The sequence below is a fragment of the Pholis gunnellus genome (assembly GCF_910591455.1).
Source record: "Pholis gunnellus genome assembly, chromosome: 2".
NCBI lineage: Eukaryota > Metazoa > Chordata > Actinopteri > Perciformes > Pholidae > Pholis > Pholis gunnellus.
Window position 1 is genome coordinate 8,506,196 of NC_136536.1, and position 144,179 is coordinate 8,650,374.

General features: G+C 42.1%; 4 protein-coding genes across 5 annotated transcripts; all 4 read right to left on the bottom strand.

Moving 5' to 3' along the window:
- Positions 1-20,775: 20,775 nt before the first annotated feature.
- Positions 20,776-38,553, bottom strand: nfatc2a (nuclear factor of activated T cells 2a). 2 transcript variants are annotated; one of them, XM_079166610.1, is made up of 10 exons: positions 38,310-38,553; positions 37,026-37,959; positions 36,719-36,887; positions 34,468-34,670; positions 34,169-34,341; positions 32,357-32,497; positions 30,327-30,382; positions 30,065-30,197; positions 29,230-29,937; positions 20,776-22,925 (listed from the first exon to the last, which is right to left on the bottom strand). In XM_079166610.1, exons 1-10 carry the CDS (start codon positions 38,440-38,442, stop codon positions 22,870-22,872), a joined length of 2,706 nt encoding a protein of 901 aa, XP_079022736.1. In that variant the 5' UTR covers positions 38,443-38,553; the 3' UTR covers positions 20,776-22,869. The 2 variants fall into 2 exon arrangements, with proteins under 2 accessions (XP_079022736.1, XP_079022735.1); XM_079166609.1 differs by having other exon boundaries at positions 29,224-29,937.
- A 9,272-nt stretch (positions 38,554-47,825) lies between these two features.
- On the bottom strand, positions 47,826-75,220 carry atp9a (ATPase phospholipid transporting 9A). The gene is made up of 28 exons (XM_079175185.1): positions 75,104-75,220; positions 72,486-72,630; positions 70,889-71,002; positions 70,566-70,674; positions 68,745-68,803; positions 67,734-67,785; positions 66,565-66,659; positions 65,295-65,375; positions 64,895-64,970; positions 64,391-64,467; positions 64,096-64,256; positions 63,856-63,998; positions 62,956-63,068; positions 62,057-62,266; positions 59,587-59,748; positions 58,937-59,029; positions 58,733-58,816; positions 57,729-57,899; positions 56,646-56,744; positions 55,042-55,131; positions 54,628-54,772; positions 53,900-53,964; positions 52,917-53,072; positions 51,925-51,989; positions 51,596-51,704; positions 51,425-51,482; positions 50,438-50,641; positions 47,826-49,146 (listed from the first exon to the last, which is right to left on the bottom strand). Exons 1-28 carry the CDS (start codon positions 75,169-75,171, stop codon positions 49,010-49,012), a joined length of 3,141 nt encoding a protein of 1,046 aa, XP_079031311.1. The 5' UTR covers positions 75,172-75,220; the 3' UTR covers positions 47,826-49,009.
- Positions 75,221-78,577: 3,357 nt separating this feature from the next.
- On the bottom strand, positions 78,578-84,387 carry sall4 (spalt-like transcription factor 4; the record flags this gene model as incomplete). The annotated part of the gene is made up of 4 exons (XM_079174251.1): positions 78,578-79,012; positions 79,122-79,426; positions 79,507-81,963; positions 84,321-84,387. 4 exons carry the CDS (start codon positions 84,385-84,387, stop codon positions 78,578-78,580), a joined length of 3,264 nt encoding a protein of 1,087 aa, XP_079030377.1.
- Positions 84,388-108,871: 24,484 nt separating this feature from the next.
- Positions 108,872-112,222, bottom strand: zfp64 (zinc finger protein 64 homolog (mouse)). Its single transcript, XM_079182167.1, has 6 exons — positions 112,026-112,222; positions 111,685-111,843; positions 111,450-111,596; positions 111,166-111,228; positions 110,813-111,064; positions 108,872-110,708 (listed from the first exon to the last, which is right to left on the bottom strand). Exons 1-6 carry the CDS (start codon positions 112,045-112,047, stop codon positions 109,294-109,296), a joined length of 2,058 nt encoding a protein of 685 aa, XP_079038293.1. The 5' UTR covers positions 112,048-112,222; the 3' UTR covers positions 108,872-109,293.
- Between the last annotated feature and the right edge of the window lie 31,957 nt (positions 112,223-144,179).

Consider the following 144,179-nt stretch of genomic DNA (forward strand, 5'->3'; position numbering starts at 1 on the left):
ATTATGAAATGAAATTACATTTTTTTTTTTAAATTGGTTGCAATTTCAAATGCCTCTGTAAACGTATATAGAGCATGCCAGGGAAAGTATCTCTACAACAGTGAACCTGGTCTCTGATGAGATATCAGTAAATCCTGACTGATCATAACATGCTGTAATGTAGCTGCAGCCTTGTTACCATGGTGTGGTGCAAGGTATCCAGTATGCAAATCACTCTCATATGTTAAATGTCATATTGTAGATGAGTCAAAATATACAAATTAAAAATAATGCCACTTTTAATCTTCCTTTATTAAAGCGTTTAACAATCAACAATGACTGGTTTTAGAAAAGAGTGCACTGCATAATTCATAAATCGGTTTTGTTTTTGTAAAGTGGGAAGAAAACCATGAGATGTATAATAACCCTCACTAATTAAATACAATAGCCAAACAATGATCTTAATATCAACCCTAATCGGCTGCAAAAATATCAGTCAGCCCAGTCATTTCCAACTTCTCTGTGGAAAAAAAACAAAAACACCGTGATGCATGTGACAACTCTCAAAGTGTGACTTACAACTACAAAAGTGTGTCTTAATGCACAACGAACGCCAAGGTTGACCACATGATTACTGTGAAATAGAAATGAAAATACTCACTGTGCTCCAGAATCAGTTCCTCGGGCAGCTGTTAGTTTGCTGAAAGCGCTGAGAAGAACGCACATGAAGGAAAGCATGAAATCTGTTTTCAGCTTCTGCTGCTTCCTCCGTTTACCTCTGCTCCATGAATGCACACCAGGCACTATAGGCTTGAGGAGTACGAGGTGGTTATTTGATGATGATGAGCAACAGGCTGCCCTCCCCTCCCTCATTCCCTCATTCCCTCTTTCCCTTCCCTTTGCCCTCGTCTCTCCCTCTCCCTCTCCCTCTCCCTCTCTCGCTCAACTCCTTGCTCGAGCGCTGACATCAGAGGTGGGTGTGCCATTATACCAAAAGCTTTTGAGAGAAATCCATGGCAACCACCATCTAGAGAGCCGTGCATCCCTTCCACCTTTGAATGAGAATATTCCCAGTTTTCTTTTTTTTTCTTCCTCACAATAGGTTTGTATTAGTCCGGTGGGTTAACCGACTGAGGGGAAGGGAGGGAGGAGAGGAGAGGAGAGGAGAGGAGGGGAGGGCCTCTGTAGGCTGGCTCAGACTCACCAGGGTGTCCAATTTTAGACAAGTGGTGGGAAATGCTATCATGAGGTATGCTGATAAGGAGGAGGGGATGGCTCATACAGAGAATGTTCATCACCGCGAGAGCAAATGTTCCCTTTATGATTTTGCTTCTCATCATTTGTTCCCGACGGCCAATGAAGTGATGTCTTGTCTTGAGACAATAGTGTTTACGTTCAAATAAGGAGGTGGTGTCCAAAGTGATTGAGTAAATGCAATTTAACAGAAAACGATATCAAATACATTTGATATGTGTGCCTAACAAAACATTTGCAGTTGCGTGGCACGTCAGCATTTTGTCCACTGAGCATTACCTCAAAACTGTGTTTGAGTTCATTATAGTTATTGATCTACCTGTCTTGGATGGAAACTGCAGGAGTAAACACACATGACAAGTCAATCTCATTGTATTGTTTTCTCTTCAGTGCTGTTATTACCCATAACGGGGAAGTGAAAAAAACAAAATGTGCATCACTGTGTATGACTAGTGTTGAAGAAAAAAGAAAAAAGATTTTTTTACGACTGTAGGCCGAGCACCGATCGTGTGTTTTCATAAAGAGATATATTGTAAAGGAAGCATGTTATTCATGTGAGTTATTATGTCTCAGGAGCAGAGCTGTTTTCTAGCTGGGTGACCAAAGGCAACTGAAGAAAATACTGCAGACCAAGAATGAGAATACAACATTGTTGCAGCACAAAATCATCAGAAATACCATGGCGCATGGGATTCTAAAGCGCTGATTTTATGCAGCAATATGAGAAATGTCTTTGTCAAAACGAACCAAGTCAAATGATTATCATCTACAATTCTACATGCACTGTTGCATCCACCAGGCAGCATGTCGATTTTGTTTGGACTGAGCTTACACAGCACGCAGCCAGGACACCGTGGCAAACCAGATACATGATCGTGTCCCATCATATCAAGACTAAGAAGCACTACTATTTTCCAGACGTCCTACATGTTAGCAACAAAAGTGCTGTAATGTAAAGTTGAATTACAGTGAATGGGATATGTTGGATCTTCCCATTAATTAAAATAGACAAGACTCGGTCTACAGACTAGTAGCTCTCTGAGGGTGCACAGTGGTGCTTTGAGCTGAATGCTATGCTTTGTTTAGCAGGTAGTTTAGAAAACAATTTTAGTTTAACAGGTGTCTGGTCATAAACCAAAGTATTAGACAAATTTAAATTATAGCTAACATGTTAAGACATCACCAAAATAATTACAGCAGCAGACGTTAATGTATAAATAATTAAAATCCATCCAATTGTTGTGGAGTCATTTCATCAAATGCCACTGAATGAACATCCAATGTATCATCAAAGGCCACAGGGGGATCACGGGGTACCACATGGAGATAAAGCGCTGTTATTGGTCGATGTCTTCTACAACACGGCTCCAGCGGAGAGAGAGAGACAGAGATTTTGGAGGAATAAAACCACCTGTGAGTCACATTCTCAAGCGTTTACTGGTGGGAATAGAGCTCAGAGATTATATATATATATATATATATATTCTTTTTTTTTTTAAGTTTGCACAATGGCAAATGTGAGTGAACCGTTTTGTGTGTCTCTGTAATTGTTTCAACCCATTTTGAGCAATGAGAACCGGGGAGATGGTCTTGATGACTTGTGAGTCTGGACAAATACAAAATAAAAATCCAAAGTGGTGGACCAACCAGAACCAGACCAACATTGCCATCAACAGAGCCTGCTCTGCTAATTAAGCTAAAAATATGCGCTCACTTTCATGTTACAGCTTTTGGTGGCAAGACTGTGCATTTTTAATTTTAGATTAAGGACGGCTTGTTGTTCATGACTAAGTCTTGATAAATACTAATTTTGGCTTGACACTTGAGTGGGCCAGTTTATGGGTGTTAACTGAGGCTCAGTTAGACTGCATGGCACAAACAAGCAGTCTAAATATATTCTGAAACGTTAAATCACATCGGTAACAAGTCCTTTGCTGTATTTGCAATTCGTAACTATTAATCACAGTACGTTAGAAATCAGGCTTGCTGCATTTTGCACAAATCAGGTTGAAGTACTACCTGGAATAGAAAATCATCCAAAAATGAAAAAGCAAACAAGCACTGGATGCTCTGTGAAGCTGTTTCACCAAGTCGGCACCAGCAGTGATTGCACCTACAGGTGTTTGCCTGCCGATTGTTGATTGCTAATTAGGCTACTGAAACAATTTTGTGCTGAGGATGTATGAAGCCCTCTCTATGACTATCTTTTTCTCTGACAGTTTTCTCAGTGGTGAATAGCTGTCTTTCCACTGTGTCCTACTGTTTTAAGAGGTCAAATATGACTCGTCGTGCTCCTCTACTTGATAAATGGTAAACAAACAGACCTCTGAAATATTTTAATGTTATCTGAATCTTAATAAAAAAACATGTCCACTCTTAATCAATGTGGCTTTATTTTTGCTTCACTGATTAGTATGTATGGTGTGCCACCGGGTTCAATTATTGGGTGACTGCTGTTTTCCTTATGCTAAAAAAAAGGTACTTGGTTGCCACAAACTCATGGACAAAAGATGGTCTTGTGTGCCAGGGTATATGACTTTTTGATCCATAGACATAGCGTCGCAGCCGTGCAAGGTATCAGTCATGAAGCTTGCAAACAGCCTCAATCGGACATTACACAAACTTTGTACTATAGAGCTGGCAAGGTAAAGTGTGTTTAATGTCCGATCCTAATGAGTCAGACTGGACATCATGTTCTCACATTCAGCTCCTCTGGGTGATGTCTAGATCATTTCATGGTGGTGTAAAAGGGGTTCATGCTGCCAGAATCTGACCATGACTTTCTAACACACTTCCTGGCAGCGGTGCATTAACAGCACAGGACATTGTGCTATTGTTCAGTCAGAGCCATCTTTACTTTCTTTACCAGAGACATCTTATCACCGTCCCACTTCCAATGCGAATGGGTCTAGGGCTGTGGTTGAGTTAAAAAGCACTCAGAAGTTAATCCTAATTATTTTTGTTAAGTATTTATGCTGCTTAGTGAGAGGAACCCATTTAGTTGTTCACTGATAGTCAAGGAGAAAGTCTTGAGAGTGGCTGCTTATGTCTTTACATGGTTATAAAGTAGCTTGGCCACTGCGGTCTTTTGAGGCAGGATAAAGCTGTGGCACCAGAGTCACTATTTCACTCAGCGCTCAGAGTGATGTCAGCTTTTATTGATCTAGAAGATGCATACTCTCCTGTTTGTAGAGACCAATAATATATACAGAGAAATCTCCCACATTTCTAGAATTACATTTTTTTTTATAAAAGCTTTTCATTTACAAAGCATGATAATCATTTAAATGTGTACAAATGTCTGTGTTTACTGTCATTTTAAGAGTTCCGATAGGAAATCTGAGATGAAAACAAAAGTCATCCATGTTTGCCTCTATTGCTTCAACCACGAAGAGAGAACGAGGTGAAGGCTTTGATGGAGGTATTCTTTTCATAAAAATGGACACGTTCTTTATTTCCATGCAAACATAGACAAAGAAGTGCTCTCACTCACATGATTGCATGGGTTCAACAGCTTTTGTTCCCTACCAAGCTGAAATGGCTTTCTTTGTTATTAACAGCGCTCGCTCACTGCATAGTTGATGCCGGTCGTGCAGCAGTCCTGAAAATATAAATAAAATAAAAAAGTCATCTACAGCAAAGTTTAGACAAAGGCCTTGTAGTTGTCATTGTCTCATTGTTCTCATTGTCCCCTTGTTTTAACTTAAGTTTTGACCAAATGGAAACATATTCCAGGAATTGCTGCTTGGGGTTCCCAGAATGACATTCAGCATGCCCGAGCCGGGCTCTGATGAATTAAGAAATGAATGAGCGTAGGAGGAAAATCATCTAATTTTCTCATTAGCTGACCTGTATGTTATACTCTGCCAGCACAGAGGTCGATACAACAGCAGCGAGGTATAATGTGCAACCTGCAGCGATGATTTTATTGGAGCAGAAGCACAGTGGCTTTGCTTCTATGTAGTGTGATTTCCAGTGGTGAAGGAATTGGGTTCAGATGCTGACTTTAAAGGGGACACGTTTAAGTGCACACACACATTTGGGTATCTGGAGCGCCCTACCGACCTACAAACTGAAATAAAACAACCCGGTCAGTTTTTTGTGGGCTGCCCAGAAAAAAACATGTGATTCAATAAGCCATTCAGATTTGGCTCCCCGTCATCTCATGCAGGTTTATTGGAATATATAACTTACTTTGTGCCCCTGCCAAAGGATCACAAGATACATCTGGGGAGGGGGGGGGGGGGGGGGGGGGGGGGGGGGGGGGGGTTGTGAGATGTTTAATTTATAAAAGAAGTTATAAAGAAGAAAAAAAGAAAATTCTGCTACACAAATTTTTAAATGTTTTCTAATCTTTGCTTTATTCTAATTAGACCTCTTTTGGCCTTAAACAGTTATCAAAATGAATCCATCTTAGACGCCCGTTTGTGTTGGACCCATCACTCCACCCCAATGTCCTACATCACCTGACTTCCTCAGAGGCAGCCCTGCACATCCTGGCTCACGATCACGTTATATACATGATTTGTGGTGCAATGCGTTTCATAGGTTAAAGTATTAACAGTTAATATACAGCCTGCTTGAGAAAATGTACTTATTTACTTCACACCACCAGGGATTTTTTAGATACTTCACTTTTTATGAAATGGCTCAAAAACCGTTGCATGATTTGCACCATCTGTAAAAATCCAAACCAAAATGAGGTTCAGGCGCCAAAGAGGCACAGCTGCATTTGTTTGACTGAGATCAGTAATAATCTGAGCTTTACCTTGCAAATGCAACTGAGTTGATCTGGCATTGCAAGTGTAAATATTATAACTTATTTGAGTGCGAGTGTGAGATAAAGATAACCTCAGTATGTGCTGGAATCAAACAAGAGAAGAACGAGTACACAGTATAGCGAGACCGGCTATCACGGAGCGGAAGAGTCGGAACACAATGTATGACAGTGTGGAAACGTGTGGGAGGTGTCTGTGACCTCAGCCTATTTCTGACAGCTGCCAGGCCGCAGTGTTGGTTCAAGTAACCCACTCTTCATGCTAATCACATGTGAACAACACTCTATACATCTACCGCTAAGAACTGTATGTTGAGAACGAAGATATGTTTTTGGGCTCGTTTCTGAGACAAAATACGCAAGACATTGAATTAAATGTATTTGGTTCAAGGTCCAAATGAAATCATCCTGATATTAGATGTGCAGGAAAAGAAAACATTAAAAAAATATTTTCTCTTTGACACATTTTCACTCTTTAAATGTTAAATCATCCACCTGGACGCTCTAAAAATTGCATCTTCCAGTAGTAGGCCAGGGATCTATTTTAAACCCAATTTTTTGGCAGGTAAAGTGGTCCATCTGTTGGGTGAGCCAATTTGCATAGCTCATAAAATATGTGCTCATTTTGAACATTTTCCTCTTGAAGTAATGTGTTATTAAGCAGCGTTATAAAGAGTCCAGTGAGCACACAGTGGGCTCAAATGGCTTAAAAGCTGCCGGGTCAAACTGGCTGAAGAGGTTAATGCTATAAATGCCACTATTCTTCTGATTCAAGTTCAGGGTTTCAAAACAGCAAAGCTGTTTGTTAAAAGAAGCACAGATCTGTAATCTGTAAAGTTTAACAAATCAATGTTGACTTCTTGTTTCACATGGAACACAAACTGTGGTCTCCTGGGTGAAAGTCTTGTGTTCTTAGATCCACCCATCCACCCCAACTTCCTCCCTATGTAGACTTTTGTTACTTATAATACGTCATCTGCTCCCATTATGATTACTATTATTATTAATATGAAATGATTAAGTGTGTTACATATGAAATATGGTGCAGTACTTTTCATAGGCATAGCTAGCAACAGTGTATGACAACAGCTTACTTTGACAGACCACCTGGTGCCTTACATTTTATTAATGTTTTAATGGAAACATTTGAATGGAAAACTGGGGAATCAGAGAACATCTCCACATAAAAAGGTGTTAATATGTACATTTTAAAAAGAAAAGATTGATGCATTGTAGCAGGGCCACATACAGAAATGACAAAGACATACATTCAAAAAATAAAATTGTAATTGCAAGCTCTTTGTTGAGGAGGTCCCATTTTATAAATGATTATAACCCCTCTTTTTCAATATACCTCTCTTTTCAAATATGTCCTTAGTGTCTTCTTTAAATGGTGTCTTGTCTGTTGTATACATTGTCTGGGATTAATTCTATTTTTCTTCCATATAGATAGATACTTTTTTCATGTTACAGCAGCAAGGATATACTTCTGCAAACGAAGTAACAGAGTAAATAAAATTATTAAGATGAAATTAGGTTGTGAATAAGGGTCTGAATGGTTTTGCTTGACAGAGAAAGTGGTCAAAAATAGTGGGATGAAATACAGCTCTTCATTTTTAGTGAGGCTTACATCTTTAATCTAAAACAACTTTCAAAAAGTTTGTGCTAGACTCCTCATTCATGAGCTAACTTCAAATCACATTCATGAGACAATTTGTCTAATTTCAGATTAGATTTTAGAGGAAATGGTGCATAGTTACAAAATAATGTCACAACAGGTTAATAGCAGACCACCTCAAGGTTTGACTCAGAGTACCAGGACATTCTGATGTAGCATTTCAAAATGGCAGCCCTTCAAAAAATCTCATTCATGAGCTAATTTTACAAATTTCACAAATGAGACAATTTCAATGTATTACCTCTTCCCAAGGTCCTAGACACTCGGGACTGATACCAATCAGAAATGCCCGCTTTAGTGGGGGTAGAGCCCACTCCCAAGGCTCTAGGACCTTCCTATCACCCGTACCCTAGCCCTTATGCTGTGCTTAGCCACGCCCCCAGCCCAAAGCAATGGGAGTCTATGACAGCTATGCCAAAGGAAAAAGCTACAGCCACCAAACTTGAAACAAAGGTGGTGCCGTGGCAACACGTAATTCACCATGAAAAATTCAGCTTATTTTTCTATGGCTTAGGATGCTCAACAAGCCTTGGAACTTTGTACAGGTGTCATAGGTGATGGAAATAAATATTTGATACGGCTTTTTGGCTTGACCCTTTCAAATTATGCGCCCCCTACACATTTTCAAAAACGCACTCCCAGCGCTACGTTTGACCTACATGTATGAAATTTGGTAGTCACATGTATCACATGGAGACTTAAAAAAAGGTTTAAGGTGCGAGGGCCCGTACTTCACTGCTTGCAGCTTTAATTTATATTTGTAATGGTTTTGGAAGGCACAACCTGCTGACTGTGTCAGATCAGAAAATGCTTAGATGTGTCGATCTGAAAGTTACAAATGTGGACTTTGTTGCACTGTTCCCCTTGTGGATTATAGATTAAAAAATTAAGCAAATAATTCATATCAATACATGTTAATGCATTCGCTTTGAATCCAGTCTCAAAATGGAGAAATTGTCTCTGAAGTTATATGGTTGTATGTGCTTAAATGAAAAATATAAAAGATGAACTTTTTTGACCTCTAGTGATTGAAACTCTGTTTGCTTCATTGGTATTGAAAGGGACATAACACGAATAATTCTCTTCTTCACTGCTTGTGCACATAAATATGGATCTCTGGAGGGCCTATTGCTATTACTGCTGACTGAGCCGAAGCAGCCAGGAAGACAAGAGGGCAGAGAACAGGAGGAAGGGCTGCGTAAACTGAGCTTTTCCGACAGAGGGTGAATACACGCATATTCAGACTGACACTATGAGAAAACATTTTAACATCAAAGCATGCAAACATGTCCTAGTGAAAACCAAAAGAATGAGCATGATATGTCCCCTTTAAGTAACTCTTTCAAAACATTTTTTTAAAGTGTCTCCCCGTTAACAGCAGGTGAGTAAATTCACATATTGCAGCAGAAAACAGAGTTGACAGAATCATATTTCTCTGCACAAACTGCCAGAGAACTGAACATCTAGCAAGAACAGAACAAAAGCACGAGTTGAGAAATAATTAGTGTTTCAGAGTTTATAGAACTGAGACTGCAAATTAAACTTAAATCTCTTTCTGTGTTTTGGGCTGTTCTCATCCAGAAGAATAATACACCATTTAAATAGAGTGTCTTTCATTCATATTTCTTGTAAAGCCCTTTGGCCGACATGACACGAGAATAAGTATAAATGCACCGAGTGCTACAGCTGTTGATGACAGAATGCAGTCATATCACCGTTTCACATAAAAGAAAGTAGAAACCACAGTTGGCATGGTAATATCATGGCCACATATCTGCCGCTTGAGTATCACACGTTCATGTCAGGAGTTCACGTGGCTTGATACCAAAAATAGCACACGGTCTTAGCCTAGCATACGGTTTTGTCAAGACGAAGATGCCGCGGGCAGAATAATGATTTGTGTTATTAGTTCTGTTGTTGCCGTGGATAAAATGTCTCCTTTCCTCCCTGCCTCCTCTCCAGAGATTCAGCCTGACCTGCATGGCGTCATCCTTAATTCCCTTATAGCCGGCTAATCTTAGTGTTTAAACTGCTGTTAAGGCACACAATTGGCAGGCTGATCTGTTGTTTATATCAATATTGCTTTGGTTGTATCATGAGGAAATATTTTGAATGACAAAACTGCTGCTGGCAAAACTGTTACATGATTTAATCTTTTCTTTCTACTCAATCAGAAGCCCTCAGCTCAGGCCACTTAAAACGTCAAATATCAAAAACATTTTGACTTGACAAAGCAGGAAGAGCGCAGGTGGAACTATTACATTAACGATGGCTCTGTTCCATTAAGTGTCCCTGGAGGTCTCATCTGTGAGCCGGCATGTGCAATACCAAACCCTGATACTAGCTCCCCTCAATGAAATTCATCAAAAAAAGGTCTATTAGAAATCGACACTTTAACAACACTTCAGCAAGTTAAACTTCATTTAGTCCATCTAAAATTGAATGTAGTGAATAGGGAATATTAAAGCATAAATTCTGATTGGCAAATCAGTTTTACACAGTATAACATTGAGATGCTTTGAATTAAATTAAATTGTGTATGGGGAAGCTAAAGTGTACAATGACTTCAAGCAAGAGGCAGGTTTTTAAGACAACAACAAGAGTAAAAATGCACTCAGTCACATTTTCTTCACTTCATATGCCCATTTTCTAACTCACTGGAGTTACACTTCATTCTTAGTTAATCGGAACAGCACTTTTCTCCACTTGCCCATTCTTGCTCCGTTGAGTTAAATGCTGCACGCATGCTGTCTATCATCATGATCAACTACTCCTGCTGCCACCTAAGCCCAACAAGTTTTACACCATTTTCCACATCTCTTTAACAACTCACCATTAAGCTATACTTTACAATTTAGTGACTGCTAGAGGAAGCCACAGTATAATTGTGGTCTCCAACACTGGGGATGCATTGACTCAACGTTTTTTTTTTTTTGTGTTTAAGTTCACCATTTAGTCATTTTTGCTGGCTTTAATTTTTCCACTGGAAATGAGCCCTTTTCTCTCTGATAATTATTTTCTGCTTCTTCTCCTGCTTTCAGTCTGAACGACTGTACAGCAGTAATTCTCTTTAACTTGATTACAGTAATTTAATGTTCTCTACTGTGCCTTGACCCTTTCTGGACCGAGACGTTTGGTGCAATAAATATTACAACACAGGTCACACAGTTCAAGTATGAAATCATCACCAGTTGAAGATTAAACAAATGTAATACCGTAAGTATATACACCGTTTTAATCTCGGCTGGGCATACACCGAATGCAAATCCTTATTCAAGCATCAATACTATCATGTAAGCATTGAAATAACGATGTCAGTCAACTTAAGGAATCTTAGAGCTTAATCCACCTGTCAAACGTTGCCAGGGCTGCATTTTGCCTTTCATTACTTCCCAGGGAAAAATAGCTTTCTGCAGAAGAAACTGCTTTACGCAAGAAAATGAGGATTCCTACTGTGCAGCCAGCTTTTAAGGATCTCATCCCGCTGACTGTGAGCAGCTGACGACCTTTGGCTTGGCAGCGAACAGCAGGACTCATCCCTGTGCAAACAGAGTCATCTGATCACTCGGGGAGTTGTGAAAATGAGTAACACGTAGTGTACATCCTCTTGAAAATGGCAGGATGGGTGACTCTGGTACAGAGGTCAGTGACCAGAAAGAGTGCATCCGTAAAAATAGCTGAGAAGTTGCTTTGATGATCCAGCTGTTCAAAGACACACTTGACATTATCTGTCAGTCGAGAGCACCATATGGAGCTACGAATGTCTGAATAAAGGTATTTTCAGAATGACATGGACTGAATCGCGAGGCTTTACTTTGACGTTATCCATGAAGGTCTATCCCAATTGTTGTGCTAGAGCTCGAGTTTCCAGGGCTCTGAGCCCCGCTGACCTTCATCTGAGCCATCTAATCACAGAGCATTTTTACACCCAGGATGCAAGGTGGATATAATGTATTCAGGCTCTTGAGATGTGTGAAGGAATAATTGAAAGCAGTGGCAGTCAGGTGCAGAGTGCAGCCCCATGTCAATCTACTTCATAATTGAATTATATGAATTTATTATATGAATTTACACAAGGCTTTTGCAGAATTATCCATTACTATTTAAAGAATTGTTTTCGATGAAGATATAAATATCCTTTGTTATAAATTTGATTCAGTTTTGTTCAGTTGCTGTGAGACAGAGTAGAAAAATGAGTTGTATGTGGCATACAAAGGTATGTGGTGCATGTACAGTGTACGTGTTTATGACAAAAGGGGAAAATATTGCTTTTGCTGTCCATATGGCAATAATAGGGATATTATTTTTGCAGAATCAGTCTTTAGTGATGACAATTTCAGTATCTATTTTCAAGTTATTTCAGTAATATGTCATAGATTAAATGCAAGTCTAGCTGCTCTTTTCTGCAAATATTCACCTCCGATTTGATTTTGAATGTATAATTCAGTTGAGGTCAGTGGTGAGGATAGCCATTCCCTTTAGGCTGAACACTGAATAGGGCCCATTTGTGAAACATCTTAGATTAACCGAAAACCCAGTTACTCAGGGTTCATTTCATCAATGAAGCTGGTTGCTGCTTTTCCCGTTGTTTTTTTCAGCATTATTTGAAGCCTCTTTGTTTTTGTGATTAGCCTTCACAGAAACACCAAGTGATTAAAGAGAGAGCACATGAATATGCCAAAAAGTATTTCTCCCTCTCTATTTCGCTTCCTTTCCTTCTGTTCCACTTCTCTGTAAAGTCTACTTGCAGTGTGAGAAGTCGACGTCTGCTGTCAGTGTTAAGATGTCAGTCTATAACTCAGCAGGTCTGTTGATCACTATGGCTTTGATTATAGCTGTGCAAAATAACAGCTCCCCTCTCAGTGCAATCTGTGCAGGCCTTCCTCTGCCTGCTCTGCTGTGTGCCATTTAATGGGCTCCTTTGTTTCTTGGATGCTTTCCTCTGATCATAGTTATCATCAGCGATGGATTACTGGTAGAACAATGTCCTGTCTTCTTGTTGGCTGGTTAAACCCAGATATTTATTAATTTAAATGTATGCTTTCTCGATCAGTATTCTAACAAAAAATATTCAACCCGTGCTTTCAATGTGAAAATATGTGAACTAGCACCTGACGAGAGGTTTTAATGTAATGCCATTGTTAATCACCATTTCTGTGGTGTTGAGCTTGTGATAACCTTTCTAAAAATAATAACATAACATTAATTAAAACAAGACTGTGCTGTAGAAACAATGTTTTGAACCAGTGACCACTTAGCCTTTCAATTATTCAAAAAGAATGTAGCAATTTGATTTGTTTCCAAACTCAGAGCTTCTCAGGTCATTAAAATGTGTTATCTATTCATCTTTGTACAAGATTATTCACTCCATTTGGACTGAGATTGATGCCATCAGATGCCTCTGCTAGATGTAAATTATGTCTTGGACTCAATGTATAAGTGAGATGAAGGAACAGGAAGCCTTTGTCTCTCGGCAGATGGATCCCCCCCCTCCTCTTTCTCACGCTTTGCTCAAAGACAATATGGACTTTTAGAAACAGCCAAGTTGGATTCATAAGGAGAGAAAGGCCAAAATATGACAAATTTAACATCACTGAAATGATAGACAAACTGAAAGATAGGACTGTACTGTTCAAAAGTTGTCTGGCCCGGCTATATCAACAAAGCAAGGAGAAGCTCAGATAACACACTCAGAGGGAGAGCGACTTCATTCTATGCTCAGGCAGACTTTACTACACTATATCTTTACATAGCAAATAGTTGTTTGCTGCTATTTCAATGTTCAAAGTGTTAAATACAACTATTTAAAAGGCTATGCTTCTCTCTTTTGCAACTTCACTGCTTCATTCTATTAAACGTAGTTCCTTATATAGAGAAACGGGGCCGTGTCAGCATGCTCACTGTCAATAGCGCCCATTCAGAATGATTCTGATTCAATAATGTATGGTAGGTGGTAAAATTGCCCACATTTCATCAATTCGGCAGTCATTTTGCATGTGCATAAATGTTGTGCACAAAGTAAGAACATTTCTCTGCACATATCAGGGAATGAGGCCCATGGACAATGCCAACATGTAGATGTTCAGCAGGTGTAATATTTTCCACGTTCACCATCTTAGTTTAGGGCCAGGTTGGCCGTTTACCCTGCTTAGCTAGAACCACGTCCAGCTCTGGACTTTGCTTTCATGTCATATGGAAGGGTAGATATGGGGAAGATAACTCAAGATCTACACACACCTCTAAAGTTGTGATGGTCAAGTCAGAATAAAAATACTGTGCATTGGCAATATGGCACAACAGGCATTAAATTAGGGTTTAAGTGCCCTTAACAATACACTTCTACTGACATGAGATATTTGTTTGTTATGGTTCTTTGCTTTTAGGCACTTCCATACACCGGAGCCTCTCAGTGGTTACGATTATTGATGAGTGGGAAACTGGTAATTATGGTAACCCCAATGGGACGTGAACACAGCATTAACACAGACATGAGATTGATATCAACCTTCTTTTCTCACCGTCATGAAGATGGAGTATATTTCAAAAATGTTCTTTAATAACTAAATAAATCATAAGACGAACAAGCAATTTAGAATATAAAAGTGGTGTAGAGACATCCTGGCATATAACGGTTTATAATGAACTCAGTAATTTATAGATAAATGGGGTGAGCTCTTTCATTCCTCTGTGAAACTGAGAGAAAGCCAAAAGGAAATAGAATGTTATTATTTACAGCTCCTGGATGAATAAGTAATTAACCTCTGCGACCCTAGACACAACAGTGGGTCCGTTTTTAGAGCCTCATGTCAAGCCACGTTCGAACCTACCTATTTTACATTTTAGTGGAGGTCGAAAAGTTTCCAACAGGCCTATTTAGGTCATAAATGCACAATTATGCACAGAACATGTTGAATATTTCTATTGGTAATAACTGAAGCAAATTAACTCAGCGTCTCTTGAGTTTGAATATTTCACTCAGTTCAAGCACTGGAACAAGTGAATAAAGAATATATATTATACAGTGTGAAACCTCACTAAGGGGAGATCCAAATTGGGAAAATATTAGGAAACTGGGAACAGAGAATATGATAAACCACAGCACTTGAATTAATTAGGAATTCTCATTAAGTATCAATTATAAAGCAGAATGGGTTAGATCTGCTTACACTTTCAACTCAAGCTACAAGTTTTTCCCCCAATTGTGAATGAAGGAATTGAACCAAGCCAAAGTCTTTGCTTATAGTCAATTTACGACAGATCATAAAATACATCATTACAAGCCATTTTCCCAAAATAACTTACATTCAACATGCTTTTTGTTTTTCTGGAGAAAACCCCAAAAGGTTTTTAAAAGAGACAAAAAAAGATTCATAAAGCTGATTACATTTTAACATGGCAATTTTTAAAGAGTCATACAACTTTTATTTGGTGTAGCCAACAACATTTTTTTTTCAAAATTGAACAATCAACAATTTGAATGGAGTTGTCTCTTAAAATACACCCGTGTCTCTGTGTGGTGCTGTGGTGTTTGAGTTGTGGGTACTGTATGGGGCAGAGACAGATCAAGGACCACTGTTAGCGTGCAGATAGGAAGATAGTAGTTGGTAAATGGTTTTGTTTCTGAGATTTCTGAAACCACTGATGGCACTTTCATTCTCCTCTGAGACATGGCTGTTAGCTGAGTGCTTGTGAAAGTTGAGACAGAGATCTATGTCATTTGTCTTACGGCTAGCATTTCATACTGAACCTCCAAAACACTCCCTCTATGTAAGCAATTAGATGTGATACGAGATTATACATATTGTGAGCAAACCCCTTCACACCATCAATATCATACTGCTTCTACGGAGTTGTAAACAAACAATGCACAGATATCCACAAGTGATGTTAATGTACGAAGCTTTCAATTTCAGATATTCACAGTTGCATTATTTGATATCAAGAATGAACGTTCTGGATAACTTTAACATAATTGTTGTATGGAAAACTTCAGCAATCCAGCCCAATTATGACAAGTCGTACCTGAAGTTAGCCATTTTTAGATATCCAGAACAGAGATCCACAATACACCTGTGAATATAAGCAATTAACTGCATTTTTTGTAGTCATAATTTTAAATTGTACATATCTGAAATTGCATATTTACTAGTCATAACGGCAATTATGGATATCCATAAGGATATTTTTACATGATATCATAATGCATTTTCGTTTTACACTATGGATATCTCAAAAGGATTTTCATATTGGATATTTCAAATCAAAATTATGACTAATAATTGGATTGTAGAGGCAGTTTTTCCAATAATTTTTGGAACAAAAGAAAAAAGCAATTATGAATATCAATGGCAAAAGTGACGTTTTAAGGACATTTTAAGCAACTCTCCAGTTCTGTAGTAAGCTCCCACCAGTCTGAAAGGACGTGTCAGCACACTCAACTCCTAAAAAGGACCACACAGAAAGTTTTAAACTTTCGTTGTCAAACTACCCAGATAAAGCCAGTAGTTTATTTTAATAGACAGGCATCCATTTGCGGCTAACCTTGCAAACATGATTGGTGATCACCAATTGTTCAGCAGTCATGGCTGAGGCAAAAGGTTTGAACCCCAGTGTGCTACTCAGACAAGCAGGATAGGTAACAGGCCACATTTACTTGTGAGCAAAAAATGAGCAAAAACCAAAACCAGGCCAACTTTTCCAAAAAGGGGTCAGGTTGCAGGGCAGACATCTGAAGGTCAGGCAGGCTGAACATTAAGATGGAAAGCTAAGATGGAAGCACAAAACACAATCTGAAAAGGAGTTTGTAGAAGTGGGCGGGTATATGCTGACAGGGCTGATGAGGGAAAGTGGAAACAGGTGAGCAGGTGAATGACAGAGTCAGGTGTGAAAATTGTGAGGGCATCTGGTGGATCGATGGGGATTGGCAAGGTTTCCTAAGAAATGCATGGGCCTGGGGGAAGTGAGCAAAAGCTGGGGCAGACTGAGTAAAATAAAAACAAATGAGGCAGACGTCGTGACACAAAACCACAAATGTCAAACTCACCTTGGCCCTGGAAAAGTCAGGGGTTCACCAAAGTCATTTGGATACATCGTCTGAACATCATTTTGTGCCAATCCATGCAGTAGATGTTAAGATGATTCACTCGGTAAATGAAAACTTTTACTTGCCAGCGGCCTGCAGATCGTCATCCTCTGTACAAAATCTGTATGAAATGTATATCCATCCAATAATGTGTGAGATACTTCAGTCTCAAAGTGGTGTACCGATCAATAGACTAAGTGACCTTGCCATCTCCAGAGGCACGCTGAGCAAGAGCTTCTGTTCGAATTACCCATTCTTCCATCAACAATGCAATATCACAATAACATATGTATGTTTTGTGTGAGGGGCGAGGGGCGAGGCATACGCATGACACAATGTTCACGAACTAGTCAACTACTTTACCTGCAACCACACACATACACCGACCTTTGATTAAAGGCAACACACTGCTTGTGGTAGTTGCTGAAAGTAATTCTGGGAAACGCATGTTGAGGGAAACTGAGATATTTATGATCTTGTGATTTACTTGCCTTAAAAAGATGCCTTTACATAAAACCAGATATTTTCTATGAATATCCTGCCAATTACTCCCTTGTCAGGAGTGGACTGCAGTGAGAAGGAAGCATTATGTAAACGCAGGAACTCTGACACGGGCGCCGGTGGAGAGAACTAAAGAAATGATCTATGGAGCAGTGTGTTGCTTGTGTTGTTGTTGGTGGGCGGCAGCTGTATTTACCACTCGAGCCTGTTGTTTCCTCTGACTTAATGAGCGTCAGGGCCACTTCAGAGCTGATGTCACCGTTCACCTCGAAACAGGAGTGGGATTTCACCAGCTGGTTATGATGATAATAATAATAAACCATTTGTGTTTTGGACAGCTCTCTGCACTCTCTGCTTTAGTTGTGTCACTGTAAAACGTAAGTGAAAGTGTGCTCTGCTGCATGAGGACATTTTATCACTTGATATTTGAATACTGATACAATAGAATTGAGGCTGCAATTGTGACATGTTGTGAGTTGATTTGGGGAAGTAGCTTGTTGTATAGCTAATGTCGAGTCTAATCAGTAGTCATTATCACTAGTGTTTCTGTCCTTTGTGTGTTACCGGTATCCTGATGTGGCGAGTTCGGCCAAGGCTTTTGAATGGAAGGCTGGATCTTGAGCTTTGGGGTATGACACATGTGCAGTGTGACTGGGACTGCAATGATGAATAGGTTACATAAGACAGAGATGGAAATAAAGGGATGTTGTCTTCTCACGTGCTCTTTAGTTGCGCTTGGCCTGACAGAACTATTTGGGTACACTCAAAAGGTCGTCTACAAACAGGAAGCATTTATTATTTATAGTACTTTATCAAGGATGTTTTCAATAATTGGAGAATTGCAATTCTCACTCATAAAGTAGGCTACTATTGACACCCTCAGTGAAACGAATCTATCATCCTCTTGTTCAATGATCGTGTTCCGGCTAGTGAGTCCTCCAGTAAGTGCAGACCAGATTTTACGGCACGTGTTGGGTCCAAAATGACATGATATTGCGCTGAACCGAACATCCCCCTATGGTCTGCTTTATTGTCTATTTTATTCTAAATGGGACCATCGTTTTTATAAAATGAACATCATGTTGTATTGATGGAGACAGAACTAGTGTTAGAGACTATAAACTCATTAGGAAGATGTTTTGTCTCTCATTGATATTGAATGTGGGTTAATAAAAATGACTTGTGCCGGACTCACTACAGCCCACAATCAAAGGGCTTTACAATCTGTACAACATACACAACTCTGTTAAAACCCCTTTCCATGCCGGTCCACACTAAGACATGTTGGCTGGTTAAAGTCATGATATTAGTAATAAAATTCACCATTATGTTTATGTAAGGTTCCTCAGACTGGTCCCCACAAATGCACAATTTGCTTTCAAAACACACAAATGGCTGTGCACCACCAGCTGAAGATAAAGACATTCCACAGCATTTGTCAAATTTGTATTTGTGCCTTTGTCTGCTCCTTTATTTGTGCTTCCCCTGATCCAAAAGAAACCGTGGCCTGCTGAGGCAGTATAATAACGGCTTTTTTATGTCCTCAGAAGTCGCAACAATGGGTCTGCCTTTAACAGACTCATTATGTGTCCACACAAATCTCTTTTAGAATTTCATTACAACTTATAAAATGGATGAACACGCTGCAGTTGTTGAAATGCTAAAATGTCTTCAGAAAAGCTAAATAAAGCATCCAGCTGTTTTGTCAAAGAAGCTTTTGTAAGCTGCTGACATGCGCTTCATCGCATTCAATTTGCAATACTGACTGAATTTTCCAGTTCAGTGGTTAAAAATACACTGTGTTGAAGTATTCCCTTCTGTTCTACAACGTGCCTCGGTTAAAGTCTCTTGATTGCAGTGGAGTGCTGCTGAACAGCTTCTCGTGCTTCTGGGTCACATTCACAACTTCTTGTCTCCCCCTGCAGGACATTAGCAGAGCTCACCACTCACTTTTAGTTTTCTCCTGCTACACTAGCTGTCACTATAATACAGGGTATGGACATACAGTTGTATACTTGTACATACCGTGTTGCCATGCATATCTGCCTTTTCATCATTCATACACACGGTTCTTAATTAAGGACTGATCATCAGACCTGAATTTTCCCCTCTGAGTACATTTCCCTTATGTTTCTCATGGGCCGAGGTAAGATTATGTTAGAAACTTTACCACAAAATGATTGAGAAACGGGTTGCATATTTCTTTTATTGAAACAAAGACAGCAGATTAAAAATAACATCATACAACTCTAAGATTGACATATTTAATCATTGCCTTAATTTAGATTATGTTTTGATGTAACTTTCCTCAATCTATACTCCCACCTAACACAGTAATTCAATAAGACTGCCTACTTTAGCATTCAGAAGGGGGATTTAAACACCTGAAGCCCAGGAAACTGACTCATGTCTCTGAAAAAAAATGATGTGGAGTTTTTCTGAAGTGTCTGCAAATGGACAATGTCATCTTTATTCCACACAAACAGCCCATTATACTGTTGCTCTGCAGCTGACCGTGTCACTTTTTAAAAATACTTTATTCCTCAAGACACCTGAGTGGTGGAGTAAAAGGTTGGTAAAATGAATAATACAGCCAGTTCAGCTTTGCACATGGGTCATTCAAACATCTCAATTCATGTGGAGGTTTTAATTTACAATTGAAAAAAAATGTAGCTGTTGTTGTGACCCGTGAAACTTGAGGCCCTTTGTGTCCCGATGAGCTCACTTACTTTATTTAATAACTCAAGAAGCGAGCTGAATGGAATGCCAAGCTCATCGTGTATTTCATTCTTGTTCGATTTCACACAGCAAATCTGTATGCGCTCCGAACTCATTGCACCATCCAGTGCTAAAGGGCGCGTGAGTCATCGTGGCATCTCTCTCTCTACGAGTGGGCTGTATGAGACGGCTCATGCAGAGAAGCCCACGTGCTGCTTTTTTACCCGTGGTGATGTCATAAGCAGAGACTTCCTGAACACAAGGTTCATTCACAGAGTCCTCCTTCCGACACGGGGACCAAGCACCAAACAAGCTGTCTCCATAGCAACTGCAGCCTCCGAAGGGGGGGGGGGGGGGGGGGGGTTGGAAGCCCCCTTCTAGTTGTTATTTGTTATTTAAGGGAGGAATGGGGTTTTGAAACTGTGTGTGCACTGTACACAGACATGTGTGTCTATGTAAATAGCACATCATTTTACCGGGTTAAACTACTTTTATGTTGGATGAAATAAATGATAAACAAACATGCTGAGTCTCCCATGAGTCTGTCTGTTCAGGACAGGAGGGGAGCACTTGATGAGTCACTGTCTACTGCGGGTCTACTCAATTTTAATTTTCCTCTCATAATGGGGAGCATAGAGAGTGAAGAGACACCTTTGAGCTGTCTTTACTGCACACACTGGCAGCGCTAACAGACCACATTATGTTCTCGGGTCAGGTTTAATATGCGTTCATCCTTGAGAGTAACTGCAGAAGAATAATACATCACAACAAAGACAATCATGATGTATATGGTTATTATTTATTGCTACTCTTAAGAATACAAAAATAGCATGAAACAGAGATTTTTTTAAGGCGGCACAAAGTCTAGTAGACACAAAAACATCAACAAAGAAAATAAAATAAGACCGTATTAATAACATTTTCATTACCAACGATTTCTTTAAAGATTGTAAAATAATAACAAATGCAGAAACAAAAATATAACCTAGACTTAAACATTTTAGGTAATGTATCATAATTCACTTCAGAAAAAGTTTTACATTGTAACAAAACAAATAAGATATGATGATAACTAGAACTTTGTGTAACATATAAACACAAGACATGTAAAAGATAGTCAACAGACAACAAATTGTTTCTATTTTATCATAAGACGTGGACAATTACACCCTAATATTTACAGAAAAGGGGGAAAAATATTTAATATAGATTACATTCAAGAAATATTAAATGCACTGGCTCAATGAGAAATATTAATAGATCGATATTAGCTTTACTAATATTACAAAATAAAATCTTATTTTATATCAAATAGGTGCATTTCGAATAAACAAAATCGAGATTCAGTCTGACAGTTTCCCTTAATTATATGTGTTTTTACCGCTTTACTTCACTTGCAACATTTCTTTCTTTACAATCACAGAAAATGGCACTTCGCACTTTCAATATACTCCAATTCACTCAGTGAAATATTATAAAAATATTGTTTTAAAACATTTCCGTCAAAGTAAGCTGTATTAGCACATGAGCTATACACACTGTGTTCCCCTACTGTGCTTACAGTGTGTATGAAATCACATTGCTCTTACTTCAGAAAGCATGAAGTTTCTGCATAGGCAGGCATCTAGCTTCGAGTATAACGATTGTCATTATGGACAGACTCAAAATTCAACTATACACACAGTATAAGCTTTGGAATATTTAGTTTGAGACTGTGGAAGCAGCCACATATGTTATTACAATCCATTTTAAGAGTAATACAAATAAAATAGACACTGGATTAAAAAAGCAAGAAGACCGTCTTGAAATTTTAGGGTATAAAATATCTTACTTAACTTGCACGAGCCAGACTTCAGATACATTTTTTAATTATTTTCAATGCAAGATTTAAAAAAAGAAAATCAACTCAAGCAAAGAAAATATTTAAAAAATGTAGATCCATGCTATCGTTGTAGCATGGCAGGCCTCTGTGAAGCCACTTTGGCATTATAACCTGAATATAATGCAATATATATTTTATGAATATAAAATGGTACATTATTCACATGACTCAAATATGATGTAAAAAAAGTAATAACATTGACCCCGTTATTGGAAACAGTGCATATTAGGAGGTGTCACAATAGTCATTTGAATATGGTTAAGGCAGTGTGCGCTTCACTTCAATCAGGAGACTGCACTAAAAATGAGATGATCAGCTGGTAAGCTTAGGACAATCTTTTCATGTAAAACTGCATATGAAGTCACACACAGTCCACACATTTTGTGCAAGAAGAATAAACCAAAAAGATGAGAAGCTTTTGGCCACAAGACATATTTGATATATAATATTTGGGCCGAATCTTTGGAATGAGATCAAGCTATTGACCAACCAATTTACTTAAAATAGAAAATCCACAAATTTAAAACTGCTGCATGCTAAAAAACAGTCATTCACTAGAAAGAGGCAAACAGGTGCAAGTTCATTACCTGAACAGTATGGCTAATGCTTTATTTCATTTTATCTCTATTCCTCTGTAAAGCTAACTGCATCCAAACTTTAACAGAAAATAAAATGTAAAAAATAAGGCACATTCGCCTGTTGTTTCCGTTTGTTGGAAACCTTCTGGGTGTCTGTGGCAGACGTTACGGGTCAAATGCATTCTTCCATTTGCCAAATGGAACTGTTTATTGCAGGAAAACATCCAAAAGCAAACACAGCAGCCGGGAGCTGATATTTCTTTCGCTATGGCTAAAGAAAATGAGGAAGAGAAGGTCTGATTGTTGGTGGATGTGCGTCACCTCCCTGGAAGGTTGAAGACCGTGTCTGTGTGTGTGTGTGTTTGTATGTCGGAGGGTGCGGATGGGGGTATGTTGTAATTTCCTGCTTGGGTCCGTCCTCTATGTCTGCCCTCTGGCCTGAACGCCCGTCAGATCCTTTCTTATGATCTCATTCACTGTAAAGCAAAGAAGGAGAAGGATGGTGAACAGTGGATTGATTTAAGTCATTTTACAATAACGTTCCAAAACAGAGTTAAAACAGCCAACATCAAAAAGTGAAATTGATTATATTACTGAAATACTGTTGACATAATACCATTATGGTCTGATTGACATTTCTGTGCAGGGCATTGACGGAGGATGGATAAAGGCTGCATTAATGTTGAGTAACCACTAGAGGTAGAGCTATGCAACAGCCTATGACTGATAACTCCCTGTTGCTCGGATGAGTTAAAGTGTGTGTATCCACATCAACAAAAGAGGACGGTTGAAATGGAAACTTTTGGTGTCATGGTTGATTCCAAAAATAGAATCATGATGTACAGTGGGGGGCATGAAACCTTTGTAATGCATTCAAAATACATTTCTGTCTTTAATAACTGACATCCTTTATATCTGGCAACATGTAAGTATTTGAAGCTTTGTTGTGTATGAGCAAATAAAATAACCACTGAGATCCAAGTGGTGATGTATAGAGGAAGTGTAACTACCTGTGAAGCTCACCTCTGTTTAAACACAGTCAAAAAAGTCACACTTTCAACAGGTAGTTCTGCATTTAGCAGGAAGGACTGTAGAGTATGTGTGACATGTCATCTCTGCAGATATGCCACACCGCCTGTGTGTAGCTGTGATGTTTATCTGGGAGCACAGGCCTGGAAGCCTACTGTGTGTCTGTGTGTGTGTGTACACTGGCACTTGGAGACATTATAGGCTGGTGCCACCGCTTCCACCATGCCTCGGGGAACTCATTAGGGTCGATGACTAATAGAAGTATTTAAATGTGGGCCAAAAAAGCTTTTTGCCTGTAACCAAGCCATTACAGAGCATATTGTGTCTGTGATTTTGTAACCATGGTAGCGGGATTGGGCTATTCAACCAAAGATAAAAATGTTAGGATCTGAAAATCTGTAAACATTGGCGTACACGTTTTGCGATAGTTTTGTTGTGTATTAAGTTACGTATTAAGTATCAGTTACGCTTATTTGTTTTCTTGCCATGAGTTAGATAAAAAGATTGATACCACTCTGTAAACTAAATATTAACCTACAGCCCCCAGCCGATTAGCTTAGCTTAGCATCAAGACTGAAAACGAGGGGAAAAGGCTAGCCTTGTTTCTTGTTTGAAAAGAAACAAACAATAACTAATGTATTAATTAGTACGCTTGAGAAGTTATTGTAGCTGATTTTAGTCAGGCTAGCTGTTTACCCCATTTCCAGTCCTTGAGCGAGGCTAAGTTAAGCTAGGCTAGGCTAATTAGTTTCTGGATGTAGCCTCATTTTCAATGGACTATGAGAGTTGTTTCAATCATCTTATCTATTCTAACAATTGGTAAGGAGGCTAGTAAGTCAAACCGTTAAACTCAATAAGATGAATGAAAGATGAAAACCTTTAAGCTATCGACAGGATTGGCCATTGAAAGAACGTCCAGCTGTTCAACAACACTGAATGTTGCGCCCTTGCACTGCCTTATTTTAGAGATTGAGGGACTTTGTTCAGTTGGCTCGTGTTTGCTCTATTTAAAGCCTTGATTGAGAGGCAAAGGGTGCAACTATTAAAACACATGTTAAATGAAAGCAGACACCATCTCACCCACACAACATCATCTCTAAGCAGATGAGAGAGTGTTACGGGCAGACCAGCTCACTACAAAGCAACTTAAAAGGTGATGGCATATTTTTCTTAAAGACTAGCAGTTAGGAGGTGCAAATGAAATCATATGGATCCTGGAGATAAAATATTGCTTATAATTGAAATTATGAAGTAGTAACCACAACTGCAGTGTAATGAAATCTAATTAAGCTATGAGACAGATATCCTCTTCTATCCAACAGACCAATCTTTGTCTGTTTCTCTTTCTCCCTGATCATTTGCAGATGTGAAAGAGAAACAACCCAATACAGCAGCTCAACACTGGCCACATTTTATAGCCAGGGCAAAATCAGAGGGTTGCAGAAACTACAGCAGCAGCCAAACTGGGTGCTCTGCTGTCGTCACAACATCAGCGTCCCTGTTTATTTTAGTCTGTAGTAGAATTCCCTCTGACACCTAATGCCTTAAAGAAACTTTCATCTCCCCAACGGTGCCACAGGATTTTTCCTGAGCATAAAAAAAGCTCAGAGAAGCAGCAGGAGCGCCGCAGTGGGGCAACATACAGTGGGGCTTTACTGAATCTAATGAAGGGTTGGCACGGATCGGCTATTTGAGGCTGGCCCGGGGAACACTCAGGCTAGTCTGTTCAATAGGTAAGTGTCTGGCTCCTGAGTTCTGCACCAATGAGCTGCACTGTTTACCAACCGACTGTGAGAGGACAGAGAGAGAGACACCCTGTACAGTAGCTGACTCAGTCACTGCACACTGCCTGCTGCGAGCTGGAATGTGTGTGTTTGTGTCTGCAAGTATTTGCATGATACTACAGTGTATGTGTTTGTGTGTAGAAGGGCGCATGCAGTACGTTCATAGCTAACGAGGGATTGTAATGACAGCATGAAGCTGAAAACCAAAGACAGAAAAGAGAAAGTAAAGTTAACAGACTGACAGCTAACCACCAATTTAGCCACAGATATGGTGCGTACGTGCTCACATTTCAGTGAACAATGCTCACACACTCATATTTAAAAAGAGTTATCGGTTGCTGTTATTGTTGATTCTTTCTACACTGGCTGTGAAGAGATCCCTTTCTAATATGATTCCAATGGAAGATTCCTCCATCTCTGTGCATAAATGTATTCCAAAGTAAAGATGAAGCTACTATGAGGCTTCAGGAGTCCGAGATAGGCCCCGTCTACACAAATACATATATACAGATACTATTTTCCTCTATGTTCTGAAATAAAATTCCGTCCACACGACCTTCGTTTTACAAAATATCTCTGTACACACTAAAACTCCAAACGCTCACCGGGCCAGTAAGTGGCGATAAAGGCTACGTCAGCAATTCGTCAAATACCAGAGAAGACGATTGTGCGCAAGCGCAGTAAGCTTATTTTTCTTTCGCGTGTTAACAAATAATAAGCTATAGCTCGTAAACAATAAGTAATTATTTCTTTAAAATACAAATCTGATATTTGGCGCTATGGCGAAAATGAAATTTGACTCGTATGTGTGGACGGACGACAAAGTAGAGTTGCTTAGTAACATTAGAAATATTCAGTTATTTCAACTGTCCTTTTTAGAAATTCCTTTTCTTCTTTTTGTTTTTATCCCTCCAACAAAGACCGTCTATGGAAACACAAAGAGGGAATTTGGCACGAAGAAAGCTAATTTTGGAAGATACCCACTTCATTTGATTCACCCAGACAGCTTCAGATTAGCTTACCGATACATTTTCACCCACACTAGCAGCATCTCTCTAGGGACGGCAATGTCCTAGTTGGTTGGTTGTTTGGTCAGTCGGTCCATCACTTCAAATATTATTATTAGGTGGATTGCCATGAAATATTGTAAAGACATTCATGGTCCCCAGATGATGAATTCTAATAACTATTGTGATCTGTTTTCATACTAGCACTAGGTTAAAAACAATTGTTGTTTTGAGTCTCAACAACTCTGGGTTGGATTGTTGTAATATTTGGTACACACATCTATGTTACCCTCAGGATGAATTGGTGAAGGCATGACTTTTCATCCAACGCTACCAACCGGTCAAAGGTCCCATTTGTCCAATATTTTGTTTATAAAACGAATGCCAATCCAATCCCATCAGCCTCAACTGTAGTACTTTCTGTTTAGTGTTTGTTCGCTATTGTAAGCAGGAAATTTAACCTCTGGGGTCCTTTGAAGTTCAGTGTCTCGCTCGCTCAACACTTCAACATGCGGACAGTTGGACAGAGGGATCAAACCTTTTACCTTGTGGCAACTGATGAATCTTGCACTCAGTGCACTGTACAGTACATATGGTCATGTGAGTATTGCTTTAGGCAGACACAAATCTACACATGAACCTCTGCATCAACAAACTAACTGAAATGACTTGTACATTTCACAATATAACGGGTTTAGAGCAGTTGTCGTGCGCTCATCACTGCGGTTGTAGCAAAGCTGTGTATTTGATCAAGCCTTTCAAACGGGATGGAAGTGAGCTGAGACTAATGCGTGTCCACCAGGCTGTTGCTGTGTGCTTTATCTCTCCCGTCCCTGATCTCTACCTGCTGGAACAATTTCACCTGCTCCACTGCCTCTGGGCTTTATTCCACACCCACTAAATCTGCCACTCTCAGCCTTTGTAGACTATGCCAGTGGCTCTTTTACCGTTTTCACAAACTATGTGTCACGCAGGGAGACATGCTGGATGTTCTTGACAGGTATTCTTATAGCTGAATAGATTGATATTTGTAATTATTTATCCATCAACAGACTATGTGTTGCTTGAGCACCAACAAGAGGCATGGGAACTTGTGTGAGGGCTGAAGATACAAGCCCTCTGTGTGGGAGATTATGAGCCAAGTTTGGGCACAAAATGAAGTGCCTGACTTTCAGTTAACACTCTTCACAAAAGTTGACACAGTTCAAGCATGCTCAGACGTGTCGGTTATCGACCACAACACTGTGACGATACCAGGATGTGGCATCACCCTTTTTAACAAATGACAACAGACTGAAACACGTCTCTATGAGTAATGTTGACAATCTCACTTTGGTGAAGTGTTTGATGGTCACAACTTAAATGACTAAAACTTTGCAGTCATACACAGAGGGGATTTTTTTTTGACTCACTTATCTTCTCACCCTTTGTCTAAAAAATTATTTGTACGGATATCGGGAAGTTCCCCTTATTTTCATCATTAAATCGTCGATAAGTAGATGCTACAATAATGTGGATGAGTGGATTATCACCTGACGATCCAGCGTTATGAAAGTAGTTTAAACATTCAGGGGTGTGGTATCGTAGAAGTGGCACATAATGGCAATCATTATATTGTAGTTTAAAAATAATAGAAATCACCTGCGGTTCTCTGGATAAAAGAAGGCAAATAAAACAAAGTAACTGCTATTTCTGCAATTAGTTTTGACAAGATTTCCAGAAGATAGTGTGCTATTTAAAATAAAAACTTGAAATTAAGCAAAAGGAACCTGGCCTCAAGTTTAGGGGAGGATCAAACAGTTCCACTGTTCCTCTGACTCTGTGTTAATTCACCAACTCACAGCCCTGTTGCTGTTTACTGTGGAGGGAAACCCTGCAAGTTCCATCCAAAAAACACAAATTCCATTGCTGGCCCTTTTTCTTCGTTTCATTTTTTCCATTGAAACACACACACATACACACACACACACACACACACGCAGCCCCTTCCCTTTTCCTGCGAACTACCCTCCACCCTCCCGCTATCTTACAGGGATCAGCCTGGACTTCTGGAGGAGAGCAGCTGCAAATAGGAATTTCTTTTGCCAGATTGGCAGAATCCCGCGGTCGGAAAAAAAGCTAATCCTCTGGTGGGTTCCCCCACAGAATCGAGGGGCGTAAGGCCAAGGAGAAGCTCCGTCCAACTATAACAAACAAAGAGGCTTTCCCCAGCTCTCCCAGGCAGCCCTTTCCACTGTTTGACAATGGTTGCCATGGAAGTTGTTTTTCACTTCATAACAGTGTCAACATGTCCAGGCGGCCAGCGGAGTGACACTTTTTTCTCCCTCCCTCTCTGTCTTTAATGTGAGATAGAGGGGGAAAAAGCTAATTTTCTGATGTGCGGCGCTGCCAGGCGAACCCCTGCGACCAGATGGATGAGCATTATTGAATGGAGCCACGTGATGATGACAACCTCAACCTGCCCTCAGACCTCACCGGGCTGACCCACACTTAAGGTAAAACACAATATAGTTTGGAGAACCTTTTAACTCCAAACTAAAGAAGAGGTTCAACCTCCTGCCTGCGGCTGGATGTGGCCTGACATTAATTCTGTCAGAGGGTAATGGGGTTGACAAGAGTAAGTATAAACACATGACTCATAATCCCTGTTATTTCCACCTTGAGTGGAACAAAACTACACCTCCTGGCAAGGATTGTTTTAACAGTGTGAGCTTTTTCTGTTGGCTTAGTTCAGAGGGATACTATAGGACGTAGATCATACTGTAAATATCCTTGAATTGTTCTTCGGAAAAGTAAAATTTCTTATCATCCATCTCTTTCAACAGAGGGAATTGCACATATCCATCACTTGTCCGCCTGTTTTTTCCAACCTCACACCACTTAGCTGATAAAAACACACACTGTGCACACGACAAGCTATCCCACTCACACTGAGTATAAAAGCATTAACTTACACTCACCATCATCTAGGTAGGCCTGGTCCAAGTTCTCCTCCTTGACCGTTACCCTCCTCTGTCCGTCTGCTGGAGCCTCCATCTGCTCCGTGTCAGGCGGAGCCCGGCCTTTCGGCTGCTCCTTCTGCACATAGGGCTGCTGCTGGATAACGGTGGGATAGTGCTGCGGGTGGGTCACCCCTGTCTCAGCCTGGGGGGGTGTGGGTGAGTGGGCGGCGGCTGCCTGTGGGGAGTAGCCATCGCAGTAGATGATCTGCTGGCTGTCGGGCTGCGGAGCAGTGAGAGGTTGAGGGTCACCTCCCCGAAGCAGTTGGTGGTTGGTGGGGGAGAACTGGATGATGGAAGGGTGCTGGCCTGCACCGATGGGACCTGCAGACTGAGCCGGGGAGCCCGTGTGGACCAGGACCGACCGGTGGGAGTCAGGCAGCAACCCTCCAGTCTGCTGATAAAGGCCGGGGCTGCCGCTCAGACTCTTGCCCCCGCGGGAGAACACGATGGCCGGGCTCTGCTGCTGGAAACGTGCGTCTTGACTTGGAAGGCTGGAGCTGAGACGCTGGCAGGAGGCCATGCTGGACACCAGGCCGTTGTCTGGATGAAGGACGCTGCGAGGGTTATGGTAGTAGGAATGGGGGGATAAGCCCAAGATCTGAGGCACGGTGAAACCCATGTGGTCTGCTTCATATTCATCTATGGGCTCTGTCTTGATGGATGGAGCTGAAAAAAAATGGAGAGGTAGCTGTTAACATTCTAAAAGAAAGTGGTGTTTGCTGAAAACACCACTACATTTAACTCCCACGCTGTAATAGAAGCATAGCACAAAGAGGCTGAGCAGCATTCTTACATGACAGCGGTATGTAGGAGAAATGCTGAGGCTGGCTGCGCTTCCTCTTGCCATTAATGACGTAGAAGTTCACTTTGACAGGATGGCAGACAGACGAGTCTCGGTAGGACGGCACCTCCACAAACAGCATACTCTGCAAGACAGCGCTCTGTTATGTGCTGAAACTGGTCTTTTTGTTTGAACCAAACTACTAAATCATGACAGTTGACTCTTTTTTAGTGCGATTTACAGGTTGTTATACACAGTTCTAAATAATACATACAGGCTGGCTCTTGTCTTTGTCCACTGTTGCTTCCATTTCCCATATTTGCTGCCCATCTAGATGGAAGAAAAGAGAGAAAAGAGAGAAAAGAGTCTTAAACAATGTGGTGATTAGCTCTGCAGTAAAGTAAGTAAGGTTGATTGTTTCAAGATGCACTAGACGGTGGTAAAATTAAGTCTGTAGCCTGTAAATTTGGAAAATGCCAAATCCCAAGCAATCAAGAAATAGCCTTATTCTGAAGTCTTTGTAATTTCAAAACACTGGTTCACTATATTTCACTAATATGAATACAGTTATATACATCAGATGTGTAGCCACCATAACGTCTGTCTGGCAACATTTGATTCAAAATTCACGTGGACAGAGAAGGCCTCATTGTGCATGTAGATAATATCACTTCCAACACCACTTCCTCTCACACCACCGAGCACGGCTAGAGATGGCCTGCAAGGTTAACCCCGAACGCATGCGCAGCCTTCCTTTAATCAGAAAGACAACTGGCTGCGACAGACACACCTTTGAGCGCTCGAATGCAGCACTGACAGACACACAACATGGGCAGGGGTGTGATGAGAACCGCAGGCTTCTCTGCTTCACGTCTGTCACGATTATGGTCTATGTAATGTTACGTAACACTTCATCAGATTACATTTAAGCGTCTTGTTTAGGTGAAAAAGTAGAAAGCCGAATGTGCTTGTAAATGTAAACTCCATATGCCCTAATGATACGACACGTGGTGCAGGGAGTTCTGTTTGACTGTTACTGTAGGTGGGAAACCCTCCGTTAAATTAAAAACACATGGCTTAAATGAGTCAGCAGGAGAAAGGGGGATTCCACACACCTCGCCAACTTTTCTTCCAAACTTTATTTTTATGATCAACTCTCTCCACGTCTAACAAAACGTGATGACTACTGCTTTCTTGGCGTTTGTATTTGTTTGCGTTTTGTTGCAATTCTACTCTCAGGGATAGCCCGACTCTTGTTCTCCCTCTGGGGATCATCGTGTGTGGAGGTGGAAAGGAGGAGCAAAGGAGAGAAACTGGAGAGAGAGCCCGGGCAGGCTTGGCTTGGCTTGGCCGGGGCAGCTTTCCTTCGCTCCGCACAACCCTCCCCGTCCAAGCACGGGAGCCAGGAGAGCTCCAGCCAGAGGCAGCGGTCGGTCTCTTATTCAGAGGGATTTCACAGCTGCAATGGTCCAAAACTTTGTGTCATAGAGAAACTCTCCAAAACAATGGCAAACCCTATGCGTAAGGTTTCTTTTTCCGTCTCCGTCTTACTATCCATTACTGTGGTGTGTCGTAACACAGCGGCAGGGAACCCCGGAGAAGAGAGAAAAGAAGAAAAAAAAGTAGCCGGGGTCCAACTTTTAGTGGAGGTAGCATGAGAATTTAGAAAGCAAAGCTCTCTGACAGCAGTGGAGCCAGTGAGTCACAAAATCATAAGTATTTTAACATAACTGTCCAACTTAGACAGAACCCAACATAATAAAAAAGGATTTAAAAAGAACTGTATTTCACTGCCATGAACGGACATAAAAATAAATCCTTTCCTTCCATCCAGATGCACGAAGTTTCAACCAGACGCATCAACAAACATGTGGCATGCCACGTGACACACAGAACTATTAATCACACGACAAAAGGCCCATCTGCGTCGCGATAAGACATCATGGAAGATACGGAGGAAGAAAAGGGCAAAGGGAAGTGAGACGAGTGTTATCATTTGAACCATGCAAATAACTCGAGCTACACAATGATGGTGGGGAAATGTGAAAGCTTTGAACGTGTTAGACACGGGACATAGATATTTACGAGTCATTGTTATCACTGTGGTGTGACTGTGACACTTTGTCGCATTATAGCAGAACTAACAGATGCATAACGCAGACATGTGTTGTGGATTAAGTCATAGGTTTCAAGGCAATGTATGTCTCTAAAAGCCTGTAAAGAAATCTTGTTTGAATATAGAATAGGACTCTTTCCTACAGGTTGCTTGTGATGCCGGGGATGGTGAGATTTGATGCCACTCACCCTGGGTTTTCTCCAAAAAAATGACCTTGGAATCGGAGCTGAAGTTCTGCCCAGTCAGGATCATCTGCTGGCCGCCCAGAACGGAGCAGCTGTCCATGTCCTGCTTCTCCACCATGGGAAGCTCATGGGCTGAACGCTGGGCTGCCGGGACACACAGAGGGGCGGTGTGTTACATTTACTGTCCATCTGCTGTCACACACACACACACACACACACACACACTCACATAAGGAGAATGTTTAGTATTTACCAACAGTGGAGCTCAAATGATGATGATGAAAAATTATTGGCAACTATTTTGATAATCAGTTGTAGTAGTAGTAGTGAGAATTTGCCAAAAATCCTCTCCAGTGTGACGATTAACTGCTTTTCTCTATTTTAAATGATTGTAAACTGAATATCTTTGGGCTTTAGACTGCTAGTCAGACAAAACAAGACATTTGAAGGCGTCGCCTCGGGGCAGTTTCTGTAGATCAAACAATGTATTGATTAATCAAAGAAGTAATGTGCAGATTAATTTATAATGAAAATAATCATTAGTCGCAGCCCTAAACTACAGTGACAAAACACGCAACGCTTCATTGGAAAGCTCTGTACTGGTATCTCACAAGTACACGAGCAACATATTACCAAGAGGTGGCCGTGTTTAACAATAACGAGGTGATGCTGAGTCATGCAATAAGCAGCAATGTAAATCTGTCAAATCACAATTTAGGAGAGTGCTGTGCAGTGTGCAATAAATACTACTATGTGAGGCATAGAATGTTAAATCTTTGTCAAAGACATTCTGTCATCACACATAAATAAAATGATGTACAGCGCATCAATTATGTTTCCGTCTGATAGAGTAGGAGTACAGGGTTTGAATATAGGGTCGTTAATTTAAGGCGTTAATGGTAGTAGTGCTTCCTCATGTTGTACCTTATTATCAACAAATTGTTCAGCCGAAACTCCACACTCACTGAGGCGAGCTGAGGTGTCGACAAACAACGCTGTGACCTTTGAACAGGTTTGTTCGCCCTACTACACCACGAGCGGATGAAACAAAGCGGATGACACCAGCGGGGGGGCCCTGCCTCCTCAAACACACCATCGCTGACAGACTGCTTATCAACGGGCCTGACAGATGTGTCACAGGTGTCATTGTGAGCAACTTTTACACTTGATTGGTTTTCACCGACACTGCAATTGTTCTGAAGTTCATGTTACGACAGGCGGGGGAATAACCGCTGTTCTGCCCGTTCTGTGATCGTAAAACAGATGGGGAAAGGACGATTATAAGATGATATTTCATATTCTGCGTCATGATTTTAATGAATTAAAAAGGAGCGTATTGCATGCAGCCCATGTCACACTGATATGATTAATGCTGCGTCTTGACCAGGGTGTTAGTCAGAGCTAGATAAAGGGCCTTCTTGTTTGAGTTTTGATTACACCAGAGGGCTCTAATAACACTGTGTACACATGCACTGATGTCCCCAAACACAGACTTTACTACTGCGCACATACAAACAGATACACTGACACATGCAGCGCCCACCTACTGGATGGAAGCCCTGGTTGCATAAAGACATCTTTGTGTGCAGGACTCTGGACTATCAGCCGAGCTCCAAACTCATTTGAATGTGGGTTCCTCCTTTTTTTTTTATATTTATTTTGTATGAAGTTTTGTTAACTGATGAATAAATCAGCAGTTGGATTTCAAAAGGAAGCATATGTTCATACTACATAAATCCTTCACCGAATCAAACCATTTTTCAAGAGAAACAAAATTTGAAAAAGTTGAAAAAAAGCATATGAGTAGCTGCTTACAGCACTCGATAGGATGCGAGGCCACTTGGAGAGAGACGTGCTGTCCTCCAGGCTGAGGTATGTGCACACGAAACACAAGACGAACGCGGGTGTTTTTCCGACCGACGTCCGTCTCGCCCTTCCGCAGCTCGATGTCGGCGTTCCTGAGCTTCAGGATCCCAGCGCAGTCGATTCTGTGAGAATGAATAAATATGTGAGCAAAACTGACAGAAAATGCATATTTAAAAAAAAAAAAAGCATGTTTGAGTGGAAAGATGTTAAATAATTAAGAAATCAAATGCACATTATTCTAGTCTCACATTGCTCTCATGTTGTTCTTTGGCTCCAGGGGGATCTCGAGGACTTTGGTGCCGTGGATAACCTTCTCATAGCTGGTGGTTGTAACTGTCTTACCAGTGATGCGGTGGACTTGATAAAAGGCGTGGGGCTTGAGGATGCGCTCATCTGCTGTACCAATGAAGATCTGCAGGCCAAGTGGCTCCTTGCCTCTGTAGCCATGTAACTGCAGACATTAAAAAAAAAATCATAAAAACAGAGAATCAGCATGACTGAAATCGCTTTAAGCTGGTTTGTTTTCTCCATAGCCGCTTGTTCTAACTCTGCCTTTCCAGATGTTGTTTCCCCCCACAGGTGACTAATCAGTGTGCAAACGCACAAGTCTTCTTTTTGCAGCCTTGAACAGAAACCAGCAGAGAGCTCACATCCTACAGCCTTGCGCTTGTTCTTTCAGAACTAGATGAAGGGTCCCGACTGAAACAGTCATAAACCTCCAGCCAGACTGACACATTTGGCATTAAAGTAGTGAGAATAGGTGAAGCTGTGAACTGGAGATAGAGAGAGAGAGAGAGAGAGAGAGATGTTACTTTTAACCTGAGAGTGCCTCCTGAGGAAACCTGCAAAAACCACAAAGCATCAACTTGCATCTAAATGCTGATTTTGTGCAAACAGTGTAGTGCATAACCTTTATGATAGAATATAACCATGAACTGGTTGCAGAGGGACTGCACAAACACTACAGGTAACTTTTTTTTTTAAAGGACTATTTTAGTCTTAATTCCTGGTAAATAACCAGTTTATTTAAAATCAGACACATTTCCACACCAGAAGGTATTTTTCCTATTTGGATTGTTTCTTTTAATTGTGATCAGAAACAAAACTACATACGGCAATACATACATCAATCCCATTTTAGAAATGATATTATCTGACTGGATGTTACTGTCAAACTTCACAGCAGCAGCTGCTGAATGTGAGCTGAAGCGATAGCAACATGAATGAGCATACCGGCTCCATCTAATCCAGGTAGCTGACACACGGGGTGAAACAGAGGAAGCTGACTGCAAACACTCAACGGGCCATGTGAGCAGTCAGGCCAGTTGTCATGGCAGTGGCCGGAGCAGTGAGTCATGACAGAAAGCAGTGTAGGAAAAGTAAAGTGGAGGGTACGAGGCTCAGAGAGAGAGAGAGAGAGGGGGGGGGGGAGAGAGAGAGAGAAGAAGGGAGGAAGGAGGAAAAACAGAGGGAGCAAAGGAGGAGAAGAGGATGGAAAGACGTGGTGAAGGAGTGCAGTTGTGGCTAGCCAGGCCTGACCATCTGATTGGCCTGGCAAACCAGGCAGAACTGACCTCAGGGTGAGGCCTTTGGGGATGGGCAGAATATGGAAAAGAAGCGAGAGAAGCTGTATTTCCAACATGACCCTACTATCAACCAACAAAGAAAACAGCTTTGAAATGTTGCCACAGTAACAAAAAGAAAGGGAAGTTGAACCTATTCTCCGACTGCACAGCGAGCCACCACTGTGTCACGGCTAATTTCAACACGCTGCGTTTGAATTCCATGTTGTGAATGTAAGAGAAATATTAGCAGACTTTTTTCTCCTTTTTTTCCTGCTCCTACAATTAACTTAACCACAGGGCACTATTCATTTTCTTTTACACGTGTCTGGAGAGTGTTTCAACACTTTGAGTCAGCTTCTTAATATACGAGACCCACGCAGTCAACAACCCAGTGTGTAAGAGGAAGTCAGGGACAACATGAACACAGGCCTGTTTGTGTGGTTAAAACCATGGGGGCGAGGGCGCACAACAGCAAACTATTTTAGGCTGGAAGGCAGAAAAAAAAAAAAGAAGCTTGTGTTGCTCACTGACCTGAGTTCAGTTCTGAGGCTTTTTCATGGGGCTATGGGGCGGTTACAGTGTGTCATATACGTCTGGGGTTAGGGCATGCTTTAATGATTTGTTTTAGAAAGTGAGAAATAAGAAAAGGTGCTATGAGAGAAGCCAGAGTAACTCACATAGAGTGATTTTCATACAGCTGGCCCTGGGCAATAACACCACCACCACTGAGTGCATAAAGAGTCGGAAATACCATTACACGCTCTCCCATCAGAGCCGCCTCGGGCTCCCAAACTGGAAGGTTACTGTAATTAACTGGACAAACCTGACAGCGTGCCTTCATATGGTTGTTCAGCACTTTGCATTGAAGTGTTAAATGCATTGCCGGGTACTAGTTTCAATGACTTTGTTCATTTACTCCTGTTTTTGGCCATACCTGCACAATAGGATGTCCTCCTGTGGGGGCCTTGACGGCACCCCTGCTTCCCTCCGTCTCATAGTGAGCTCTGTGGTGTGGTTTGGGTTGCACCTCAATGTGGAGCTCATACTGGTCTGTGCGTCTGGGCATCGGCCATTCCAGCGGGGGGAGAGAAGCCACAGGGATGCTATAGGACATGAAGAATACAGAAGAGGATATAAATCGTGGAAATCATTAAAGTTGTCCTGTTAGAAGATGGAAATGTATCTTTTGTGGATTTTGTGTTAGCCATGAGAAACAACTTCTGACCATCCTGCTAATTTACCTGCAGATGCTGGAAACCAGCGGCTTGGACCAGATTGGGGGGATAACAAAGTAAGGCTCTGCAGCAGGTTTGGACTTTATGTCCTGGTCGCAGGACACCAAGTAGTTCCCTTCTGCGTGGTTCTCTGGGTACAGAGTGTAAACCTGGTTCGACGTCTTGACTATTTTAGTGGGCACCAGGCCTGGCTGTCCGGCGCCAAAACCATTCATGGCATCAGCAAGGCTGCTGTGCGTATAGTGGACACCTATGTTGTGATCTTCATGGCCGCTGTGAGGGGAGGGACTGCGGGAGCGATGCCCTGGGACTAAGCCTGGATTCCTGTACATGTCGTAGGTGCGTTTGCCCTGTGGGGAGGTGGAGCGGGAGCCAGGTCTGGAGGAGGGCGAGCGGGTTCCCAGGCAGCCGTCCTCGGCTAGGCTGGTGCGAGGGGAGGTGCCGGGGGAGGTGCGCGGGGAGCCAGTGTGGATGTTCTGTAATCGGGGGCACAGGTCTCCGGTGTTCTGGCCGCTGCTGGGGGACACACAAGGAGACGCCCAGGGGGAGTAACTTTCAGAGTGCCAGCTGGTGGAGGAGTTGCTGCTGGCGGGACTCAGGCACTGAGGCTCACGGTACGACAGGTTTTCATGGCCAGGCACAGTGAGGGTGGGTCTGGGGCTAATGTTCAGGTGGTGGTTCTGCAGGGAGTCCCGACCATGGTTGTAGTGCTCACGGGAGGGGGTGATTTCGATCCGCGGGCTTAGGGCCAGGCCTGCAGGCCGGGTACTGTCCAGATAGTGTCTGGCCTCCTGGTTCTCATATCCTGAGAGAACCTCAGTGTTGTGGTCACTGTAGGAGGGACTGCAGGACTTGATGCCGTAAGGGGAGACCTCCTCAAGAGGGAAAGCCTGCACGGACTCAGGGCTGAGGACTTTGTGAGGCGCAAGGTTGGGGTCATCTGCAGGGGAGGGAAGATGAAATGTCATCACAACAGAGCTATTTTCCATTATTTCAAATTATAACAGCATTTCTTTTCAAATTCATCACAGACATTAACGTGCACTTCTCTAAATGACACAAATGACAAAAATCAAATCATTTTGAAAAACAAAAAACGTATCTTTCACATGTTGACATTTTCCCTCACATGGCTACCACAAGTCAGACTGCCTGTCAAAATGTACTTCCTGATTTTTCTTTTTCATTCACATGAATAAGCTTCAAAAGCCGTACATTCACTCTAAGCCTTTAAATAACCGACAAAGTGAGAGGAGTCCACTCAGGTTGCCAAGGAGCCCCCGGACAAACCTTGATCTCCCGCAGCAAAGTCGCTGCAAGGTGGCTCATATTCAAACAAGTACTCAAACTCCAAATCCTCATCAGGACAGTTGACTCGACTGAGCTCTTCCTCCAAATCCTTTTCGTCGTAAAAAGAGGTCATCTGTCTGTGTTTTTTTCCCCCCTAACGACTCCTTCGAGCTCAGGCGAAGCGACGGAGACGCGCTGGAGGTGTTGCGGCGCTGATGCGGATTTTGGGAACCTGCTCAAGTGTCAACTAAATGCATCGGTGAGCCTGGAAGAGACGAAAGCGCACAAGTTTCCTGTTTCAGCCCGCAGCAGTTATTTTCAGATGAAGGCGGGTCTGTTTTCACAATGAACGCTCGAGTTCATCTCTGTGTCTGATCACTCCTCTCCTCCTCGTTGATGCGTCGAAGAAGAAGAAGAAGAGTGAAAAAAAAGAAAAAAAGTACAGCTTGGATGTCATGAAGTGAGTGCCCCATTCAAACCGATTATCGCGAGTCTTCTGAAGAGACTGTGCAGCCTGGTGCTGCCCCCGGGCGTCTGACACGTGACGGTGACACAGCAGGGTGCTGACTGGGCTCATCACCTGTTCAACAACTGACTTACACTATCGATTTAGGCAGGGTTCAGGTGTGTGTGTGTGTGTGTGTGTGTGTGCGCGCGCGCGCGCGCGTGTGGGTATGTCTGTATAGTAGATGGATGGTTAAATTCATCATGTTCCATCGGTGGAATGATTTCATGAAATTAATCAGCCAATCTGGAGATGCGATCTTTTACAGTTCATAAAAGAATGCACTCCTGAGGGAATCCCTAGACTTACGCACGACGCAGCGCAAACACTGGTGTTCCTTCCTGTTGTAATAGCATATGCTCAGTCAGCAAAACAAACAGACGCACAGCACCCTTGGAAAACAGTCAATTTCTTTTTTTTTTGGTGGTGTAGTATCCCAACTTGATTAAACTTAATCAAAGTGGTAAAAAATGTATATCAGCCAGAATATGAATCTGAGAGTATTCCAGCAGAAAGTTCTTGGAGGAAACCCACATTTTAATCTTAGAATGAACCTGGAACCACATTACACAACCAATATGAAGTAGTCAAGTAGGCTCAGGTGATCTGAAAATGTGTCATTAATGTAACTCTAAAGTTTGATAGAATGTCATAACTCATAAAAACTTTATTTTCCATTAGTACCCAAAGTGGCTCTCCTATTTTGCGCCGATGAAATAAAGTTCAGAGTATTTCATAATGAATTATAACAATTATTCGCTTCTCTATGGCTTCCCAATATCTTAGCGCTTCCCGGTGATGCCGAGGCACGCGCTGCTGTGCGCTGACCAACTCAAGCGCTCTTCCCAAACGTCAACATTCCAACTATCTGTGAACTATTAGACAGTCAACGGACACATGACATTACAGCTCACATCACCACAGACTTCAACACCCCAGGACTAATACTACTCCATCAATTAAAAATCAAATGGTTTGATTACCAGATAATCACAACACTTCAGCAGTACCTTGATCCATCGACCTCATGGTGTGGTACTGCGCCAGCATCCAAGTCTCTCTGAACATCTGGATCAAAATACGAAAAACAAATAAAAAAGATGAAAAAATTACTTTCCGCTAATAACCACAGCAGAGGAAGCTCTCTTCGGTTGAAAATGTGGAAAAGAGACCCCCAAAAAAAGACCTCTCTGTATGTCTACGCGTTCAAAAACTTCAAGCTGCGAAACAGCAGCTGCGCGCAAACTCTCTTTCTTTTCAAAAAAGCATGCAGCCGCAGCAGCTACAGCAACGGTTCTGGTATGAAGTCCCCCTTCCTAGAGCTCTATAAGGATTACTTGTGTATCAAGAGCGGCTTCCTTCCCCGCTCTGGGTGTTTATAATGCTCCAATGCTGTAAAATAACGGGATTCCCTCAGTGTTTCCTCCTGTTTGTGCGCCTTTGCCATGGAAACCTGGAGCCGGTCCATGTCGGAGACTCAGGGCTTTCCTGCAAAGCCCCACACTCAGGAATCCATGACGTCTCCGGCTCCTGCGCCAAGGCATTTCTGCGGCTTCTCACAGACAGTAGCACACAAGAACTCCATTGTAGGGATGAAGAAATTACTGTAGGACACTGTAGGGGAGAGAGAGAGAGAGAGAGAGAGAGAGGGAGAGAAAGAGAGAGAGAGAGAGAGAGAAAGAGTGAGAGAGAGAGAGAGAGAGAGAGAGCAGTTCTGAAGATCGATTACAGGAACCTCCACATTACATTTATTTAACACAGTTTTCTGTAGCAGTTCACTCTATCTTCAGATTTTGAAATGTAGACCAGACAGACTTAAAATGTTTCTGTGTTTTGAGTCAATTTATGTGGCCATGGTTAGCTGACGTTTAGAAAATGGAATATAGAGAATTCCATTGTTCCCACTGAGGGAAGAAGCTATCCGTTTCCATTTCCTAATGGAAATCTGCAGCATCTTCTGACACTCGACTGGAAAAAAAAGGCTGAACAAGACCACTACATAGACTGACCCTAGTAGTCATCAGGTCAAATTCTCCACTGCAATAGAAGTTACATAAGGTACCATCTGATGTAAAAACAGAATTCTGATATTTTGGATTCATCTGTGCTCAAGTGTTGTTATGTTGTTTCCTGTCGCACACCAAAACATTTCTTTTTTTTTTTACATTTTTACAAATGACTTCATCGTGTTGCTTGTGTTGTGCCACAAGGTCACTGAACCTTTTCATCTGTTAAATCCCATTTTTCTGCCATTTGTCTGAAAAAATCAAAATCAAACCTAAAGGGCCGTTGATGCACCATGGGTATGTGGTATAGGCAGGCATAAGAGTCCATTGTCCACGCAAAGTTTCTTCTGATTTAGTTCTCCCAAAAAAAATAACATTGGCCCACCCAGATGCATGCTGGTCCTATACTTGCCTGCCTATAACCCCGGAGGTGGCCTCAGTGTTACCCAACTCTAATTATCTAAATATACTAAACAAGAAAAACTAGCAAAAGAAAACACTATCAAAAAAAGTAATCTAAATAAAGCAAACATCTAGCAATCAACAAGACAACAATAGATAGCTCCTACATAGACTGGAACTTCTTTGAGGAAATCACATCTGGTATAACAGTGATGATGGTGACATTTCCTGCAGTGTAGTCTACATCGTTTCAAAGTGAAGTGCCTCATGCTACTTTAAATCCCCCACTGACCTTACTCACTCTTCATCCAATATACACGTCTGACTCATGTCTCAGTTGTTGTCAAGTGTATTAATAGCTTTGTCACTTCATCAAGAAATTAAAGGCCCAGCCATGTCTGGTCTGTTAGGGTTCCCTTTTCATTTCTAAACAGATAACAAATGAAAACTTTTGGAGGAATGAGTTAAAAGTTCCAACACCTTCAATCACCCGGCAACATAAACTTTGCGTGGAATAAGAGATGTTAGAACCATTGATTTGTATGTGCTTCATCTGGACAGGAAAGCAAACATGTATACGGCAGATTATGCTTTTGGTAAACTGACACTGTATTATGATCAGTAGTAATACAGTTTGGTGTTTTCTCAGGTAGTCGAGAACACACAGAAACAAAATCAATCCCGAATACATTTGCTGAAGTCAAGTAACAGCTAGTTGAAGCAGTTTTAACATTATAAAGTTAACATATTGCTCAAGAGAGGCAGCTGGAGAGTAAGCCAGCCAGAGGAGCCAAGTGAAACTATACATTACTGTTTCAGTGCCATGAATTGATTCCTGCTCTGGTGCTGCTTTTAGTTTTTTCCAAAATGTAGCTTAAAAAAAAAAGAAAATCCAGAAATGTATAATTGGATTTAGCGAAAACATTTTCCCTTTAGAACTAATCAAAACCGAGAATCAACTTTCCAAATGTTCAGCTAGTTTCACAGCTGCTGTTTAGCAGCTACTTCAAACCTTACAGATGTTTATTATCATTTGTATTACTCCATTATTATATTCCTTGAAATGCAGACTTGCAGCAGGTCTAAGCCTTTCTATCCCGTGTGGTCATGTTGGGGGTTTTAGAAAGTTTTTCAAGTGTCCCACTGAACCAACGTAAATGAAAGTCATCAGAGCGTTCAATCCAGTCAGCTATACAGTAGCTACAGTACATAATGTAACTGCACGGTGACACTTAAAGAACATTTGTACGATGTGATTTGGTTAGCTCTTGCTTGTAAAATAGATCTGGTAACCAAAGCTTGTTCTAACATTTTGACTGTTAATTTGACAAATGTTTAAACATACTCTGTGTTGGTGTTCAAGTTTGCTGTCTGTAGAACATTCTAACATTGTTGTTAACTTTTAAAGTTATAATCCTTTGAAATTAATATAAAAATGTATTACAATGTAAAATACATCAGTAGCTACATTTATTTAAAGTATCTTAAAAAAACAAAGTGGCTAAATGAAACTACTGAATGCCATCACAACGAACACTAGTTAGCTTTTAGCTTCGTGGTGGTGAAGGGAAGTCATGCGACCGTGGTGTAGTTCATTTAAAGCGGTACGTTAACTTTTGACTTCTGGCGATTGCATTTACGCCTCAAAGAACAGTGTTCATTTGTGAAGAATGTCTCGCTGAACACAACATGTAATACATAAACCACAGAGTTTATTGTCTGCAATAATCCACAGTCAAACGGAAAAAGCCCATTGGCTTTTTATCGAGGGAACCAGTGCGACGCTAACTTCTGGGGTGGCGTACAAAAATACGCTTTTGCCTGCCGCACTCTATGTCGCCCATGCATTTAGTATGACATCGTTATAAAGACTTTCAAGACGCACAACCACATTCAGCAGTTTGATACAAATCCAGTGAACATCATTTTTCTCGGGTGTTCTTCTTCTGCACAGCCTCAGTGACTGATCCCGTGCTTACATCTCGTCATGTCAGATCCAAGGCCATTCATAGGAAAAAGTGTGTACTTGAGAGAGGAGTAATCAGAGGATCTGTTTTGGATTGAGACATGGATTAGTGTGTGTGTGTGTGTGTGTGAGGGAGCTTGTTGGATGGACAAGGTGGCTGCAATGAGTCCGTAAACCGCAGCGGCCAAAGCCTTCGTTCTGGGGGTAACTAACCTTCCAGCAGCCTTGTCTACCAGATGTAAATTCCTCCACTCATACGGAACACTTATGCAACTCAAATTATGAATGAGTAAATGAATCCGGCACACGCTCAAGAGAAGGAAAACCGCCCGTGTCCAGACGGCCGAGTTTGCACCTCAGTCTTTTTTTTTTCCAAGTTCATGCAGTATTTTCCATCACTGTAAAAACAGCTCATTGAGGTAAAGTTGTCTGGGTTAGAGCATCGCCCTCCTTCAGTTTTCCAAGTGTAACATGTGTGATTAAGCTTTTAAATCCAAGCAGTGGAACTTTGATATGGAAATTGTACATTGTATCGCGTCTCATGGAAAACCTTCCAAGGAAATTCAAGGGGGCAAAATGAAGCATGGACTTCTGCCTCCCTTTGGGTCGTTTGAGCTGCTCTCTTGTATGCCAGGGATATTCTACGTTTCTACTTTAACTCTTAATTAAAACTGTTTTGTGCAGAGGGTTAGATGTGTAGACTGATACCACTCTCATGTCTGTGGGCTCAATATGACACTACAGCACAGCTGCCAGCTAATTTAATAAACATATTTTCCAAAATGTAATAAGAAGCTGTGTCTGATGTGGGGTTTTTTTCCACAACAGAGTTTAATCAACCAGTTAAAAAGTCGTAAAAGCTCATCTACTCCTTCATCATTAGAGATCCATGATCTATGACATGTCTAAATGTTTTTTATTGTGTAACTGCTCAAAAGTCCCCTGCTCATTGAAGGTTAAACATCCAAGTGAAGCAACACTAGGCAACACTTTTTTTTTGAGTGTAGAGAGACTCTAATGGATGTAATAATATAATTCAACATGGTCCGTTTTAAAGGACGTGTAACACACAAACCAGGAATCTGTGGCTGATCTTTTAATGATGAAGCAGCATGGTGAAATGAGGTTTGTGTTTCATAAATATCAATAGATGTTGGACAAGCAGCGCTGGAGCTGCTGAGACCGCTGCTGCCAGGATTTCAGTCGGGGCAGTGCTGGCATGTCATTGTGCAATAAGGACTCGTATTTCCTTCCTGCCACAACTTGAGATCCCTGGAAAACATTTTCCTTCTTTTTCCGAGTTGTGTGAATGAACTAATATGTTCCATTAACATGGAAACTACATACGTCTACGCTGGTTGTAACCGCGTCGTTATTTAACAGGACTCTGATCGATACTCGAATGTTTGTAGAAAGAATTCACGTGTCTTAAGTCCAGTGGAAAGAATGGTGGACTAGCTCATGGATTTTTCCCTTTTGAGCACAGACTTATTAAATCCCATGAAACAATATCACCCCTCCCCCCTTGTCGGCACTTCTTCTGTCTTGTCCAGGTTTCCAATTCCATCCTACAGTATTTCATAACTTCAACATCTCTCTGTTTCAGCACAGTATCGATGCATAAAAGTCCACATTTGGTAGTCAAAACAAAGTGGAGTAAACTTGTTCAGCCGAAAGAAAAACTCAGTCTTCCCATTGCGGCTTCATTCTTAACGACTGACTGTGTTCCAGCCTCAACAATCACAATTAATCACTCGTTGCACCAGTTAAAGAAATGTGTTTAATCCAGCCAGTCCTAAAGTCATGTGGGCGGTTTCGTTCAGTTGTTTTGGGAAGCATTAACCAGTGTCAATAGAGATCATGGGCAGAGAAAGGAAAGAAATATCTGCAACCCTTCTTGAACAGTCATGGGTGCAAAGACAAATCAAAGCATTCCAGGCCCACAGACCTATAAATAGTGCCAGAGGAGGGTGTGTGTTCATGCTGTGCCATGTTTCTGTGAGGGGCCTGTCATTGCCAAAATCCAGCGTTTACACAGAGCCATAACAGGGCGTAGTAAACACTTCATCTGCTCTATGTCGTTCATTATTTGGTGTCATCCATCAAGGGTCTCTGTTATTTCAAAATTGCATCAAGCTGACAAGTTTAATGTGGCATATAATCCGAGGAGCAATATGCAAGTTATTGCGAGTTTTAGTTCATTAGGCCCCTTAACCAACGAGATGCGACGCAGGAAGCACAGCTGACCTCGGGCCCAAACTTTGCAGCAGGAGTCCAGGAAATGGGCCAAGGCCCAGTGACGTCGCCGATGTGGTTGCCTTGGCCCACGAATGGTTGGGTCTGGATCCCACATGGTTCCTTGCTATCGTTTGCATAAGTCAGGACCCTGTGACAGCTTGTGGTATACTCTGTAGCACATTCACGGTAGTCTCTCCCTCTCTCGCGCATTGTTCCATTGGCAGCAGCGTGTAAGATGTTTCCAAGCTGGAAACAGATTCCTTTCTTGAAGCGCCAAAGATAAAAAATGCACCGACCTCGTGATAATTAGGCTGGTATACGTTGCGCAACAGTAAGCTCCTTCTTTTCAAAGGCTGAAAATCCCAACCTTGTAAAATGCAAAGTCAATTTCAAAACTTACTTTGACTCTGATTGGATTGTGGATTTGGCAGTGGGCCAGCAGCAGGGGGCTCCATGGCTGGCTTCAAGAGAGGAGGAAAGACCACGGATGTTAAGGTTAGCAGGCAGCTCTGTTGATTCTGGAGTGGAATTTCACTTTTCATGGGACTGATTAAGTTAAATGGTTTCTTTTAATGGTATAATTTACGCATTTGGGCAATGGAACAAGAAAAAAAAAAGTTGGACATGCGCTGTAGTTTGGATTTGAACATGCAGTACTGAGGTGCTTGGCTGCATGTTTAAAAAAGGAAAACAATTTATAAGCCTCAACACTTTTATAACTTGTAATCTGCGTGGATAATTAACAAAGTTCCTTCTGATAACTCAAATTCAAATTAAATGTGGACATCGACTTCCAAGAAAAATGAAAAAAGTGTCTGTAGAGTGATAACTTTAAGTGATTTAATAAAGGTTTAATTCATTTCTAATGAAGTTACATACTAGTTTGTGGTACTTCATTTAGGATGTGACTGTGAGTGGGAGTGAGAAAACACAACATCACCAGACCTCAGGGACTCCCTCCTCTGGTGAGCGAGCGTCAAACACCCAGACTCCTTGATGTGCCTGAACAGTATGTTCTGTGTAGCTCACGCCTCATCAGGAACTGGACTGAGGAACACAACCACAACAGCTGTAATTGTTTTTGCAGCCAAACTGTGATTGACAGTTTCAGTCCAAATCAAGTATCCATGTATATGTCCTGGGAAAGGGAAAATAGTACAGTTAGTTACATTCACAAACATTTATTCTTATGGCAGCGGCGTGTCAACGACCACATTACAGGCCACCTTTGCTTTTAATTTAATTCAGATTTAGTTTGAGGCCACATTAAGCTCAACTAGTCCCACTTTTATAATTCATGGAGAGATCATTAAGCCACTTAAAGCTCAATTATTACATGTTGTGGCTATGTTTCACCAAATGACGTCAAAGTTCTCAAGAATCTCACGATACCAATCACATGGATATACATAAAATCAAGGGGGACATAAACATACATGTTCCTTCTTTACCATGAACACACACACACACACACACACAAGTTTATTTTGAGTCAAACCCACATACACCGTCCTGCGGCCCCAAATACTCAGGGGGGGAAAAGGCACTTCTTTCTCCTGTTTTAGTAATGTTTGGTAAAAACTACAATACCCAGCTCTTTAAGGAAGTTACTGAGCCTTTAAGAAAATACATTCTATTTTAGTAACTTGGTCATAAAGATGTTCCTCTCTTTGAGGTATTACTCGTGGTTTGGGACCGAGTGCTGCAGACAAGGTAGGAAAATGTAGACAGAACAATCCATTTGGTCTTTTCTTGAGAGCCGATGAGAAAAACATAACAGCAGCGTCATCTTTTAAGCTGTTTGGACATAAAGCCTTTTTTTTTTTTATTGTCACATAGAAGAAAAAAAAAATGGCACAGGAAAAGAAAACATGAGATTTATTAATCATCATCACAACACTGACATCAACACAATTCTCCCTTTTTGTTCTGCTCATTTGAGTGCAATCAACACCATGAAATAAAACATGTTAATAAATAAGAAAAAAATTATTTACAAGCAACAAACTCAATTTAGCATCATTTATGTTTTACAACGTAAAAATGTAATAATTGGTTGTACAAAACAAAATTCTGTGCAGCTTAACTGAATTCAGTGGGGATTACAACTTTAGTTGAACATATTAGAGAAATGATGGTGCCCTGGATGCTCTGTTTGACACACCAAGATTCATCAAGAAACATGGGAAAAGTGACAGGTTTATAAAGTGATTTGAAATAAGTGTCAGTGTAGTAGTGTTATTCCGTTAGTGGTTGATTATCTACAGTATCTCCACCGTCACACCGCCAGAGAAATGAAACACCAGAGGTGTGGTATCAGTTTCTTTTCTCTCATCGGGCAGTTGTAATATTTATTGACACTATTCACATTGTATACGACAGAAGAGAGATGATTTGATCCCTTTTTATTTTTTTTCACAGCTGAACTGTGGGGTGTTAGCAGAAGTGAGAAGTGAGTGGGGCGCTGGGTTAGACGACATGAACGTGGGCAGCTGGATGCAGGTCACGGGGGTGTTTTCAGTTATGGCTTTAGGTCACTGTTACAGTGAGTCATCATGCAATGCTGAAGCGTGGCTGCTGCTGCTGGCCTGCTGAGCAGCCACATGAGAGGCTGCACGTTCCCCTGCGGACGCACGGCCCGTCAGGAGCCCCGGCGGAAGGTTTTCGGGCTGCAAATAACCAACACTCCTCCGTTTTTTTGACCGCGCTCTCCAAACACTAACAACTCAGGGTCCATACAAAGAGACAAAGACAGATTTAACATCAGACACCACGGCTCATGCCAAAAGAAACAACCGCACCAACCTCCGCCATGTCGGGCTGTAGCATCACAGTGACGCATAAACAAATACACAAACTTGCAGACGTGTGTTCTATGCAAAGTCTAGCCAGTAGATGTTTTTTTTTCTTTTTACCATATAATTCTCAAACTCCATTTAGAAGTCACTGTTTCAGGAGAGCGTGAATCAAGTCCTGAGTGAGAATGCTACGTCAATTCCAGCGTCCAACAACAACAACGGTTTGTCTATTTCAGATGGAAGTAGAAATGATAGTTTCCAGCCCAAATGACACATCTACAAAGCCGAGTTAGAGACTTTCCATGATGTGATTTTTTGACATTATAAAACAAACTGGATCTGCATAATTAAATGTACCGATTCTGTCCCTTCATTTATTAAATACAGGCTAAATAGCCGCAGGTCTTTACATAACATATTTACATTTATGTTCAGGACACTGACATCTTTTAAGTCCGCTGACAATAAATAGGTCAGTTAAACTAACTCAACCTACAACGCACTGCAGGTGTTCTCCACATAGAGAAATCATCAGTTAGTCTTTGCATCAAACACGTGTCGCAAGTAACACTGCTTTGCAACGCAAGCTCTCAGTAAACAACCGGTCCCTGACATAAATTGTCGGTCCTTCCCATTTCCAAGTGGAACATTTTGGAACAAATTAAAAAGGGGGATGAATCCATGTTTGATTCTCTGGGCGAAGCGCAGGCTCTGCTGGATGAAGACCGGGGCGCCTTCCTGTTGGCTTTCCAGTAGCAAATGAAGCCGGAGTCTCCTCTCAGTCTTTAGGAGGTGAGCTTGGAGTAGCTGGGCGGGGAGAAGCGTCTGCGGAGGTACTTGAGGATGTAGAGGGGCAGACAGCTCACCAGCGTGATGACAGTCACCTTCCACAGGAACGATACTGTGGTGATGAAGTATACGTCTGGCATGGGCGAAGGGGGAAAAGATCAGAATGAGGTTCTAGGACACAGACATACATCAATAAGCATCGTTTAAGGCTGGAGGCACACACATGTGCTTCTAATGCAGATCCTTAAAAAGGTCCAGTATGTAGGATCCAGAGGGCTCTATTGGCAGAAATTAAATATGATGTTTTCGTTAGTGTATAATCACCGGAAACTAAAAACTGTTGTGTTTTCATTAGCGTAGAATGAGCCCTTCACATCTACATAGGGAGCCGGTCCTCTTCCACGGAGTCTGACGTGTTTCTACAGTAGCCCAAAATGGAACTTCCTGTTGTTTTTAGAACAGCAGCATGCACCTGTCTCTTTCACCTCGCACAGTATCCTCACTACTGTCCACGTGTAAAGTAGGTAATAAGTAAGATATAATGCCTCTCTTTGGTTTGAACTGTATCAATTCTTGAACACAGGAGGCAGAAGAAGGAACCATTACAGTTTCAACCTAATGTTGCAGTAAAGTGTCCAATTAACTGTGTAAACTGCACATGCAACAGAAGAATAGCCTTTAAAATCTATTCCAGTCTGACTTCAAGGAGGGAGGAAACGTGTCCAAAAAGGGTACACCTGACCACATGCCAGTCATGGTCCTCAGTGGTCCAGATTGTAGGCTTAAAATGGAACTCCACACCCCACATAAAGCTGAAAATAAAGGCTTGGAAAGCTCTTGGTTAGGGTATTGTATATGTCACAAGTCTTAATATGGCACAACTAAAATTGGCTCTTTTTTTTTTTTTTTTTTTTCTCAATTGCCTGGCAACATGCAGGCTGCACTAGAGTAACATAAACACCAACAAAAAGTTGGTTCTTGAAAAGTTGTTTATGTTTCAGCCTTCTAATGGTTATGAATGTGCTTCTATCTAACAGTAGGTAGAGCGTTTCCTGACATACGCACCTTCACTGAGATAAACACATGAACCTTGGCGGTCCACAGGAAACTAACAGGACTGATGGCATTTCCTCTTTGATACTACGGTATGCCTGAGCTTCGTCCACATTAGGACACTTTGTCAATGCACTCACCCTTCGCCTTCCTCATATCCAGCTAATTGTACACTAGAGGTATAACATGAATAAACATGTTCACCAGACTGCTGACGCACTATTTCAAGGTCGCCAAAAGCACAATAACATCAATCAGGCTGCAGTGAATTGAACGCAGACTGCATTTGTTTTTTTTGGGCTCAATTAAATACGCCGCCACAGGCTCAAAGTCACCTTCTCTGTGGGTGAAATATCAGTGTTTGTGCTCACCTATGAACTCGTGCAGGAAGACGAGTGAGGCCACGTAGCAGGACAAGCTCAGGAGCTCGCCGACTATCATGAGCCAGTGCCACGTCTGTATGGTCAGGGCCACCATCAGCAGCTCAGTCAGGATGAGAGAGGTGAAGGAAATGGCAACGACATGGACGAACTCGGAATCGAAGAGCAGCAACGCCCCGTACATGATGATGCTCCCTGCGGAGTGAAACAGAGGGCACGGCCTGAGAATGAGACCAACACTTTGCAAGAATGAGCAGCAACGTTACAGTCCATGTTTAGCCTGAAAAAGAGTGAGCGGAGAGTGATTAAAGTACTATGCTGCAGGATCACAACCACGGAGGCCTGAAGCGATGAAAGGCAGAAAACAGTTATCAGGGCTAGCTTAAAAGGCTAATGCTCAGTGTGTTTAGCTAGCAGTGTCTTTAAGTAGACAAGCTACAGTAGTCAAAAAAATCCTCTCAATTGCTTCACTGATGTCAAAAGGCAGAATGAATAAGATTTTCTGAAAAAAAAATAATAATCCCACTGACCCACTAGAAGTGTCTGTATCTACCAAGAGACCCTGCGCTGTGCCCGTACAAAAATGGCGGACAAAGTGCTGGAAAAATGCAAAAAAAAGCTCATTCCAAAACGAGAGTGAATCTGAGGTTGGCTTTCAACAGCCTAAAGGCCCAGAAACACCAAACCAAAACCAAAGAACTAGCAGCAACAAAGGGTGACTGTTGCGTTGCCACATGTCGCCTGTGTCTTGGCCAAAGAATTGCACTTGAACACATCGCAAAGACTACAGTAGACGGCCAAATAGCACGTTCTGCGTAAACGGAAAGAACGCTCCGTACCGGCAGGTTGCGGTAGTCGTGTATTAGTCATTCAAAAAGTCATTGGCCTGTGTCTCCTTTTATTTTTCTGTGTATGACCCACAATCCAAAAGGTTATGAGTTTATCTATCACCAACAGCTGGAGTTCTTGAACTCTTACCTTGATAGATACTTATTAGGACCCATATTAGAAATGTCTTGAAAGATAGTGGTCGGCCCTGTGGAAAGAAAACCGTAACATCACAACATATTTAAACATTTTCCATGTATGTTTCTGTATAGCATATTATGCTACACTCTGGCAGTCAGTGTGTTATCATTCATTCAATACCTTCAAGAGATCCTTGTATAATTCAGGGTACAACATGGCCACCTCTGACTTAACGTCTTTGTCCAACACCAGGGAGAAGACGGGGAACATTGTATAGATGGTTGAGTAGCTGAAACAGACAAAGCCATGTGCCTTTAGTGTGAAAGTGCACATGTACTAGAAGTTTCACACATTTCATTGTTAGATTCAGCAGTCAGTCCAGCCAAGACGTTCACATTTTCCCTGTCTCGCATTTCAACAGTGCGTTGACAAAGAGGGAATGCCAGGGAGACGAAGCAGCCAAAGGCTCTCTTGATAAGTCACGCAGCCATGCAGAGCTTTTATCTCACCCAATAATCAGGAATCCTTGGTAGAGTGAGACTGAGGCAAAGTAGAAAACAGAGGAGAACACCGCCTGGGGAAACATAAAATGATTTTCATATCAATATTCCAAATGCCATAACAGATGATAATGCAAGAAAGCAGGGGTATCACTTTCCAAATTCTATATAACCCTCATTCTACCAAAGTGCTACTGCCGCAGAATGAGAGCTTCACTGACTTATTCTACGTGTCTTGAACTTATGGATCTTACCAATATTGGCCTGTCATCTAGTCTGCCTATCATCCAGGCAGCCCCAAACCAGCTGCGGTTGGTGTTAATGTGAGACATGTGGAGGAGGGCCTCCCTGAAACCCCAGAGTCCATGTGCAGTGACTCATGGGCTGTCCCTCCGTGGCGGGGGCTGAGGTTGGCCTGGGACATGGGAACTGGACCGGGGACGGTGTTGGGTATGTGTGGGGGCCGGCTTAGAAGGGCACCACTGACTGACTCATCGCGCACCCCACCCTTCCATGACCACCCCGAAAACTTTGCCCTGCCTCGCCGTGGATAAATCGTTTGTTGTGGATAAACACAAACGATTTAACCCTGCCCAAACTTTAAAGTTACTATCTTGAAAATCTCATTTTCGATCTCTTTGGTTCTCACTTACCAGGGATCCAAAAAGTGTCTGGAATTCCTGGGAATGTCGCCACAGACACACCGTTTGTAACACTGCAAATGCCAGCCCATAGGCTCACTCACCACTGTGTTACCTCATTCACTGATAGATAGCAACTTAACAGACACATTCATTAAACATAACTTATTATTCTCATTAAGTGATGTTTTATCTTCATTTAATACATATTATGTGCTATGTAAAGTTTTGAGGGAGTATTTCATGGTCAGACTTTTGATTGTTGTGAAAATTGAGTCAAAACAAATACTTGATTCCAATGCATCATTACAACATGACTGATGAACACCTAAAGGGCACCATGTGTTAGTTGTGCTCTACCTGCATGGTGCTGATGCACAGGCTCCTGTGGATGACGAACTGGCTGAGGGCTGCAGACCTTTTGTAGCTGTTCCGACCGTGGACCATGAGGAGACGGCCTAAATGTTTGAACTGAGTCACGGAGAAGTCGGCAGCCAGCGAGGCCTGCTTTCCTTCCTGTCAAACACACAGCACAGAGGCCAGTGAGGACACGCTACAAGCAGGCCAAGCAGGCTTTGGGCTGTTTGCTGTGATCGTTCAGTGACAGATAAATGGCTTGTTTAGAAGGAAACACAAAAATCAGACAGATGGTGGACAAATACTCCCTGCAGACATGACATGCATGGAAATGTGACTTTGAATATGCCATATTAAATTATATTCTGCTGATTTCTCAATTAGTTGATTAATTGTGTGTTTTCTAAAATGCAGACCATCAGTCCAAAACCCAAAGAAATTCAGTATACTGGCATAAAAGAAAATGTGAAAATATTCATATTTGAAAACCCTCAAAGAAATATTTCTGTACATAATCTCTAGTAAAATCCAAGGTTTTTTTTTGCACGAATTACAAAAACAATATATATATAATATCCAACATGTTAATGAGTTAGCTTAACATGTGTTGCTAGGCTTTATGATAAGCTAAGCTAACTGGCTGCTATCTTTAATTGACAGACATAAGTGTGACGTCAATCTCATCAACTAATTCTTACAAGAAAGGGAATAAGAATAAGAATTGAGCAAAGTAAACATCTCGACGGGGAATTTACAGAGAGAGAAGTACAAGAGACTCATGATGAGAGACTCTTACTTTTACTTAAGCACAAAGGCATCCTGTCAACTTTGTTTCCTCTACTCAGACAATGGATCCTCGTAAAGAGGAATCATCTGTGTGCATGTCTCTCTACATGTCTCTGAACATGACAGAGATCTTGACAGGAAACCCAAAGCAAAAGAGCGACACGTCAATGTGAGGCGATGAGATGTAGCGAGAGTCTTACTTTTCCCTCCACTCCCACGCCACAGTCGGCTTCCTGGATCATGCTGACATCGTTTCCTCCGTCCCCTAAGAGAAAACAAAAGCCATGAAAGTGTCGGGATTCACATCAGTGACTCACCAATACAACATTTTAGTGAGAGTGTTGTGCATGTATTTCACGGGGCACACCCTTAATTTGGCCTGATAAAGACATGAGAACTATGGCCACAGACAGGTGAGTGGAATTTGCGACTGCGACTGTAAAACACACTATAAATAAAAAAAATAACGTTCCAATGACACAATAAAATGACTGATGTTCAGTTCAGTGAGCTGTGTTAGATTACAAAACTCTCTACATGTGTGAAAAACCTCAATGATTAGCTTTGAAGTCACAAGTTTCTACAAATCACTGATGTCAATGTCAGAACTTTGTAACAAAATAACTTGCTATGATTCTATTTAAAAGGTAATAACAATAATATGATTCATCACCCAGCCATGGCTGTGATCATCATGAAGTGATGCATAGCATATTAGCATTAATGCTTTATTGTGGCATTGTATCAGTGTTACTGGGAGTACTGGAGCGATGAGTAGAAGTGAGTGAGAGAGGTTTGTGGCTGCAACAAATAAATATGTTTTGAGGAGGATGTGGATAGAATTTGTTCAATGTTTAAAACAAAAAAGCTGTACGGACTGAATCCCACCACGAAAAAGCTGTTGGGACGGTTTCTATTTTTGACTCACCTACAGCACAGGTGAGTTTTCCTGTGCGCTCTTGCAGCAGTCGGACTATCTGAGCCTTCTGAGTGGGGGTACATCGGCAGCAAACCACAGCGGGACACTGACACGCGAGCTCCATGAATTCATACTCGTAGTACTTCAGACAAACCTGCAAGAAAGCCACCAAATGGACGAGTGAGAAACTTAGGCCACCGAATGTAACGGATCTCAGCTGCGAGTCTCCGATACCTCGTCGTAGCTTACAGTTTAACTCCTACTGCTTTTTAGAAAGCGACTAACCACAGATACCACTTCCAGAGATGCATCCGTTGCAGCGATATTATCATGCATCACACAGAAAACATGGCAGACTTTCATACGGAGAGATAAGTCGGTGGGAGGAGGGTTAGACACGCACAGACGCACTCAAGAGTTTACCTCAAGCGAGTCTCCTGATATCACCAGCGCACAGTCGTGTTTTCTCCTGAAAGCGTTGAGCTCCAGGTGGGCTTCCCCTCGGGTTGTCACCTATGGCAATGGAAACCGCATTTGAAAAGCAAGTATAAAACACACTCGCAATGATAAGTTATCAAGGATGACAATCTGTCAGCCCTTTGCGTCCTGATTGTTATCAGACAGGTAGCCTCAAACAATAGCAGCGCGTTTCCCTCCAGGTGCAACGATGGTAAACGTTAGAACAACCGCCGAACACCCAACTGATGAGGCTGGATGATAGGACGTGATATTTTTCCACATATCAACTGTGGACTGTGGATGTACGAGTGAGACCGTTTCTCTCCTGATAGCCACTGTGATCTAAATAACACTACTGACTGCATGGAACTCATTGAGATCGGATCAGAGAGTCCTTTCTACCAACATGTGGGACATTTAGGCAAAAACACACAAAATATTACCTTCTGCTACTATTTGCCTGGAAGCATTACTTCAAATAACATAATCTTGCAAAACAATTTCATGACATAATCTTATGATCAGGACACAAATCCCCTGTCAAGTGAATAAGATGATAAAATTGAATAAGGGCTAAATTAAGTGAGCAATGCGCCCACAAGAGAAACAATACATATCTATACCAAGCAATTCTATTAAAATTGCAGTAACACTTTAAGTTATATAAGTATATAACCATTACAAATGCAGAATGGTTCAAAACACTTAAAAATGTCCTTAGATCGGTGTATAAATAGATTATAGTGTGTTATAAACCATTCGGTGAATGTTTATGTAGTGCTTTCAAATGCTTAATAGAGAAGAATTAAGTCATTAAAATCTAACTTGGAATGGAGAATTGGGAAGTGAAAGAATGCACTGTATTAAACATTAAAATGCAGCACTGACAGGGCATGGTGTTAATCTGTCAACAGGAGCTATGCTCTGGTATGAATATCCTTCAGCCGCTGACTATTCATACGTCAATCCAGATCAGGCCATTGGCGGCCACCAGGAAGCTAATCCAGATGTATGTGTTGCAGGCCCAGTCAGCACTCCCCCGTCCACTGGGACGGAGGTTTTCAAGCCGTGCCAACCATTGTTATTCTCTTCCAGTGACCGCGGTTGTACGCAAGTTGTAACCTTCCCATATGGCAGCGGCTCCTTCTGCTCTGGCCCGGTTCCAGAGGGGAAGGCAGACGGGGACTATCAAAGCGGCGAAAGAGCCCGAAACCTGCAAAACAAATTAGGAAGTGAGCCCTCTGCGTGTTCCCTCTGGGAGTGGTTCGGCTGGTTTCTCCTTTCTGTTTGAGCGAAGGCCTGTTTGTTCTCATTGACAGCGACTTGGATGCTTTCGCTGGTGGGAGGTGATTTATTCAGCCGTGTGGATGCTGACTGGGGCTGCATGCGTAGTTGTGTGGGGCTGTATGACCACGGGCTAATGGGCCTCAGTCACACAGAGGAGAGATGCCCGTGGGTCGAGGGAGTCAGGAAACTGTCAGTGCTGCATTGAACCGGGAAGCACCCTGTGGTACTAAAATCAACTATTACCCACACCAGAGGAAGAGAGGTCCATGTCCTGCACTTACGGGTCTGAAGGTATGGATGTCCTGGTTGCGGGTGATCAGATGGGCGTTCTTAGCGGTGCATGTCGCCGTCTCAAGCTTGTCTCCTGTTAGCATCCAAACCTGCACAGACACCAGAAAGTAACATGTAGTGAAAGATCATTTTTGAGATTCAGAAGATGAAATTCCACTCAAACGCGTTACTGCAGGATACAAAATGTTTCCAGAATCGGTTTTAACAAAAGCTAAATTCCAGGGATCAAAGACCCTAATCACTGATGTCAAGCAACCTGTAAGTGCTCTGTCTGGGAGCTAAAGTTTGCGAACTTATCTTACGATCAAACATGGGTCACTTCATCGTGGTGCTTGTGCTTCAAACAGAAGACAAACACCAGTAATCATACAGATTGGTATCACAGCATCCACATTCTGTCTTGGATTGATTCTTAATGGATGCTGCTCATAGAGTTTAAATGGTTTAAAAGAAATTACATTAAAAAAAATAGAATTACTGCCTCGCTGTTGTATGTATCTGCCAAAAGGGAAAGGTCATCACCCCCTCCATCATTTTATCCCATCTGTGTGAAATTTTCATAATAATAATAATAATAATAATAATAATAATAATAATAATAATAATAATAATATATCTTTATTGCCAAAAATGTGGACTTTTCTTTCTTTAGAGGACGTTTCTAAATGATGTGAGCAACAGAAATCCTTCCGTACTTAACCGATCTGCACTGCTGGATACCACTGGAGCCAAGTGAGTAAACGTGTTTTTACGTATTTGTGGTGAGTCAGCTCTTTAAATTAAGAAGAGCAGAGGGGACGATCAGCTTTCTGCTTCCCTTGCACAAAACCACATTCTCATTTCCATAAAAGAAATAGTTCACATCAACCATCTAAAGTGTGCTAACCAAAACTGCTTCAAATGTCCTTATAATTCACTACAATCTTGTTCTTTCTACTAAAGGGAGGCACTTGGATGAGGCTTGTTCTTGTTGGTAGATATGAAAAACACATGTACTCGTCTTGCCTCTATGTTTTTGTTTTCTTAAGTTTGTTGCTACTGTGAGCTATGAGTCTGTCTGCCCCCCCACACACCTTGATTCCTGCGTTGCGGAGGATCTCCAGGGTGGGCCTCACGTCAGTCTGGAGCTGGTCCTCTACCCCAGTCAGACACAGCAGCTCCATCTCCATCTCCAGACTCTCAATCACTGTGGCCACCTTCAGGGAGCGGTCATGGACGCTGAGCTTGGCCTGGACGTACCGGGCCTGGGGAGCAGAAGGAATATTTTGAGTGGGAGGAGATGAAAATAGTTGAAATGAAGTAGAACCACTGGAAGAACAAAGAAGGAAACCAGCCAAGGAAGTCATGACAAACACAAGAGAGAAAAGTGTAACAGGGATGGTTCATACAGATGAATGACACACCCAGAAACATCCATATCAGATATCAAAGTTTTAGTGTTTGACATATAAACTTTCAGGTATTTGCCTGCAAGCAGCCGTTAAAGCTGCTATGTTTTAGAAAGCTTGAAATACAGCGCAGACGTGATCAATTGGTTAACGCCCATCTCCAGCTTCTCCGCTCCAGGGCAATCAGCGAGTGAGATAAAGCAAAAACAATCTGAGAGTGACTCATACAGGAACACAAACTCTGTGTGTGACTCAGTTGGTGACTCACTGCTGCCCACCAGCTCTGCTCACACAATTATACACTCCAGTAATGGGCCTGGGGCTGAGGACTGCAGGGGAGACAGCCCTGCCCTGCTCAAACAATGAGTGGGGTGTGTGTGTGTCTGGGAGGGTGGGGTGTGTGGACTGGAGGGACTGGGGGGGGGGGTCAGAGGTCACTCTAATTACTCAGCAAAACACTTTGACATTTAGAAATACTGAACATGGCTGCATAAATATCATTCTGCATTTGTGTGTATTTGGAGTGCAATCGGCGCAAAGGAGATATCGAACAAATTGCTGATATTTCCAGCTCCAATGGCTTTATTACACATAAGGCCGACAAACTATAAGTGTGTAAGTATTGTCTTGTACTAGGATGAATGAGAGCCTCAGATCGCTGCGTGTTAATGTCATGAGACGGTACTTGCCTCAAAATCTTGATACTGCTCCTCTGTGAGAGACTTCTTTGAGACCACGAGGACCCTCAGGCCTTCCCTCGCCATGTTCCCGCACTGGAAAACAGAGTGAGCAACATCTGGATTCAGCAGGTTAGTCTGCGAGTTATTTACAACAGGGGTACAATCACTGTCGTTACATCTTCATCGCGTCTCGTGAAAAAGGAGGAGATCTACCTCCTCTTCCAGCCAGTCGTTATACTGGACGATGCCGGCCATCACCACATCAGCACCCTTCATGTAGAAAGTGATCTCTCCCGTAGACTCATCCTTGAAAAACAATAATCGACAGTTTATTCAGATTTAAAACAGGAAAGAAAAGCGGTTACATTACCCAGGAGGTTTCACACAGACAGGATTTCCAGTCCATAACCGTGTGAGCAAAGGGGCTCATGCACTATTTTATGACTTTGCGTTGCCTAGAAATGCTAAACTTATTTTGGTATTCACGTGGGTTCCACAAAGCGTTTGCAAATATTATCAAGAGGAAGTTTAAAAATCCCAGGCTTCCTGAGTTGTAGCCCGGCCAACAAAGATAAAGTTAGTCATCAGAACTAGTCAGAGGTTATAAGGTGAGCTTTTTCACAGATACTGTGCTTTAATAATAATAATCTGTTCTCCTTTTGTTTGTCTTGTTATTAAAGCTAGAGTCAAGTCGCCCTCCTAGCAACAAGCACTGACCTACATAGTTACTGAAAGAAGTATTTCAGCAATTGGAAATTAGGAAATCAAAAAACAGTTTCTTTGAAGAGCATAAGAGAACAAAATGCACAACAGCTCCAGCAATCTAAAGGACAGAAGAGTAACAAAGTTATCTTGGCACTCACTCGCACTATGATGCCCATCCTCTTGCTCTCATAGGTGAAGGGAAATATCTGCAGGATGGTGAAGTTCAGTATTTGGCCAGTAGGGGTCCGCAGCTGCATGGAGGACTGGTCTCTTCCCACCAGTGTCAGACCGACACTCTCAGTCCACTGCACGAGCGACACCTATCAACACCACATTGTAAAGGCTGAATGGATGGTCATTGTGAGGGGGGGGGGGGGGGGATAGTCAGGCTGCAAAATGTCTCTAACTGCTAATATTTCATGTCTTTACTAAATAATAAAACATAATCATCATAGAGGTACAGCGAGGGAGAAAGGGGACAACTGCGTTATTGTTCTCATGGTGAAGCCATTATGTCAATATGATGTTCCATTACTTGAACGACAAAACAAACAGTGAAGGGCACTTTGGACAGAGAGCACAGTGACCATTTAGTCTGAATCAATAGCTCAAACATTCTCCGCACTCAAGACTATTGATTGATAAATTAGGGGAAATGTCTATTTCTGAACAGAAAATACACTTTTTGCTCTTTTCTTTATGAAGGACACAACAGACAGATGGCATCCATTAATACAATGTTAACGTGTGCGAGTCTGTGTGGGGAGAAAAAGAGGGGAGACGACATTTCCCCAATAACTTCCAGACCAGAAGTCAGATCACATTCATCATTCATCTTCTGACAGGTCTAATGGCAGAGTGGCCAAATGGACACAGATGAGAGAAAACAACAAAGATTGCCACGGTCCAATTTTGAAACCACGGGTTTTGTAGAGGGGGAATTACTTATTTTGGAAATACATGACCACGTAGTCTGACAATGCTTTGAAGGAGCACTTTAACGTCAGAAAAGCTCTGTTTACTGTAATGTTTGTAATAGAGGTTTGGGAAATATGAAGACGGTGGTTAGTCACAGTCTAGAAATATTCACTGTGGGGGCATTCTGGGATCTGGCGTCTGTCACAGCAGCACCCTTTAATAGCAGCATCTGGGTTGGCTGCAGATTTGTAACTGGACTGAATAACGCTGGGTCCAGTTGGTTTGACTCAGAACCTCCACGTGGCTGACACGTTTATAAAAAACTGAAAAGGAAAATGATTCAGATATCAACTCTCTGTGGTGAATTACACATGATATACCGTGAGACATCCTTTTGATTATCGGTACTTTTGCATAAGATCATTTCAATTAGAGATGTACGGATTAATCTGCCAAAAATCTGATATATGAGATCAGTCTCGTTATACCAGACTTTTTGCCGGTCAAATTCATCCATTTTCAGTTGGATTATATTTGTTGAGTTACCAAGAGCACTTTTATTTTGATCAGATTTAAAAAAAAATGCGAATCTGCCAAGACAATTGCAATTGAGGCATCTCTAATTGTGTGTGATGCAGTGACAAGTGTGCAGTAAAAAGTCAGTTTTGACAGCATTGGTAAAAACAGTCACCGACATTGTGTCCATAGTGCTCACAGACAAAGCCAGATCTATATTAAGACTTCCTGAAAGCTGCAGGGAAAGCAAACTGAATCTTGCTAGACTGTATCAAACTGATCAAATATACCATTCAGGGCACAGCTACAAAAGAACAAAAAAACAGTTACAATTGTTATCCAGTTTGACCCCAAAACAATAAAACGGCTCAATTTCCTTCCCACAACATAAACCACAGGTCTCTAATCACAAGAGATGTACGTGGCTCAATTAAAATATGCTATCAAAGAGGAAATTCAAAAGGGGATAAGTGCAATGGGCTGGGGAGCACATTAAGGAAATCCGTATTTACACCGCAGGAAATGGATCGAAGTCGAATTCCACAGCCCTCTTCCTGATGTTCAAAGAATTCATACAGATCAAGGACATGAATGTAGAATGCCTTTTGGCTTGTGAATGTTCCCCTTCATGAAAGAAAGCAGGGAAGACACTCGAGATCTTGACCTTTACTGATATACACCAAGAACTCTCCAGCTTGAGATCGGAAGTCTGTTCTCCTGTCAGGCCTTCCCTGTTTGTCCTTGAGAAAATGATGTTTAAGTAGATTAAGTGTACATTTCCCAACATGTCAAGATGACGTATATCAACATGTAGGTATTTACGTATATCATGGGATGGATATCCCGCAGCTGTTTGTGTAATAAATGTGGGAAACGTGCAAGTCTACAAGTATGTTTCCACACAGATGCAAAAAAAGAAAATATTGTTGGTTAAAAATGTTTCCAAATCAATAAATCAAGTCAACTTCTTTTTTATTTTCCTCTTTTTGAAAATACATTTATATTTGACTTCACTTATGTTTTAAATTGCTTGATTTTTTGTTTTGTAAAGCACTTTGAGCTGCATTTCTTGTCGGAAAGGTTCTACCAGTATATAAATAAAGATAATTGCTACCACACATTTTTCCTATCAGCCCTGTGGGTTTTCCTGAGTGTCACTAAAAGTGGAGGAACACGCATCGGGTTCTGTCGTACCTCATCTGGGCTGGAAGCCTGGTAGACTCTGCACGTGTCTTCGTAATGCTGTTCAGCCTCGGCCTGGTCCGTCACACCGTTGGCCTCGTATACGGGGGTCACGTTGTGCACCAGGGCGATGGCCTTCACAGCCTCATGAACTTTACTGATGATGGTCTTGCGGACCTTAGTGGCTGCTGGAGCCCTGGAGGCTGGGAGGTCATGGGTGGGCTGAAGACAATAACAGAAGGTACTGAGATGAAAACAATGGCAGACGGGAATCTCAAGAGAGTTAGAACCTTTCTTTCATTGTGGTCAAGACGGCAGCTATTGTAGCCAGCATCATTAATAATCTGTACGTATGAACATGTAAATTCCTATATACACAACAAACAAAGAAGACACACATTCATAAAGCTCATTCTACAATAATAACTAACTGGAGGAGGTTTTGATCGTAGAAACAAGCTGCTTCACTAATGGCAGTTTCAATGATTGCCGTGATAGTGGCCTGTAAACATGACCAGATGTGTAAAGTAAATATGAACAATTTGCTTATGCGTTGTGGCCTTGCTATTTTTAGAGGCCTGTGCGCTCCCGGGGTTAATGGCAGCGTCATTTAAGAAGTCCGGTCATTGCTTTGCTTGTGGGCTAATCCTGTTTCCTGCTTCACTAACCTCTGGTGTCAAGGGGGACAAAGAGTGCCATCTGAGGTCAGGAAGCATTCAACCAAACAATAATCACAAACTGATACGTTTCTTAAAACAATGCTCATGCCTGTTTGTTTTGCCCTTTCCCAAGATTTAGGAATTTAAATCTTTTGTTTCCTAAATGCCGTGAGTGAATTTCAGTCACTGCTTCTCTTTGACAGACCCAGAGCACTGCAAAGACTCGTGCATGTTTGTTTTTATTCTTTTTACCTGCGTGTAGGCGCTGAACACAAGGCTCTGTACTTCATCCATTGAGTCCATCCCATAGGCCACAGTTCCAAGATGGAGGCGCCGGAACACCATTTCATTTTGGGTAAGAGTTCCTGGTAAAGATTAAATTACAGACATTCAAAAAGTGGAAATCCTTTAAAAAATAATTAACTGAAAGAGTTTCAGCATCGTGTGCAACATGTGATAATTCTGCATAATGATTGACTTCTAAATGAATGTCATTTTGAAAACATCACAAGCATCAATATCTGTAAAAGTATCTCCTCATCTTCCATGGGTTTGGATTTACAAACAGTGATCAGTTACTTAAAAGAGATGCATGTCACATATGGTGAGATTGTAAGGAAGCCAGCAGCCGTCCCTTACTACACACAACCTCTGGATCCTCACACTCACTTTAAAAGCATTTTCCGCTAGTATATCAAAAAGACCTCGGGGGTCTTGGACGTACATTGGCCTGAACTGCAGACCCCACCGCCCTTATCACGCTCTGGATGGGGAAAAGGCTGATCAGTTTATTGGGCATGAGGGCTATAAATCTGACGTATAACACCTCTGCCTGAGGAAGTGCAGCGGTGGAGGTGTTGTGCTTTTAAGGTGTGTATGGATGAGAGACTTTGGGGCTTTTTTTTTTATGATTTAATGGTCCAATAAGTAGCAGGACTCCGGGAACACAAACCCCACCGCAGAGCTAAACCCCCCAAGGGAAGGAAACGACTTAACTCTGTCCAACTGGATACTTCCTTCGCAAATCCACAGCACTATAACTCCTCATTTTAGTACTCCACACGCTGGCCTTTGGGATTTTTTTTTAGCCACAACCAAGGCTATTTTAATATAAAGTACGTTGCTTTTCACTGGCATTTCCTTTAGTCTGACCTGTTTTGTCAGTCAGCAGGTAGGAGATGCGTCCAAGCTGTTCAGGTATGGTGCTCGACCTCACCATCGTCCCAGGGATCTTGGAGTCTTTCTTAATCATCCAACTGAAAACCATCTTTCCCATATCCAGATTGACACGCAAACTGCATCAAATAAAAAACAGCACATGATTTAACTCCCAACGTGTGAACACAAAGCAACGCTGCAGACGACTTTGAAGTAGAGAGGCTCAAGTCGCACCTGATCGGCACGATGTTAGAGAAGAGCAGCAGGAAGCGCAAGATCTGGAGGTACCAACGGCCGGTAAAGTGCTGGAGGGCCACCATGACCAGTGACACCACCACAAGAGCCCCAAACAGGATCTTAGTCAAACAGTTCACTTCCAAGTCAAACAAACCCACCTATCATGAGCAAGAGGCAGAAATGATCAGTCAAAAAAAAGTTTAAGAAATTGCACAATTAATCAATTAAGGATGACTTTCTAAGAATCCTCCATTTTCATGCAAACTAAAGGCTCTGGTTCACACTACTGTACCTTGTGTCTCGGGTTGGAGGTGTTCATGACACTGCGCAGCTCCTTGCCTGTGTAAATCACAACCCCCACCACTGTCCCTGGAATGAGAGAGAAAAAGACCTAAAAAAAACCTGCCTCGGGTCAATATAGTAAAATAACAACATAAAACACACAGTATGTCAAGGAGATGTTTCCCAGACTCATAATCTTGACAAGAATAGACTTCTTCAAATGATCAATGACATTTGGAATATAGGATGCAGATTTCCAATTGCTTAATGGGTAACATATGTCAGCATGGGTTAAGGTCTCCTATGGAAGGCGCACACTTTCTTTATTATTATTATGAGTAGCTGCTCCAGAGTTAATTAAAAAATAACTTCCTCTTTATTTCTTCTGTGTGTGTTTGGTCAGACAAGTCAACAGATCAACAGTTGTGAATAAAGCAATGCCTCTTTGTGCCGGAGCAAAAGATGGTCCGGGTTACATCCTGGGTTTTAGCTGCACAACCAGTCACTTATTTACCAGAGGCGACGACCGAGCTGGCCCACAGGGTGTTCTCAATGCTGAGACTCTCGTTGACTGGGGGGTCTCCGTCCTCCTGTAACAATTAAGACGACAAATATTCACAATAAGGGGAGACAGAAACTGGTCAGATAATTGCTATGTTTGTAAAAATACGTTTTGTAAACATTACTGGCTCCATCTCTCTATCCGTTTGTTCTCACGCAAGATGCATCACTGATGGATTTTATTTTGCCATGTAAGCCTTAATCAATGACTCGTATGCTAGTACAAGGCTTAATCTTCTTTATCACAAAATGACTCAGACGCGTATTCAGACATAAGAAGGACACGTCACATTGCCGTCAGATGAACATATCTTAGGTTTAGGGCTCAACAGAATAGTAATGTAAGCACTCACCCTGGTGAAAGTTCCAATAAAGTTATGGATATCAATGTTTGGTTCTTCTGCGTACACATATGATCTGATTTGTAGAAGGTCCTGTGGGACATTAAAAACATGGTTTAGGATCACTGACGGGGAAAAGTTTTTGAATATTGACAGCCGGTTGAGAAGAAGACAAGAACAAGCAAAGCTTTGCCTTACATGCTTATGAAAAATTATGTAACCACCTCCAATAACATATCACTTACATGGAGACCAGATCCATTCAATCCTACACAGTTTATGCAGCGTTTGCTTTCTGGTTTTGCATAAATATCCTATAATTAGACAGTAGACAGTTTGACACCTTCAAAACATGAATCTTTGTTATATATGACGGTTGTTTTATTTTTACAAACCAGTGTGTCCTGAGACACATACTGTCACCGGGAGCAGGGGAGGACAGAAACAGCACTTTAAGGTTGAGTTGGACCCTGGGCTGCAACTAACAATCGTTTATATTATTGATTAATCTGCTGATTATTATCTTGGTTTCTCAATAACATTGGTCTATAAAATGTCAGAAAATAGATAAAGATGCCTATCACTATTTCACAGAGCCAAAAGTACTATTGTCTTGTTTCGTCTGAACTTACAGATATTCAGGATTAAGGAAAAACAACAAATGTTCACATTTGAATCAGTAGAATCAAGTTGGAATCAGTGATTTTTTTAAATAAATAAATAAATAATAGATTTTCAAAATAGTTAATAGTGAAAAAAATGTTTGTCAATGGACTCATTTAGGCTCTGGACTATTATATCAGCTTGCTAATAGACTGTAAATCAAATAACAGCAATGCCGTACAATTGAGGTTGAACAAAATAAATCACAGAATAAATAAAATGCCACTATCTTGATTTTTATAATATTGAATTCAACTGTATCATACTGAATATTGTTACAACTTATTGACTTACTGACAATTTGAAATCTAAACAAATCTGCTTGAGTATTTGCCTTTAAAAACCTAAAACTGGTCTAACACGAAAGAACTACAAGAGCAAAAGGTATGGGCCTGAGGGCAACCTTTGACCTTTTAGTCCTTCTCTGATGTCCCGGCCACCCTGTACTCTGGTCAAATGACTACTCTGCCCTAATGACTTGCTTCTCCTGAGACCAAAGTCAGCATGTGCACTTACCTGTATTCATCCGTTCTTACAAGGCACAGCGATGGCATAAACACGGTGTTACAAACGTACAATTTTCTCCTGACTACCTCTCCATCTTTATCTCATGACTCACGGCAGCAGTTGGCAGTCTCTGTGTGCAGGCCACTGGGAGGCGTAGTTTCCAGTCCGTCTCTCCATCCAGCTGGTCAGTACGCAGGAAACAGGAGCCTGGGAGGGGGAGGACAAGAGCTGCCAATGAAGCCATATGGAAACAAACTGACCCCTAGGGGGCAACAGGAGGCTTTTAGTTAAAGGGGGTACACCATGATCTCAAAATTGCTTGAACAAATCAAAACACTTAGATTTCAATAGATACTGAAGGCTACTGTCCCCATTGCTGCTTTTATGTGTTCTAATTCACGTTATACTTTACGTTTCCAAGTTGATGGCAATTTAACATGGAGTCACAAATGAATTGCAGCAACTTCTGTGAATGGGACTAAGCTGCTTATTACTGTTGGGATAGAAGTGAAGGCATCCACCAAACAAAGCCCATCCCCCCACTGGCTCGCATGCGTCATCCTGCCCAAAACTACAAATCCTGGCCTATAGGCTCTTCATAATTGACCTAATGGCCTCCACATGGAAGAGAGATAAGCAAGCACTATTTCCAGTAAAACAAAGCTTTTTCTGTCTCAACAGTAGGACGCAACAACAGCAACAGCAACAACAAGGTGCGACCAGCTTCACTGACAGAGTCACATTTGGGTTTCTGGAAGTAGGAAATAAAAACATCTCATCCATGTGATGTGATTTTTGATGTGCTTTGAATGGACTAGTGTGGATTTTGTATATGTGCAAATAAAACAGTGAAATGCATTTTGCCAAGTTTGTGTCATCATCTTGTCCTAATCCATATTTGATTATTCAGATGAGGCATCCTTAACTCATGTCTCCTCGTGCCCTCGATTTACCTTTTCATGATCCTCTCATTTGAAAGACAAAATGAGTCATCAAAGTTGAAGAGAGAACAATGTTTTGTCTACAATGCTTATCTCACCATTACATGGGGTAGTAACTCTCCACCACAGCGCGCTTTGAGTGATAGTTTAGTACTGGACCCAATTACAATTTAGACATTGTAGGACTTCCTGTCCTGGCTCAGGGCTAATCCCGGCACCTCAGCGCCTTTTTAAACAAGTCATTTCCCCAGCCAGCCAGCCAGCCAGCCAGCCAGCCAGCCAGCCAGCCGGGCCGCCAGCCTGTTGTGGAGATCTGGATGAATGACCAGCAGATGTTTACCATTTCTTTCAGAGGTCCTTAAAAAGATCATGTCAGCAGGAACACGCTGGTTCTACAAAGAAAGGCAGAAAGAAAAACATCACTTTAGCATCACTTCCTGAGCCTGCACTTTTCCTCCTCCCTCCTCTGCTCTTTAACTGTAGGAAAGGAAGACTTTTGGCTTTTCATGTGCCACATTACCAACAGCCAGTCAGTCAAAAGAATAAGCCCTCCAGCAAATCATCCCGCCGTGGCCTGAACAGGACCCTGACCAGGGTTTTACACTCTGCCTGACCTGGTCCCTCCACTACATTAGACAAATTCTCCATTCAATTCATCTGGACAGCTTCCCCCAAAAAAAAAGTGAACCGTGCATGGATTATTGCTAAGAACTCGATAGTCTAACAAAGATGTATTATGCAGGTTCATTTAGAGATTCTAAAGCTTTCTTTTTGTCCGCTACTGGTTTCACCACCGCTGAGGAGTTTCTCAATTGTAAATCACATAACTCTGAATCCCTCAGTCATATTAGTGAAACGAGTAGGACAACATGTGTGACCTTTCCTTCAGCTGCTTTCAAATGAGTGATTCAGAAGGAAGCCCTTAGTTGGAAACTGAAGACAGGACCCACTTCTCATGTTTCATGTACGCAGACCTCAGAGGATCCACTGTGTCCACGCCCGAAAACTCAAACTAACTTAGATATTTTAAACAACTAAAAAAAAACATCATTGGGAATTCAAGAGGAAAAACGATTTTATCAATAAACAGTAGTTAATTGAATTTGTGTGTGAGCTCTAATTAAAGGCATATTAGGTTCACGTGTGCTGTGCATGCATTGAGTTTGACAGGCTGAGGCTCAGCATTGATCACAAGATTATAAAATCTTTACTAACTCCTTTCACCTCAGTCACCAGCGGAGCAGAGAAGATTAACAGCCCCCTCATTATTCTCTGTCATATAAATGGGAACTCGACGGTCCTGAAAAGCAAAAACGATGCACAGATGTGGATGAAACAATCTTTTACAAACCTTTTCCACGATTATAAGATCGCCAACTTGTATGCCGCTGCTTTTCACCTTCACTGTGCCTGAAATACACAGAACAAAGTCAAAAGTTAACTGAGAGTTCAGTAACTTTAGTGTATTGTTTGATGGATTCCATATTATGCTATGTAGTTAAAATCCATCCAATTCCAATGCCATCTAGATCTAAAAACACACAAAGTTCTTTTTAATGAAATGTGCTCTAAACACACATTAAAGTCTTCTTTGAATGAACTGCTGCTCTGCATGCCTCACCAGTCACCTCGGTGAATTTGGGAATGTAATTTTCCTTGCAGATTTGAAAGAATGCTGGGGGAGTTGAGCCTTTCCTCTCATTCCTTTTGGAACAAACGGGCAAAATTGTTTGGAAGAGATCGCTGACCCTTGACCTGTGTCCTGACCTCTGGGCTTTGCATATGTAAGGCATTAAAGCACATTAATATTGCTCTGCAGTCGGCTTCAAGGGACTTCACATTAGTGCTCTTACACAGCAGCATGTAGCACCATTAAGAAACAAGATGTGGCAACACGTACTTTATCTAAAATAAAAGACGAAGCTTTCATGAATATAACAATGTGTTTCTATATGAAGAGCTTGTGTACGTTTGTTTCATGTGATCAGAGCTGCAACAATTCATTTGTTTAACTGATTAGTCAATTAATAGGAGACTAGCCTAAAACTATTTTAATAATCGATTCATCACTTTTCAAGAAAAAATACCAAAACATTCCTTTGTTCTAACTTCTTAAACATGAAGATTTTGGTGCTTTTCTATGACATAGGGCGGCAAAATTAATCGAATATTTATCTCAATCACTATTAAATTAAATTAACATGATTGACTGCGATACCGATTCTTCCTCTGCTCATAGAAAACTCAGCTGCATATCAATCCAAGCGCCTACTGTATCTTTTAAAAACTAAAAAGCAATGAGTTCAGTTGAAGACTTATTTTGACTATTTGTTAATTAGCAGGAATGTAACATCACAGGAAAATGAAAGCAGTGCTCTGTTGATTGAGTTTTGGGTAAAAAGTGGTGGAACAGTTTCTATCTTGCTTCTCGGTGATGCACTGTGAATAAGGAGCAGTCGCATTTTGATGCAAAGATTTGCACAACATGGAAGTAAAAGCAGTACTCTATTTAAATGTGAAACTACAATAAACATATTTTGTCTCTAAAATTAATAATTGTGATAAATAATCATGATCTCAATATTGAAAAAAGTATGACTTTATGATTTCGTAATTGTGTAGCCCTCGTATGACAGTAAACTGAATATTTTTCCTTTTTGGGCTGTTGGTGGAATAATAAAAGTGATTTGCTTAAATCTCCTTAAACAGTAGGGAATTAAAACGACCAATTTCCACTCGTTGTTTTGGACAATTTATGGACAAAATGATTAATAGATCATTGAACAAAATGACTTCAATCAATGTCTTTCTTTGTTAGAAAACAACACATTAAGTTGTGACACCCGAACATTTCTATAAACCACAAGATATGCACGGGGGCCGCTATCATGGAGGCAACCAGTCATTGTGTTTATGGGTGAAACAAGCTGCCACATCAAAGGGCAAAAGTGATGGAAACCACAAGAGGTCTCCTGCTTTTTATTGCTGGTAGCACTTTATACCACGGCCTCTTATGTACACTTTTACATCTCTGCTTTGAATTACCCACTATTTCCCCTAGCCCCAATAAGTTTTAATAGCACCAACCTCCTACAGTTAATAGACGCTGATGCTAAGAATCTACACAAGCAAAACATAAGCAGTGTTGTTTCTCAAAGCCTCCGATCCTCACCTCTTGTTGAAAGCTTGCTGTAAATCTGAGAGTTCATCTCTTTGTCTCGAACGTAGCATCTTATTTCTTCAACTGCCTCTCTCATGATGGTAATGGCCAATACGAGACCCTGGAGAGTGAAAGGTCAGAATTAAAAAAAGTTATTTCTTGAAAGTAGAGAACAACAAACCAACTGTATACAAGTGAGTGTTTGTGGGAAACACCGGAACATTTCCATAAAAAAAAAAAAAAAAGACATTACAAAGATGCACTGAGCACTAATGAAGTCTATGAAATGAAGATGATTTACTGAAATAATGAACAGTCAGTGAAATGCTACATACCAGAGGGACCCAGTAGGTGTAGAGCGCTCCTAACCGGAGCTCCTTGATGAACTGAGAGCAGGCCAACAGCAAAAAGTACAAGTTGAAGAAGTACTTGAACTGATTGAACAGCACCTGTGAACACAACACAAAAGAGCACAGAGTGATTTATTTGCTGTGCGGAAAGTTATTGTGCATATAATTGTATCTGACATGTACTGAGAGGTCACGACTGATTTTGATAGAAAATGTATTGGACACCATTGGTGAAATACAATGGAAATACATAAAACATTTGTTTTAACAAAATTTCAATATTGTTTTGACGGAAAATTTTAACAACAGTTTCCTTTATTTAAAACTGCCCTCTTAGGGAATCTAATTCTGTTGACAGAACAAGAATTCAACATTCCAATATTGGCCTTATAAACAAAATAAAAGATCTGAAACAATATCCAAACACATTTAGTAGCTTTCCTCCACAAGTCATTCTTTAAATAAACAGTCACGCTTCAACTTTGCCCCATTTCATTACCACCAGTGTGCAAGATTACTAGCAGGGGAAAATGTGCGTGTTGCTATACTGTACATCATTTGTTGCCGAGTGGAAAGCAGAGAACGTGAACCCACGTACGAATAGAAACATACAGACTACAAAATGTTCTAATGAGAAGAACTTCTTGACATGAACCAAAGTAAATAAAAAGCATCACAATTTGCAATGCAAAAAGGCTCTGATCTCTTCTTTGGCTCTCCAAACAAATGTGAGCTACTTTCAATGTCTGACTTCATAGACAGAGAAAGAAAAGTCATAAGATCTTAAGACAACTAATCTCTGAAAAACAAATGCACATGTAAATCAGGCCGGGAAAACACAGGGCTCAGTAACTGCTGCCACATCTGTCCCTTCCATGTTCCTCTGAGAATATCAACGTGTTTTGGTGCTGTGAGACCATGATGCTGACTGTTAGTCAAAATACGACACGTCATGCTTCTCTTGCCATCATTAAAAGATCTTCATTTCAACATGAGACATTCCACCATTTATGAATTACTGATGACCTCGTTCTACTGTCGGCATGTGAAGTGAAGCCTCACCAACATATCAGTCTGGTACATTCCTATGACAAACTATTCCCTCTGGCATAAGTCATATATGTAGTTGATAGGTATTTTGATGATTGATGAACTTTTTAAGTCGCTTCTTAAGCAAACATGACAAACATCTGCTGGTCGCAGCCTCTTAAAAGTGAGAATTTCCTGGTGTGATTTATAGACACCACCTTGGGCTCCGAGAGGTTCTACTGGGCATCTTTCATTGTTTTCCTGACAATTTATAGACTACATTAGTAATTAAATTACCTGGAAAATAACCGTCAGATCAGCCCTATGGTCGTCCCCTGATCCACGGCCATTTAAAATTGGTCAAACAGGACAATGACTACCCACTGTTGCCTGTAAAGTGGGTGATACAAAAGGACTAGATTCCTCACATTATGATTGTCTTAATGGGAAAATGTGTCCGACAAGCGACAGCGAATCAGAGCCAGCCTGAGAGAGGTGGGCGGTGGTTTTGGGGGTTAAAGGGGGGGGGGGGTGACCTTTGACTGACACTAACCGCAGGCAGGAAGGTGAAGAAGTTGTACTTCTGGTTGTTGATGACGTTCCTCGGGTACCTCTGCTCCCTCTTTTCTGGGTGGCCGAGCCACACGGTGCGGGGACGGAAGTCGCCCATTCCGCAGCATCTCGACCACGGACAGCACCTGAGAGGAAGAGGTGGCGAAGGGTTAAGACATCGCACATTCAATCTCACCATTTGGTTCAATAGCAGACATGCTGAGAAACAGACGGTTAGGTGAAAAAAAAAGGAACTAAATAATTAAGAATCATGCAGATTCTGTAGTATGACTACAGCGTGTTGTATTTTTTACGGATTTCCTGCCACAGCTCTGTGTTAATGTGTTGCTTAAGGTCTACGATCATGCCACAGCTCTTTGTTAATGTGTTGCTTAAGGTCTACGATCATGGAGTCTGGAGAGATTATGCTTTCAAAGATAAATATTAACATTTGGAATAGGGTGGCCACTCCCATCGCTCTACCCAAACAAACTACTTTCCAAGTAAATAAATAATAGTTTCATGACAGATGACTCATTTAAAAAAAGGCCTGACAACTTTTCTACTGCTGTTAAATATGAAGAGATATTCTTGTTGCTGTATTTAAATATAATTTATTGCGTATGTTGGAGAATAACACCGACAAGAATGGGCTCGGTCATTGTAAAGTAATCTAGTAAAATAACCACGTCTCGCTCTGCTTGGACGTCGGAAGTCTCTCACAGAGACAGAGGAGCTAAAGTGCATCCTACGCAGGGCGGCACAATTATCAAAAATTTAGCTAAGCACAATATGGCCGACTGCAATTCTCAAATAGCAGGATGCACATTTGTTTAAGGAAATGTGTGTGAAAATACCATTTTAATGACATGGTGGTGGTGCACAGTTGTCCCGGCCTTCATATTACATTCTACAGACTGAAGAGAAACATTGCCACAAAAATCATACTATAGACATTTTAAAGTATTTATGTATGGTGTAAAAATGACCCTTCCCTCTAATATCGCGAATCATATTCAATTGCTACGTCAGTCAATACAATTGCAATTGGACGTGTAGCAGCAGGAAAAGACACGGGTGTAAATAATAAGGTTAACGACGGCTGAATTGCATTTAGCTGCTTCAGTTTCAGGATAGTGCATGCTGACTCACTGTGACGGTTGAAGAGAATGGAACATCGTGAGCCTAATTAGCAACACCTGTGCTTTTCCTACTATGACAAGTCACAATGTCGGCCTTTTATTTTGTTATTGAATATTCTAAAATACCAGCCCAACATAGTTAAGGATCGCCACGCTAGATTTTTAAATAATTACAAAAATGTATCTGAGCCCAAGTTAACATATTCAAATGTCTTGCATGTTTCCATCCAACTGTTCAAAATCTGCAAATCCTCAAATGTCAGAAAACATTTTTGCTTGAAAAATGACTAATGGATTATCAACTTATTCTGCTTAACTGCAAATGTTGATGCTTTTCAGCTGAAAGAGACCAGTGTATGTTTGTATATTGATATATTGAACACTCCATTAGAGTCTTAGTTTTGCGCTTCACCCAGATGCCAGTTTATTAGGTACACCTATATAAGGCTTAAACTAATGCATGAATTCAATACAACCATCCTGCAATAAATCCTACCGCCTTGAAGGTTATAATGTTCTGTTTTTGTTGAAACAGTTTTTTTTATTTGTAAAGTGTCGATTCAGCTTTAGGTTAATTTTTAAGGATGCACTTTTTGGGGCATCACAAAGAGATGTGTTTCTTATATTTAGCATACCCTGCTTCTTATTTCGTCTATAATTGGTGTAAACTGAACATTAACCTTCATAAGGGTAGGATTTATTGTGTTAGACAGCATTATTTTTACCTAGTGTATAACGATGAACAGGTGAATCAGGCTCGACTATAAATTATACTGCAAACTACAGAAAATAATGTACACATAGCTGCTAGCTGCTGCCCAATATTCCTGCATTATGACAGCATTTTTTTTTTTTTTTAAAAGAATCTTTTGTCTTTAAATTCTGTGATTATTACAGGAAGTGACGTCATCGCGACAGCCTGACCAGACTATTGGCTGCATTTCTCCATCAACCCTCTGTCCTGTGCGTCTTCTGTCTCCATCATCATTTATGAGGCCTGACCCTTTTATGTGCTGGTCAAAATAAACAACCTACAAAAAGCATAATTTTGGTAAATGTAATATACACATTCCATCTTCATGGCAGGGCCTACATGTCCGCGTGCTTCTCCTGCTCTTTGACAGACAAGCGCCGGGTCTGCCGAGCCAATATTGACATGGGCGTCAAAATGCACTTGCTCCGACTGCACCCCGGAACAAGGATGTCTCCAGGACGCTACTGCTAACGTTAGCTGCTATAAAGCTACTGTGAATTGCCACATCATGCTGAAAGTAACGTGTATTCGTCTGTTAGACGCTGTTTATTGTTGCCCCGACTGCTCCCCCTCCGCCACCGCTAAGCTAGTTATAGAGACAATGTCGACGCGCTCTTGTAAACAATTTAACGGCTACTCTTGATATCAGCAGAAGCCGACGGACAAAACACGTCAACTAAATGGTTTCCTCTTACTGTTTTCTGTGCCGTATAACGCCCTTACCCATTTCTGTGTTTACTGTCTTGCCTTTTCGGCCGCCTCACGGGCTGTAGGGGGATATTGTCGGTCATTCCTGCAGCTCCTGGTAGCGGGTGGAGGCTGTGGGCAGCACGCCTGTGCTGTCGCTGTTCTGGGCGGAGGCTTCCCAGCTGTCACTCACACACGACGGTTCAGCTGGCGGCTGGGCGCACGCACACTTACCTCATGGCCCGTTTGATAATATAATAGTTTGGTATTTTGAAGCCTACGTTTATTCATAAAATTAGGCTATCATCAAATTATAGTATAGTTTACCTCACACTGTTCCTCGTGATAAGTATCCTACCATCCGAAATACGTTATCAACATGCCTTTATATGTTGCTGTTTTGGGGGAAACCACTGAGCAGTGGTAAGCAGTTTTTAGGTATTTGAGTATTTACATTACATTTAGTCAACATTTTCTTCCACTTTATACTTCTACACCACTACATTTGTGTATCGCACTACATTTATTTAACAAGTGATTCCACATTACTAAGACGTTTAGTAGTAGGTGACTATAGTAGTTCTCTTGAATACCTATGTTGAATACACTTATTGTACGTCGCTTTGGATAAAAGCGTCTGCTAAATGAATGTAATGTAATAATGGATTATGAAGCATTTGCATACATTAAAGACGTGGTGTCTTCAGAATTTGTGGCTGATTAGATCTGCTCAGGTTGTACAAAGATATGTACTAATAAAAATGAAACATTTACAACTTGTTCCACAACAAAATTAACAGGTAAATGAGAGATGATTTAATTGAAAGCAAATCTGTGCATGTTGATGCGATCCTGAGAAAAGGTAAATTAGTAAGAACACCTGAGGGGGTAGACCATGTGTGTGAGGCAGTGGGCAATATATTTATACATTTATTCATATAGCTGCACTTCAACCAGTGACATTAAAATGTTGCTTATATTTCATATAACACTTTGAAATATATTGCAGTCCAATGGTGCAGGCACCAGGCGATGGTTATGTATTTGAGCGATAATACAAGGCATAGTCAGGAATTTAATCAGAATGCACAGATATGACTTATCTTGGATCTAAATCATTGTCGGGGGCCAAAGGAACATCTTAACACAAGCTTCTAAAACAAGTGTAAAAACGTAGTAAAGGAAATGGAAAGAGATGAGCGAGTGTATGCTATTGTAGCAAAAGAGTACTATTTGTATAATGCATGGCACAACTTTGTCTTCAGTGTGTAATGTAGAAGAGGGCCAGTCTTTGTTATGATTGGCCGCCACCACAATTTTTTTATTTTGTGACTGGACAAGTGTGTTGTGTTGTCCAAGACAGAAACAAATCCAAGTCTGATACACAAAAACTGAACATTATGACTATGGTTGTATTTATAGCCAAGCAGACATATTGTAGTTCAGGGGTCTCTGGTTACTCACTGTGCACCTGCTACAAATTTTAGTGCACTGTAATGACATGTAAGTAGTATTGAATCATGTCAAAATTGTGAAAGACCACTGTATAGTTGACAGGATTAGAAGGCATGCGTCAGTTGTGGATGCAAATTGTCGTTCATGGAGGATGCAAAACGGAAGGGATTAATGGTTACTGGTCAGTCGTGACAATAGCAAATAATACTCAAGAGTCATCTGAAGGTGAATTGATGTAAATTAGGGTTAAGGTGTACATACATGAAAACCTGCCTGTGCTGGTGTAGAAGTTAGCGTGGGGCTATACATTTCAGTGGCTAGTGTTACACTGTACATTTTCAGTTGGAGATGCATTTCATCCTTTGTTCTCAGCTCAAATCAGTTTGGCAACAGTAACGTCAGCGGCGAAGTAACGACAGGGAAAATATTGAAAAAGTCACCCTGATTTTATTTTTCAAAAATCAGAAAATATTTAGGTGTAGGAAACATTTGAAGAACAAAAAAAACAATTTACATTGTAAACAGGCCAAATTGGCTCAACATCACTTGAATTGCAGAGACCAACTTTAAAGCAGTTTTGACATGGTTTGCTAAAGAAAGGCACAACTTGGCAAATGCGTATCGATAAAGGAATGTACAGCAGGGGCCTACAAAGTACTCTGACCATTCTGAGTTGTGTAAAGTGTCCAGTGATACATTCATTACTGTTCAACTCAGCAGGTTGAGAATGAAAATCTTATCGTATACCCAAGAATGTATCGGAAAATGTACAGAGCATTGCATTGAGCGTAGGGGGCGAGGAGGACAACTAAAATCTAAACGAGGTAGAACGCACCCCCTAAACTCAAGCATTTTGTGAATTATAAATAAATGAATGAGGCTACAGTCGATACGATAACCTAGAAAGAAAAGTTATCTGACGATTGGTTGTTTCACACAAAATCTGACAGGAAGGGAAAGTTTACAAAATTGTTGATTTGCCCTTTCCCCGTTCAGCCGTCACAATAAAAAGCAGTGACATGCAACGATATGTAAACGTCCTCAAACCTGAAATAAAGTGCAGGCATGAGATCATTAAGCATATAATAGCCTTCAGCTCTCAGCCAACTAAGTTTGAATCTGCAGATTTACAAGTGGAATATGTTTGGGGGGGGGGGGGAAATAGATTTTTTTTTTTTTAAACTGATCTATGAAATTCAATGCTACAATGTTATACGGTTCAACACACTAATCCATCAGTCTAACAGAGCCTTCATAACAAACGTATGGTGCAGTGAAAGACAACAGCAACATTGTACAATTCATTTTAGGCACTTGGCAAAAAGGTCTGAGTCATTACCTACTGTATCTTTGCACTGATGCAACAATGATGAAGGACTATTTTGTAATCTACATTATCCGAAAACAGATGAGTGAACTGTTGCACCGTGATTTAATGGACAAGACACTGGAATAATCTGTCATTCGGATCAAAACCCCCTTTCAAAATGAGACATGCTAATGACATTTGCCACTACAAAAATGTACAACGTCATAAAACCTATGGCACACAATAGGAGGGAAAGTAGTCATTTTAGAGACACACGTTAACTACACCATTATTTCTGAACACAGACAGGGTGTCCTTAAAAAAGCCATGCCCTGAAACTTCCTATTAAAGTCAAAATCCTTCAAAAAAAAAAAAAAAAAAAAAAAAGTATCGAGCAGACAGTCTGAATTAAAGCAGTTTCAAGTAAATTAGACATTCAAACTTCTGGATAGACAGCAAAACAGAACAAAAGTAAAAAGAAAGAAATACCCGCATATATATTTATATAAAATAAAACATCAAATACAACTACAGTAGTTATATCAATTTCAACTAAAAATAACACTTAGAATGAAGAGAGGAGAGAGCTGCGATAAAGTTACTGGAAAAATTCAAACAATCTAAGCACATTCTACAAGGTTCTCCGTGAATATTGATTGTACCTCATTCAAAAAGAGACATTCAAAAACTGAGTTCAGGTGGTAAATTGACTGAAGGCTAAAAAAACAAAAACAAAAACAAAAAACCTAGTTAACTGCAATTTTACCCTCCTCCATGAAATGTGGGAACTGAGATTTTGGCACGCTGTCGGAACTGGCCTTCTCAATTTCTGCCATGGTGGTGGGCAAGCTGGAGTGGGACCCATCCATCTTCATGAGGCCTCCGGTGGATCCAATCAGAGACCCACCAGCAGGACTCCCGGGGAGCGGGATGCCACCGCCCTGGATGACAGAAATTTCATTGTTCTTCATGGTGAGGCCCCCGCTAAAGGCGGAAGCGTACTGGTTCCACAGAGACTGGTCAAAGTTCATTGGTGGAACCCCCAGTTCTTTGGGGGCGTGCAGGATCTCTGGCAACATCTTCGCCTCGGAGCTCATCGCCATCAGCGCCATGGGGTTATCCAGGGACAGGCGCTGGCCACGCCGCGACGTGTTGTTCCACATGTGAGTGCCGATATGCACCTAACAAAAGACCAGATACGGTTAATTGCCATCCCACCTCAACACTTGATGTTACACTATCCTCAAGAACACGCTTAAAAATGGCCAATTCAGCACAACGACGACGTACCTTTAGATTTCCCTTGGTGGTGAAAGCCCTGCCACAGACGTTGCAGGCAAAAGGCTTCTCCCCTGTATGAGTGCGCTCGTGGATCTGCAAGGCGCTGGCGGATGAGAAGTTCTTGCCGCAGGCGTGACACACGTGCTGTTTGGATGATCGTCGCGGTGCGCTGGAGATGGAGGAGGGCATGGCGGTTCCCTGAGGCATGTGGGAGCTGAACAAACCGTGAGGGCCCATGGGATTCTCGGGAGGAAGCTTCATCTCCAGGCTGGCCAGACTCGACGGCATCCTCATGAAGGTCATGTTACTGGGAACTGTTTTGAATAAGAAGGTGGAAAATTAGATCGAAGCATCCAACATGACAGCGTCATATACTTCTTCCTAATAAACTCACCATAATCTCCATTTGTGAATGGCATGCCGGGCTCTTCTTTGATCACTTTGGGGGTGAAGCTGCTGGAAGCGGTGAGGTCAAGGGCCCCGCTGGACTCGGTGCCACCTTGAGCACCAGCCTCTAGTTTAGTCACGCTGTGGGCAAATTCATCAACAGCAGACTCGGGAGACTTGCCAATACTCATGTTGCTGTTCAGTGGGGAAGAGGAGTGAAACGACATGGCAGAGTCAGAAATGGCAGGACTGCGGCCGTTCTGATATTCCTGCTCTCTGGGAGCCGATGAAAACTCTTTGGATGTTCCCTCGCTTTCCGAAGCGGTGCTACTCTGTCGTGTCAGTGCGAGAGCAGAGGTGAGATTCTTCAAAACGTCGAGGCTGGAGAAAATGGCGGGAGCGGCATGCTTCGGCGGTTGTTCCTCAGAGGCGGGTGGGAGGGAATCCGAGGTGTCGTTTGGCTTCTGGGAGTTCAGCTCTGGCTCATGATCCTCCAAGCTCGCTTCAAAAGCATTGCTATCCATATACTGCTCCTCTGACAGAGAGGAATCCATTGCTTCCTCTCCTTCAAACTGGGTTTCTGGCATCGGGGTGTTGGGGATCTGCCCGCCCATGTGCATACGAATGTGCTGCTGCAGAACCACGGCGTTGGTGAACTTCTTCTGGCAGATGGGACACGAGTGCTGCATTTTCAGCGGAGTGTTAGCCCTGTGCACCCCGTAATGGGCCTTCAGGTTACCTTTGGTGGAGAATGCGCGGCCACAGATTTTGCACTTGTAGGGCCTCTCGCCGGTGTGCGTGCGGTAATGCATTTTGAGTGAGCTCTGGCAACTGAGCACTCTATGGCAGATCACACACTCGTTGGGGTCCCTGGTCCTCTTGTCCAGGCCGTCCACCATCTGCTGAAGTTTTGCGGTTCCAGAGCTGTGTTCTCCCATGAGGGCACTGCCATTCATATGATGCAGCGCTCCAAGCAGTTCTTTAGTATCCCTCGGAATGGGTTCCACTCCCTTCTCTTGGCCAAACATAATAGAGGAAACAGATGGAGAGCCATTACTTGTTGATGGGGAGGGTCTCTGAGAAAATGGGTCCCCTACGAAGCTGTCAAACGTCGTCTTGAATACTGGTGCGGGTGACGGGTGGAAGCCGGCAGCAGGATGACCCAGCGTAGGCTTAACGTCGGTCATATTTGACTCGTCTATGGGCATAGACATGCCAAAGGGAATGCCGCTGCTGGTGGGGATGTTGTCAAGATGCTCTGGCACAGGATGTGGGTTCATGCCAATGTTAGGATACTTGTCCCTGTGCCTCTGGAAATGCACTTTGAGGTTTCCTTTGGTTGTGAAGCGGTTTCCGCAAATGTTACACTTGAAGGGCCTCTCGCCGGTGTGAGAGCGCAAGTGAATCTGGAGAGCGCTGTCATTGCCAAAGCTCTTCCCACAGTACTTACACTTGTGCTTGTATAAAGAGTCGCCGTTCTTTAATTCTGGCGGGGGGCTCAGCATCTTTGGCGTCACTTTTTTGGAGGACTCGATCCCCGACTGGGTACCATTGAAGGCGCTGGTGAAACCCATGACACTTGGTGACTGTGGCAGTTGTGCTGGTAAGCGGCTAGCCGGATCTGGAAGGCCCTTCAAAATGTCTGTTTTGGGAGTCATAGCTTCCACTCTTCCGGGTAGAGAGTTAGGGATGCCAGCGGTCAGCGGTCGTTTGCCTTGCTTCATGGTCTGGTCAGAAAGGCTCTGACTGCCGGTCCTTTTTCCTATCAGAGCCGCTGCAGCAGACAGCTGTTGAGAGAGATGTGCACCGAGGGCTTTCAAAGGGTCCATCACGGCCCCGACCGATGCCTGGAGACCCTGTGGAGTCATTGTAGCGACCTGGATTCTGATCCGTTCCGTGAGCTGGATTTGCTGTAGCTGCTGTTGCTGGAGGAACACCAACTGCTCCAAGATGATCGGGATGGACTGCAGGACCTCTTGCGATGAGGTCAGAGATGTAATATTGGAGTAATGCTGGGAGACCGCCACTTTGGTGTCTGCCATGGTTTCAAGAGTGACATTTGAATTTTGCATTTTCAGTGGGGGGCGGAAAGTCATCTCAGGGCTAAGAGGCATTTCCGTGTGATCCTGCTGTCCCGAGTCGTCTGCATTCACACTCGAGTCGTCCTCCGTTCTTTCCAGGTGGTCTGTATTGACGTTCGATTGGGAATGGTTGCTGGACTGGCTGTCGTCGTGGTCACTGGTAAGGCCTTCGGGAGAACCCTGAGAATACTCCTCAGGCACTTCATTGCCATCTCCGTCTTTCATGATGACCACTTGCTGACTTTTAGTGCATTTCTTCTCGTGTTCAAGAAATTCTGCTTCATCAAAGAACTCGGCACAACACTTGTTGCAGACCCTGGTCTCGTCCACTCGGAATCTCTTCGCTTCGTTTGCAGTTTCCTTCCCATCGCCGGGGAAAATCCCTAAAAAAAAAAAATGAAAAAAAAAAAAAGAGAACACAGGGTTTGGATTAATGCACTTCATTTGCTATGACAATATATCACCAATCAAAATAATAAATAAAAGTTATGCTACAATAAAAAAGACATGTTGAGAAAATAGTATTATTGGTAATCTGTTGAGATTAGTAAAATGATGGTATTGGCGTTTTTAGGCTTTAGTGGTGTATTCAGTGGATTATCTTGTAAAACGCTCCTTTCTTTTTGTCGACTGCCTGTGGGTCACTGTGCTGTGAGGGACTTTGAATGTGCCTCCAGGGCCAGCAGAGGGCAATCATCTCCCTTTGACATTACCCAGAACAATGTCCAGTAAGACAAAAGACCCATGGGCATTAAATTACCTTTTCTGAAACACTCCACCAAATACTTGCTGAAAATCAGATCCGTTTCCAGCGCTACATGTGGGGCAAAACGTGTGAACGATAGTAAACCAAACACCAAGTAAAATGTAAATTTATGATGAGCATCAATTTCTATAAAACTGAATTTGATGTCCCAGTTGGTATACAATAGACAGGGAAATAAGATTAAGTTTACTATGCAAACATGGGCTGAAAAAAATAAATATGTATGGCCGATCTCATGTTTATTACCTTCAAGCATTTTCACAGCCTGTGAAAGCCTGATAAGTGCTCCAAGTGAGCTTTTTAATTTGTCTGCTAACCAAGAGGCCATTTCACAACTGGGTGTATTGTTAAATGCTAATGCCCCTGAGAAAAGGGGGTAGACCACCTGTTTGCATTTGCCCAAGGAAACTGTTGGACTTGTTAATTGCTCACCAGGAGGTATTGAAGCCAGAGTCACACAAAAAAAAAGAAGAAAAAGAAATAGTTTAACTGCATTACACTCCGATTTGTGAGTAAAACAGGCAGGGCTCATTTGCTCTCTGGAGTACAGTCACTCATAACATAATTAGCTTTGATAGGAACAATACACACAAGGTGGAACTGAGGAAATATTTAAGCTACTATACTCTTTCCAATAAAATCACAAGCTGTCCATGATAAAAGTTAAATAATAACAATAAGGGGGCAACGCTGTAGTTTACCACTTGACGGCGCATGACCTGTACAGATCACCTTTGGTGGGGTACATGACACGAGGTCAGATTAAAACATTCAATACATGATCCTGTGCAATTCACGAAATGTTAAATAGTTCATCGAACAACGGTGTTGATGTAAAAAAATGTATACAATAATGTGCCGCGGCTCTCCTAACACCGTGTTAACAAGGTTTTCTAATTATAAGGCGAGGTCTGCGCCAGCAGTTTCGGGAGTTTGCATATGGCAACACCAAAACGCACCCCCACCCAGTCTCCACCAAAAAAAAAAAAAAAGCCACTGCTCCATCCCCCACTTCTCCACATATGTACGAAAGGAAACAGTCATGCATTAAACTGGGGGGATTTATTGCCTTTAGCTCAGCTTACTACAGACTCACGTTTCATTCATTCGGTTTTTTTGTATGTATCTTTGTTTAAAACCTCAACAATGGCGCACACTTAAAGTCCAGCATAATAGTAGGGGAAATGACCAAATATGTAAGTAGTTACATTACAGGCAGCGACATGACAAATTAAAAAAGATGTTAATCATTCAATTTAGAACTCAAACAATGGCAACAGTAGCAGCAGGCGACCCCTTTAAAGAGATTTAAAGTACTATTAATATTTGCTCCGATTAAAAGTGCTGTTACATGATGAATGAGACCAGTTAGTGATATCAGAACGATATATTTTTTAAAAAGTAAAAAAAAAAAAGAGGATACATGACGGCCATCCGGACCAGCACAGGCTCATTCTTTGCTACACGACTTCCCACAAAGTATCCAAAAATCAACAGGTAGCAACATATGCTTCGATGAAGCAAAAAAAAAAAAAAAGTTCAAACAGAGTCGCCGACTTCAATTTTGCCCAATAAAATAAAGAGGTACTCGACAAGTAATCGATTTAGGATGAAATTGACGAATTAGTTAAATACCACATAAGTAAATAAGTTACACACAAGCCACATGATAACTTCATGTGAACCAAGTACAAGCTGAACGTTACAGTGTCTTAATTTCTTTAAACCCCTCCTTGTGGAACACCTGTATTTTGTTTAAAATATATATATATATTTCCAAATGTGTCGCCTGCCGTGACTGGGGTTAAGTTTTACTCCTGGTCAATTCAAACGGACAGCAACAGGTCAAAGTGTAAAAGGCTGCCCCCCGCCCCCAACTGTGAGATAAAATGTCCATAGTTTGCATTATGGCATGGCGGAGCCACTCGACACATTTTGAGGTAGCCGACTCTCTCACATCTAGTGTAAACTTACCGTTTTGGGACGAACCGGGCTCGTCGGAGTTGATGTGCTGCGGTTTGGCTTGCTTGCGCCTCGACATGGTGCAACCATCCGGAGCAAAAGAGTTGCCAACAATATTCCGCTCCTTCTCCAACAAATTCTTCGGCTTGGGAAAATTAACCCCTCAAGTAGAAATGCGCATGTCACCCGTAATTATTATTATCAATAATGCATTGCGATTTATCACGGTCCTCTGACAGCTGATTGGCTCCAGTCCAAGTGCTCACACATTATTCAAATGCGCTCCCCAGCGACGAGCGGAGCGGAGTGCCGGGAGGGGGCGGGAGGAGCCCTGCTAGTGGATGGACGGCAGGATGGAGGCAGGGTTAATAACACCCAACTCATCGCTCTTTCCCTTGTTCCTGAGAAGAAAAAAAAAATGTGTGTCACGGATACACACAAGCGACCGAAAGATCAGCCAAACAACTTCATCTTAAACTGGTAGTCTGTTAATAATCGGTGGCACTTTTAACTGGAAACATTAAAAAAAAACATGAAATGCCTCACGTACTTTGTGGTGTTTATTTAATTAACCAGTAGATCCTCTATGAGTTTTTTCATACATACATTTTTTAATCTTGAATGTGTATAGTTTTTTTTGTTTGTTGTTGCAGTGATTCATGCCCAACACTTACATTATACATCATATTGTATGTCTTTATTCTCCTGCGGGTCCACTGCAATCAAAGAGTCAGAAACAGTTTTATTGTCAAGTTAGTTTGCTCATATAAGGGATTTGTCTTGGTGATTGGTGCAAGAAACAATAATAAACATAGTGCCAAACTCAAGAGACGTACAATTAAATTGAAAAAATGTACAATAGAAAATATGAAATAATATAAGAAATAGGTTTCGTAAAAATATATGTGCTTTTAAAGTGGAAGTAAACTATGTATTTATGATGTTCCTCTCGAGAAATGTGGTGGTCAGTTATATACAGTATATATCTTATCACAATATTCATAGGGGCATTTATAGATTTCTTTGGATATTCTTCCAACAAATATCACAGGATGCTGTTTATTAGTAAAAAGGGTATAAATGTTCATCTAAACTTTTCCAAAAACAGTAAAAAAAAAAGTTTGAGCAGTTTTACATCAGGAATGTACAGTAATGAAAGATACACACACATCAACTCTTTGTACCACTTCTTTAAGGCTATATACAGAAGTATTTATGGTATACAGTATGTTTACATTACAAACTAAAGAACCAAACAAGACATGGAAATAAAGTACATGGTTCATGATGTTTGTTATTGTGAATGGAAGTTATTGATTCCCCACTTTTAAATATACAACGGTGCCCAGTAACTCATGTCACTGCTCCAAAAATGTTTCCTTTAGTGTTATAGACAGAGATCACTTAAATGTTGTGAATATTCAGGCTATTGCAAACAAAAAGAAGCAATCACGCTGGTGGGTTTTGCATTTTCTCCACTTGCAGTGATGCATTATTTATTAGTAAAGCTGAATTTGTCACATAAGTTGTCCTGTGTTTCCTACATGTCAACGTGCTGAGCTCTAATGCCATAAAAAACATACTGTTATCATTAGAGTTTATTTTGGAGCATCATGTCAGACAAAACGACAAATGTCAACCCAATCTTCAAAGGCATTGGGGCTGATGTAGTACTGGCTACACTGTAGTTGTGTTGTGAAATTAGGAAGATACTTCTTTGCATTAACATTCACCTTTTGAGCATTGTTGATGTGCCAAAAACATTCCGGGAGGTTCACGACACATCACTGAAGAGAATTCACACAATGTGAAAGTCTTTGTGAGTGTCGCGATCATCTCCTTCAGATTTAATGTGACCTCTACAACAACTAAAGTGCTTCAAACGGGTATAGTAGAAAAACAGAATGGATTATCAACTAATCAATAACCCAACATTACATCTTCTGATAACACTAAAATCTGTGAGTGTAAAGATCTCGACACGTTCAGTGATAACACAGGATGTGTGCGGATTTGGCTTTACATAAGAATGTAGCACAACTTTAAGATTCATAGATGTTCAGAGCATGAATATATGAGGTATGCAGGACATGTATACCGCCTTACTTCTACTTCATTCGCACATTACCTTATGCAGGCAGGAATGTATTTTTGGAATGTGACACACTGAGGACATACCGAGCTGTGTGCAACCGAGGGGTCAGCTGAGATCATAGGAGTGTGGGAAAATGTATTTTTGGTTACAAATGTATTATACATGAGACATAGAAGAAGAAGAGAGAGGAGAATATTCTGTATGTGACGAGCTCCTCCGTGGCTTTCAGAGAGTAAACAATGTAAACATAAAACACAACGCTAAAGATTAATGATCACCTTCTCAGTTATGACTCTCAACTTGTGATGGAAAAGTAAGTCATACATTTGCTGAGAATGCAAAGTTAAAACTCTACACCTATCATTTAAATGAGCCGATATACATGATTTGGGCCTTTCATCATTGTATTTCAGTGTGGAAGGCCTCCGCATGTGTTATATAATGCCACAGCTGATAAGTGCGAGACAAAGACAAGCCAATATATTCAGATAAACAAATGCCCTTTAAGGGACTGGGTGAAGGTGAAAAAGAGGGGAGTGCTGTCTAGACGCTTTATTGCCCCAATAAGAAACTATGCTTGAATACGCTGTTTCTTCTACGTTCAATCTAAACAAGCCAAACCGTGTGCGGTTGTAAAAGTGCAGTTGTGGGAACCAGATGGACGCATCAGCCACATGGCATACCTTTTTTTGAAAATTAAATAACAAGACAATCAATCTCAAATAACAAAAACATAACGATGATACAACAGATGAGTTAATTGAACGTGAAAATCAGTGCGCGATCAATGGAGACAGTGAAAGAAAAGAAATCCATGTTGCTGCTTCGTACTTGCTCTGTAAAAAGCAATAAACCGTATGGACAGAGAGATCCTCGGCCTTTTCTCTGCCTGTTGTTAAAGTGGTGATAGTTTGTCAGCTGCTGACGTCCATTGTGATCATTCTGTGCCGGTCGATGTCAGCCATGTCTTGTTTGAGAAAACTGTTCACGTTTTGCAGTGAGCACAGAAACCATAACATATACTGCGAGTCCTTGACCAGGTTATGTATCTGACAATATATTGACTATATTCACTGATGGACCCGGGACAGTTACTATTCAGTATTTTCTACATCCTGGCCGTTCCTTCATTCCCTCTGGAGTTTACACGACGCTGCGAGATTGGAGAGACGTTAAGTTTCTCACATGTCATTTGCCGAGTTTTACGATGACCTTGCAGTGGACAAACAATTATGGCCTCAACACTTGCTGAGGAATTGTGAATTGAACATATGTTTTCGAAGCACTCAGTAAAAGATGAAAGGCACTGACCGACCTGGAAAGTTGGGAAGAAGTGTGACAATCAGTACTGTTGTGAAAACGAGCCCATTTCTTCTATGAAAAAAGCCAGCTTTACTGATCAGTTTGCTAAATCTGGAGCTATAGACTAAAATAACGTAACCCCCACCCCCTTCACTCAGAAATGTGTTTCGCTCACTGTTTGACCCTCACTGTGCAGAACTCAGTATTACTAGTTTGACACCAGAAGGCTGTTTTCACATTCATCTGCTGAAGAAGGAATACAGCTGCCTTAAATCGGACGTGTGTGTACAGGCATGATTTAGTGATGTCACAAATATCTTAAAAACCAAATCATGGTTCAATATGCTGCTACTTACACAAGTGTAATGAGGAAACCTGAAACTTTATAATTGATGCTTCAGTAAAGAAGGAGACATGTGTTTTGCAACTTTTGAAATACAACAAATTTGCGTACTCTCGACTTATTGAAAGAGATTTTTAAAACTAGTTTATTGGCAATATCTGGGGTGGAGAAACCTTACCAGACATAAAATAGTCTTTAAAGTTGAGTACTTTTTTTTTTGTCTTTAAACATTTCTGGAGGGGAAACACACAAATACTTGAACTCAAATAGTTTATGATCGGCAATGGGTGCAACATGTACCCAGAAACTCTTCACAACTTGTCATCATCTTTTAATATTCATAATGACAGTGTATTCTGAAACTCCCTGCATTGAATCACACACTTGATAAGTGCTAGATTGCAAACAATGAACTGCCTTCTGGAGAAACATAATGAAAAACAACATTTTCACATCCGATAGGAGCCATTAAAAACATAGCCAGGCGGTTCATTTCTCACCATTTGAGATGTGTATTCCTCAACAGTGGGACACCAGAAATAGTCTTTTAATGGTTGACCAGTTCCTTGCTCACTGAAACCAGGATTTCTTCCGAGCTTATTTCCTACATCCCGTTTTATTATTTTATCCTCTGTTGGTTTTCTTCAGGTGCCCCTTAAAACATTTCCTCCCTTGTAGTCAGAAATAACGTCATTAAACTCACACAAAGGACAAAGGGAAAAAGTTTGTTTTTTCATGCAAGATTTGATGCCCATGGAAAGGGTAAGTAATGCTGAGGATAGGCAAGCACAAATGAAAACAGTCCCGCTGACCTTTTGTTGTTACTTAGACTACCTACATAGGTCCTCTGTTTTTTCCCCCCACACATGTTAATCATATCACAACATAAGCTTTGCTTGTAGGCAATCAATCCACCTTTTTCTATGAGCGCACTGTTAAGACTATACAGTGGTTTTCCCTGCCACCCTTTGTTTTCAGCATACAATCATCTAAATACGGAATTATCTAGCAAATACAAGTGTAGAGGCTCACGGCAATCACTACAGTGTCAGACTGTTGTCATTATTGATCAGAGAACACCCTTTCAAATTTCAAACCTTTTCATGAACACATGCTTTAAGTTCTTTTGTTGGGTAACATCAGCCTAGAATAGAGACTGAGGGCATTGAGGTAAAAGCTATTGGATGTTTGTCTGCTGTACTAATATTGTTCGTGTTACCCCCATTGAATGTAGCTCTTTTGAAAAGCATGCCACATACACCTACTAGTCAACTGTAAACACGATGTATTTATGGAGGATTTTCTGGGATACATTGATTTTCAAAGCCCAACTCCACTGACAAATGTGTTTATTGTTACTTCACTTGGATGTTTGACCTTCACTGTGCAGAACGATGTATGTGCAGAGTTTGCAACGTGATCTCACAAAAGTAAGTGAAATGACCACAACCTCGTGACAGCGGATTTTGTGGTGCCGTGGTCATTTCATGTATTTCATCGGGCTGAGAGTTTGACACTAAATGGCTGTTTTCACGTTCGTCGATTTGAGGCGAGCACTCTGAGTTTAAGACGCGTCCGCACAAATGCGATTTTGTGACATCACAGCCAGGATGCAATTTACACACATGTGATGTGGAAACTTGAACTGCAACACACACACACACACATACTGATGATAGACTTTTCAGGGAAGAAGACATCTTCAATATTTTCATAATCATAGACATTTTCATTTAGTCATTTCTTTTGGGTGAGTAGAAAAAAACACATCAGACACACATTATTATTCAAAGCAGAGCATTCTTATGTGTCTTTAAAAACATGTCTGGAGGGGATCTTTGAATACAAAATATAACAAAATACAAAGTCAAATGTAACCGATCGATTTGCATGTTAAAAGTTCAACCAGAAATGTCTGTAACACCTATCAGGAAGTAGAAATTACTCTGTGTGTTTCTTTAGAGATAACAAGATGACTGCTTGTTTGTCTCACACTGTTGTTGACTGGGAGGTTGGGCGTTCTTGGGGCCATTCCCCAGACAACTTCTGCTCCGCTCATGATTTCTTAAAATGTTGTTTTGGATAATAATTATTGTCAAGATTATTGTAAGCGCTGTTTATTTGCCACTTTAGTTTCTAACATTTCATTTGGTGACATGATGTGGGTTTTTTTTCTTGGTTTATAGTGATGGTAGCAGCCTTGTATCCTGCTCAGCCCTGAGTGTGTGATCAGTGCGAGTGTGTGTCGAGTGCAGGGGCGGGCGGGTGAGGGGAGAGATCAGTGGCCCACACATGGCTGTAATTTAATGGAGAATTGCCCAGTGGTTCCTGTGCAGAGGTAAACACACCAATAGTCAGGCTTTTGTTATTGCATGACTATGACAAGCACCTCCATCAATAAACAATAGAGTGTTGGGGGGCAACAAGGACTCACTGTATGAAGAGAGACCCCCACTGTGTCCACTTTTCCCCATTCTCTTCTAATCAACCACACAGCGAAGAAGCATATGTTGAGTCTGTTCAATAACGAGCCTGGAGAGCTGAAGTCACACAATAGAGAGAAAGTAAAGCACAACCACAGATATAGCACTTTCAGGGTTGTATTAGGATCAGAGAACCCCACTACGCCGCTGTTAATTTTACACATTTCTATCATTCATCTAGATGAATTGTAGTTTTGGGGATGAAGAGGTCAAACTTGAAGAATTTGAAACACAATAAACAAAGAGATAGGGAGAGCTTGGCAGTCACTATCAAGCTGTGAGTCAACAGGGGGCCAATCCTTCAAATCTGAGATGCAATCTGGGCCAGGGTCATAAACATTTACAGGGCGGGAAGTGCTGACTAGAGGGCCTGCAGGATATCAGTCCTTTCTCACTTCTAATTAGCTTATGAGAATGAACCACTTATACAATAGTATACTGCCAACTCCTTTTTTTGGTGATTTCCAAGTGTTGATTTCTGGTGAAATCCATTCAGAACAATAGGACGATGTCAAAAATGTCCATCTAAAATGTATACATACAGAGTTTCACCTAACAGCATAAAAACAATCAGATTCATGCATGGCCGTCAGAAAACATGACCCTAAAACTACAAATGGATGCTCGTTCTTGTAGACTATATCTACCACACAACTTCAGTATCATCTCAAGAGTCAAATATTTCAACTTTGTAGATGAAAAATTAGATTTTGTTATTGATTGGTTGCTTTTTAAATCAAATGTTAGCAAGTGGTTTTACGGTGCAGGAGGATATGATCATTCACATTGATGGATTAAGCTTTGTGGAAAGTGCAGCCAGATGGCAAAGTGACCAGAGTAAAGTATGGCGCTGATGAAACATTGATGATTGTAACACTCCCATGTTAACATGAACTCATGCTGACACATGTGCACACACACACACACACACACACACACACACACACACACACACACACACACACACACACACACACACACACACAACGTCTCTGCTTCAAATGAAGCAGAAAGTGTATTGGGGATATTGATTGATCATATTTCTGTCACATTGATTTACACGGACAAAAATAAAAGAATGTGCAGAAAATGAAATAGTAGTTAGAGCGGCCTCTACAACAATGCATGGGGCAAAGACCTCAGAAAGATGTTTGTATTCAAAGAAGAACTTATGTTAAATAAAAAATGTGCCATTTGCTATAAAGAGCCAACATGCTGTCGTGTTTTTCTTTTTTTTTGTAAAATAGTGAGTAGCAATCTATAACAACATTTTGCTTGTTCTATGAAAACTATAAATAGAGTATAATATATATAATAATAATTCAATATTTTTTTGTCATATACAGATATATACAGGGTAATATGTATGTTGATGTTGTCTAATGTCAAACTCGCTCCAGACAACTTAGAGATATCATTTCTTTTTCTGCCACCTTGTAGAACAAAAACAATGGAAGGCCACTCGCACAAGTTGGAGTTCCTCCTGTGAACTTCACAAAGAAGCAGTTGTCTACCGTTACATAACAACGGAAGAGCACATTGTAAATGGTTATCCATCAACTTAAGTGCAGCATAAAGTATATTTGCCGAATCAAAATAATACACACTATCATCAGTATCATGTAGTAAAACCTGACGATGTCAAAATATGTCAGCAACGCTGTTAGGTAGCTGGTTACGGTAAACAATCTCTGAATGTTAAAACATCATGCCAGCCATGTCTTTTATTTATGTTTCACATTGTGCACTGGGAACGTTTGGAAGTTGGGGATTTCAACAAGGAAAATTCGGACCTCCGAGATGTCTGGAGCGCAGCCAACGTAGCTACGGCCCGTGATAATAGCGTGCACTGGGGCCCGTCAACGCCTCTAATTAAGCGTGAGCAAAAAGCTCTCAAACGTGCCCTTGGGTGTTGAAGGGTAAAAACTTCCTAAAATACAAAAGAAACATGCAGCATAAAGCACTTGACAGTGAATGTGGTCATTCTTCACGGGGCTCAAAGACTATAAGACACCTGGTGGGTTTTCAGGCTCTTCAGCGTAGGTTTACGGCGGCAATTGACAAAGACAGCCGCGGACCTCAGAGGTAATGACTGCCCTCTGTGACCGCTGAAAGGAAACTCTTAATCCCCAAAGCCTCTGCCTACTGTATTCAGCAACATTCACGCCCTTGCACTAAAAATCTGCTCACCATTATTTGATATCGTGGTGTTCTTGTGCCTCATGGTCCCATCGTGTCTGATACAGAATAAGGTCGATTTTCTTCATAAAAAAAGAGAAAAACTAAAAGACATGTTTGTTGTTGCTTCTTTCGTGTCAATAGCGTTCAAAGAATCAGAGCTCATACTACCGCGAGCACAGGGACATGAATAAGAGTGTATTATGGTTGTCACGGCAACCACAGAAATGGCTCCGATGCTGAACAATAGTCAGATGGGCCGTGGGGAGGCCCAGTGGCAACCCCCCCTCCACACCCACATCTGCTGCCCCCACATTCAGACTTATGGGATGTTCTGCCGATTATTTTCTGTCCTGCTTCCCCCTTTCAAAAAGTGACAGGCTCAGAGAATGAGAATGAAATTAGGAATCCTGCCAACATCTGTGCAGGAACTGTGCCGCAGTAAGCTCCTGTAACGCGGATCTGATGGGAAGTTAAGAAAAAGGAAAGAGACATACGAGGGCCCGTTGAAGTTATTCAATTCAACGGGGTTAGAAAAAGTGTGTGACAAACGCTCTTATGTGCTGCGCACAGCTTACAATGGCAAACAATTCCAGGGGAAGAGCCAGAAACATCCAGCTGGATGATCTGTAAATAATAACATAGCAACCAGAGGGGTGCGCAGAGGTAGAACATGTATGCTTCCAGGATCTTCTTGTGTCTTTTTTGTCTTTTATTGGTGACATATAATGGAACATAAACACAACAGGTGAACAAGCAGAACATACAAACAGACAATTAAGACATAAGTAAGATATCTCAAAGGTTAGGGTGTGTTAAATGTGTTGGTGTGAGAGTTGATGCAGACTTTTCTGATTTCCTGAAGTCACTGAAGGAATGAATTCAACGGATGTGAAAACCACAGAAACCTCACTCTCCTCTCTGATGAGGAAACGTTTGTGTGTGTGAGAGAGAGAGGGTGGTTTACTTTATGGGAGGCACAACTGTAAATCACAAGCTTGACAAAAAGGAGAAAACCCTATAGTGCCTTTTGTCCTTCGATTCCTCGTGGACAGCAGCCACGGTAGAATTGGATTGAAGCCACCTGCCTGTCTGGAGAAAAGAGAGACGACTGTAGCTTCCCTACATGATGGAGGAAGGATTTTAGTCAAAAAGTGTGACTCCCGCCCACAAAACAAACAACAACTGGCATCACAAACAATGTCAGGTGGAGCAACAGACGAGCGATCCCTCTTCCAGGACATACACATGCAATATTTGTAGTAAAGAAGTCTTTGTCATGTCAAGTGTCCAAACTTGTATTCCTTGTTTGAATGCCTGTGCCATTTGACGACTCCCCTCCATATCACCAACTCTCCTCTCAGGTATGCATCCACTCACTTTTGTATACTCACACAGATACTATAAAAAAAAAAAAAAAACTGAGTTAATCCTCACACATCGTGATCATTGATGCATTTATAGGCCAGGAAAAAAATGGGGAAAAGAAAGACTTCTGTCCGAGGAGGGTATCCAAAACCCCCGCATCCATATTGATTAAACAAATTTGCCACAAATCATATTACAAATGCCCAGTGGGGGGCTATAGAAGTTGGTGGAAATAGCCCATTCATGCTCTGTCCTCCCCCGCAGGGCTGAAGCCTCGACTCTTGGCTCATTTAAGCGTGCTGACAGCCTCTGATCCTCCGGCCATCTGCAGGGTGGGCTGGCTAGCGCCGAGGGGTCTTTGTGTTTTAAACTTCAGGAGATTTAACAGTGGAACAGAGAGAGAGAGAGAGAGAGAAAAAAAAATCTTAAGGTGAAGGATCCCCCTCATGATTCTGGTTCTAGCTCATTTGCAAGACACACAAATCAAACTGTGAAGTCAAAATGGCACGGAGCAAAGTACTCATAAAGCACGCCGATAAGCATCTTCATGGTAAATATTTTGTGTAGAGGTTCTTTTCACAATAAAAGTACCACTTGGACTGATAAGTGACTTTCCCTGCAGCAGCACACAGCAGATGCCTGGTGAGCTCATTCACTGACTCTGCTTCACAACTCCCCCCCCAATCCCCCCCCCCCCCATACCATACCAAGCTTTTCTTTGTGAATGAAAATGGGTGTAGACAGCTATGTGGTGGGGTGTATGTACATGTGTGTGGGTGAGTATTTTTGAAAGGCAGGCGAGTGTGTGCGTGTGCATGTACATGCGCTGAGCCGCTTCCTTGCAGGGGAAAGTAAACAGGCCGTGTGTACAGACTGTAGGGAATGCACATACAGAAACATGAATAACCAATTGAGTTGTTATTGATTTTTCTTCTTTTTTTTTTTTGCATATTTGCATAAACTTCAATTTCTGGATTTGCCTGGCTTGCTGTTTACTTTGTTGTATCTTATTTAGCTCAGGTGTTCCGCAACAGTTATTTTGAATACTAAATCAGAATGCAAAATGACCTTTCGGGGGCTACTAATAAATGAAATAATCATCAACAGTGAATCAAAGCTGAAGCTGTTTGTGATGTTAAAAATGGCAACCGATGTAGAAGGAGAGAATACAATCAAAACAATTGACTCAATCAGTCATGCCCCCCCCTCCCCTTGCAGCGTTGACAATACTGATGTTTTATCATCATATAATCTCCAGGTTCTAGTAACGTTGAGACAAACTGCAGCCGTCTCCACTGCGACTGTTTTGGCTCTGTGTAAAGGGGCAGTCCCTCCCCTCCTCATAACCTCAAACACATGGTCAGCTCCTATTATTTTAACTGCTTCCAGTGACTTCAGATCTTGCTCGACCTCTGAGTGCAATCAGGAGAAGGAATGGCCACATTAAAACAAGCAGGTCGACAACAGCTTAGGTTACCCCAGTTATGAAAGATTAGACACAATTCTAAAAGCGTCTTATGTGCATACATGATTGATCTGTGTCTCCGGGAATCATTGTGGAAGGCTGCGAACACCCAAAACACCCAACATGTTGCTGTTTTGGTGACATAATTTGAGCTACTAAATGGAAATGAAAAAAAGAAAAATCTTTGACATCCATGATGAATCTGGTGCCACACTGACTTTAAAACTCTTGTTTATCGCCCTGCCACTCGTGCGGGAATACATGTCTGGAAATGATCTTGCTTCTGTTCATACAGAGGTCAAAAGATGCATGATGAGTAGGCTCAGAGGGAGCAGCTGATTTGGTGTCTGCAGAGAACAACACACAGGTAATGCTTACAACAGCTGTTTGACTGCTCATGTGAGTATTACAAGGCACCCACTTCCTGCTGAGTGGGGTTTCCACCGCGACACAAATACGGCAGCATTTCTATCATTCACAAAGTCGGACTCGTACGAACATGTGCGTTGGATTATATGCATATCAAACGTCACAGCAAACATTTACGGGGGTCTTGAATCTGTTCCTGTATTGCTCTGCAAATAGGCCGGCCCTAAATGCTTCCCCAGAAACCTAATCCAACAAAACAGCCCATCGCTCATAAAGACGCCGCATGAGTGATGTGAGCAGAGCGAGTTATAGTGACCCTGGGACACACAACTCTTCCCTGTTCTCGAACGCACAAATTCCCCTGATTTGCTCTCATCTGTGATCTCGGGCAACTGTCACATCAGTTTCAGGCGTTTATATAACGTTTTTACATTACCTGTAAAAAATAACCGTGTTTGTTTGAAAAGAGCAGCAGCCTAATTCAACAAACAGGCTGTGCATAAAATTAAACTGTCTGTTTGCAACTATTGACAAGCAGCTGCTTTTGAGTCGCAAAGACATACGATCAATATATTCTTTTTCGTGTTTGCTGCTTCTGGATATGGAGAGCTGAGCCAATTGTAAGCTGCTGATAATGGAGACACAAAGACCATCTTTTTTTATTTTGAAGGTTAGCAAATCCAAAACATTGTGCAAAACTATCTTTAGCAATTAAATCACACTGTAACAGCATCCATGTTGTGAGCATGAATGGGAAAGAGCAGACATTGAAAGATGAAAAAATATGAAAAAATATGGAGGTCAATCGATTTAATGGGAAGCTCGCTTGCTGATATTATTTATGAAAGAGAGGCTAAGTGAGTTTCTTCAGATGTTCACTAGTGGTGAGCAGGCTGGCACCCCCCCCCCACCCCACCCCACCCCACCCTGTGTATATCCAATTCTCTCTTGACCCACCTAGTCGGAAGTTACAGAGGCTTCGTATTCCACACAATGAGATAAATATACTTCTCCTCTCTTGCCTGCAGATTTTTCTCATAAAAAAAACCCTTTGATAGTTTAGCCATCTGGCCAGAGCCAAAAAAAGTCCTCATAAAAGAGGCCCAAATAAGGTCAGGGGTCACTCCCTCCCTAGGTCAGGGGCCCTGGAAGGTTGTTATAGTGGACTTTACTAAAGTTGTCAGCTCAGATCCCCTTGACAAATTAAAGCACATTCTTGCCTTTTTAACAAGTATTCCATTACAGTCAGACTAATCTAAAGGAAATGTTGCTCATACTCTGTGTCGTTGTGTGGAGAGAGGGGGGGGGGTAGGTGGCACAGATATGGGATAAATAAACTCACCTTTGTGGTCAGACAATACTTTTTTTGAACAATCAACCAGTGATATCTGCAGCTTGTAGGTTTTCATCAATATGTGATTATCAAAATCCTTTTAAGTATACGATATGACTTCTTTCTTCTCAAAACCATTATCCATAAACACCCTTTACTCAACACATAGTACATTAAAGGTGCACCGACAACCCGTCATTAACCCTGACCTGTCTGTGTCTCCGTCCGAACGTCCAGAGGATGAAAGGCTTGAGTTGGACTTATCACACAGACACATTTGGCTGGCTGCTGTCTGCGTGTCAGCACATAGAATCTGCCTGCTAACACGACACAGACACTGTGAAGTTCGATATGAGATACAGACAACAGGGATTTCTAACGGATGTCTTCTCTTTCAAACGTTAAAATGGCAAATATGTCCGCTTTTTAGAGTTAAGATTGACATTTGGGGAATTTCGCTAATTTGTTTCCTTGAGTTAGACGAGAAGATCCATCCACTCTTATGTCTGTGGAGTAAATATGTAGCTGGAAGCAACAGATTATCTTAGCACAAAGACCGGAAATGGAGAAAGAACTAGCCTGGCTCTGCTGTGTTATTTGTGAGCTTAAGAGGTGATGGTACAGGTTTTATTACTTTTGCACAGAGACAGTCGTCCCCTGTTTCTAGTGTTTATGCTAAGCTAAGTTAACCAACTGTTGGCAGAAACTTCATATTTACCACACTGACATGAACATGAATAGATTTCCTAACTTTTAGCCAGAATAATAGCCAAATAATAATAACTTTATTTATATAGCACTTTTAAAAACAAGAGTTTACAAAGTGCTTTGATAGACAAAGCAGCAAATAAACATATTTCCCCAAGATGTGAAATGGATGATTCATATTCATGTTGGAGAAAAACACACATCTGAAAACTGATTTCAAACACCAGCTGATTCTTCCAGGTCACGGTGGAGTAATATCACAGATGAGGTGGGGAAGTAGGAGTTGAGCAATGCTACACCCAGTGACTTCCACACACATAAGAATGTGTTTGGTTCCACCTCACATGCATTCAAAAACCCATCCGAAACAGTCAAACAAATGTTCAACATATGACAGCCCCTATGCGACTGTGGGAAGGTTTGGACAAAGGCAAGTGTTTTCCACCACACAGCTGCTCTGTTGGAAATGTGTCTTGCGCTCATTGTCTGACTCTTTTAAAAGAAGTGTTAAAGCTCTCGCGCCATGCTCCAGTCGCTTCCTAAGAAAGGTGCCGTTGGATGAAACATGGGCAGAAGTGTCCAGTTTCAGAGGAAATGGTGAGAGAATTGGTAGGGGACGATGAGCTCCATTAAACACCACTGGGGAAGTGAACCTCGCAGGAGCAATCCACACTGCACGAGCTACAGGTGGGGTATGAGGAGTGAGGCAAAAGAAAGTGTGTGTTATATCCTGTTAAAGCCAGTTATGCAGGGATTTATGAATTTGAGCAAATGAAAGCTCAGCAGAACAAAAAAAGGTGATTAGTAAGTAATATATAGAATGTATTACATTTAGGGGGAGACACTATAAGCGAGTGGGGTACCAGTTTTAACTGATACTGCCATTTAAGACAATTCATTTCTTTGTATTAGAAGTTTCTGAAATGTTATGTGTGAATATGCAAATGAAGCGTTATCTCATCAAATATGTGCTAATCTCGCATAACTTTCCAGAACAGAAATCTACATACTTGATACAGTCAGGTTCAAAATTCTTCTTTCATTTTGTTGAAACATCAAAGTAAAAGGTTTTGACAGAGGGGATTATGAATATGTGTATTTATCAGTCATTTATCAGCCATTAAAAAAAGAAATACATTTTTCTCCATTTTTTTAGGAATGAAGTCTAAATCAGGCTATGAAGGATACAAACTCCTCTGTAAAAACCTTCAGAGTATAGAGGGAATGAAACTGGAGAGTTTTGTGTCAGTAAGTGCCACACAGAAGTGAATTATTCTGGCTCAGAGTCTGAGACTAACTAATAGATATTACCATGAAACTTCCCAGTTGATTACTTCGTTGATTACAATTATCATTATTTGAATAATTTTTGGTGAATTTCGGTAGTAAAATAAACACCTAAATGTGTATTTTGTTTTCTTTCCACTATTCTGAAACAGACATTGTTACGGAAGCAAAACAGCCCAACAGCTCAAATTAATCAGTGCATGAAAAAAACAGATGTCTTTGCCTGTGGGTGTAGATGTCTCGCCTTAAAAGTACATACAATGTCCCTTATCATTTTGCCTCATGAAAACCAACATGCCCTCTTTTGTTCCATTTTCAATGAACTGATGATGAAAGGTGACGGGGGGGACACTTCAAATTCCACGCAGACAAGAATGCAACGTCTCCAGTTTCTTATAATCAGCATGACTATGAAGGGTGAAAATAAACAAACACTTTTTTTTCTCACAGAACTTTTGCCTGAGGGACCCACTATGAGGAGGGGCCTCGCCACAAGCGCGCCATTATTAATCTTTGTTAATTTGTAGACTTCTCCATTCAAACGTCCCGCAGCTGTATTTGTCATCATTAAGCTAGTATATAGTGGCAGGAAAACTGACCTACAACATAAGCAATTTACATTTTAATCTCAAGTACACACATTTTGTTTTACTAACGTGAAATAGTACATGAAAAGAGTCGTATATGATCTGCATTAAACTCCACATCTACACCCTTTGATTATGCAGGGAAATGAACAATCATTTGAATGAACAAATCTATGAAATTAATTAGTGTAATTAGTGTAGCGTTCAGCAGGAAGGAGTCAAACAGCAAAATCAGAGTTTGGTGACAAGTTCTGAATTCCCGCTCATGCTTATTTGCAGACTATGACTCTAACATACATCCACTGGGCTGTTTGATAGATAAGCCTTGAGCATAGAGTAAATAACCACACTAAGCATACTGTAAAAGCATTTACATGTAAGCACCCCCCCCCCCCCGGACACACACACACACACACACATATATGTTGTACCCCACTGCGCATGCAGCACTTTGTGAGCACCTGTTTTGCTGTTTCTGATGCACAGCTCTGGTTTTTCGCGAGCAGTAGGAGGATGTGACATGCCTTCAGTGCCCATAACACAGCTTGCATTCCATGTGTTGAACAGTGATGGTATCCTCTTTTGAAAAGGAATGCATCATGGTGGAATAATTGCCCTTACTGCTCTCTGGCCACTTAGTTAAAAGGGATTCAGATGGTTTGGGATCTGTCTCTCTCTCTCTCTCTCTCTCTCTCTCTCTCTCTCTCTCTCTCTCTCTCTCTCCCACCCCTCCTCCCATGAGGCGAGGAGAACTCGAGGGGGATGGGTGTGTTTGACTTAGGAGGGCTGAATTTGGAAGGGGGAATTAGCATTTACATAAAAGGCCAAACTAAGTTTTTTTTTTTTCTTCCAAGTTTCACCCACAGAGAGTTACTGTTTTGTAGTCAGACAAGCTTTGCTCTTAATTACAGCTGTTCTTCCCCATTTCAAGAACTGGTGCTACTGCTGCGGCTGGCATTCCACAGAGATTCCTTGAATTAACTTTCCAATAGAAGGTGACCTGCACAGCAGACATGGATATTGGATTATAGTGGCGTTTTAGAGGTCACATGATCCTCTTGGATCAGGTAAAGACTTGGCTTCTTGTCACCTCTTGTTGCCGGGGCCAGCTGGCTGCTGGGAGGTCCAAGCATGGTCCATGCTGCAAGTGTGGTGGTGGGACAAGCGAATGCATGTGGCTTTGGCTTATCGGACCCTACATGTGCACGTTCACACACACACGCACGCACGCACGCACACACACACACGCACACAAACACAAACACACACACCTGCATTGCCTTTGTTTAGTGAACCATGGTCCAGCAAGCATAACAGGTTTTAGAGTTTTGCAATAAGTGCTGCAAGTGACCATGCTATGCTGACATTTGTTTTGGGGGTTATTGTCTCATTGTGTGTTTTGCGGCAGGTCTTTTTCATACAAGAAATATTAATCCTTTCCCACTTAAATCCCTCCTTAAGGTCACTCTACAAGTGTATTTATAATAAAGTCTTCACATCTTATATTAGACTAATGACTTAATTGAAGTTCGGGACAATTTGATTCTGATGACATATGGTAATACTGAAGCATCTTTTAAAACACCTTTATGGATTTAAATTCAAGAATGTCCAAGGCGATTCATATTCTTTTTGGTAACCTGTATTTATCTAGCATTCTAGCTGAGGCCCACGGTTGAGCTGACTCATTCATTGGGGTTTAAAGGCCTGCACTGTCACTTTTATCCATTTTATTACAGATGGTCTATTTCTAACACGCGTCTGTCATCTCCAAGCCCGTAGTATCATGCTCCTGTGATTTTGTCAATCCTATTGAGTCCGTCCTATGTTTGCAGCCCCACCCCCCGCCGTGGGGCTAATTAAAACAATTTCAAGGACAAAAGAGGGGAGTCTATTGTATCACACAACCAGCAGTGCAACGGATATGGTGCCAGAGGGGCACAGTTGTCAAGGATTAGCGGCCCTTCGCAGGCGCAGATGGATATATCAGCCTCCGACCGCCTGTGATGAGTGTCTGAGCAGGACAACTGCGTCAAATGAGCTTTTAGCAGGAATGTGGATGCAGTCGAAATACTTGAAATGAAATAATGAGCCAGCCAGAGGAGATCATAACCGAAGAGAATGCAGACAGTGTCTGATTTACCTGTTGCTCTGAGATTTCTGAAAGCGGACTAAACCTGTTGTTCAAGACAGACATGAAGCATATGTATTTCTGGAACAACAGGCTTTATCGGGCGCTATGTGGATTTCCACTCAATTGTGATGTGATGTAACACATAAGTGAAATTACACAGGCAATATGATAACTATTCTTATTTATGAGAAACCTCCCAACACCCAGTTTATTTTCACATTCCAGAGCTGTGCAGAGCTGTGCCCACCCCCTTCCTAAAAGACAGAGATCTGCCGGTGACAAATCTTCAAACCAACTTCCTCTCCTTTCTTTCAACTCAAATAATGGCCCAATGAACTGGATTCTCTCTGTCCTGACTCACATCCTCCGTGCCATAATATTTATGCTGCCTATTCAGGAGCTGCCCTCATCAAATTGCAATGTGAATCACACCACAGGCTCCAGCGCACCTCATTTCATCCTGACTAATGTTCTGAATATTAGTCAGGGATAATGTGATGCTCCAAACAATGGCTCACTGCAGAGTCACTGTAACTTTCCACACACATTGATAATTACAATAATTTCCTTCCACTCAGATGATCGGCTGATTTAGCTGAACTAGCACAGTAATCTGGGCAGGATTCTTACAGACGGAGGTGTTGACAGTGAACGTCTCATCCATGCTTTTAAGGCATTGTTGTTATCTCTGTGGCCAGGCCACACTTATCTCACAGAGGGAACTGTATGTGAGCAGAAACAATAGGCTTGATTGAGTGCATTCCCTAAAAGGTGTTAGGTTACACAGGCCTGCTCTATTTAATAGATGATATCTGTCTGAAGGGACTTTGCCATGTGATCTTTATCACTGGACTTTTAGAGAAATGGTGCATCCTTCATTAACTAATTAATTATCTGGTGTGAAGCTGTGATAACAGGAAACACCCCAAAGTTGTGTGAACCAGGCTACTATCAGGGGAAGAGTTGAGATGATATATTTTGTAATTGCTAATAAAAATATTTGATCAATTTTAAATTGTCAAGCAAGCCACAAGAAAGCTTTAAAACTTTCATTTCCATTTGAAGAAAACGTATCTCATCCATAAGTCATTGTACATTCATGCATAGGCCCAAAAGGCCCCTACTTGATTTAAAAAATAAAAGCCACAATAATGCAATTAGCCTAACAAAGGAAATGGTAATCCATGAGCCAGTATGAGTGCAGGGGTGGGATGCATCTGTAATGACCTGAGAATGCTTCTGAGGAATTTTCACACCCATAAGCTCCAGGAGAGCTAGACTCAAAATTTCCACCACCACACATTCATATAGTGCTAATCTCGAGTGTGGTGCAATTGAAAACAAAACACTTTATTCAACAACCTGCCTTTGAGTAAGCTCACTTCCTGTCTCAGTCACATGTTAAAAAGCTAATTTTTTTTCAATATGACTCTGAACCCAAACCCCTTCATCAACGGGTGTAAATCATTCACACGTTCTGTATTTACAGATATCAGGAACAGTATGGTGCATTATCTGACCACCAGCAGATTCATAGCTGGGGGTGGAATCGCATATATGCTAATAAAGCAGATGTCCGCAGTTCTCAACACATTCCAGCCTGCCTATAAAAACAAAGCGTCTCTCTTCCCCAAGGAGCAGAGCCCCATCTCTGACTGTCTCCAACAGCCACAAAGCTTCATATAAACATTTAGTGTTATAACCCGATGATCCCCGAGCGATGCCCGGACCCTCCCTGCCACTGTCTCTAAAACAACCGCCCGCAATTCGATCCCTTCAGACTTGCAGCTTCCCCTCATTTTGGGAGCATTCTGTGTGTTTGGCCAAGGTGTGGGTCCTTGTCTAAAAACTTTCCATGACACTGGAAGTTTCGGGCCACGTCCCTGTGTCTCTGCTGTCCACTGTGCCCGACTCCCACTGAATTCATCAGCCATTGTTTTCTTTGCACAGGCATTTATGATGTCACAGCAAACATAAGCTTTGTCCTCAGATGAAGGATCAGCCAGGGTTCGTGCCCTTATGGGGTCAAACAAACAGCAAATATGGACAGGCTATGACTTAGATCATGGGGTTGGGTGGACATTATGGTGGCAGAAAGAGAACTTCATCTAAGGGGAAAGAAAGAATGGGCATCAATAGGGATGAAGGCACAATTATTTTTTTTTTACTGGTACCAACAAAAATAGATGTGAATCTTTTTTGGAACCACATAAGTTATGCTAACAGTAATACTTGAAAAAGCACAGCTTTAATCTTATCTTTTTTTTCTTCTTCTCCTGTCACCATCCCTTATCTCCACCTCTCCATTCTCAAAAAACACCCAAACCATATCAAAATGAAAACATTTCCTGTGTCGGGGGTGTACTGAATCATCACCAGTGATGAAAAGGATATACATCCAACCTCGACGGACACAAACAGCATTCATGACGTTCAAAATATGTCTTGACCGTTTGCATGAGAAATGAAAAATATCTCACTATGTTTGAGAACAGGGAAACAATCATCAAAAAAAAAATATGGTAAAAAAAGACATATATGATATTTTTATATATTGTATTCGTATATATATTATATATTTATTTTTTTCTGTTAAGATAGTGTAAAAACATTGCAGTGTTAGGCCTAATCCTTTGAGTATCAACAATAATTCATATTACTCACACTTCTTTTTTTTTATGTTTTCAGATTGCATAAGAATGAATTTGGCAGCAGCAGCATTTGTGCGCATTAAGTGCTTTGAAAGCAGGGAAGGTAAACACAGACTTAAGCACATACACATGCACACAGACACACACACACACACACACTGACACACAACAATGGCTTGTCTGTAAAGATCAGATTTCCATCATGTTTGTTTTCTTAGGATAAGGCATGTGTTAACAAAGAAAATATTTTTGCTTGCTCACAGCCATCTGTTGAAACTAGAGGAATTTCTAAAATTGTAAATAGGTTTGTTTGATTGGGACTCTATTATAAGACTGGCCACTGACCCAGATAACAAATAAGTATTCATTTAAAAGTTAAATGTTTGAATTGTGGATCCCACCAGCTGCTTATAGTTTTTTTTTGTTTGTTGCCTAAACTAGTATGGCCTCATTGTGAATGTGCACATAACCCCACTGAACCCCATTTGTCTGTATTGTTATATCAGCTTTACTATTCCAGTTCCTCACAAGCGTAAGTTAATTTAATTATTGCTGAAGAACAATCTAATCGCTCTGCGATAGCAGGCTGGCAATGAAAACAAATGTCGAACCGCACAAAAAACTGACTGTCCTGCACTGCAAGCGATGAGAACCCGGATAGAGAAAACACAAAGCAACATGCTGACATGCGAGAACGACCAGAGGCTGTCACAAAACTGAGCATAAAAAAAACAACAAAAAAAACAAATGCTGTATCCCTGCAGAGCTAAAAACTGATGGCACAAGGCAAACACTTAGCCAGTGTCCCCAACACAACTTGCATCCCACAAAAAAAAGAAAAGAAAAAAAAAAAAGTGGAATGAAAGCAAACAATTGAGCAATTGTTCCAGCTTGAATACATGGCACCATGTGCACGGTTAAAACCATGCAAACATTCATTTGTTTAGGGTTAGTGGCACAGAAACAGGGCTGGGAAAACAATGGCTAAATGTCTTTGTTACCGAACCATAAAAGCTGATAGCTGCTTATTTGCATTCACAAGATCACACTCGGCGCTCATTGCTAAATTGGGAAACCCACGTCGTTATGAGGGACTTTGTTATAAAAGGCACTGGCTCTGTGTTGGAGGCCAGGAGATACTGTAGCGTGCCTTTGTCCATCAAAGGACCTTTATGGGCTTTGGCTCTCTCACCCCAGCCATGCCTATTGGCTCAAAATTATACTTATTTTTCTGCCCCCCGAGGACTGCCTTTAAACTACCGCTTTCAATCTTAAAGAAACAACAAAAGAGCCTGTCAGGTTAATGCTTCCTGACAACCCAAGATAGACAAAAAAAGACCAAAACAACGCCCTAAACACTCAAATGACAAATGAGAAGCAGGAAAAAAAAGGTGACAAAGCTTTCAAGAAATGTGGAAAAAAAACAAAAAAACAATAGGAATGAATGTGTAGGTTTGAGGCAATCACTTAAAATGTTGCATGATTTTGTTGAGAGAAAAAGAAAAAATAGAATATGAAACACACGACCACCCACAGAGGCTCTTACAACCTGAATTTGCCCTAAAGTTGTGCTATTGATTCCACCCATGGGACACAACAATAGCCTAATTATGTCTTAGCAAATAATCACGTCGCATTGAGAAAGGCAAATCAAAGCGTCGTTCTTTGTTACACGGCTGATCAATCCGCTCCATCGTGTTGCATTTCTATCACGCAGACAAAAAGAATTAAACAGAGACGAGATAAAAGCCCGCAGCGCACTGAGGAATCAAAACTCACTTAAGATGTCAATAGTGTCGCGGTGAAAAGATGCCTGCAATCGGAAAACAAATCTATATCAATACTTTTGCCAATCAGTTAATTTCATTAAGGCATTCAGTGCCATTTACTGATGGGATAGCGAATTGTGTGCAAACAAAGCAAAGGTCAGAAATGTATGGTTGAAGTGACAGATTGCACCCCGGAGGAGCGCAGTGTGAAAAACAGTTTGCACTCAGTGGCTGTCTGAACGATTTACAACCACCTCTGATGAAAGAAATGAGCCGTAATACTAAATTCATTACAGTTTATTTTACAGCCCTTTTGACGTTTTCACACTATTTAAAGTACCTGTCCTCTTCTGCCATGGCTGGCGCGTTGATCTGGCTCTGCTTGTTGTCCTCCGACCACCTGGCCCTCCCTGGAAATGTTTATGTCCAGAAGGAATGCATCACAACTTACGATTTCTTTAAGCAGCTGTGAGTGGAAATGGCTTTTTGGGGAGACATTTATGACCCCCCATTCAAAGGCCGACATCTCAAACACAGGAAGGAAGGAACTGAGAAGGAGTGCAATACAGGTCTCTAACAGGTCCGTTTCAAAGTCCTCTACCTTTCCGGAAAAAAAAAGAACTTTCAGGCAAAGAAAAAGTTTAAGATTTCATGACAGAATGTATATGACATATGTATATATTTTTTTGTGAAACCTTAAAAACCAATAAAAAATATATATATTAAGGTGAGCAGGATTCTAACATTTCAGCTCTAAGGATGTTTTATCTCATAGAAGAAGCACTAAACTCACCCATGTCGTCACATTTGGAACAGGACGGAGGGACGGGGGGGGGGGGGGGGGGGGGGGGCTCTCCTCCTCAAGGGTGCTCATGATTAGGGCCTGGAAGTCTGCTAGATAATAGATCAAAGAGATACACCAGAGAGCACTTCTTACTTTTCCCACGTATCGCTCATCTTCATATATGATGGAATTTCAGGAGCTTTTTTTTTTTTTTTTTTGCAGTTCCACCTGAAGATCAAGCGACAAGACTTTGGTCCTTGAATCACACACACAATGTTGAAATGTTTTTTTGTTTTGTTTTTTTACCACCGACACCCCGGATCACTGGTGCGATTAAAATATGAATGCGAGCTCAAGTGCAGGAACTGACAATGCGAGAGCAGAACTAATCCCGGTCCAGAGCAAACGACCAATCACAATAAGGCGCTCTTTACGAACGGTTTATACGTTTTTTCACTGTTCACATGCTTTTACGCTCCTGAAGTTGTGATGGACGAGTTGGTTATTAATTGTGGGCAGCAGAGCAAATCAAATATCTACTGCGACTTGAAGGAGTCCAACAGGCAAAAGTCCAAAGTCCAAAAGTATTATCAGCAGAATGTAGACTTCTTAAAGTGAGAAAAGTTAAATTGTGCAGCAGCAGGCCCCTCGTTTAACATATTACCTCACTGGATTACTATTAGGCCGACTCATTCATGCAAGCAGTATTTCAACGTTGCAGTGAGGTTCATTTTAAATACCTTCAAGTATTTTGAGTGGTTTAAACTCTAACAGTTATATTAGATTATATGTTTTATAGATTGAATCCTAAAGAGTATAGTTTGACATTTTGGAAAATGTGCTTTCTTGCAGAGAGTTCGATACCGTTGCTACCAGAGAGATATACATCAACGTTCAATGTCTAACTCTCAACAAGAAAGCAAAATAAGTGTATTTTACAAAGTGTCACACTATTCCTTGAATCAGCTCAGTAACTAGTAGTCAAACTAATAGCTGTAGCACTTACGGTGCTTTGCTACATTCTACCACCAATAGCTTCCCATCCAGAAAATGTGCGAACACTCATACAGTAAACAGAATTAGAATAAAAAGGCATCAACAATTAAAATGTATGGATTTCAATCTAACATGTCACGCTGACTTAAATGTAAAGCGACAAAACGCTACGGTCTCTATAGTCCTTTGCTTGTATACCTTTTTGCAACACAAACCAACTGTGAGGTGAACTTTCAGTGCCTGCAAAGAGTCCTCCATCAAGCAAACTTCATCCGAGTCTGTGTCCATGCTGAGCCGGAGTCTGCATCAGCAGAGCCATTAGTGCCGAGAGAGAAATCAATGGTCATCTGTTCATGGGAGCCTCCTATTCAGGTGCAGCCTTCAATCTCTGCAAATACTAAGTGCTGAAGTCTGAGTGTAAAAATAATAGATGGCCACAAGCAAGACGGGCACTTTATTGAAAAATCTATTGGGAGAGCAACTTGGCTTTTAGAAACTAAGACCTTCATATGCGGTCTAATGTTTTCTACAAAAAAAAACATCTACATCCTCGAAATGTGGACTTAAAAATGCTTCACTTCTAAAAAAAAAAAAAAAAAAAAAGAAGCTACACATACAGAATGTGTATTATTAATAGTGCAACACTGCAATACTTCAGTCGCCACTCGCATCACTCTGCTGCCACCTAATGGACAATTTGGAGAAGTCCATGTGGCACAAAGATGTTCAATTTCAAGGCGTGTTCATTTCAGGCTTTATTCTTCTTTTTCTAAAGCTGTCACCTGAAAATAAACCTCCTTTCATTTAAAGTGGGTTTTTTTTGTATTCATATTTTTATTTTGATGCCTCCAAAAATAACCCTTGCCTATAGAGTAAGCAAAATGATTAACTTTCACATTTGAAAGTCATTCTGTACTATTGTGCTACGACAACAATCCTCTATTCTAAAATGAAAACTGAAACCGTTATTTCTCCAAAGTCAACAGCGCTGTTGATTCAGTGGTCAATGATTCAATTGCTAGAAACAAAAAGCAGTTATTAATAACAGGCCTACGAGTTCATAGGGGCGAAGAAATAGCTTATGATGCAGTTACAGTCTTTACATGTTCAGAGAAACACACCCAGCCCTCCGCTCATTGTGGGATGTCTTCCAGTGTGTGTGTGTCCGAGTACAGTGTGTGAGGAGGGAGCTGCTCTATAGTCTGCTGTGGCTGAGTGGACACTATCAGTGGAACACCGTGGATGACCACATTCTGGCTGCAAAGGCTGATGTTTGGCACCAGCAGCACACTTTCCTCACAGGGTAAGGCACTCCCCCCCGCTGGCTTAGACGCGTCCTCCGATGGACCGCGCGCCAGGTTGTTTGCAGTCGCTGCGGCCACCATGGCGGCGTTCCCCTCCGTCACCACCGTCACCTCTGTGCCGCCCTCCTGGATCAAGGCGTTGAGGCCCTCCAGCTCCGTGCAGGTTGTGATGAAAGTCTGCGTGGCGCTGCCGGGGTCCTGAGCGGTTATGGCGGTCCGCAGCAGGGCCTGGTGGAGCGGGTTGTTGGCGTCGCCGGGGCCGAGCTGCGTCAGCAGGACCGTCTGAGTTCCAAGGGTGGCCTCGGCGGTCTGGGACGACCCGAGGGGTTGCATCGGCGCGAGCAGGTTCACCTGCTGGATCATGGAGTTGACAACCATGTCCTGGCTTTCTGGGCTGAGCAGGACCATGCTGGTCTTATGCGCACCATCCACACCGGCTGGAATTAAGGGCATCTCCTGGCCCAAAGGGTGAGACACGATGATTTTGAGCTGCGCACTGCTGTAAGGAGCCATCGAGTCGGACGGGATAGGAACCTCGAGCTGGGTGCAGCTCTGCGACGTTGTGACGGGAACCAAGTCGATGTCTGCCGGGGTGGAGAGCTGGAGCTGCATCACATTCTGAGTGTCTCGATGCTGCTTCTTGTGGCTCCGCAGGGAGTCCTCCCTCACGAAGGAAGCGTCGCAGGAGTTGCAGCAGAACGCTCGAGCCGCTTCTAGTTTGGCCCGGTACCTGGAGCCGACAGGCTTCGGGGAGTCCCCTCCTCCGCTTTTTCCTGCACCCCTGCCACCCTTCCCAACGCTGCCCCTTTCCGGCTTATCCGAGTGGCACTTCCTTTTGTGGATGACGAGGTTGCTGCGCTGCTTGGAGGCAAAGTTGCAGAAGTCACATTTAAAGGGCCGATCCTCCGAGTGGATCCTCTCGTGGACTTTGAGCGCCCCCTTGCTGGCGCAGGAGTAAGTGCACTTGGAACACTGGATGGGCTGAGTGGGCCGGTGTTCTCTGGAGTGCTGCCGCAGGGCAGTCTTGCTGGCACACTGGAAGTCACAGTGCACACAGCGGAAGGAGTTCTCGCTGCCGTGCTTGATCTGAATGTGAGATTTCAGATTGCCTTTCATGGCGCAGCAGTAGTCACAAAAGTTACACTTGTACGGTTTTTCGCCGGAGTGAATCCGGATGTGCCTCTTCAGGTCCGAGTTGATTTTGAACTTTGCGTCACACTGTTGGCACTGGAAAGGTGCATCCCCTTGGAATGAAATAAAACAAACACAAAATGATTGTCAACGCAGTCTAACAAAAACACAACATCATCCTGCAGTTGAGGGCAATTCTGGATTTCTGACCACCTACCAGTGTGTGAGCGGAGGTGGACGGTGAGTTGGCTGGAGTTGCGGCTGGCGTAAGGACAGATCTGGCACTTGAAAGGCCGCACGTCGTAGTGGATACGCAGGTGCTTCTTCAAACTGCTGCTGTCTGCCGCTGCGTAGGGACAGTGTTTGCACTTGTACGGCTTCTCGCCCGTGTGCGAGCGGCTGTGCATGTTGAGCTTGTCCCGCCGACTGAAGCGTTTGTGGCACAGCTCACATTCAAATGGCTTCTCGCCTGTATGGTGGAAATAAAAACCCACAAAAAAAACTTGTGTTAATATCTGATTCTTAAGTGCTTAAGCAAGAGACAATCACATGTGCAGAGCACTGACATACCGGTGTGGGTTTTGAGATGCCGCTCCATGTCTTTTTGGCCATACTGCGTCTTAAAAGTGCAACCTGTAGATCGACAGAAATAGTGCGTTTACAAGGTGTGTGTGTGTGTGTGTGTGTGTCTGTGTGTGTGTGTAGCCTCTGTGCTTGTGGAAAGTCAATCTAAAAGTGTCCTAAATAAATAACAGCTAATGACATGGGGACTTGGCAGGAAGTACCGTTTCCCCTGCTTGGCAGCCGAAAAAAGAGGGAACGTGTTGCAGTCGTAAACGGCAAGAGGCACTAACCTGAGAAACAGCAGCTGTGTCTCTTTGAAGTCAGGGAAGGTTTTGATTTTTTGGAAGGTGTTTTCTGTGCTTTGGTCAGGATCTTTTTAACGCCTCTCATCACACAAGTCTGGAAGGTCTCCTCGAAAACAAACTCAGTGCTGGAATCTGAGCAGAACAAGGATACGACATGCATGACTGTGACTCATATCTACATGCAAATGATTGACAACAAATGCAGAGTATGGTATTTTACCTGGGAGAGTGGCTGTTGCGGTGGTGGCTGGTGTGTCAGAGGTTGGTAAGGAGCATCCATTTTGCTTGTGGGCGAGAAAGACCTCAAAATTATTATACTGCTGCTTGCAGAAGCCACAGATATGGATGTCTGGACTCAGCTCCACCACAATAGAATGTCCTGCACCGACATAAGAAGGCAGAAAACACACAAAAGGAACCCATGGTATTAATATAACCTTGCGTGATATACGTGTGTGAAACTGGCAAAAAGATGAGTGCAACATAAAGAGGCAACATCATAAGTGGGATGTTAGAGATATGGTGTAGTTAGGGATCTTCTTAACAACAGTTTCCCTTTACCTTCGGCGCTGTATGTTGCCATTTTCGAGCTTTGTTTTGGTGGGGATCAACTCATCTTCTGGCTCCTTTAAAGCCTACACAATGTCCGCCATGTTGTTTAACTGTACCGGCTCGAGTGGAGACGCAGCCAGCGCTATTATCTAAATATTATCATAGTTCAAAACGCGAAATCTACCGCCGTTTGGATATCAATGGCAACAACCGTTTACTTCTCTGGCAACAACAGATACAAATCGGGTTTCACGACATGTTACGGGGGCTTTACGACAGTTCGGCAAGCGCTGTCTCCGGGTGACGTCACATGATGCTTTTACAACTATGGGAAAAATCTAAATTACCTCCCCTCAGCACGTACGACAACAGGATACAAGTGGTGCGTTTGTTTTGTTACATGACTATTTTTGTAACAATAACTATTATTGATAGAATTTGTATTTCGTGCTGATTGGTTTTCCTAAGAATTTGTAAGTATTTGGTCATTTGGAAAGTCAAATAATCACCACAGCAATTGTAAGCCTGATGTTTCCCCCCTCTGTGTTCTGCCTGTGCATCGGGCCATAAGCTGTTTAATTGCTGTCTTAATTGTGAAAAAAATAATATATATATATATATAAAAACATGCCCCCCCCCCAATAAAAGATTTAAAAAAAAAACTGGAGTCATTTACAGCGGGTACTTACGAGTACCTGAATGCAGCATTACCACTGTAATGAGTAATTGAGATTCAGCCAATGGAAAAGCCCACAATGGTTTACCAACCAGGTATACTTAAACTATTTTTTGGACGATACAAATGCTGTCTGACACAGTCCGACGTTGGCCTAATTTGCTTACAGAGTGGCTGCACATTTCAGAATATAGCCTTAGCCCTCGCTATGGTACCGGCAACGACTTGAAAGAATATTTCTGGTGTGAGAAGGTAAGCTTTCACATGTAGCAATCGCTGTAGGGCACTTACATATACACAGCATGCTCAACACATCTTTCAAGTAAGGACAATTTACCGAATTGTTGGGGTGAGTGAATGAGAATAATGCCTCTTTTTTTTGTAATGCCACAGCAGTCGTGCTAGTGTGAATAAGCCATGAAAGTGACTGACATGCAGCTCCATTTTCAGTGGCAGGTCCTTAACTGCCTGATTGCCACTGTGAAGCTCAGGAATTTCCTTACGCTGACTTTCCTGCATGGCAAAGGCACAGGACTGATTCCTTCCCTGCTGAAACAGCAAATCCTTGAGACAGACAGACACACACACACACCCACACCCACACACACTCAATGCAGGGCCTTTCATGGCCTGCCCAAACCAATCTGACTATTTGATTACCGCTGTCTTTGAATTCTATTCTGTCAGGATTGTCCCCATAGATTCAAAAACACGAATGGTCATATAAGTAGGAAACTACTGTTTTTTCCCCCTGGGCATTTGGAAAGTTGATGACTGATGAAAAATACATGAAAAGGAGATAATTAAATACATAATTTGATCTGACCAATGAGTGTGCAATTCATTTGCACATTACCCCCCCAACACCCAGTACAGTTAAATGCACATCAAAGACCGTATTCACATGTGACAGACAAATGACTCAGAGACGGGTTAATTAAAGAAATACTTATGTCATTCCCCCAGCCAGTGGAGAACAGTATGCTATCTACTTTGATCTAGACTTCATTTTTACAATCAAAAGAATTCACTTTTGTCACTTAATTATTAGGTTTTATTTATGTGGAAACACCCACCAACTGTAATGTGTTTCATACTCCCAGTAGGACTTTGACTAGCTATTTTCATTATTGATTAAGATGCACATTTTTAGATTAAAAGAAGAAAAAAAAGTCACATTTGAATATCTAGAACCGCTACATTCCCACCTTTTTTGCTTGAAAAATGACTTAAATAATTAATGGATAATCAACATTTTTGATAATTATTTTACTGTTGATTGACGTATCGATCAAGTGACCAACTAAGCTCTAATTCACAGCAATACCAACTTCAACTGGTTAAGTACATGTATGTTAGTGACTGTTTTGTCACAAGAGTTAAAGGGACAGTTCACCTTTTCTTCTCACCTGTAGTGCTACTTCTCCATCTAGATCGTTTTGGTGTGAGGTATCGGCCGTATAGATGTCTGCCTTCTCTCATATATAATGGGACTACATTGCACTCGGCTTGTGGTGCTCAAAGTCTGAAATTTGCTCACAAAGGTCTGTGGATTACCTGGGTCATAATTTCTGCCAAGACACATTGCTGTTGACTTTCAAGTGTATTTTTTTGGCGCGTTAAGCAACGTAAGCCGAGTGCCATATAATCCCATTATAGGCAAGAGAAGGCAGACGTCTCTACGGCTGTAATGTCCCAAACTATGGCAACTCACACCCAAACAATTTTTGATTTTGGGGTGAACTGTCCCTTTAAGGGCAACTCTGAACAATGAGCTCTTTTTCATTTGTTGTACTCAGAAAACAAAGTCTAATTTGGACATCCTGCTGTGCCAAGTCTAATTTGTAGACTTGCTGCTTTCCCATTCATTGAAATGCCCGAAAATCCAGTCAGTGATGTAATGTCCCTCTTTTCCCCAATGAGACAAGGGCAACAATAGGGGGGAGTGCCTCTGTCACATTATTTTCCCCCACCGAGGCACGCCAGCTGCTTACAGTTGCTTAATGGCTACGAGCTGTCACAAGGCATCACAGCCCGCTGCCACACAGGAGCGGCAGATGCTTTAATTGCACAATGACTTGTAGGTTGTCAACAGCAATTATACCGGGCTTCCACCTGAGGGCACCCAAAGAACACCGTCTTCTCACTCCGCTGGCAAGACGCGAGCCTCAGAGGCTGGCTGCGACACATAAACCTGATCTCTGAGTCTTGCTTTGTGTCCAGACAAGAGCCGCAGACAACATTCCAAGTCTCATTTTTTTAGCTTAATGGTTTATCCATGTGCTGCAATAACCTGGGCGGGATTGTCAGATAGCAGGCCCAGGACCCCAAATTCATATTTAGACATAAAATATTTATCTAGCTTTGTCACCTTAGGGCCCGCTGCTCACCGTGCTGCGGCAGGTTGTGGTGTGCAGCGTTTGAGTAATTTTGCTCATTATTAATTCATGTCATTTTTTTTCTTTTTTGCAATTCAGGGAAGGCTCATTCGCCGCTGCCAGCCCTAAGATGATTATCATTAAGAGGAGGCAAATAAAATGGTGAGTTCAAAGCTATGTTGCAACATGCTTTCAGCCCACATTGGTTCAAGTTCTGTGTGTTGATAGTTTGTTGTGTGTATATACATATATATATATATATATATATATATATATATATATGGTTCTCAGAAAACACTGAGTAATGTGCTTATATTTGTGGTTTATTCTATTCATAGACAGCACTGAAATTATAATCAAGCAACTCAGAAACCAAACAGTGACCTTCTGTTTGTGCCATGTCAAATTGAATGGGTAAAAGATGTCCCGAGTCCCGTGTTTTGTTTTGAGCCATAAGACAAATTATACACACATGTATGAATTCCTTTGGTCCGCAGCTGCCATCTCAGCATCAGATAAAACAGAGCCAAAGTCTGGGAAGCATCACATGCCTCCAACACTCTCACTTCATCATATAAGAAAAGACAGTGTACACGCAAGCGTGCGCGTGCACATGCACGCACGCACGAGAGCAAGTGCAGCAAGGCTACACACAAAAGGCGCACATGCTCACACGCAAAAACAGCGCTATGCTCTTTGTATCTGCCAACTGATGCAGATGATAGGGCTGCAGATGAGTGCAGGCTAACCAGAGACTAGCGGGTACATATGGCTTCATAGACAATAGCAGGCCGTAGCCTTCGGAGGGGGATGTTCAACCCTTAGAAACATGCTGGGGTATGAATGTAGACACTATTGTATTTTACTATGTAGTATAACATTTTTGATGTTGCTAAAAAATAGTTTGGGCTGATATGAAAGCTTGGCCGAATATTAATGTGGCCATAGTGTCGGGTATATAAAATGTGAATGTTACCAAGAGGAATCACAATGTTCTCTCCTAAATGAAAGCGTGTTTCTATCAAAACTGAAGTATTTTTAGTGAAGTTCGCTGTGGAAGGGAGGTACCGGTGGGTGCCTTGTATTTTGCTGTTGTGTCAGCAGGGGGTGTCCAAAATCAGGCTAGAGAAAGGGACCCTGTGCTTGTTTGAAGCAGCACACGAGGCAGTGCTCCAGTTTGTAGCAGCTGACATTTTGGAACCAGTGGGTCAGCAAAATGGAGAAGCCGTGGAGATGCATCAAAACCATCAGTGAGACTTTTGATTACGGGATGGTTGCGTGTAATTTATTGCTTTTGCTTTCCTTTATCGTGAGCCCTAATTACGGCCGTTGCACAAGTAGGTTTCAGGTGTTGCTTTCTACTCCCAAGTAGGACAAAGCAGGGAAACGAAGCCGTGGTCCAGATATCTTCGGGCGTAGGTAGATCTACAGAGCTAAATCCAAACAAAAGATGCTACATGTGTCTCGTCAATGATGTCATGATGGCGGAGGGAATCTTGATAGTTGGACGGGTAACAATGAGGGTGGCCTATTCATGATCTAGACACCTACAGACACTCTGGTGGGTACACACTCGGCATCATCATCGTCACAGAGGGAGAAAGGCTCATAATTGGACGGAGGTGTCTGTAGATAATGAAGCCAGACCTCACACCTGCCAAACCTTGGGGATTTCACTTGACTGGCCACTTAAATCTTCCTCACTCTGCGGGTCTGGAGGGCAAGAGAGTGAGTAAGGAACTAATGGAAAAAAAAGCACGCGTTACAGGGAGGATCCCTGTCAGCATGACTGTAGCGTGGACCCCCCCCCCCCGCCCAACACACACACACACAGACGACCCATCTAGCTCAGCCCCCACAGCTCGTTCCATACAGCACCCACCTCACTTCACTTCACTGTAAATCCTCTGGTGTCAAGGATTTCAGACGGAAACGGGGAAATGCTGCACCAGCTATTTTGTTTCAAAACTCTCAAAAAACACTCGCTTTCTCCCGAGTTGTCTTTGGTGACAGCGTTGTGTGCGGGAAGCGTATTGTGCCAGCTTTTAGCGGGCTGTCATTCGATGTGCTGAAAGGGAAATCAGACAGACGCTTCAACGGAGAAATACTTCTATATAGAAAGTTTACCTGACAGTCATCAGTGAAGTCGTGACACCGTATCGGTGTGTAGCAAAAAAGCTACACCAATTAGGGATTGAGTTTACCCCGGCAAAACCTTAACAATTTATGAGGAAACAAAATGGAATTTCAACATGGCTTGATCATTGTCTTGGAGATCATTGTCATACAAATATGGTATAGATACAGCACTAGAAGAGAAAGATTCTATGCTACTCTATTCTATAAATACAAAGACAGCAGTGAGATGCAGCAGGGGGGGGTATCAGTCTTTGTTAGCTTGTCACAAAGTCAACCATGTCAGCTTTTACATACTTGGTTGTGTCTGCTGTCAAAAGGTTGTGGTGGTAAATGGTGAGAATCAATAACTTTGTAGTGCTAACAGACACAAATAGAGACTGGTGGCTTTGCTCGTGGGTTAGCTGCACCCAGATGGCCGCGGTATATATCTGTCATATTTTCTTCTTTATTCTGCAGATATTGGATAAAAAGGATAAACACGCGCTTGTCAAACTCTGCTGTCTCACGGAAGTTGTTTTTGTGCCTCCGCCGCTGCCTCGAATGTCAAGCCGTGCGTTAATGCTTTGACTTCAGGGCTAAAGCAAGGTTACGTGGAGGACCTCAATCACACTTCTCTGTGCTGATAAATACGGATACAGACACAATAGTGATTCCCGATGGGAGATCTCCACGCTCAATCTGTATATGCTGCAGCAGCACACCGTCACTCAGAGACGTTGTTCGGTGTCGGTGAAACTGCATACGACGCATACAGCTGGCAAATTCATAGCAGGATAATGACACAACTGCACAGTATTCAATTGTGTGCAAAATGTGAATGAATTCTAAAATCAACCCCGTTTGACTGGAGGGTCTCAGTCAACATGGGAGCAGCCGGAAGACCTTGCCAGGTGTCGTCATCTTGGATACTTTAGGTTTCATTTTCCAACGTCCAGGTCCAGGTGGGAAGGTAAACGAGCCCAGGTGGCTCGCCCGGGCCCCCGTGGCACCCAGGAGGGAGGCCTCGCAAATCGACAGCAACAAAAAGTAGCATCCGTGGTGACGGACATGTCCAACTAGTGTCTGTAGCTCTAAGTGCTGAGCGTGCTGAGGCGATGGCTCGCCCTCTATACTGTGATAGATTACAGATAAACTAAAAGCTGTGTGAGCACAGCCAGATTTGGGCAACGCGCATGTAACCGTAGACCCTGGATCATCGCGGTCCCATCTTTTACCAGCTTCAGCTGCCACAGGGAGACACTTTCTGGAGTTGGACGGCGTTCGCTAATGTGGATCTCCTTTCCAAACTGCGGACGATAAGCAACGCTGAAACGCTCCCTGAAATGAAATCACGCGGAAACCGAAAGCTTATCAAGATGAAACTGTGCAATAATACAAGCATTATCCATCACCATCCATCATGTATTTGTTTGCAGGAAACAGATTACATGGATCTTAATTGAAATATTATTTTACCTTCATTTGAATTATTTATGGGGTTGCTGACTGGATTCATACCTCAGAGAAAAAACATGAACACATTATGTGATGCAAGAATGTGTGTGTGTGTGTGTGTATTTGTGAGCATTTCTCATATATTATTCAAAGTGTAGAGTCAGAATATGGTCTTATCCATAAGAAGCATATCAAAGGGCCTGTCTTTGATACAATTTACTTGAGATCCACTGGCCAGAGCAGAGCTGTCCATCGGCCTACCACTGCTAATGAGATCGGGGGGTAAAATAGAGAGTGGTGGGCTGGCTGTCATCCGCTAGGTGATGGTTTTAAGACTAAGCAGTGATACTTCATTAATTAACCTTCACATTCTATGTAGATCTGCTCATCAAGATGCAGTTAATTAAAGAAAGGTCATTCCAAGGGCTGCTGGGAAGCGGCATTATTACAATGGAGGGATGGCACTGCTTTGAGCGAGATAACACAGGGGAGGGGGCAGGGAGAAGGCGATCACCCAGCCACTGCTAAAATGGCAGACGACTTGCCAAAGCCAGTTTCTGAACTCCTGACTGCGGAACAACCTCGGCACGATACATTTTAGTATATAATATATTTTTAGCTTTGTTTTGTTTTTATTGTTTTACATTCTGTATAGATAGATACGGTTGAAAAGCTCTAATGGAGAAAAGCCTAAGTAAAATATTCATTACACTCAATCGGCAGCATCTATCTTTCAGCGTTCCAGTGTAGTTTTTCTACTCTTTCATTCCTTCCCTGCCAATTTCCTGGGTCAATTCCACTTTCTCATACCTTGCTCAGTGTAGAGAGAAAAAAGCACCATCTTGAGTAAATAAAAGGCCAGGAACCCAGGCGGATATAAAATAGTTATGCGTCATATCTGTAAGTGAAATCCACTTCTGGGTGGTGACTTATTCATTTTTGACTTCTGCCCATCTATCCATATATCCATCTTTGTCACTGCCTGCTAAAGCACAGCTCAAAAAGGGGATCAAGTACTGTGTTTTGTCAGAAATGACACTAGTATATATATATAAATGTTTCTATTAGGCTCTTATCAATCAGGAAGTAATGTAATTTTTTTTTTTTGGTGCAGGCCTGCATGCTGGCAAACGGACGGAGACAGTAAGAGACTGCAATAATAATGTGTCTGTAGAATTGCCTCTCAGCCAATCACATAAGTGAGATCAGACTTAGTGTTACAAATGGCTTTCTCTAATGTTTTTGCCAAGCCTTAATTTTTGACCCCCCCCCCCCTCTCAGCACTGTCTTGTTTGGAACCTTGGCGTCAGTTTTTCAAAAATGTTGCTCTCCTGCAAAATTGTAGCAGGACATCAGCGCCTCCCCTGTGTCCACTCAGTCCTCCTGCAGTCATCCCTGAGTGTCTTTTGGCATTGCTTCCAATGGCAGGTGTAGAGACAAACGAGAGGCGGTGTGCAAGCGCGCACACGCACGCATTCAAGCGCGTGCGCAGGCGTGTGTGTGTATATGTGTGTGTGTGTGTGTGTGTATACATCCCTCCCACCCTGCTACGATACAGTAACTGCTGACCCCGGACACAGTGCCATTATGGCAGACGAGGCAGGGCTCCCCTGGCAGCGGCTGGGGCGGCTGGTTGCTAGGTGGAGAGACATTACCGCGGGCCTCTGCAATAATTTATCCTAAGAGCGCGGCGAGCCGTCATGTAGCCCCTGACAGAGAGCTGCAGTACTTTATCAGCCTGCCTGTAAATCAGCCATGTGTGGGTGCAGACGGCAACATTGTTTGATCTCTTTCAGACACTCTAATAATCTGCTCCCCTCTGATTGATACCTTCACACAACAAAGCACATTACACCAGCAGCCCCACAGTGTGTGAGCGCGAGAGTGTGTACGTGCACGTGCTAATGTCTGTGTGTAAGAAGTGCGTGTGTGTGTGTGTCTGTGCGTGCGTGTGTTTGTGTGTCTTTCTGGTGGTCATCAGTATTGCCAGTGGCCTGGGGAGGGAGAGGGAGGGGATGAATGAGTCTTCTGCAGAAACACAGGGTCATTTGGAGTCTCTAAACCAATGACAGGCTAACGGGTTCACAAAACGATCACTGGATGAAGGGAGGGGCAGGGAGAGGGAGAGAGGGAGAGAGAGAGAGAGAGAGGGAGGCAGTGCCACCAACCTCAACACAAGAAATACAGCAAACAGATAAAGAGCGACTAAAGCAGTTGTTCTTTTCTTAAATGGTGGCAGTTTTTGTAAATGAGAATTTTGTCGCGACGTCTGTAACGTTGTTGCCACATTAGGAAGAATAAAGTCTCACTATCGATTTAGACGCATGTAAACATGATATTTTAGGAAAGATTTCATTTCTGATTTTTTTTTCAGATTGCACAGAGAAAACAGGGAGAAAAACAGAGAAAGCATTTTCCTGCACAGTAGTAGTTGAAAGAAGTTCTCAATTCCAGTATAGACACATTTTGGGAATCTAATATGTAGTCGGCGCTTTGACAAATACAGCAAATGTAACTACACAGCTCAATGCATGTATCGTATCGTTAGAATGCTGATATTTAGTTTTTTTATTCCATTCATGGCCTTCTATCAAATCAAAGGGAATAGCATCCTTTCCAAATTGCCTTCCAACTCCTTGCTTGATACGGCACATATACAAAGGAGAGCAATGTCCCGTCCAACAATACCCATACCATTTGTGCCGCTCAGCTTCAGAATGTCATTGGTTTGAGTGTGACAGTAAACCATAACTCCACCTTTTCTGCGGGTTGAATTGGAACATGGCTTCCAATTATTCAGCTCCAAATTCAATAGCAATTTTCTGCTCAATGAAATAGTGGTTTCAATCTCTGGAGTAATGTCACTTTAGAGAGAGATTTTCAAAATGGCATGTCTGTGAGTGAATAGATGGACGCGGGAGGATTCATTTTGCTTGAGGAAATGATACTTGTCTGCTGAAGCTTGTCATTTATTGATGAAGAGAATACTTCTTCAGATAGAGAAATCTACAGTATGGGTGTAGATGTTTTTGTTTTTGCGACAGTCACGGAATCCTTATTAATAGACTCGTCTAATTTCTAGCTTTTAGTCAGAATTTCCAAAAAGGGTAAAAGATGCCGACTAGATGCATAACCTTATGATTGCGTTTGGTCAGATGGAGCCCATTTTGCTTCAGTGCAGCATTAAAAGTAGCACTGAACAATAAAAAAAAAAAAAAAAAAAAAAAAAATGCAATTATAAGTGTGTTTGTGTGTAATGTATCAGTAGCCCATCCAGGGCCCCATAATGAATGCAATGCAACGTGCGATCACTGAGCCGTGCGTATGCCCCGCTCAATGCATCTCTGAAAATAAACAGAGCAATGGAAATGGTTCTCATTAGTGTTGTTTTCATATTAAGTCCCTCAGACAAGGTTGACAAACCCAGCTCCCTGTGCCAGGCTCCTCGGGGACCATCGCTTCAATACAGCTAGGGCAAACAACACCAGCCGATACCAACACCATTACCACCTCCTATAGTTACTTACCCCCCCCCCACCCCCCCCCCCCCCACCCCACACCCCCCCCCCCCCTTCCCCGCGGAGCGCTCTGTCTACACAGACCAGAGGAAAAATGCATTAAGATCTTCCAGCAGCATAGAGAAGGAGTCCTGCTTTCATTTATCACCATCGCTATTGGTGCCCTAAAAGGGACAAATGTCTGTTCTCCATCTCTTATGCTATTAGAATTGGAGGAATGTGCTGCTGCTGCGCGTGAGACGGAAGTTGTTTTGTGCTCCAGAGACGATCCGCTGCGAGGCTGTTTAGCAGGAAGGGAACAGGTGTGCTGAGCTTCTGGCTTCCACCATGTGTTCCAGTTGTTTCATCTGCAGCTGTTTCCCCGAGTCCTATATATATGACGATCAAAACACTTTATTAACCATAAAGTGCTCCCGTTCGTATGCTGCACTATCTCTGCCTCTATAATGTTTCACAGTCGCATATTACCATGAAGTGATTAATTGATGGAACAGAGGTTATTGCGTCAAAAAAAACATCATGTATAAAACCAGGAGAATCGATTTAAACTACAGTGAATCCAGCTCATTAAAATATTGATGTGTTTTTTCTTTATTGAACAAGCTGTCTTACAATGTAAAGTATGTGCTTCATGCGTCTTTTTTAACCTTAAACCATAGCTGAAATGTTTCCTCACGCTTTTCACCCCTGAGCTACAGCTCCCAAACCTCTGGTATGAGGCTGCAACTAACAATTATTTTCATTATTTCGTAATCTGCACAGTATTTTGATTATAATTTGATTAATGGATTAAAAGCCTGGCCTTCAGAAATGTAAGAAATTATGGAAAAATGGCACCAGAATTACTGAAAGCTCAAAGTGTCGTCTTCAAAGTGCTTGTTTTGTCCAACAAACAGTCCAAAACCCCCCAAATATTTGATTTACTATGAGATAACTTAAAGAAAAGCAGAAAACTCTCACAGTAGAGTCACTACAACCAGCTCGTTTTTGCTTAAAAATGTCTATAATCCTGTTCTCAAATGTAACACTTAAAAGGTTCATTAAACATCAGTTCATTTTCCAAGTAATTGTCACTTTTTGAAACTTCTCCCATTTTTTCCTTCTTCCAAAACGGTGTTGAAGGACACCGGGAGCAAATGCCAGGAGTTAAGTTTTCATGACATGAACAAAATCATGACTGGTGTGGTAACTGCGTGCCAAATTAATCAGAGCACACAAGGCCAAATTGCTTCCTAAGTTGCCATATGACCGGTTGCTGACAAGCAATGTAGCATTTAAAAGGCAATTTTTTTATATGGAGTCTGGCGCAGTGCTCCCTCCCAATAAAACGCACCGGGACTACATTACATCACTTCCAACCAGACTTCACGGGAGAAGGTCAAAACAGCATCACCGATCTGTTTTAAACCGAATATTCTCTGGTGAAGCTCAGCTAAAAGTACAAAAACACCAAACACGTCAGCACGTCGTTCACTACCAAGCCTGTTTGTAACCGTTAGGTTACCGACAGCGTTGTCTTCACTCCACTTCCACTGATGTAAGCAGTTTAGATAACGGACACTGTCTGTTATTATTGATACTTAACCCTTGATACTACATTATACTGATTAATCAATTTAAAACAAATATATATTTCAGCTTTGTCTTTCGGGCTAAAATTGGGTTTCTTGCCTCTAAATGTGACTATTCTCTAAATTGAAAAAAAAGAAACGGTCAAGCTGTTGCCAGGTAACCTTGTTTATTCTTCACATTATTTGCATTCACAGGACCTTATCTGCATGTCAGTTTGTGGCGGTATCACCGAAGGTTTTTAGACTGCTTTGTTTACTGCATTTGCTGTTTCAGCAAGTTCTTCCCTGGGAAAAGGAAGCTCTCAACAGCAGCCACAGTCTGAGAGAATTAAAAGAATAAAGCAGTGTTTGTCACCGTGGCTAAACAACAAGCAGTCTGGGTAGAGATTTGATTAACCAAAGGAAAAAAAAAAAAGGTGTTATGGGCCACACTGATCTCTGTAAAGGGCACTGAAACCATCAATAGTCGCTGATTTTTAGGCACAATCACTCTTTTCAGCTTGTATGCAAGGTGCTTGTAAATGCGTCTCCTGAGGGTCGTCCTCTTCCCAATACGGAGGAGCTCCTCGGCACACCTGAGCTGTGATCTGGCAGGGCACATCGCACCGCTGCAGGCTACTGTAAATATCACCTTTCTTGTTATCTCCAAGACCTGCTTTTCCAGTAAATAGGGGAACATGTAATCCAATATACAGTGTCGGGCCATTTGCTTTCAGAGGACATCTAGGTGACGTGACGTCGTGGCCCCCGGAATGAACATAAAGATTAATAAGTAATGGCCGTATAAAGATGATATTTGCACTCAGATATCCTCTATTTTTTTCTGTTAGATTAGTGTTTTTGATCACAGGGAAACTGGTAATACAAAACGAGCGGCAGACAGTAGAAGGTATGACCTCTCAACGCAACCTTGCACATTAGGATTCTGGAGTGTCTTACATGGTTGATTCAAGATAAATTTGGGAGCTGGTGATCCCCCCCCCCCCCCCCCCTTATTATAATCAGTAATTTAGCTGGCTTTTGACAGTGCACAATAGTCAATCACCCAAGTTGATCACGCTGGCAGCGATGAGTCCAACTAGCTTGCGTGTTGCAATTTATTGACAGTAGTATTAAACTGCATGTCCCGCACTGAAAAAATGAAATGCTATTTGGTCGTCCTCTGTAATACTGTTGCTGGTCCCCCTGGCATTTTGTAATTTGTTGCAGTGTTTGTGTTCTCTTTCACACTTTAATATCACGGTATTGCTTCAATTTGAGCTGCGAGATAAAGTTCTATTTCATTTTGTGGGATTAACTTACCGGGTAGCACACGTCTCAAGGTATTTGTAGTGTTTTGTTTTTTTCTATGAATTATTTAGAAGCTTCAAAAATAGAGAATGGTTTACACGACTGTGCGTCCTGTTTCTCCCAGCAATCTCAGTCAGATGTTTAATTTGGTGTGCTAGCGTGGAATGGCACTCGCCACGACTGGGATTCGGTGGTTTGGCGATGTAATTTCCCTGAAGGAGGGGCATGTTGAATTGGAGAATAATGATAAAGGAGGAACTGAACATTTGAAACAATGAAAAATGAACCTATGATCGCAGCGTGTGCTTTGAGGTGGTCATGGATTTTCGCCTCAATATCAAATGCTGTACGAGAGACGGCGCTATACAAACTAAACCAGACCATTCGACTTGTAAGTCAGTAGATGGTGCTTTAAAGTAAAGTCTGCCGCAATGCTATAATCATACTTTATTGCGTCATTTTTTATAATTTACCCAACATGCTGAAGTTCACTAGGTCTATTAATGAAAGATTCCCTGTTTTTCTTTACACTCCATCGCACTTTTTAAAAATGCTAATGGACTCCAGCAAGCACCTGAGCAAGGAGGAAAGTGCCCTAATTCCTGCTCAAAAGGTCACCGGGATGAGTTATAGTGGTATAAGCACCTGAAAGCTATTCCCTTGTTAGATTTGACAAAGGGAAGCTGCCATTTCCCCCCTTAAAAATAGTGTTGGGTAATAAATGATCATTTGCAGAATGTGGTTGCTACCGGCAGTGACTTTTCCTCTGACATAACTTTACTGCTGGCTGATTTACATCCCGATAGTTGTCCCCAAAATATTTAAAATGAGCGTTTTATTCATGACGCACAGCAGACGGCAGTGACACACGCAAGAGCTCTTATTGTGCTTCTTGGGGGAAATGGCTAATTAGTTGGCCATGAAAAATGCAGGCGTGCCTGTTTTACTATCATCCTCTATTTGACTCAACAATACTTTAGGCTTTTGTCACAGACTTGCAGTTCTACACACAGAATCAGCACTAATATGAAATATCTGCATGCCTACACTTTGCTTTCTTATCATGGAGTTACTGACACATGCGTGCTACTATCAATTATGAAACCTATTGGTCTCCGGATAGCCGTGCCTTCTGTACAGTGGGCGCGGTGTGCGCCTCAGCATATGTGTTAGTCCTTCTCAGCAGTCCTTCACAGGTCCCCGAAAGGTGCTCCTGGTGTGGATGCGGGGCTGTAGAGCAGGGATCACAGTGACAGTTTCAGGTGGAGGAGTCTATTAATAGTTTACCTCTCAGCCAAAGCATTTCATCATTTTTGGTGTCTGAGGGCTTCCTGCTTCAAAAAAAAGGGGGGGGGGGGGGGGGGGGGGGGGTGAAGTTATGCATCTCAATCTACCCCTTCATATTTCATGCTGTTGAGGATTATAAATAAAAGGACAGATTTTGACCTGGGCTATTAGTTACCCGGGATCCTGTGGGTGGATGGTGCTTTGTCTTCTGTCAGCTTCCGGTGTTTTTCCTTCAGAAAGCAACAGGATTAGAATCAAAGTCGTCGGGATGCAATGTGAGATATGATCCCCGCCGCCTGGAAGTGAGAAGGAGGAGACTGAGGAACAGCAAAAGGCAAAAAACTAAACCAATCAGTCAAAATCGGCCAAAAGGGAGCGTCAGAACGAAACAAGGTGGGGAATTTGACAGCAGGTCAAGCTCTGGGTCAGTGTAAAGTACCACTCTAGTGATTGCTGTTTTCCCCCTTGTGTGACTCTCTTGTTTTGACCACACAAACAGGCCCAAAGTCTCCAGAGACGAGCCTCTCTGACAGAGTGATGAGGAAAATGGTAAGCTAGAAAGCTCTCACTCTCTCACCTTCCCCCGTGGTCCAATAGACGGGCCCAACATATGCCAAAGCAGCCTGTCAGTGCCGCGTGTTGTTGGACAGACCTTTGATCTTGAACAAATAGAGAGAAGAGTCTCAGAGCGCCTGCCTCGGGGCATAAGGAAATATCGGCATCACAAAGGGTCAAATTCTGGAAGACGGCAGTAAAATTAAAACCTTTATTGCCATCTTTATGGCTTCATTCCCTATGGCAATTACATTATCTCTGGAAAATGACAGTGCTTTGTTCCCATTATCAGTGAAATCTCTTGCAAGGAGTGTCTGATGCGCCCGAAAATGAAAGTGATGTATGCCAATGTGAATATATCGCGGTGGATGTGGACCCATCGAGTCAAGGTGGCTTAAATCCAGCAATCTAACGCGCTGAAATGTGAGCACTTTTTGCAACAACACAAGTGCTTTCGATACAGAACCGAGCAAAGAATGATGAGAAAAGTTATTTTTTTTTTGCAGCTCAGAGTGTTCCTATCAAATCTAGATTGACAACCCTCACTTGAAATTAGTGATTTTATTTCTCTGCGACCACTCAGTCGCTAACCACCCGAAACCTCACACATTGACTTTTCTCACACAGATTGCAACTCATCCATTTTTTAATTGTGTTCATTTTTACCTGGGTTCCCACCGGACCCGCAGCGGTGGTGGTCGTTGTCATCCGTCTGCTCTGACAGGAAGGGAGAGCGGGAGAGTGGCGCCACGCCACCCCAAGCTGATGTGTCAGGCTTATCACACAGCCGAGCGATCCGGAGGTGACATCCTCCACTGAATCAGTGACATTTCACGGACGGTGCAAATCTATCCATCTTTGTCAAACATCCACCTCGAGTTTAGCATTCCCCGAGTTAGCATATTGATCACCGAGAAACGCATGAGTGAGGACTTCTTGTTTTCTGCTCCTTAAAATGGGCATTGTGAGTCCACTGGACTCTTCTGTCAAAGTCTACTGCTGCGGGCCTTAATCTGCCCCCCCCCCCCCCCCCTTCAAAGTTGCATAAAATATGGAGGGCTTTTGTCATTCAGGACCAACAGGCTCACCAAAGACTTTCTTTGCCACTTTGTTTCAAAAAAACTTTTCAACTAAGTTTAGTATGCCAGTGTTCATGGTGATATTTTACACTTATGAAAGCAAGTATATATACAGTATATATTCATGATGGAACCAGTTTAGCGGCGGGATGGTTTGCTAACTTGTCAAAACGGTGTAGGTGTTGAGGCACATGTCTTCAAAAAAGCTGTACTTAACAAATACTAAGCTCTGTTTCCATCGGTTAGATTGCTTTGCTTCATTACGAGAAAAACAAACACACAAGGAAGAACCCTCGTTTACGATAGAGAAAGTCCTAACCACCTGGGTCCAGCCGTGTGTAAACCATAGCAGCTTCTGTTATTTGTGTTTGGGCGTGCAACGTAATAATTGATTAATAATGCAAAGCTTTAGGGGAAACTATAACCCCTAAAATGAGGGCGATGATTGTGCTCGTGCCGAAGCAAATCAACAGCGACAGAATCGCACCAGGGATTACAACATCTGCAGTCTGTGGTGTCGAGGTTAACTTGTCCTGTGATTACAAAAACGCATTTCCCGGGAGCAGGTGTTACATTGACACTGTTGCGATCATGTATGTGCAAATGCTGGTGTGCGCACACACACACACACACACACACACACAGACACACAAACTGAAGCGCCCAATCACACAAAGAGGGCGAGAGAGCCAAGAGAAAAGAATGGCTGCTTCCCCAACCATATGCTTTTGGCCTCTATGCCTGTGAGACCCGTGTGAAAACATGAATGAGAAGCCTGCAAATCGATAGGGACAAGAGATCTAGTGTCTAGCAAATCCAGTGCAGACTGACATGTTCTCCATGTAATCTCCCGCATTGTGCTGCGAGGGGAAAGATTATCCTCTTCCGACTGGCTGGTAAAAGGTTGCTTTGCTGTAGTTCGTTTTCTGTGTGAAGGGAGGGAGCATATGCCTCTCTGTAAACGATGCTGGCTCCCCCTCCTCCTCTGTCAGAGGCTGGATTATGTCCAACATTATCCACCCCCTTCACACACACACACACACACACACACACACACACACACACACACACACACACACACACACACACACACACACACACACACACACACACACACACACACACACACACACACACACACACACACACACACACACACACGACTCCAATAAAGGGCTTTCTCTCTCCCCTTCCCCTTTCAAAAATCATCGGATTTATGACAGTGGATTTCGGAAAAGTTCTGCGCCAATTTTGATGCCTGCTAAGTACCCCGGCAGGATTAGAAGAGGCCTCTTGATGTGTGCACTCCAGTGTGTTGAGCAGTGCATTGTGGTCAGGGTTATCATCTGAGGGGGAAGAAAGCAGTAGTACACAGTGCATAATAATGAGGCTCGTTATACACATCAAGTGCCGAAAGCAGAGAGTGAGAAAGAGCGTGTGTGTTTGTTTAGAATCAATAGAGAACGCTATCGTCGTTTGATTTGACTTGCCCTGCCTTTTCCACCTCTTTTGCTTTAGATTCATAAACAGCGGGTTGGAGGAAATGGCGAGCTCGGCTGTAGCGGCGCCATTACGGCAGATGCAGGGGGAAACGCCGTAGGACCGGCTTGAATGAAATGGCCGCTTACATTGACTGGAAATTGAAACTTAACACTGCGGCACAATTTACAAAGACATAATAAAAGGCAGTGACTAGCCCAGGATAGACTTGTAAAAAAAAAAAGCGGTATACATGTTGTAAATTGTAATGAAATACAGGAGTGACTTTGCCCTGATCTAGAAACGAACAGGAAAAAGTTGTGCGATATCTGATTTGAGATTTATTGGCACACTTGCGTTGGAGTGTCTGTGTGTGTGTGTGTGTGTGTGTGTGTGTGTGTGTGTGTGTGTGTGTGTGTGTGTGTGTGTGTGTGTGTGTGTGTGTGTGTGTGTGTGTGTGTGTGTGTGTGTGTGTGTGTGTGTTCTTTAAGTCTAGACACAGGAGGCAGACAGTCACCTTCACAGCCAGCCATCCCTCCCCAACAGCCCGCCTGCATTTCTCTCTACGATGATGTTGGGTGGGCCTGAAATTGCATGCTGTAAATTGAGAGTCGCTGGAGCAGTTTTGACTGGCCGCCTGCAGTCTGACTGTCTGACAGCAGGTCTGGCTTTGGGCAGGTGTGAGACGAGGAAGAGCCGGGTTAGTATCCGTTAATAAAGCCTCAACCAGTTCCCCCAGTCTGCCCTTGGAGATCACTTACATCAAAGCACCAATCAAAAACTGGTGCAGATATAATTTGTCATCAGGGATTTCCTGCTGGAGAATTATAGAGAAGATACAGGCCGATCAATACTATGGATTTTCACTGCAGTGGCTGATTGTCCAATTGCCGTGAAACATGTACCGAGATAAAAGGGCACGCCTGCCATTTTGTAACAGACTGCCGAGTCAGCATAGGGCTTGTCAGATACTTATAGGCTGCTGTGATAGAAAATTATCATGCTGCAGTGTCCAAGTACTATTTAACACATTTTCCCTCCACGGGACGTGATTCATCACTGAAGCCCTCTCTCTCTGCTTTTGAGGGGGCATCACTCTGCGTCATTGTCAAGTGAGGCTTTGGCCACACATGGGTGGTGTTTAAAAGGAGCAGACACACACGGATGCCATTGCAATGCGATCCCTCCGCTGGAAGATGTCAATAGGAATTGGGAAAGACGTTGGAGGAATATGTTAAATCCCCCAAACACCCCTCAACTGTGACCACTTAAAGCTGTTACTACTGACTTAATCTAAAACGGTTCGGATACATTTTTATACTTCCCAAACACATTTATCAATAGAACAAGATGTGGCTGGGCATTTTGGGGAATCTGTGCTTTTGAGGACCTGTTGCACCCACTGGCACTGGCCTGTACGGAACACCAGAATATATGGTCAGAACAACTCCTTTAGGCTTTGCAATGTCGTTAATAAAGGTGTGCTAGAGCACTTTGGTACAAAGCCTCCATCTCTTTTTTTTTTTTTCTTTTCTAAATCCTGCTCTGGTCTGACACGGATCATAAAAACCGATGGACCAGAACCAACTTGCAGCCGTGTGAACAGTGCAGCATGTGGACAGCAGGGTGGCATAGTGAGCAGCAACACCCTGGGTTCATGGCCTCAGCATGGACCGGTTCATGTTCAAGCAGCGAGGCCAACACAAAGTCACATCTCTCTTTCAGGGATGAGTAGAGTACTACAAGCAGGCACATACAGGCTGGCTTTTGCCTCATATTCTCTACTTGGTGCAGTGAGTTTTATTTTTAGTCGTGCTAGCAGCAATGTTTGTGAGTCCATTACTTTGGCCCGGACTGAAATATCTCAACAACCTTTGGATTGATTGCCATGAACCTTTGTTCAGACATTTGTGACCCCCCCCAGGATGAATCCTACCAAATTTGGTGATCCCCTGACTCATGCTTCTAGTGCCACCATCAGTCATAGTTTGTCAGAAACTTCGGTTCATGACCAAACAACCAGCAATGTTAATGACATTTGGTTTAGTGCTAATTATCAAAATATAGCATGCTAACACAATAAACTCAGATGGTGGACATGGTAGCTTTTAGCTCAAAGCACAGCCTCACAGAGTTGCTGCGTGGCTGCAGACTCTTAGTCTTGTTCATTGGTCTGAAAAGTTCAATGTGAGATGAGAGATGTCCGTAGCTGAGTTCTGACGATCAGGCTGTCAAAATACTCACATTTGCTAAATTCCTATGCTAACCAATCTGTACTCCACAAGAGGATGAACCTCTATTATGTTACCCCACTCACTGCACAATTGCTTTTGTAGTTCCAAAAACTCCAAAAGTGTGATACGTCTTGTCTCTATTTAACCGCGTTTTGTGGGTCAAGTATAGCTTGTGAAAAATAAGGAGCGTCAGATGGAGGCTGCAGTTGTTATTTTGATGTGTCGGATACATATCTAATCAACATTCAGGTGATTATAAGTGTCAGACTTGACTCGGTATCAGCAGATACCCAATATTTGAGGACTAAGAACATTCTCTTTGAATGGAAGTTCTCATGCAGTTGAGTGGTGGAGAGGTTAGATTAACAGATGAACTATGAAAGCGCCGATCCGACTTTTTCAGTCTCGGTGCCGATACCTGGCCTTTGGGTACCGGCTGATACGAGCACGGATCTATATGGATCTGAGCTGAAGCTGTTTACCTCAATGTGTGGAAGAGACTGGGATCCTACTTGCATGTGTGAGGCAACATCGGGCTTGACTTAAACATTGCTTTCCCTTTGTAGAACAAAATGTAACAAATAAATACATAGATATAAATGTACTGAATTGTTATTTATTAGAGTAATACCCAGTCGGCCTTTTGTCACTGATACACGATCCAGCTATTTGTGTCAGTATCAGTATTGGTATCTGTGCAGCTCTAATATCAGATATCGGTGTCAGTGCATCTCTAATAGAAACATCTTCATTTATCTCCTCAAGAACATTTTTGAGTAAATTCCTGGAATATATGATGGCAAATACCGTGGCTCATGTCATAGAAAACTAGCATTTCAGAGTGGGTGGGCCTTGTAGCGTGGAGCAGTGAACAGAGCCCAGACATGTCTGTCGTCGTTGTATACACCGAGCCAGTCTCCGGACTGAGGGCAGCGACTTACAGGGCTGGATGCCAGACAGAGAGAATGAGAGGCTGCAGCTCAGTGACAGAAGCAATGACCCTCAGCTCAACCATCTTTTACTGTTTACGGATGTGCTGTTGCTATAATGACACACTTTTAAAGCTGCTCTGCCAGTTCAGAACATTATATTTTCATGCATCAGGGAAACACAAAATGAAATGTAACCAAACACACTAAAAGATGAAAGTAACGCACTGTTATTGAAGCTTTTATTTACCTTCATACCGGCACTGACGTCCACTAAAATAATTCTCCAAATGATTTAATGAAGCTTTACTCTACTCAAGTCTGAACAGTGTTTTTTTTTTTTTAGCAGCACTATTAGAGTGGCCTGCTGGCAGTGACAGTGCAGTGGTTAAGTTGTGGTTAAGCAACACTCATGTGGTGTGAATATAGTGGATCTACTACAAATTATACATGTATGCACTTTTACACTTCAGTTCAGGTGGTACATTTTTTATTTATTGTGGTTAGTGAATTAATTTATCTTAAACTTAACTGATTTTCTTCTTGATATTGTAACAGCACTGAAGAGTTGGCCAGTTTAGTTTTTGAGAAATAATAAGGTGCACTGCTATCCAAAATTGAACCAAAATGAAAAACTAAATAGACATAAATTGCTGAATCAATTAAATCTAGTCGTGCTTTTTGTCAATTTAGAGAAAATGACTTACTTTAATGACAACGTTAGGTAAGCAAATCATCTGAACTATTAATTCAGCCTCTACAATCTGAAGATTTTCTCTGTTTCTTCATATTTTTTGGAATCACATTAATGACTTTGGTCAGATAAAACAGTTTAACGTTAAGTTTCTTTCATATTTCTTTGAGCACATACTTTTCAGTGCAGCAGCTAAGCAGCCCTGCTTTCTGATAAGACAAAACTGCTGTTTGACACAAGCTTTTTATATTGTCCTACAAAATTGTTGACGTTTAAAAGCTTAATTCAAGCCATTTATATGTGACCTGTGGTGCGTCCTGACTGATGTTGCCTTCTTGTTTCAATGAATTTAAGACTGGGGGTAAAATGAATGTGATCTTTCTTCTGTAGCGCTTACCTGATGTAACCCCACTTCTGTCCCCTTCACTCTAAAACACAAATGTGTAAAACATTGCACATTCGTCTGTTTGTGTAGACTCAAAGCACTACAGTCCTAAATCCATGCAAAATCACCTGTTTTAGTGCAGGAGCTGGAACATTTTGCTGTTCATCTCTACATGCATGTTAAAATATAAAGCCTCTGGTATGATTGGTTAAACCGCAACAAGGGGCGACCTCCGGATCTGAAAAGTGAAGCCAATGTGGGAGTGCCTTAAACCTGCATTCTGTCTAATGGCCACCAGGGGGCGACTCCTCTGGTTGTATAAATAAGTCAGATTGTTTGGAAGTCTATGAGACAATGACCCTACTTCTCACTTGTTTTATAGCTTCAGGAAACATTGTCCTTGTTTATGGTTTCAATCACAAGTCTCATTACGGCCCCGTTTAGAGTAAAATAGATGACAAAGCAGGATATGTTTTAGGGAGTGGCTGAGTCGCTACCACGGTGACCTCTCAATCAGGATAGAGGCGTACCAATGCATGTCCATGGCACTGTATGCATTAAAATAGATTTGTATGTGTTTTTGGGGTGTTTTTAACCTTTTTACAGTGTGTTTTGAGTTCATGAATGTGCACCCCTGTGTCTGTTCACGGCTAATTTTGCATTCTGCTGCAGCATATTTTGTTTTCTGCCATCTTGTCCAAATATGGTCACTTCTGGCTCCCAAAAAAACAAGACGGGGATAGCCAAAATGCCAAGCTCAAGGCTGTAGTCCACAAACCGGTGCGTGACGTCACACTTCTTTTATACACTCTATGTGTCTCCTCCACTAACTGTAGAATCTGTGTCACTGATTCTGCCACATTTCCCTTTTCACGATCTGTATCGTTGAACACAACGGCAGCTAAGACATTAAGGATGCGCACACACGTGATCAAGAAGAATTTCACGAGGAGCCAAAGCGAACAAGAGGCTGATCTGACTGGACCGATTCTTCTCAACGTCAAAGGTCAACCATGACAAAGTTTTCCATTTTGTTTTCCGTTCCCTGTTGTCCTAGCATCCTGCCCGTCTTAGATGACGGGCATGGAGATGAGTGTTTTGGGAAATATGCACAGCGAAATGAATTCGTACTGTAAGGTAATGAGGACTTGCATGAGCTGTAATTGTTATTATTGCTAGACACAAATTGAAAAGCATAACCTGTCTGACACCAGCTATCAGTTGTCATTATGTGGGAAAACATGCCCTCATTGCAGATAGCTGTCTGTTGACACCCAAAGTAATTGAGGAGGTAGTCGAGCTGTTGAAGGCTCTCAAAGGGGAGGACGAACACTTGATCAGAGCATTTTTATGTCTTCGGAGATGATTTGATTTCACATAATGTCTATTTTACAGCCAGATATGCCATTAATTTGCATGATAGCGCGCCTAAATGTGACATTTTTATTTAGACGTCCCCACAATGTTTGGAGAACAATTGGGTGGCGTTTTTTCTTCTGTCAGTCTTTCAGAGCGCTGGCGTCTCATTATATCATATCTAACAGAGCAGTGAATAGCTGCCTCTCTCCTCACATTGCTGTGTCAGGTCAATGTGCCATTTTTTAAGTGGTGACGGGAGGGAGGAGATGGGGGTATACTGTTGACAGCGAGATGATGATTACACATTTAACTCTTTGTTGTTGTTTACCAACAGCGGAAACTAATGGAAGAAACAAAGAAATGACTTTAGCTGCACATCATTCTTCATCCTATATCGTCTGCCCCCCCCCCCCCCCCCCCCCAAAAAAATATCCAATGTTTATTGCAGATATCCTGTGGACATCCCACCGGCACCTTCTTAAATATGATCCAATTTGAATGCGGTGACTGCTTGTCTGGAAATGTGTCTGCAGAAGCAACGTCAAGACAAAGTATTTTAGCTATACATCTACAGCACATGCCGATGCTCTCTCTCTCTCTCCCGCTAGCTCAAGGCTGGCAAACGGGGCAAAAGTCTGCGCTTTGGTGCCGGAAGCGCTGAAGCGAGAACGAGGGGCTTCTTTCCCATGAACTGGAGCCAAGTGCCAGCACTTAAGGTGAAGGGCCGAGGCGCTGGAGAAGTAATTTAATCTGAGGCTCTGCCCAATTCCCTGGGCGGCCGAGTTTAAGAAAGGTCACACAGAGAAACAGGCACTGGTGACCCCTTCCCAATTACGGGCGCTACAGCAGAACATATCACAGCACCGTCCAAAGTGACAGTCATTTAGCAGCAACTCATCTGAGGGGAGGAAGTGGGAGATGGATGATAAGGAAATAAAAAATGATTTGCCAGGACCTGTTAGCCACTTCTCTACACAGGCCTGCTGCTCCCCCTACTCCTCCCTGTCTTATTCACACACACTCATATACTCCCTCTCTCTCTCTCCCCACCCCCCCCCCCCCCCCATCTCTCTCTCTTGTCTCTTCCCACCCCCTGCCACCCCTGCTGCCCATCTCCCTCCTGCTCCACAGACACGTGACGACTCCGCATGATTATTGGCGCAATCACTCATGTAACAGCCTGCCCAGCTTTCCGTGGGGGCTCCAGTATTTGTCACTGTCACTTCCCCAAGTGCTCCGCCATTGTCTTGGAAATTGTATGTGTAAGGCAAGAGATGCCTGTGACCCACTTCGACAAGGGAGCCAGCGATGTGAGGGCGCTCATCACACAAAAAAACAGCAGTTTGATGTGTCCTATTATGTGTCCCAGCAAGAGCCATAAATAATTGTGACAAGTTTTTTGTTGCGCGTGAAAGTCCTTGACTCTGCCTCCTGTTCCAGCACCTCCTCTCTCGTATGGAGACGCTGCCAAGCACCCCCGATGATAGATGGCACGGTGCAGCAAATGACAACGGGATAGATTTTTAGTTTGTGCTTTGGAAGGGATCAGTAATGGTGCTTTGCTGTACAAAGCAATAAAAGAGAAGGACAAGAGACAGAGGGGGGAGAATGAGGGGAACACACACAAAAAAAAGGAAAAGATCCATCGATGCCGGGAGAGGGAAGAATGATGGTCAGTGACGCAAGATTTTGGGGAGTTTGAGCACTTAGATACATGAAATCAGGGTTTGTCCAAAATGGAACGGCGGTGTGGCATTTTGGCTGCTCACCGCAAAAGATGTACATAAAAAATGCATGAAATACACTTTGTGGTATTACATTGTCCACTACCGCTGAAGAAGAATAGTCTTTTCTCCGAACAATAAAATAATAAATTGATATACCCCGGTACAACTGCATTGCTTTTGTTGTTTGTCTTTACCTCGGACAAACGCAAGCTGTATGCAGTTGTTCAACTATTCATTTGGAGTACATTGTTTTTGCTCTTTGTTGCTTGCCAAGCAGGGATTTCGGACTGCTTAGCAGGGGAAAGAAATTCCGTGAAAAATCGACACGGGCGTTAGATAAAGTACCACCTGCAGGTCCTGGGTGCCAGGCGGGCAGGATACTGGTAGACAGTATGATCAGTCATGGTAATGAGCACAAGGCTGACATACATGCTTTGAATTATATGACTTTGAGGCCCAGGCACCCTCAAACCAGGCCTCAGCCATTAGTTCAACCTCTCTCCTTATCTCAGAGTCAAGCTGTGAAGTTTTAACAGCGCCATCATTCCCCTTTTTTCCTCCCTAAATTGTTCCACCTCCACAGCAGTGCAGAGCAGAGATGCTCACAGAGGTAAATTAAGATTGTTTGTGTACTTTGACATAATGTGGTCTTTAGTTAAATAAATGAGAGGTGCTTTTGCCAAAGTTTATTTCTTCAAATTGAATGAATGACATGAAATGATTTACTGATGTCAGCAGTTTAAGTAATACAACAGCGTGTAAGCATGTTTGTGCCCCGTGTTTGTCTTCTTTCGTTGACCGCAGACGCATTTGCTAATTGTATTCCGCTTCCTCTATCACAATTATTAATTTATCTCCGAAGACCACTGCGGCAGTGATGATCATTCATGTCGCCGCATCCGATAGTTAAGAAGTGGGCTTCCGTAAAAATCCATCATGTACATCAATGCACATTACTGAGGTAATTAAACAGGAGGTATTACCGCCAGATATCGTAAAATATCAAGGGGCGATCAAACGCCCCTTAACACTGTACAGCCTCAGCACATGGAAATGATGCAGTGTATGAGGGATCAGCTGCAAAAAAAAATCCAGCACACAAATGTAAATGTAATTTGTCTATTTTAGAGTATCTGTACTTTACCCTATGAAAAATACTAATTATTTGAAATATACTGATTACAGCTAGCTGAGAAAGTGGCATTCAAATAATTACTTGTGAGCCCTCTCAGAGTTTGTACATTTAGCACTGTACCACCATTAGGAATAATCTGTCCAATTAAAGGTTGTGTAATTAATTAAGTGCACATTCTGTGAAGAGGAGAGGGGAGAAAATTCATCAACCTGCTGAAATATGACCTATCTTGTCCAAAAGACTAATATGTTTAAACAAAAGATGAAAATTGATGACAACATTATTTGTAACAAAATGCTCACAGTGCAACTATGATGCATCTGTACTTGGATTCGGCTTCGTAGCATTGTCCTCACAAAAGCGGTGATGTATTACCCCGGGCTGCCTGGCAATAACTTTCAATGAAGGGCGCTTTGCCTATCTAGTGAAACAGTCTGTTTACTTACACCACTTCACATCTCAGGCCTTCACCGCGAGCATCATCTGGTCGATTAAGACGCGTTTTCGTATGTAGAATTGTGAACAGGAAATGTGTTTCGGCCTGGATACAGATAGATATAGTAGTGGCATATGATGCTGTGAGGAACTGAGGCAGTGTTGGCACCGAGTGGACATCCTGATACCACCACCCAAAAGTGTAGTAGAGCAGAAAACATCTTGCTGCGCAAAACCTGTCGGGTCATTTCTGTTATAGCAAGACGATTTGAGCCAATGTCCTGTGTGTGTGTGTGTGTGTGTGTGTGTGTGTGTGTGTGTGTGTGTGTGTGCATTTGAGCGAGTGAGGAAGATGCCAAGTGCACATTCTTTCACCTGCCATTACAGTATGTTGCCAGCGCTACATATGGCCTAGATCAACACTTCAGGGAACAGGCGTTGCACCAACATTTAGTAAAGTACAAACACATGTCTAACGCTACCGTGACCAAGACGTGTATACACTGTGGGCATACTGCAGCGACACATTTATTTAAATACTTGAGGTACACAGTGATAGTCCAAATTATTTCCGTAGTAACATTATAATGTACTAATAACAGCAATCATTTAAACTCTCGGATAGATACTGTGGGAGACGCTGATGTAGCGCTCCGGTGCTCTAAAAGTTGGACAAGGTGACTTTGAGAGCACCTTGGATGGTGTTCTGCAGTAATGCAGAGCACCTGAAACCAGGCTATCCAATATGATGTAGTTGTAGAACTGCAGCAGCATCACACATGCAGGTCCAAACCATAAGAGGTTGACCTCGACACGGTGACGAACATCCACCGTTGGTTCGAGGACTACGGTTTAGAAGCCTCAAGTTCGGCATTTTGGCCATTGACATCTTGGTTTTTTTTAATTCAAATCTGATCATATTTGGATGAGAGGGTGGAGCTGGGGAGGGATACGCATTGTTACGCCTCTATTCTGATTGACAGGCAGCAGTAGTGGCGACTTGTCAATCACGAGGTAGGCACGCCCTAAAGCATACCCTATTTTACCATCAACGGGACCATAATTGACAAAATGAACAACATGCTGTATTGAAGAAGACTTGAAACTAATGAGACCATAAACTCATGTTTCCAATGTTTACTGAGGGAATAAATAACTATAGCGTCATTTTCTTATAGACTTTTATACAATCTGACTTTTTTTGCAACCAGTGGAGTTGCCACATGACGTGTGTCTCTGGTAGGGAAGGAGAAGTGTAACTAATCTTGTTTCTCCTTTATGCCTCCTGTCTGTGTGGAATTGTTGCATTTTTTTAAATGCAGGGCTGTTTTTGGTACAATCGGGCTCAATGGTTTAATGGTGGAGTGGTTGGTTCATGTTCTCATGATGTTTAAAAAAATTGCGCCATGCATAAAGAGATGGCGCAGCAAGTTCTTGGCCCTGGGAAGCGTCAAATTCTGCGCTGAAAACCCACTTCACTTTCACTTAACGTCGCTCTGCAACTCTGTGGAGGAAATGGGCCTGGAAAGAGCCAGCCAGCCCACTTTAGAAGCGCGAAACTGTTATCGGTTCATTACGGAACTGCGGCGGGACAAAATAGACTTTGGCGCCCTCCACCGTTTAGGTAATTAATGGGAAACACTGAAAGAAGTATAAAGCTCTGGTGCAAGTGCTAAAACTGCAGCAGCTCTTACAGTGAATGAATCCTAAAAGATCATTAACTTATTTAAAGTTGGTAGGGTGGGTCAAGGCTGTTGCTGGGGTCTGTCTAGAGTTTTTGTTTCTCAGCTTTCAGACATATTTTATTTCAAAATACACACTTTGTGTTCTGTAAGGCTGATACAACATGGTAATATGATTTGGAGCCAATTTGTGAAAGCTTTGTTACGAAACTGAAAACGGCTTCATGTCCTCTGCTGGCGACACCTTCTTTTGTGAAGAACAGAGAGAGAAGAATGGGGCCATATTATGGGCACATTTTCTGTTGTGTAAGTGATTTCACAAAGGCAGGTTATGGTTTGAGCTCTGTGAGCCCCGTGACCCTGCACAGTGCTGGGTGGTGGGGCGCCGTGTACCACCGCACCTTCCCAGACTGCCATGCAGCTGACAGCTTCCAGCCGAGGGAGAGAGACGAGGAGAGGCTGAGAGGAGAGGGAGACATAAATCCTATGTCCTATATAAAAAGAAATACTATCCGTGTCAAGGAAAGGTGGGATGCCCTAAAATGAATGATAACAGACTCATTAAAAATAACAGCCGCCTAAATGATAAATAGCTCGCCTCCTGAAAAGAGCGCAGGACAATGGCTTTAACAAATTAAGACTGCAGTGCTCTGCCTGAAGGAGTTGTTGCCCCTCTTCTCTTTCACTAAAATATCAACCAGTTATAATAATACTGTATCTAATTCATCATTATGGTCTTCAGCCCCTCATGTGGATAACCTAAACCATTAACATACTGTTTACTTACCAGGTCATTTAGTTGTACTTTTTTTAAATATATGGTTGCAGTAAACATGCATTTAAGACAGTTATTCATGTGTGAAATAAAATGTAAAAAAAACTTAATTTATTCCACATCAGCAGGCATTTGCAAACAAGAGCCTAACAAGGATGCTGCTGGGCTTGGCACTACAAACATTCCACTATTAAGCACGTAAATGTGGCACCATGCTTTAAAAACCAATAGCCAGAGTCTGAGACACATCCTACATTCCTAATGATGACAGTAAATTAAGCTGTAAACTACCTCCTCACATTCACAACTGTACACCTCTTTTCGGACTGTAAAAACTCAGCCGGCGTTCATCACGTATAAACATTTACATCTGTGTGACATAAACAGATTCCACCGCTGTAAATACTGCAGAGAAGAGACAGAGCCCGGGCCTGTCGGAGGGGATGAAAGTGAGGAATGGCTGACTCGCGCGAGCCGTTGACTTCTGAACTGATAGATGTCCACTCCGGAGCAAGCTTGATGGGGGAAGACGTGTCCGTGAGTGCACCCTCTCGCTGTCTCTTCTGTAAACACCGGCATTCCACACGCATGAGAACGCTATTTAGCAAAAGCTTCGTCAAGAATTCAAAGCGAGCAACGACAAGAGTTATGCGGCTCACCCAGAACGGCGTGCATTTATGCCGCTCCACGAATCAAGAGAACTTTTCTGTTCGGAATAGAGATAGATGTGTTGAGGTTTTGGGGGGTGGTGGCAGCGTGGACAGCTGTTAAGTGGGCCCTGAGCTCTGATTGGGTGTTGTACGGTTGCAGGGACTGTGGTAGTGACAAGTTTTTAAGTTTAAAATTAAGCTTTTGGCAAGCCTCCAAAATACACGGGGATGACAGCCTAGTTCGTGGTATTTAAATTCTAGTCTCGGTTCCAGTAGTGCTCAGTACAGCCGAGCCCTCGTGTCTGTATGTACGATCCTGCTCTGAAGAAGGATACAGGGAACACGGCTTTGATCCAGCTGACAGCCTGGTCCTAAATCTATATCTGGTCCGGTAAAAACAAACCACGGTAATGTCGGCACAAGTTTAACTTACATTTTTTTAGCAAATCCACAAAAAAACGTAACTCAGTTTTTCTGGATCAGCCGATTTGTTGAGCTTAACATTTATATCTTGACACCCAAAAACAAACCTATTCTGTCCGTGAGGGATTCGCCCAGTCTGTGTGCAGACAGAAGAGTGGACTGGGGGACTTTTCTCTAAAAAACAAACAAAAGAGCCAGCTGAAGTAGGTCATCGCCTGTGAGCTCCTAACAACTGCTAGGTAAACAGGATACATGCTTGCAGTACATGCATGTAGTTGAAGTTGAGGTATGTGTCTTGAGTAGTACTTTCTGAATGCTTCAAAGCTACTACTTCTTAATTGCTTCTTGGTGCATGAAATACACCACATTCCTTTTAAGTGTAGCTCCCTTCATCTAGTTTCTTTTTTCTGTTTCGTTTGCATCATCAGCAAATTACTGCAGTATTTCATTCAGTGTGGTCATCAGGACAGGAAATGTCACCTCTAAATGGCTATTGTACGGGTCTTTATACATCAGATATAATCTACGGTACCGTGTGCATTTAAATGTGCTTACTTCGCAAACAAACAACGACCCTGTAATCTCTGTAATGATTTCAAACCAAAGCCGTTTGAAGAAAATGATAGTTTGAGTGAAGTTGTGGACAAGAGTTGCACCGGAGGAGGATGGGGGTTTCTAAGCAATTCAAGCGCGCGTGCCGCTTGATTATACATAGCAACGCTGTGATAAGGCTTCATTGAAATTTACAACAAGCAATCTCTACCATATGGACTCACCAAATGGAGATCACAGACTGGCAAACGCAATCAGCTTTTTAATTAACAGAATTAACAGTGCGATGTTAAACCATAATGACAGCAATAAAAACAGTTGATGTGACAATCAAAGTGCACCAAAAACATTCATAACCATTATTTTCATTAGTCTGAGGGAAAGACAATAGCAGTGAGTGGGGTTATATTAGAGAGGGATCTCAGACCCCCCTGTAATCACACTTGAATTAGCTGCAGATACTGCGAGTACTCCAATAGGCTATAAAACACGGGGTCACAGAGAAAACACTCATTTGGGTTTATCTTGGACACTTCATTTGATGTTGGCCCATTCTCTGAAGGACTGAGTGTTGTCCAAAGCAATAAACATCCTGCTTTTTTGAAACATTTCTGAACGTGAGACGAGGCCCGGATCTACAAAGTTGGCTGATCTACTGAGATTTGTCTTCCAAACGGCCATTGCAGCATTACAAACAGAGATCTGATCAGCAGCTGAAAGACTTTGGCAGAAAATGGCTGTTTATCCACCATAAAACATGTGCGTGTACACATAAAAAAAAAAGGCGCAAACACACGCCCACACGCTTACACTCACACCAATACAAGTGCACACGCACACAGACAGCTACACACACACACAGAGATAAACCGTAGCACCACAGCGAGGGCCATACCCCCGGCGAACAGCACACAAAAGAAAGTCAAATTATTAGAAATAATGAAAAGCCATCAATAAGAATTCTGCAGAGACTCATTTCATTCTGTTTTCTACAGCGCTTTTCAGCCCATTATTTTCTGTAAATGTTAACATCGCCAAGCCTGCCTATTGATTCTATTATTTTTGACCTTGCATTAGTGTCGGCTAATCTCGCATGCTATAAAATTTCATTTCATAGTGAAAAATACTCCGAGGCCCTAAGGGTGAGTTATACACAGGTTGCGGCACCCCTGGGATTCATAAGTGCACATGCGGGTAAACAAACCGTACATTTAATGTTTCTTAGATGAGTGAGCAGCACTGGGGGTTTCATTTCTTCCTAAACCTCAGGATTCTTTTTTTCCCTTTTCTTTTCTGTGAGGTGGCACAAAGTGAGGGTTAGGGAGAGAGGCTCATTCAAAGATGAATGCGAGCGTCTTCCAAAACTATATTGTATTTTCACTCCCCGTACACAGGCCTGAGAGGAATGCTGATCCAGTGAAGCCAAATACCTTTTCTTTTTTTTTTTTCCTCTAATGCATGTATGAAGCATCGTTGAAGATTGTTACATTTTTCAGATCACATTCAGGAATGGCCCGAGCTTGACCTGGATGGGAGAACAATGAAGCAGCAGACACCGTTTCTATTTTACACAGTATTCTATTCAGTTGACACACAATAATACTCAGCAGTGGATCTTAGAGATTGTTTTGTGTTTTTAACGTCATGCCCATGTTAAGTTTTACGTTTTTGTTGTTGAGTTTTATGTATTTTAAAGAGCCGTCAGTGGACAGGCATTGCACGTAAACTGCGGTGGTGTGTGGCAATGGTTTATGCTACACTTTCCCAGATACAAGAA

Excerpts from the sequence above, each read along its gene's own strand:
- nfatc2a (XM_079166609.1), bottom strand. The coding sequence starts at position 38,442 with ATGACCTCTTTTTACGACGAAAAGGATTTGGAGGAAGAGCTCAGTCGA. Across the intron at positions 29,938-30,064 it reads CTCCTACATACCGCTGTCAT|CTCCATCCATCAAGACAGAG; the intron begins GTAAGAATGCTG and ends ATTTTTTTTCAG. Across the intron at positions 22,926-29,223 it reads CTACCTAGATGATGGTGAGT|TGAATGAGATCATAAGAAAG; the intron begins GTAAGTTAATGC and ends TTTGCTTTACAG.
- atp9a (XM_079175185.1), bottom strand. The coding sequence starts at position 75,171 with ATGACCGACAATATCCCCCTACAGCCCGTGAGGCGGCCGAAAAGGCAA. Across the intron at positions 67,786-68,744 it reads ATCTTATAATCGTGGAAAAG|AACCAGCGTGTTCCTGCTGA; the intron begins GTTTGTAAAAGA and ends CTTTCTTTGTAG. Across the intron at positions 63,999-64,095 it reads TCTAACATCGTGCCGATCAG|TTTGCGTGTCAATCTGGATA; the intron begins GTGCGACTTGAG and ends TATTTGATGCAG.
- zfp64 (XM_079182167.1), bottom strand. The coding sequence starts at position 112,047 with ATGGCAACATACAGCGCCGAAG. Across the intron at positions 111,844-112,025 it reads GGCAACATACAGCGCCGAAG|GACATTCTATTGTGGTGGAG; the intron begins GTAAAGGGAAAC and ends ATGTCGGTGCAG. Across the intron at positions 111,065-111,165 it reads GCATCTCAAAACCCACACCG|GCGAGAAGCCATTTGAATGT; the intron begins GTATGTCAGTGC and ends TCCACCATACAG.